The following is a 144,179-nucleotide window of genomic DNA, read 5'->3' on the forward strand; positions in this document are numbered from 1 at the left end:
CGAGAGACCGGGAAGGAGATCAGGGCCGAGGTAGTGAGGGACGGGTGGTCGCTAGCGCAGCAGGTTACGTGCCTTCCCCTCCCCTTCCCAGAGCCTCTCGTGGGACCGCGCAGGAGACGAAGCCAACCGAAACCGCGGGCATCACACCCAGCCTGCTCCTCCACAGCCCCGCCGCCCGCCGGCCACGCCTCGCCTCACGCTCTACGGGGGAGGCGGGACCAATCAGCGAGCGACGTCTCCCTTCCGATTCGAGGCCCCCGACGCGCGGCTCACACCCCGAGCACCCCGTGCGCTGATTGGCTGCACGCGCCGCCGGTCCGGCCGGGAGGGCGGGGCGGCCGAAGGGAAAGGAGGTGGGGAGGTAGTGGTCCGCGACTCTGATCCCCGCTCGCGCCCCGGCCTTTCCCGGGCGCTCGGCCTCCTTCTTTCCCTCCTCCGTTCTTCCGTACGCGCCGAGCGTTGCGCTCGGCCGGCGTGCCTCGCGCCCTAACGGGCGGCCGGGGGCGCCAATCAGCGGGCGGCAGGGTGCCAGCCCCGGGGCTGCGCCGGCGAATCGGCGGGGCTCGCGGCCCGGGGTGGGAGGCGGGTCTACCGCTCGGCCGCGGCGGCGGAGGAGCAGCTCCCAGCCAGCAGCCAGCGAGCGCCGAGCGAGCCGCCTGGAGGTGGGTGCACCGCGCCGCTGCGGCCGGCAGCGGAGAGCGCAGGGCGGAAGCGGAGGTGGGCCGGCGGCCGCAGCGGGGGAGGGCTCGGCCGTCCGGGCCGCCCGGGGTGGGGGCGATGCGGGCGCGCGCCCGAGGGGAGGAGGGGCGGTGGCGGGACGCGCGTCCCCACCCCCTCCTTCCCGCGGGCGGCGGCCTGGCCCGCGCCCCCTCCTCGCGCGCCGGGGTCGACTGCCGGGCTCCGGCTGGGGGGCGGGGCGGGTAGCCAGGCGGCTGCGAGAGTGATTTCAGTCCCGCCTCCAATCGCCCATTCCCCTCTTCCCCTCCCAGCCCCTCATCCCATTCGGAAGAGGAAGGAACAAAAGGTCCCGGACCCCCGGCTCTGACGGGGCGGGACCCGGAGCCTCGGTCCAGGTAACGCCGCGGCGCCCGGCGGGCCCACGGGGCTGGGGTGTGTCAATGTGGGGCTCGGGTCGGTGAGGCTCGCCGCGTCACCTGGCCCCGGGGGCTGGGGTGTGGCGAGGTCGGAGCCGCGGGGTGCCGGGCCCTCGGGGTGCGGGAGCGCAGGGCGGGTCAGCCGAAGGGACGGGGTCGCCAGCCGGAGGGACGGGGTCGGCAGCTGGAGGGAAGGGGTTGGCGCTCGGAGCTGCCGCCCGCCCGCGGACCGGGGCGGGGGCCGGCTGTGGCCCGTCCCCTGCGCCGCGAACACACTCGGTAGTTTGTGGTTGTGATTTGCAAAGCCCGGAGGGACAGAGCTGTGGTTTCGGGAGTTGTTGGGAAGCCGAGTTAGGAGCTTGCGATACTTTGCTTCCACTTTTTTTTTTTTTTTTTTTTTGGTGCTGTAACCTTTGTTAACCATTTTGGTCTCGGGGTTCAGAATCGCTTGTGTGTGCTCTCACACAAACACGCACACGGCTGATACTCTGTCCAGATCCTTCTCTACTCGCTTGTGAAAGTTGCTATGTGAGCGGAGCCTGTTTGTTTTTATTACACGCCTTTAGAGAGCACGCTGATTGATTTCACGTATTTCAAACTTGGTTTTCAAATCTGCAACTTTGTTTTGTTCTCTCCTGGGGGATACTGCCCTTGGGTTGAGTACTTTTGTCTTTTACTTACTTAACCCTTTTGTGGTTATGGTTTCCTTTTGATCCTAAACAAAAGAAAGACAGTACTTAGGTTGGTTTTGTTATTTCTTCCTCCTGACCCTTTACAAGCTAAATACTACCGGTTTGTTGTCAACTAAACCTTTATTTAAAAAGAAACGAAAATGAAGTAGCATTTTCCATCTGAGTCCTGGCATGTTTGTTACAGTTTGGAGTATCCTAAATTTTGGTGTTTTAAACTTTTAAAACGACGCAGGTAAAGTAATTGTCAATAAATAAATAAGTGTTCACGCAAACTCCATTTTTCCAAAAATGATCCCTGAAATTTCAATTAATTTCCAGAATTCTGAATGATTAGTTCCTTTTCTTCTGATTTCATGTGAATTGAACCTTCACCACTGATTGTAAGGGTGCTTTCCTTGAGACTAATAAGATAATACATTTTCTATTATTCTGAAAATACATTAGCTATTTTTTCTAGTTTTGATCCCCTTTTAAAAAAAAGTTTTCCTCACATACATATGTAAGGTAAATAGTTAAATTTTGGAAGTTTTGATGTGAATAAATAAGTGAAGCAAATATACACAGATGGGATAAATAATGTAAAATGGATTTCATAAATGTATCATGGTTGGAGGATTTTTTTTTCATTTGTCTTAAAAAAAACTATACAGGGTATTGATAGAATTTTCTCCACCAAAAGTTCATTTAGAAAACATATTAAGTTCAGGAAGTAACACTAATTTTATTTTTAAAGTTCCTTAGTTTTTTTGTGGGTTTTTTTTTTTTGCCGTAAAGTTAGCTGTTTTAGTAAGTAAGAATAGTTCAAGTCTATGGGCATATCTAAGGTGATTACCCACCTACACTCTTGGTGTTAAAATTGAGTTTAAAGTAGTTCATTGGTCTGTTTTAATGAGTGTAATGTGATTGGTAACATCCATTTCTGGACTTGTTTTAGTAAGAAATTGCTGTTAGAACTTGGTTTTTATACTTTGTAGCTATACCTTGTACAGTGATTTCACATTATAGGTGTTCAACAAAGTTTGGTTTTTCAAGGTTGTAAGTTAACCTGTGCCTAGTCATAAATGGTCAGATCTCTGCACACACAATCTGTAAGGTTCATGAAATAAGAATCTTGTAAGAAACTGTGCAGAGAGTAATTTCCTGTTGTTTGTGGCTTGTCAGGCTTGGTGTGTGCTTTAACTCTTAAGTAGGAATTTGGGGATAGTTTTGTATATTTCAGCACAAATTCTCTTTAGTAAGAACAAAGGTTGTTTCTACTTCAAGATGGCAAAAGGTCCCCTTTTCATTTTCATATTGTAAATATTACAAACATGTTGCTAAAATTTTGTTACTTCACATTGGAGGAAAATCTGTGAGTGAAAAATAGTTACATAACCTGCTGATCAAAGACGTATTGAATTTTTACATTTTGCAAATATTTTCAGCTTTGGCTTTTCTAAAGGTGTGAAAGCACTTCTTATTCTTGTTTTGATTTTGTTGGTTTTGTACTTTAGGACTTCTAAGGCCTCGTTTTGTAGCAGCTTTTTTATACAGGTGTTTTTGTAATGCATATAAAAGTCGTATTTAGTGCAGTCTGGCAGATGGAGTCTCATTTTTATTCTTGGGACAAGAGTCATTTTTAGAGAATGGTGAGGGGCATGTCTTGATGGGAGTAGAGGAGCCATTTTTATCTGTAAGAGGAAAGATGTTTTCCACTAAGTATTGTAAAGGTATGTCAGAAAATGTGAAATAAAAAGATTTCAAAACCAGTTCAGGAGAGGTTATGCATTTATTCAACAACTAACTTGTATTTATTGAACAGGTAACATTTATTCATTTATTAAACAGTAAAACAGCCTTTTGCTGTGTGTCAGGCCCTGAACTAGGCAGTGATGTAACAGGGAATAAGTGTATCCCTGTTCCTTAATGGGATTAGAAAAGTGGAAAATCTTCATATCTCCTTGTCCTGTCCTCCAGTGTTTAGAGTAGGAAAATCATGTTAATGTGCAAATTCAGGACTGAGTCAATTCCTAAAGTATGCTTGCACGGCTTTCTTTTGAGTGTAGAGGACAGCACTAGGGAAGGTGTCACGTGTTAACTCATATTGTCACCGGGAACAGGTAGTGTATTTTTGGGGGGTGGGGGAAACTTGTCACCAGTTTTGCACAGTCTCTACAAATTGCAGTTATGAGTAGTCTTTCAGAAATATATTTGTTGCTGAGAAGGTGAACACTTGTAGAGCTAAGCCTAATTTGGCCTTAGTTTGATTATCTATTGCCTTTTATAGAAACTGGTTAGGGAAAGAAAGCAAACCTGAATCGGTCAGGTTCTAATGAAAGTATCAGAAATAAAGTATAAAAACAATTAGCTAAACCGAGAAAAAGGATTGGGCTGCAATCTTGTGTAGTGGAAAGGCCCTGGGTTTTGGCGTCAGAGAGACTTAGGCGTATAGTCAGTTTCTCAGTCACTGTATTGGGCAAATTGCTTAACTCCTGAGCCTTGGTTTTCTGATTGAAAATGGAGGTAATAACACCTACCTCTTAAGGTTATTACATACAAAGAGTAAATGATTGTGATGAAGGTACCTAAGAACAGTGCCTCAGACTAAGGGTCTTCTTAGATCTTTGTTCTCTTCTGGTTGTAGCTTTCACTTGTTTTCTAATTCAGATGATTTTCCTACACTCTTCTTGATCTATTATAAAATACATTTGAGAAACAGACACTTAGCGAAAAGGCCTAAAGTAGGCAAATTGTCCAAGTCCATACCTTTCAGTTCTAGTCATAGGAGAGCCATTGTGACCCTTAATTAGAACCTGTTGGCATTTATTTCAAATGTTTCTAACAAGCAAAGTTATCTTGCTTCTAAACCCACAGTAGATTAGAGACAAGTAGATTGTGGGTCATGTGGGAGGTTGAGGGGAGTCTAGTGGGGGGTGGAGTAGGAGGATGGGGAACTGTTAGCCTACTGTCTATTTTAAGAAAAAACAGATAACAGTCTGGTGAGGATAATGGAGATAATCTACAAGACACAAAAACGAATACTCAGAGTCTAACTACAATGTCTGGAACCATTCAGTGCAGGACCAGACCTGAAAACATAGTAATGAAAGTTCATCAATTAGATTAAATCATATTTGGGAAAATCTATTTAAAGAGAGTGGTAATCTACATAATATACTTTAGATTGTCATTCAGGATGATTAACAAATGTTCTTAAAGGGGTAGAACATGGTTCTAATGACTTATTTTATGACAGATCCAAAGTACCTGCTCTGACCAAGGTGCTTTTCATTTGTTTTGCCATTCAGAGTGCTGTGATTCCAGACTGAAAAATCTTTCATGCTAGGCCAGTAGTAAAGAAAGGTGATCTAAATGGTGTCGCACCCCAGGCCACACCTTTTCTTCGGAGTAAGTCATTTTTTTGTCAGTCTGCAGGGGTGTCATATACAACTTTTCACTCAGGTTTTAGGATAAAGTATGCTAGAGATTTCTAGTACTGAACAAGTGTGGACAGTTGGCTAGTCTGTCTGTTGAGGGCTTCATGCTTCTTATATGTGACTTCTATCCAATATTAACCTTGGTAATTTTTTTTTTTATTTTTTATTTTTTATTTATTTATTTTTTTTGTGGTACGTGGGCCGCTCACTGTTGTGGCGTCTCCTGTTGCGGAGCACAGGCTCCGGATGCACAGGCTCCGGACGCACAGGCTCAGCGGCCATGGCTCACGGGCCCAGCAGCTCCGCGGCATGTGGGATCTTCCCGGACCGGGGCACGAACCTGTGTCCCCTGCATCGGCAGGCAGATTCTCAACCACTGCGCCACCAGGGAAGCCCCAACCTTGGTAATTTTTTTGGATCCTCCTCTTTCCTATGTCAGGGTTACTTTCTAAACCATCTACTCCATCAGATATTAATTGGTGACCCTGTAATTTATAGCCTTAGCTATTTGGAAAAAAAAAGGGGACTTTTTTTTTAAACCAGTAGTACAAAAGGTATCCAGCCTTTTTTGTTTAAAAATGCACAGTTTGAGGCTTACTGCTTATCTCTGATCAATTTTTTGAATTTATTTCATTTTATTTATTTTTGGCAGTGTTGGGTCTTTGCTGTGCACGGGCTTTCTCTAATTGGAGCGAGCAGGGGCTACTCTTAGTTGCAGTGCGTGGGCTTCTCATTGTGATGGCTTCTCTTGTTGCGGAGCACGGGCTCTAGGTGCACGGGCTTCGGTAGTTGCAGCATGTGGGCTCAGTAGTTGTGGCTTGCAGGCTCTAGAGCGCAGGCTCAGTAATTGTGGCTCAGTAATTGTGGCACACGGGCTTAGTTGCTCTGTGGCATGTGGGATCTTCCCAGACCAGGGCTTGAACTTCACCGTGTCCCCTGCATTGGCAGGTGGATTCTTAACCATTGCCCCACCAAGGAAGCCCTCTCTGATCAATTTTGAACATTACTCCAGGTTGATATAATTGTGATGTGTTCAATTAGGACATATTTCAATGATGATTATAGGTATACATCTCAAGGATAGCTCTGAGCTTCAATTTCAGTAATTTCATGTAGGGAGAATGTAATTTTGCCAAGCCAGATGGATTTAGACCCTGCCTCTGGTTTGGCTAGTTAGCCAGAAATATTAACGTAGTTAAGGTAATTGTGGCTCACACATGTGCCTTACATTCTAGAGTGTGTACGCATTCCTCTTAGGTATAAGTGAGCCACACTGACAGGACAGATGCCTGGTAATTTAGGTCTTTAAGTTTGTGCTTTTAAGAAAACAAATCCTGAAGTGATTCATTCTCATTAAAATTTGTGAGTTTACTGTCAACTTGTCATGAGTTCTTCCAGATAGTTCTGTAATTTTCAGAATCTCAGAATTACTTTGGCCTCAAGACCAGAACAGTGGAAAGTGAGTGCAGACTTTAGTTTTGATCTGTTCAGTACACATGTCCAGTTTGCATCTGAAAACCTGTAGTGCCCTACTGTGACCTCCCTTCTCTTTTGGCGGGAGGGCATAGCTTCAGGTTTAATGTATTCAGCTTGTGAGGAAGAATAACTGCGAGGAGCCACTGGAAGTTCATCAGATTTATTACCTTGAGTCGTTCAGTTCAAAACCTCGATCTGAGGGCTTCCCTGGTGGCGCAGTGGTTGAGAATCCGCCTGCCGATGCAGGGGTCACGGGTTCGTGCCCTGGTCCGGGAAGATCCCACATGCCGCGGAGCAACTAAGCCTGTGAGCCATGGCCGCTGCGCCTGCGCGTCCGGAGCCTGTGCTCCGCAATGGGAGAGGCCACAACAGTGAGAGGCCCGCGTACCGCAAAAAACAAACAAACAAACAAACAAACAAAAAACCTCGATCTGAGGAAGTAGCATAGTAAATCTGTGATCTTGTAGTTTGCCCGTTGAAGATAAAGTACATTTGCATATGCTGCTTCAACTTTTCCAAAAATTCTATAACGAGATAATGGTTATGGACTTGTAAATATTGAGGAAATGCTCTGTCTTAATCATCATTCATTATAAAATGTGGGGAGGTGAATCTGGTTTTCAAAGTTCACAGAATAACTCCTGATAAATGGTGCAACGGAAGCTGGGTCCATGGGCTTTCTTCCTTGATTTGAATGAACTATGGAAACTTTTTTGTTGACTAGAGGCGCTCTATCTATGGCAGTGAATGCAAATTTTTCATGTTCAGACCAACCTTTTACTTTGTAGACAGGTGGTTAGGCTGTAGTTCATGTAAGCTGGCCAATTAAACTTTTCTTTATAAAATGTTTTAAGTATCAGGAGGATTCTGCTTTGGTCTGAGGTTTGTGCGTTGGCCATTTTTGCTCTAAACCAGTTTCAAACCTAATGCACACACATACCTGTATGCACACAACAGCAACCAGAGAGAAGGCTCGCAACAGCAACAGCATTATGCAGAATCTCAAAATGTAAGGAAAGTGACAGTTGCTGAAGCCCTGCCTGCTCAGTTTTCCTCTCATTCTTTGGCCCCCAGGAAGCCTTTGAAGCTCTAGAGGAGTAATAGATCGTAGAGAAGAAACTTTCTGTAGACCCACACCATTCAATATAGTAGACACCAGCCACATGTAGCTATTTAGCACTTGAAATATGGAAATGAATGTTGAATTTAATTTTAATTAATTTTCATTTAATAGAAAGTTGTGTTGGGCAGTGCTACTCTAGCCTTTGCTTTAATTGCACTTTTACACCCTGAGGACTTGTACCCAGTTGATGTGGGTGTAAGTTGTTGCTTCAGCAGAAGGTCAATACAGACTCTGGGAGTTTGAAGAGAAATTGGAATACTGAATATTTGTGCTGATTTGAGTCTGGGCTTGTGTAGTCTCTTAATAGTTGGATCCCTTTTCACAGTCCAGGGATGATAAACTAGTATGTAACTTTATGTTTACAAGCTGAATATAGACCTGTGGATTGCACACAACTCATTAAAGTTGAAAGGAATGTAACAAGTAAAGAACAGATAAACTCTCTTTACACAGCAGTCCCCATATAATGGGGGCTTTCACTGAAGTAATGACCTGCTTTTAGGGTTAAATTCAAGCTCTAACATTACGTTTTAACAGTCCATAAAACTGAACACATGAATGTTTTCTCTTTGCTTTTAAAAGGCACATTACCCATCGCTCTCCATGGGGCCAACTTAGGTTTCCAATTGGCAATGTCTTTCCTTACTAGCGTACAACTTTGGGAAAAAAAGCATAGTTACAGTGAGAATTGAGAAATCTGTTTTTTTTTGGGTTGTTGTTCTTAAAACTAGTTTTTACTTTTTTTAAAAAAAATGTTTTCTATTGTCCTGGTTTCTTTGACTAAAACAATTGTAAAAATCCAGGTCATTAGTAAACGTGGGATACATGTTTGAATGTGGATTGCCAAAAATATAATAGTGATTTTATACTATTTCAGCAGGAACTTAGTTGTTCTTTATGAGGCAGCACCATCACATTTCAAGTATTTTATGTTGAAATATCTAACTTGATTTTCTTTTGAAATAAATGTTTGTATAGATATTTGGAGAATATTTTGTATTTGGCAATTTGAAGATATTTGAAATCTACATTTACTTTCTATACTTAATGACTTCCTTTGTTCTAAACTTGGACCTTGTGAAGTGTTTTTTGCCACTCTTTTTCATATTCGCCTTCCTGCTGCCCTTTTAGAAGTCATCACTGAATTCTGAACTGCCAAGTTTAGCAGTCTTTTCTCCATTATCATACTACTTTCTTCAGTGTTTGCATCATTGACTATACTCTCTTTATCTAGATTTCTAAAAAATCACACAGAGACATAGATTAGGCCCATTCCTCCTGCTACAAATGTTGGATAAAACATAAAACATTTTTGGTCATATATATATGTATATATATATATGTATATGAGAGGGAGGGCTGAGAGGGAGAGAAAAGTCCCCAGGTACCAGAAACTTAGAAAATCAGTTAGTGTCAAGGAAAAGCTGGCCTTGGGGAATTTATTAGATAAATAATTCAGTAGCTGGGACTGGGGTTGTAATGCCATTTGGGGAAAGGAGATAAAATTCTGGGAACTGTATACTAAAAAATATATATCTATATCTCTGTTCTGATATCATTGAAACTTCTGTGGCCTCTGAGAAAAACAAGCCTCAAGCTTGTCTATGGAAAAAGTAGGAAAACACTAGTTAGTAGTGTTTTTGTAGAGGGACTTAAATATCACATGAAGGCCAAGCTGGGTAAATAAAAAGCAGACAGTAGCTAGATGTAGAATAGTGGGTTTTTTAAATAGGTAATACATTATTGTATTCAAGTTCAAAATTCGAAATTCAAAAGATACAAAAGGATATACAGTGTAAAGTCTCTTTGCCAGCCTGTCCCTGCCACCCAGTTGCCTTTCCAAAGGCAAGTAGCATTACTAGGTTTTCTTGTATTGCTCCAGAGATTTTATGCATATGTGAGCAACTTTATGCATATTGCATATATTACCTTTTAGTACAAAAACTGGTTCTTCATTTTGCTTAATAATTCATCTTGTAGATTATTGCATGTCAGTACATAATGAGTACTTTTTAACTTTTTCTTTTGGTTGCACAGTATTCTTCTGTATGGGTGTCCGTAATGTATTTCATCAGTCCTCTGTTGATGGACATTTATTTCCAGTCTTGTATTAAAAATAGTGCTGTAATAAATAACTGTTTATACATCATTATACACATACATAGGATAGATTTCTAGAAGTAGGTCAGAGGATATCTACATTTGTATTATTTATTTTACGGAATGTACTTTATTCATTTTTTGAATAGGTAGTAAGAGCACATGGTGCAAAATTCAAAAGGGACAAAATAGTAAATAATGGAAGTAACTCTCCCTCAGATCTCTTAACTCCTGCTACCCAGTTCCATATCCTTCTAGAGCTGCTCTGTTCAATAGATAACCACTAGCCACATGTTGCTCTTGAACACTTGAACTGTAGCTAGTCCAAATTGAGATGGGCTGCATTTGTAAAACACACACTCGATTTTTAATACTTAATTTAAAAATAGAGTGTAAAATATCTCCATTTTTAATACTGGTTACACAATGAAATAATATTTTAGAGATATAAGGGTATATTAATAAAATTATTAAATTATTAAAATGATTACTTTTAACTATTTTTACTTTTTTAATGTAGCTAATAGAAAATTTACAATTACCTGTGTGGTTTGCATTCTATTTCTGTTGAATGGCTCTGGCTTAAAGAAATTCCATATATATATGTAAACAAGTCTGAATGCATGAGAATTCCTCTTATCAGGCCGTTTTTTTTTTTTTTTTTCCTTTGCATTATAATCTGTAACATCAGAAATCTCTACGTTGGTTAAAACATACCAGGTGGTTCTTTACTGTCACATTTACTCTCAACATTTACCATGATCATAGTGGGTCTCATCAGTGAAAGTCATGCTTCCATTGACTTTTATGATGTTTGTCCACTTTAGAGAGAAGCCTGATATTACTTTTTTAAAAAAAATTAATTATTTATCTTTGGCTGCGTTGGGTCTTCGTTGCGGTGCGTGGGCTTTCTCTAGTTGCGGCGAGTGGGGGCTACTCTTTGTTACGGTGCGTGGACTTCTCTTGTTTCGGAACACGGGCTCTAGGCGCACGGGCTTCAGTAGTTGCAGCATGTGGGCTCATTAGTTGTGGCTCGCGGGCTGTAGAGTGCAGGCTCAGTAGTTGTGGAGCACGGGCTTAGTTGCTCCGTGGCATGTGGGATCTTCCCGGACCAGGGATTGAACCCGTGTCCCCTGCATTGGCAGGCAGATTCTTAATCACTGTGCCACCAGGGAAGTCCCCTGATACTACTTTTGCTACATGGTTTTGAACCTGCTCCAATCTACACTGGTTGTCTACACCTAGTACACAGCAGTTGTCCTCAGATCCCCCTTCATTGTCATTTTACGGTGTTCACTGTCATGGGGTTCCTTAGCCTTTCTCCTTTGTTAGCTCTCCTATTCTTTTGCTCTCCTTTCTTTTTTTTTTTGCGGTATGCGGGCGTCTCACTGTTGTGGCCTCTCCCGTTGTGGAGCACAGGCTCCGGACGCACAGGCTCAGCGGCCATGGCTCACGGGCCCAGCCGCTCCGTGGCATGCGGGATCTTTCTGGACCGGGGCATGAACTCGTGTCCCCTGCATCAGCAGGCGGACTCTCAACCACTGTGCCACCAGGGAAGCCCTGCTCTCCTTTCTTTTGATGAACCATATCCTTCAGGACTTCCTTTGAGAGAGAGTGTGCGTGGAAAATATTTGGAGACATTACATGTCTGAAAATACCTTTTTATTCGATCCTGGGTGGGTAATAGAATTCTAGGTTAAAAATAATTGTTTTTCAGAATCATGAGGGCATTGCTCTGTTGACTTCACTTAGTGTTACTGTTGCGAAAATCAAATCCATTCTGATTCTTTTCTGTATGACCTTTCAAAAAATTTATCCTTGGAGACTTTTGGTTCTTCTTAGCATTCAGAAGTTTCATAGCCACCAACCTTGATGTGGATGTGTTTCATCCATTGTCCTGGGGTGTTGATTGGCCTTTTCAATCTGGAAACTCCCATCTTTCAGTTCAGGGGATATTTCTTGATTTCTTTGACTGATAGTCCCCGCCCCCCCAAAATCATCTCTGATGTCTTTCTGGAAGTTCTGTTTGGACATTGGACCTCCTGAACCGGTCCTCTAATTTTCTTTATTTTTCTCCACTGTTTTCCATCTTTCTTCTTGTTCTGCTTTCTGGGAGATTTCCTATACTGTATCTTCCCACACTTCTATTGTCCCCCCGCCGCTGCCCCCCCACTCCGTTTCTGCTATCAAGTCATCCAAGAGCTCTTCTTTTACACTTTGAATGTTCCCTTTGTAAAACATGCTGCTCTTGCTTCAGGGTTGCCATATCCTCTCTTGTTTCTCTGGGTATAGGGATGATTTTGATGATGTTTTCTTTCTCTGTGTAGTCTCAAACTTATTGAAAGTTGCATTTTTCTGTTTTTGCTTGTATCTTTCCTCAGATAAACCAAATAATCCTTGATTAAGAAGGTGGGGTCTAAAAAGCCGATTGGAAACTAAGCATGTGGGTCTTCTTTCAGTTTCACTGTAGAGTGATCTGAGTGGACCGTTTGTTGGTAAACTCTCAATATTAGTATCTGTATGTTTTTCCTCCTGGGTTAGTCAGGTAACCCGGAGAGGAGTCTTGATCTGACTAAGGGTAAAGGTCTGGCTGCTAGTATCTTGGGAGCCAGAACTCAGTGGAGGAAGGGGTTGGGAGTGTCTGCTTTTAGCGTGCTTAGGTTCATTTACTGCCTCTCTTCTCCTAATGGGACCCAGGCCATCTCCTAGTACAGGTAGACTGTTTTACTCTCTGCCAAGAATAAACATTTAGTCTTCTGGAGAGGAGGGAGCAGTTACCCAGTGGCATAGAGTGGGGAAGTGGATCTAAGTATCTGATTGCTTCTCAAATATCCCTCACCCAATCCTGCCTATTTTATCTCCTTCCTCCTTCTGGCCCTTAGTTCCTGCTATGACTGGTGGTGTCTGCTACTTAGCCTTTTGAGAATTCTGCTGTGTAAATCAGGATGTTTCTCCACAGGTAGCCTAGAGTTAGTAAGTAGTCTCTGATCTGTTCACAGTTATTACTCATCCATCCATTTTCCAGTTACCAAATTTTGCTTGTTTTCTTCTTACTCTTCCTATCCTCATGAAATTGTCTTTTCTTTTTAAATTCCTTTATTGTGTGTTCAGTTTGTTTTTGTTTGTTGTCTTCACCTGCAACACGCTGATTAAAGTTTTCCATTAAAAATTTTTAAGGGGCTTCCCTCGTGGCGCAGTGGTTGAGAGTCCACCTGCCGATGCAGGGGACTCGGGTTCGTGCCCCAGTCCGGGAAGATCCCACATGCCGAGAAGCGGCTGGGCCCGTGAGCCATGGCCGCTGAGCCTGCGCATCCGGAGCCTGTGCTTCGCAACGGGAGAGGCCAGCCTACCGCAAAAAAAAAAAAAAAAATTTTAAGGATAACCCTCTGAAAGAATTGGAATAGAACGTATAACTCCAAATCAGTGGGGATGAGGCAGTGGAAATAAAGAATTATGTGATCATTCAACTAGAAGGCAGGAAAGGAGAAAAAAGAAGCAAAGAAATTGCTTAGGAATTAGAAAACAAAATAAAATGATAGAAAATAAGATTAAATATCTCCATAAACCAATACATAATTTCAGATTAAGCTTGCTGGCTAATGGAGAATGAAAAATTAAAAATTAACTAAATGCTTTTTATTAGTAGATACACTTGAAACTGTGATGACACAGTTTTAAAGTAAAGGAAAAAGATGCAAAAAGATGTACTAGGCATAAACTCCATTTGGGCTGCTGTAACAGAATTCCATAGACCGGGTGCCTTATAAACAACAGAAATCTATCTCTCACAATTCTGGAGGCTGGGAATTCCAGGTTCAAGGTGCCAGCAGATTTGGTGTCTGGTGAGGGCTCACTTCCCACTTCATAGACAGCTGTCTTTTTGCCGTAACCTCATATGGCAGAAGGGGGCAAGGGAATTCCCTGGGGTCTCTCTTATAAGGGCATTAATCCCATTCATGAGGGCTCCACTCTCATGACCTAATCACTTCCCAAAGGCCCCACCCCCAGATACGATCACATTGGAAATTAGGTTTCAAAATATGAATTTGGGTGCAGGGCAGGGCAGGGCAGGGCAGGTGTGGTAGGGCCAGTCTATAGCAGTTTATACGGTAACATTAGTAGAATTACAAGGATAAGTCAACAAATGTGTAATAATCATTGTAGGAGATTTTAACATACCTCACGGTAATTTAAGAAAAGATAGGTAAAAAATAAGGTTATACAGCACTGGAAATGTGCAGTTAGCAAGCATGCAACAATTGCAATTATGTTCTTTTCCAGTATACATGGAATTTTACAAAACTTGGTTATGTACTAGACCTCAGAGCAAATGTTGACAAATTCCTAAGAATTTGTACCTTAAAGATCATGTCCTTGGACCCTAGTGCAGTTAAGTTAGAAACAACAGGAGGATAGCAACAACGGCTCCCAAATCCATAGTTGTATGCTGAAAAAAACATACTTCTAAATTTAAGAGCAACTCATAAAAATTAGAAAATGTTTAGGATGATGGAAATACTATCAAAACTGGGATACTACAAAAGTTCATTTGCCTATCTGGGAAACTTACAACCTTAATTGTGTATTAAAGAATTAAGAATGTTTACTTAGTAAAGAAAAATAAGTTAACTATACAATGTAATGAGTTAGAAAAAGGAAGGAAATAAAGTTGAGAATATTAATAGGGGAAAAATAGATATATCTGGAACAACTAAACCTAAGGTGCTAAGCTGAAAAGACTAAGTTTGATAGAGGAGGAAAAGAAGGCACAAATGTGTTAGAAATGAAAAGGGATAGGACTGTGGCCAAATTGAGATTTCAAAACTAAGAACACTGAGCAGCTTTTTGCTTTCAGATTGGAAAACAGGTAGAATGCAAATTTCTAGCAAAATAAATTACCAAAATTGGCTTAAGAATAAGAAACTTGATTAGATTATAATGTTAAAATTTAAATTCATAGATATTACACCAAAATGAAATGAAATAAAAATCCCCAAACAAAATACCCAAACTCCAGGTGAAAATTCCAGATGGGCAAGTTCTGTAGAACTTATGAAGAACCAGTAATTCCAATGTTATACAAAATGTCATAGAAAAAATCATTTTGCTAGGCAACTGTAATCTTGATACCCTCCCAGCCATCGAGACAAGTGTAGTACCAGAAGGGAAACATGTAGGCTACATCTCACTAATGAACATGGCAGTAAAATTTTAGGTAAAAATGTTAGTATTTGCTCAAAACAAAAAAAACACTGTGACTATTTAGGGTTTGTCTCAGGAATGTAAAAATGATTAAACAGTAGAAAACCTGTAAATGAAATCCATCACATTAACACATCAAAAGAGAAAAGCCGTATGATAATCTCAGTGGGTGAAGAAAGGCATATGATAAAATTCAGTACTTATTCTTGACAAAAATTCTTAGAAAATTAGGAATTAGGGAACTTGCCTAATTTGAGTAAATGGTGTTGGTTTAAACAATAGAAGTGTACCTATGGCATGATTCCAACTATACGAATTTCCAGAACAGGTAAAATTACTTTGATAGAAATCATGGGTGTGAAGGGTAGATTGACTCAAAAAGGACCCAAGGAATCTTTTTGAGATGATGAAAATATTCTGTATCTTGACTGGGATGGTGGTTATATGGAGGTATATATTTACCAGGACTCATTGAATTATATGTTTAATGTCTGTGCGTTTTATTGTATGTAAGCTGTGCCTCAATAAAGTTGACTTTAAAAAGAATACAGTTGACTCTTGAACTGCATGGGTTTGAACTGTCTGTGCCAGTCCACTTCTATGTGGATTTTTTTTTTTCAATAACTGTGTACTACACTATTCATGGTTGGTTGAATCCTTACATGCAGAACTGTGATACAGAGGGCTAACTGTAAAGTTATATGTGAATTTTTGACTGCATGGGGGGTCAGCACCTCCAACCTCCTCATTGTTCAGGGGTCAACTGTATATAAAAACCAGTGCATTACTATATGCCAGCAACAAACAAATCTAAATTTTAAAAAGCCACCCTTTAAAATGGCAACACAAACTACAAAATACCTAGGAAAAAATAAAAACATGTGGGACCTTAATGGAAAAAATTATAAGACCCATATAATATTCAATTATAAGAAGATATACTTGTGTTTATGAATAGAAGACAGTATCATGTGTCAGTTTTCCTCCAGTTATTTATAAATTGTGTCATTCCAATTAAAATCGCAGGTGAAAAGAGAATTCACTTTATCAGATTTCAAGACATATTGTATATAGCTTTAGTGGTTAATACATGATGGTATTTGTCTCAGATATAGACTAATGGAAGGAAAGAAAAAAAGCCTAGAAACAAAAATAGCATTTGTAATCAGTAGGGAAAAGATTCAGTATATGGTGCTGGTGTACTTGATTATTTCTGTTGAGGAGGGGAAGATACCTACCTCACACCATATACACACAAAAATTACAAGTGTGAAAAGCAAAACTTTATACTTTGACTTTTAAAAGGTGACAGCATATGGAAGGATCTTTAAGAAGGTACAGATATATACATATGATTTAAAATACTGATAAATTTGAGCACATTAAAGTGAACTACTTAAGTATAAAAAAGCCATCAAAAGTCACTTGCTAGGTAAAGATACATGTGACATGTCTAATTAACAAAAGATTATTATCCAGAATATATAAATAATTTCTGTGAATTAAGAAAAAGATGGTGAATGTGAACAAATGATTCAGAGGAATAGGATCCTGAAAAGTCAGTAAACATGAAAATATTCTTAAACTTCTTGGTAGTTGGGGAAGTGCTAAACATCGACAGCCCTCTGTGTTGCACCCCATCCTTTTGACAAAAGTTTGAGGGACCAAATAATGTGTTAGTGATACTGGGTAAAATAGGAACTCATATTTCCCTGGTGGGAATGACAATTAGTGTAACCCATGTAGATAGTATTTGGTAAAGTTGTGTATGTGCATGTCCTACCATGCAGCATTTCAACTCCTTGGTATCTGTCCTAAGGCAGTGGTTTTCATATGTTTTTTTACAGACCTATGGTGGGAAATATGTTTTACACAAGACACAGACTGAATTAAAATTTTTGAAATAATTGAGTATGCTCTGTTTGCTACTGTATTCTGTTTTTATTCTATTTTTTTTCTTTTCTGTTCTTTTAAAAAAGATTGTTCTCAGGATCAGCCAAGTTGATTTCATATTCATTAATGGTTCACAACCCTCAATTTAGAGAAATGGCAGAGGATAGCATATGGTAAAATGTCTCTTTTGAGTGTGTGTGTGTGTGTGTGTGTGTGAGGTTGTAGTGTAAAATTGTATTTCTCGCTGTGGGGCTTCTCTTTTGATCAAGAAGTTCAAAAGTTTCTGTCCTTAAAGAGCTCTCATATATGAATGAGAAGATATATGCCAGACTACTCATAGCAGCTTGTAAGAGTGGAAAATTGGAAACCAAAAGGAGACTAGACAGTGAACTGTGATAGAGTCATATAGTGGAGTGGTATATGACAGCTAATTGAATGCATTAGAGTTGAGGATTATATATGTATAATATATGCTGTATTATAACTATCAGCATGGATAGTTATAATACTGAGTGAAAAAAGTGAAGTTACATGAGCAGTGTTTAAAAGTTTGACACAAATTTATAAAATGTGCAAAACTTTATTGTATGGATACCATATGTATCAAAACCCTTTAATGACCATGGGGGAAAGTCAAGATAGTGACTCTCTCTGAGAAGCAAGAGGGAGGAGAGTGGGATCATAAAGGTGTTCATAGGGGACTTCAGCTATATCCATCTAGCATGTCTTATTTCTTACATCTGATCAAATACTGCAAAATGCTGAGAGTTGACAGAGCTGGATGGGAGATCCAAGGGTGTTTCAATATATTGATTTTTTTTTTTGTATGACTGAATTTTTTTTTTTTTTTAATAAACGTTCCAGCCACAATAAAACCCAAGATGGAGGAATAAGCAAGTTTAATGAGATGTGCAGAAAATTAGACAACTTATTGATGACTATTAAGTCCAAAATAAATGGAAATATCTCATTTTCATAAATAGGAATACTCAGTATCATAAATTAATCTAAATTCATCGCACTTCCAAAGTGCTATAGGGTTTTGGTGGAATTTGACGAGCTCAAATTAAAATAACTAACATAAATTTGAAAAATGAGGGAGGGCTCACCTTGTAGGTATCAAAACTTGCTTGAAAGCAGTAGTAGTAGTAGTAGTAGTAGTAGTGTAGATACAAACAAGCATACCAATGAACAGAATATAAAGTCCACAATCAGGCATTTATTTATAGAGATTTGGTATGTGACAGGAGTGGCATTTTGAATTAGTAAAGGAAAGATAAACTATTTAATAAATGGTGCTGATAAAATAAGCTGTCCTTACAGGAGATATTTAGATCGCCATCTCAACCCTTAAAAAGAAATTCCTGATAAGTTAGGCACCTAAACATGAAAGGCAAATCTAAAATATCTACAAGAATATCTAGAGGGGGCAATATCTTTATAAAATCAGGGTCTCTCTTTGTGTCTCAGATTCCTCATTGGTAAATGATAGTACCCACCCCACTGGATTCTTATGAGAATTTAATGAGTTAATGCTTACCAGACTATTACACTAATGTGTCATTGAGTAAGCACTCAACAAATATTTCCTACTGTATTTGGTTGCAGAAAGGGATTTCATTAAAAAGCAAAATTGTGTCATAAAAGATTTTAGATTAAAATATAAATTTGTATATACTAAAAGACAATGTAAGAAAATGAAAAAACATTCTAAGGATTTGGAGTTTTTTCTGTAATACATATTCAGTGATAGGGTTTATATCAGAATCAAAACAGTGCGCAAAGAACAGCAAGTTGAAGACTGCAAAGAAAATGAACCTTAGTTTAATAAGACATGTAGAGAATGCTATTTGCAAAACTATTTTACAGTTATTAATAAGTTGAAGGTTTTATTTGCTAGTTCAGGATAATTAGGCCTCTTACTTAACTGAAACTTTCCAGTGAGTAATCTTGGAATCCCAATTTTACTAAGGTATCACTTGATAAGCTTTCTTACTTAGCTGTAAAGATAGTCTTCCTATTCTGTTGAAACTTGAATCGTATAAGTTATAGCTGGAATTAGGAACAGTTAGTATCTGAATTTATTTTTTTCAATTCTTGCAGATGTTGGGAAAACATTTCTAACTTTAGTTGAGAGCTTGCTGCCACACTGTTGAAGGAAATCTGTACATTATGTAAATGACTCACATCTCGATAACTTGATCATAAATCTAATTTTCTTATTTTCTTACTCCATTTGTCTTCAACTTGGAACATGGAGAAATCGATACCTTGTAAAAAACCTAAACTCAGTCTGTTTACATTTCAAAACTATTGGCTAAATGTGATACCTTAGCTATTTAAAATGCTAATTAAAGTGTATTATCAGCATTACTGAAAAATATTATTTTATCATATAATTGAAAAATTCTCCAGAGATAATTAGCCAGGAGTCAGCCGGCCATGTTACAAGTTAAGGCTGGTAACTTTAAATGAACACATAGTTCCAAAGTGGTCATAACTGCTCTTCTAAGACATGGGACATTGAAATCATGTGGCAATACTAGGTCATGAGGTTATTCAAATGACCCAGAATAGGTGTAAACTTTTCATGTTTTCATTTCCATGAAGAAAAAAAATTTTATAGAAAGTTTTCAGATCCCCAAGAATACATCTTAACTCACAAACATTTCTAACGGAAGTCTAACAGAGAACCTGTTTACTCAGATTCTTCCTAACACTGGGAATCCCTTTCATTTTTGCTGCATATATAAAAGTTTAATTTTTATTCATTTTCCTAGGCTGAATTCTCATGTATGGATTAATTAAACTAAAGTTATAGGCACTTTTAGATAGAGTTGTTATATTTGCTTGTTCTGTCAGTTTTTTGCAAGGAACAGGGATCCCTCGTGTAATGCAGGAAGAGTTTTGTTCTAAGGATAAAATCGGTGTGGGGCTGAAACAGTGCCCATGGAGCCCTCAGAATCCAAGCCTTCTCCGCAGGACTAGCTCTGCCTTGCTTGGGTGTACTCTCTTGCCCTGACTACCCTCTCTCCTGAGCCTCTGCTGTATTTTCTGCTGCACCCTGCTTATGTGATGAACACAGTTACTTACATAAAGCCATGTATTAATACTGACCCTGTAACCATAGCCTTCAGATTTGCTTCTGTTTCTGTGTTCTGAATAAGGATTAGGGCATCATTCCACACTGCTCAGTTACATTGGTTAGTGGCCGTTATCCTCGAATCCTCCTTTTCCCTAAACTGTCCACATCCACTTGGCCAATAACCTATGTGAATTGTTTCTGAAATCACTGAAGTAATACTAACATTAGCACTAACTTGTCTTCAGTTTTTTAAACTGGGCTGCCTCACTCTCCCCTCTCTCCTACCACGTTGCTTCCTTGTACTCTGATTTCTAGTAATACCTACATTTTTGGGGGTAACTCTTAAAATGTTTCCTGTCTCTTGAAAACCTGCTAAACTTTCTGCCTGTTATTCTCTCTCTTTCTCTATTCGCAGTTCTGCTGTGTGTTGCTTTTGTGATACCTCTCCCTTCCAAAGGTTGAATTAATAAGCATGTTCTCTGTGCTTGGATAAGACTGTCACATGGTGTTGAGGTTTATATAGCTGGCTCCACTAGAGCGTGCTTTGTGACACAGAGTAGGAATTCAGCAGAGGTCAAAGGTAGCCAGATACACCTTTTGCTGCCTGGTAGTTGCAAATGTCTACTTTGGTGGATTATTACATGTGTTTGATGTAGTTTTGTGTGTTTGTTTTATTTTGTCAAGTTGTTTCATATACTATATAGTATTTTTAAATTATAGTATTTACTATAGTGTACTATAATATATGGCATTTTTATATATACTTATTTATGTGTGTTATTATAGCATCTCCCACTCTAGACAGGTTAATGGTGCTACCTACTGTCAAGTTCTCATTGCTGTTCTTTACTTACCTTACAGTTCCCTAACTGGGCAAACCTCACTTTCCTACCATTTCTGCTGTATTGCTAAAGAGAGTCACATAATCCTGCTTTTTGGTTCCTTCCAGATTTTTAGCATCTAAACCACAGTTGGGCTATCAGGGGTGCCAGGGCAGCATTGTTATGTGTAATTCCAGAAATGTCCCTATAAAAGGGTTATTACCATGGCCAAATAAATTTGTGAAATTTGGCATGCTATATTACCTCTTGTGGGAGACCCTTGGGACAGTCTCCTGAATTGAGGTTGGGACCTGTTAATTGTTTTTCCCTTTTGAGGGGAATGAATATGATTATTAATTAGGTTGTGATCATTATTTTCTAGCAAACTACCAAGGCCTAAGTATCTTCAGTTTGGAAGACCATTTTTGAGAATGGTCTTTTGAGAATTCAAAGTCCTTTTTTGAGAATTACAGGAACTTTTTTTTTTTTTTTTTAAAGTAAATGTATACCTCTGTTGCAGCAACCTTGTCACCGCTGCCCCAGATAAGTTTGTGATTGGATGTCATTTGGGCTCTCACTGTTCTCAAATAATTAAAAAAAATCCCTCCCACATCCCCGGCCTTGTTCCTCAACATATACCTAGATGTGCTTGCAGAGGCTCACCTCCAAGTTGTGGGCAGACACTTGTTGGTTTACTTAACATCCTTGGTCAATTGCCACCTCCTCCCTTCTGAAACTTACAGTATGCATTGGCATATTGAAGGTCTGATAAGTTCTTAAATAAAGAAGTCCATTTAACTTTGCTTGTTTGAAACTTCTTAATGTATTTGTTTAGATGCTTTTTAATTTTTTTGAATTGTAATTTACATTGATAAATGCCCAAACTTTAAATTTTCAGTTCTGTGAGTTTTGATAATTGTGTACGCACATGTAATTACTTCTCAAAATAAGATAGAAAACAGTCTTATCACCCCAGAAAGGTATTTGTGCGTCGGACCAAGCATTTCTCTGTGTGTTCCTCCCCTTTCCTGAGACAGTCATTTGACTTCTGTCACTGTATTAGTTTCCCCAGTTGTTGCAAGTCATAAGTGGAATCAGTATATATTTTGAGTGTCTTTTTCCCAGCATGATTTTTTTTTAACAACTTTATTGGAGTATAATTGCTTTACAATGGTGTGTTAGTTTCTGCTGTATAACAAAGTGAATCAGCCATACATATACATATATCCCCATATCTCCTCCCTCTTGCATCTTTCTCCCTCCCACCCTCCCTATCCCACCCCTCTAAGTGGTCACAAAGCACTGACCAGCATGATACTTTTGAGATTCATCCATGTTGTGAAATGTATAAGTAGCTCACTCATTTTTGTTCCTGAGCAGTATTCCATTGTATGAATATACCACAGTTGTTTGTTTTATTTTTTTCAGTTTTCTTGAGATTTGGTCTCTTTCCAGTTTGGGGCCATCATGAGTATGGCTACTATGAACATTCTTGTATAAGTCTTGTTTTGTGAACTTAAGTTTTCATTTTTCTTGAGTATGTCTAGGAGTGGAATTGTTGTGATATAGGGTAGATGTATGTATGTTTAACTTTTTAGGAACTTGCCAGTTTTCCAAAGGCACTGTACCATTCATTTTACACTCACATCAACAGGGTATGAGCATTTCCAGTTGCTGCATATGTCAGGCTGAATAATGGTCCCCAAAGACATCCAGGTCCTAGTCCCCAGAACCAGTGAATATTATATATATGACAAAAGGGACTTTCCAGATGTGGTTAAGGATCTTATTGTATAATATCTGGGTGAGCCCTAAATGTAATTACAAGTGTCCTTATAAGAGGGCAGATAGAGGGAGGTTTGACCTGAGATGGAGAAGGCAGTATGACAATGCAAGCAGAGATTGGAGTGATGTGCTTTGAAGATGGAGGAATGGGGCATAAGCCAAGGAATACGGGAGGCCACTAAAAGCTAAAAAAGGCAAGGAAGGAAATTCTCCCATCAGACCCTCTGGAAGGAAACAGTCCTGAGTATACCTTGACTTTCTTTAATTCATTGAAACTCATTTTGGTAAATCTGTGGTCGTTTAAAGCACTGAGTTTGTGATAATTTGTTACAACAGCAATAGGAAACTAATATATTCTACATCTTCAACATTTGACAGTGTCAGAATATTTTAAAACCATTCTAGATGGTGTGAAATGCATTGTGGTTTTTAATATGCATTTTCCTGAAGATTGTTGATATTAAACACCTCCTAATGTGCTTGTTGTCCATTCCTGTATCCTCTTTCATGCAATATCTGTTATCTGTCCTTTGCCTATTTTTTTAAAAAATGGAGTTCACTTTTTTCTTTGACTTGCAGTTCTTTATATATTCTATATGGTAACCCTTTATCTCAAGTATTTATAGCAAATATTTTTTTCTCTAGTCTGTGACTTACTTGTTCTTTAATGGTGTCTTTTGGTAAGCAGGCATTTTAAATTTTGATGAGGTTTGTGTTACTTATATTTCTTTTGTGGTTAGTGCTTTTTATGTCTTAAGGACATAAAAGTATTTTGTGTTTTCCTCTAAGAGTTAAGATTTTGCTTTCCTATTGAGGATGGTATAAGATAGTGCTTGAGGCTTACTATTTTCCATATTTTTGAAAAGCTGTTGAAAAAATGTTGAAAATAGATTGACTTGGCGCCTTGGTAGAAAATGAGTTGACTGTGTATATGTATGGGTCTATTTCTGGACGCTCTTCTATTTCACTATCTTTATTTTTCTTATGCCCACTCTATACTCTTGATTACTAAGCCTTTTTAGTGAGTCTTGAAATAAGGTGGTATAAGTCCTCAAAAATCATTTTTCTTTTTTCAAGATTGATTTTATTATTCTAGATCTCTTTTGTTTCCATAGGAATTTTAGCATCAGCATATCAGTTTCTTTTTTTAAAATCCTGCTAGAATTTCAACAGGGATTACATTTATATATCAAACTGGGAAGGATGGACATTTAAATAATATTGAGTCTTCCAGTCTATGAACATGGTCTCTCTTCATTTCAGTCTTCTTTCATTTACCTTAGCAAAATTTTGCAGTTCTTAGTATAGAGGTCTTGAGTATCTTTCTTTAGATTGACCTATAGGTTTTTTTGTTGTTGTTGCAGTTATAACTGGTATTTCTTTAAATTTCATTTTCCATTTGTTCTTTGCTTGTATGTAGAGATACACTTAATTTTATATGTTGACCTTCTATCATGAAACCTTGCTAAATTCACTTCCTAATTTTACTAGTGTTTTTGTAGGTTCTGTGCAGTTTCCAATGGAGACAGTCATATCACCAGAGAATATACTTCTTTCTTTCCAATCTTTATGCCTTTTATTTCTTTCTTGCCTTATTGTGCTGGCTGGAACATTCAGTGCATTGTTGAATAGAAGTGGTGGCAGTGGACATCCTTGTCTTATCCTCAGTTATAAGGGAAAGGGACTTAATGTTTCATCATTAGATATGTTGCTAGCTTTAGGTTTTTCATAGATGTCATTTTCCAGAATGAAGAACTTCTTCCCCTTTTCTATTTCTAGTTCTCTGAGGGTTTTTAATCATGGATAGATATTAAATTAACATTGTCAAATGCCTTTTTTTTTTCCTGCATCAGTTAAGAGAATCATAAGGATTTTTCTCCTGTATACTGTAAATGAGGTACTTGATTTTTTTTTTTTTTTTTTTTAACTGTTAAACCAGTTTTGCTCCTTGGGATAAACCCCACTTGGTGATGATGTATTACTTTTTCTGTATATGTTACTGGGTGTGATTTGCTAACATTTTGTTAAGGATTTTTCCTTCTAGTAGTAACAGACCTTTGCTTTGTATTAGTGCAGAATCTTGGGCCAAAGACATTTTCTTGCTCCTGGCCCATTGTCATATTGATAACTTTGCTTTCTATTCATTCCTTAGCATCAGGGTATGTTTGTCTGCCACTGGTGGTGGCAGTGTTTCCTGCATTCCTCTAGGGGTAGACTATGGTTATGTTACATGGTGAAAGGCTTGTTTGTATGTGGGAGGAGGGCAAATAGGTTCTGCTCCCCCCACCCTCCCAAATAGTACACAGCTTTTGCTTTACTCTTCCCTTTCAGGCAGGGAAACTTTCCTTGGTCCCTGGGTGTGGGAGGCTTTCCTGCATCTCTCCTCCTGGTTGAAGGCTTTTGCTTCATGTTAGGTGCCACTTAAAGGGGAAGAGCTCTCTCCCTTCTCTTGCCCCATGCCATTCTTTTTCAAGAGAACTCAGTTGAGAGTCTTTGAAAAGAACTTGTGAATGAGTGCAGATTCCCCTTTCATCTGGGTTTTCACTGCCATCCTAGCTGACACTCAGCCATTATCTTTATTTTTATCTTTAATATTCAGCAGATTGACTACTGTATGTTTCCTTTCCATCTGTGGGTTGATATCTGCCATCATTTTTGAAATGTTTTTGGCCTTTATCTCTTCTTAAGCTTTTTCTGCCCCATTCTCTCTTTCATCTCCTTCTGGGACCCCAATTGCACTCCACTTAAACCCCAATTGACATTTGATCTTGGATGTTCTGGGATTTTTTTCACACTTTTTTTTTTTTTTTTTTCCTCTTCATGTTTCAATCTGGGCATTTAAATTTGGCCTGTCTTCAGATTCACAGCTTATTTCTGTCTGTTTTTAAATCCATCTTAAGAAATCTTTAATTTCTGATATTGTATTTTTCATTTTTAACGTTTCCCTGTGATCTTTTTTTAATAGCTTCAATGTCTGTGATTAAATTTTCCATTTCATTATTCATGTTGTCTATCTCTTCCATCAGTTTTCATCATAGTTATTTTAAAGTATGTCTGATAATCCCATAATCTAGGCCCTCTCTGATCTGATTATATTAATACTTTCATCTTTTGACTTTGGTTTGCTACTCTCTCTGTCTTGTAATTTTTGATTGAATGCTGAATGTTTGTGTAAAATCAGTACAGGTTGAAGTATATATTATCTACTTCCCCCAAATGGCCCATCATTTCTTGTGGGGCTGAGTCAACAAGATGTGTGCATAGTCAGCTAGTTCTGGGCTTATTTATTTGCAACTTTATTTTGATTAGTTCAAGTGTTTTGAGAGTAGGATTAAGACTTTACTTTCTGTAAGATTTGTTGTCTTAGTGTAATTTCAGTTATCTCTTTACACTTTGTATCTGAGCCATCAGCTTTCTGAACCGTTGGTGATTTCTCTGCTTTACAGCTTAGCTGCTGGTTTTCTCGTCATTCTGGAGTTCTTTTTGCTCTCTAGTCTTACCCCAGGCTTTTGTGCCTAGTGAGATCTCTCTGTATGAGTAATACCTTCCAGTGCTTTCTCTCAGCAGTCTTTTCCTACCCCAACCTTGGTAGTTCAATTTACAGAGTATCTGCTTGGAAGTTTCTGTCTCAGCTCTCTTGTCCCACCTCAGCCCTTGGCAGCTGAATGTCTGGAGTCTCTTGGATTGATTTCTCTCGCATCTCACCACGCCCCTGCTCCCCAGGGCATTTGAGAAAGACCCTGAGCTTCTTAGGGTATCTCTTAGCTTTCCTGCCCTGTCTTCCAACTTTTGCCATATTTTGGGCAACTCTTGGTGAAGACCTGTGGGATTGAGTGGTTGAGTGGTTCAGACTTGCTTTGTGGAATCCTTGGAATTCTAACATGTCTTGTCAGCCTACATGTTATTGTTAAAATGTACTAGAATTTAGGCTGATTTCTCCTTACCTTCCCTGTGGTGGGATTATTCCTCCTTAGCCACTCCACCAGGAAAGAGACCATCTGTGGGCCCCTCTTCTATCAAGACTCAACACTTTCTGGAATTTAGTTTCACTTAGGTTACTTGGCATCTTAAACTTTCTGATGGGTTCAGAAAAACCATGATTTTATAGCTTTTCTGTCTTGTTTTGATTGTTAGGGTGAAAGTAATGGTCTGTTGTGACTTTGTACCTCCTGACTAGAAGTGGAACTCCTTCATGGAATACTTTCTGATGTATAATCTGGCAAATACCTGATAAAGTTTGTTATTTCACTTCACCCTAGTTGATTTTCTACGGCATTTCTCAGAGCTAGGTTTCGAAATGTTTTCCATTCTTCTCAAATCTGAACTCTCCAGTTCCGTCCTCAAGTGGTAAATTATCTTATCTCTTACTTTGAGATTAAAGCCATTGACATTAAATTTTAATTGGGCTGGTGGAGAGTGTGGGAAGAATTTGTAGTAGGTGCTTAGAAAAGTAGGCAAATGAAAAACTAACATAATTAGCTCTGGGGAAAGGAAAGAGTTGTACAAAAAGGGAAACATGATTATGCAGTAGTTAACTACTAATCTCATCAGGTACAAAACTACCTGGGAGATAATTATTTTTAAGGTTGGAGGAAAGCAAGTGGTTGTGGTGTAAATCCTCATTTTCTGTAGAAAAATCGATAGGTATATCTAAACTTGCTGTTTCAAGGGATACCATTACTGAGGTATAAATAGCAAGAATAAAAGTTAAAAGATTCTCTTGGTGTGAGAAGAGGAGCTGTATTTGACTTTATTCACTATGCATGTTGTTACTTAGATATAAATGAAAACATTTTTTTAAAGAGGCTTAATTAAAAGTCTTCTCAAGGTGTGGTAAAAGTGAACTAAATCTTTTTTTCACAGACTCTCTTTACCTTTATTTCTTTATTTTTATATTTTTTAACTTTTTTTTTCTTTGGCTGCTTTGGATCTTTGTTGCTGCGCACAGGCTTTCTCTAGTGTGGCAAGCGGGGGCTACTCTTCGTTGCGGTATGGGCTTCTCATTACGGTGGCTTCTCTTGTTGCGGAGCACGGGCTCTCGGTGCGCAAGCTTCAGTAGTTGTGGTGCACGGGTTTAGTTGCTCCACGGCATGTGGGATCTTCCTGGACCAGGGCTTGAACCCGTGTCCCCTGCATTTGCAGGCGGACTCTTAACCACTGCACCACTGGGGGAGTCCCTATGTCTTTATTCTTCTTGTTTACTTCACACTTCATGCCTTTTCCCTTGTTATAACTTTGCATTTTACTTTATGATACTTGGTTATGAAAGTTTAAAACTTTGGGGATATTGAGGTTGTAAATTAAAAAAATATTTTTGTTACGTGTTTTGAGAATAGATTGAAATTCTAAAAAGTGAGGAAAACGTTCTTTTGGTGAAGATATTTTATTGATACTGTTAAAAGTTATAAATCAAGTAGTATGGGTAGTGATAAACTTGTCCAGTGTTGATAAAGATAAAAGATTTTACTTGCAAAATTATTATATTTGTCCACTTATAACACTGTCTGGTTTTTAGAAGGATTTGTTTCCACAGTTCATTTAAATTAGTAAAGTCATTTTCAGGGGTGAAAAAGATAACTTCTGAATGTCTGTTGTGAAAGAAATAATTTGAATTTCTGTTGCATTCTGTAATTTGCTTTTGATACTATGTTGAAACTAGTAGTTGATTGTAAAGTTAGTCTCTAAATTATCCTTTCCATATCTTTTCTAGGTTAGATTAAGGAGGATATTTTCTTAGAGTGGATCGCTGCCTTTGGTAAGAACATGTCGTCCATCTTGCCATTCACTCCACCAGTTGTGAAGAGACTGCTGGGATGGAAAAAATCAGCTGGTGGATCTGGAGGAGCAGGTGGTGGAGAGCAGAATGGACAGGAAGAAAAGTGGTGTGAGAAAGCAGTTAAAAGTTTGGTGAAGAAGCTAAAGAAAACAGGACGATTAGATGAGCTTGAGAAAGCCATCACCACTCAAAATTGTAATACTAAATGTGTTACCATACCAAGGTAAGTGTTGTTAGATCAGAAATTTGATGGCCATACTGTTGAAAATTGCTTAAAGGAATCTGAAGGGAAGTTATTGAAATTTTGTTACTTTCAAGTGACCTGTCAATAGTGATTATTAAAATATGACAGCTATTTTTAACCTGTCATATTTTGTTTGACTCGTTAAGACTTGTTTATTTTACAAAGCATTTTCTTGAACAGTGAGAAGGTTTAATCAAGCAAAATAAAATACTTAGATTGTATTTTTATTTTCACTGTCTTCATTTACCTTCGTTGCCTAAATGCTTCATTGTATGTTATCCTAATTTCTGTGATTGAATGACATTTGAATAAAGATTCAAAGATTTTTCTATCACTAGTACACTAGTGCAGTAGTGACTGACAGTTTTCTCCTCCCTTGGTCAAAACTTCAGTAAGAAGTTAAGAGAGGCTGCTAACATTGTGATGAATTTTATATAGTTTTTGCTTGAGTTGCAGCATTACTTCTAACAAAGAACAGTATGTGAGACAGCTTCCTAGGTGTCATAGGTGGTCAGAACCTGTCTTGAAGACCTTCCTCTTGTATTAGAAGTACCTATTACTTAAGAGGTTGAAGTTTTATTAGTGTAAATTTAATCATTTACAGATCAGTACCACTGTCAGAAATACTGTTTTTTAAAATAAAGTAGCAAGTGGTTTTTAAGCGTTTTAATGTGTACTACTGTAGTTGTGCACGTTACAGGGTTTGCGGGAGTGTCAGTTTCTAGCATTTTCTAAAAATGATTGTTTTCAGTGTTATACACATAGGCTAGCATATGGCACGTAAAACCATTCTACTTGACACGTTTCTAATGAGTATTGGGAAATACACTCTGGATGCTTGTTGATAATAGATCCTAATAACACCAGCCTGTCTGCTTGCAAATACTAACAGTAGAATGTTTCCTCCCTTCTTTGGTAGGTTAATTATCCATTTCTTTTACCTCACTTGTTTCATGTATTTCTTAAATAAGAGTCACTTTTCCTGGTTTATTCCTTCATTTTAGAAGTGTTTATGAATGCCTGCTGTGTACAAGGCACTGGTTTTAGGCACATGGGATAGATACAGTATGAACAAAACTCAAAGTTCCTGCCCTCCTCAGGGATAGATGTACACAGTAAACAAGTAGACAAATTAATCTAATTTGAGATAGTAATGAGTACAAAGAAAACAACGACTGAGGGGTAAAACTGCTTTGGATTGGATTTTGACACTTAAGCTGAGCTTTGAGAAGTAGCAGCTAGATGAGGGGGGAGGTGTTCTAGGCAGAGGAAGGAGTCAGTGTAAAGATGCCAAGTCAGGACATAGCTTATTGTATTGGAGGACTTACTGTATCGCAGTAGAGATGGAGTGATACAAAATGAGCACAAAACTTGGAAAGGGTCAGATCATAGAGGGCATCGTAGGGCAGTTTGAATTTTAGTGTCAATGTAATAGAAAGCAAATAAAGAGTTTTAAGTGGATTTTCAGATTTTAATCCATTTTTAAAGAATTTTTTACATTTATATTTTTACAGAGATCATTCTGGCTGCCGGACACACGTGGTTGGGGCTGGGGGTGGGTAGTGGTGTAGTGGTGTGTGTGTGCACGTGTGTGTGTAGTAGACTGGTATGGTATAGTGGTCTGCAAGCGGGGAAATCAGGATGCTATTGAAGCAGTCCAAAATAGAGATGCCAGAGGTTGGGCTGGCATGGAGGCTGTGCTGCCACCAGAAGTGGATGGATTTGGTTGGAAGTTGAACTAACATGACTTGCTAATGAATTGGTTAAGAATAAGTCAAGTTTTTAGTGTTCATTTTTCATTGTATAATGCCTGGTATTTCAGTTCAGTAAACATTTAGAAACATACAGTCTTTGCTCTTGAGTTGCTTACTTCTAGTAAGGGAGGTAAACTTTAAAAAAATAAGAAAGATAATTTCATAATGTGCAGGAGATGTTCTGAAAGATGTATGCTTAGGGAGCTGTGTCCAAAGTGGGGACCCTTCCCTCGTCTGCGGCTTGTGGAAAGTTTCCTCCTGGAGAAAGATTGGTGCCTGAGTTGGGTGGAGGTAAAGGAGGAATTTAGTCAGGAGAAGCTCCATTCATCCAGAGTGGCCCTGGGGTGTTGAGAGGACTGATGATGGGGGTCCTGGGAGTGTCAGGTGGGAGGTGGGATATGGCAGGACTCAGAGGCTGTGTGGTAGTGAGGAAGCACCACATCCTGTACGCTGGGGGGTTCACACTGAACCTGAGTGTGATTGGGTGATGGGGGAGTTGTCAAAGAGTCTTAGGTAAAGAAGTGAGGAAAATGGTTGTGAGACTGTCAAGAGTGGAGGCAGGGAGACCAGTTGGTATGTTGTCTCCTCATCCAAGGGAGCTAGCTGTGTGATCCAGGAAGACAGGGGCCCATGCTTTTGCACGGCTTCATCTAGCGCTCCGGTGCCGGTGCAGTGAGGTTGTTGGCAGAACGGAACAGAGGAGAGTCATGCAGTCCTGTCTCTTAAGGAGATACAGTAGGAAGCAGCGTCATGATTGAAATGTATAGACCTTCTATTTAAACTGTTGGAAGTCCCTTTAATCAAATTTCTTTTCCTTATTTTCCAGTCTTCATTTTACAGTCTAGTTTTTAGAGATTTCTTTTTTTCATATTCTAGGGCTTTTTCATCATTTAAAGATTTTTTTCCCCGCAGTTTTACCTGAGTAATGAAAGTGAAGTGGTGCTTGGCCAGTATCTTGTTTTTCACTGTTTAAAAGTTCCTTGAAGCTTAGAAACTTACGTGTCTAATTTGGTGGTCTTTTTTTTTTTTTTTAATATTTCAAGAAATGTAGATTTGTTAATATTGGCTGTTTATCAAAAAACTTAAGTTTCTTGCACTATATTCTGGAGCCGTATATTTTATAAAGTTTGTTTTTAATAATAGAACAGTTATATTGTGTCAGATTATTAGTCATCTCTTAACTACTAAATGTATTTAAACATACAGTCAACTCTTAATTATAGAGACTGTAAAAGGTGGGGCATGGGTGTGGAAAGGGTCCATTATGGAGGAATCTAAACCATAGCTTAAGCAAAATTATTTAAAATGTAATACATGGTGGATTTACTGTAAGCTTATTAACTTAAAATTGCAAATAAGTTGTCAGTAAAATACCTTAAGGTATTGATGTATTCATCATGTATTAATGAACATGAAACATAAATAACTTAATTTTTTAAAATGACAAATGTTTTCTGTTAAAAAAAAAAAAAAACCTGTTTCATTGACTCTTCTTAACAGTTTCCTTTCCTCCAACCCCCATCTTCTAATGTTAGAGTGGGACTAAATTGCGGATAGAAACATAGTCCTGACTTTATATCCCTCTCATCCCCCTCACATAAAATTAACTCTGCCTTCATTGCTTTGTCTCTGAAGGGATAGAAGCTACTACCCATATGTGTCACTGCTTCCTTCCTACTGTTTTATGTGGTGACACAAAGTGATTCATGGGTAGATCTTAACCTATTAAGCTACAATGAGCTGAATAGTATAAAGTTTCATGAAGCTTTTCCATCTCAATTTTTTGAGACTAACAAATGGAGGACAACTCAGTCATAAAATCAGAATGGCAATTGATATTTAGCTAATGAATCAGAAGAAGAAAAGGTGACTTTCAGTGCATTTAATCTGCAGTAAAGCAAAATCCAGACAGTGGGGATGGAGAGCTTGTAAAGTTTAAAACAAGCGACTGTGAGGTCTCAAATGCCAATTTGATAATATCCATTGTACATAAATGTGTAGGAATGAAGAATTTATTTTCATAAACATAAATTATAAGGGCTTTCGTAAGGTGGTACTTTGACCATATAATTACATTTTGATCTTTCATCTTAAGGAAATAATCAGGAATATGGTCCAAGATTTCTGGTGTTCATTTCAGCATTGTTTATAATAGCAAAGAATTAGAGAAACCCAATCCTAACCCACAGTTTCCTTAACTCTAATAATAAAGGAAACTTACCAACTCATTTTATACCAGAATTGAAAATGAATAGTAAAAGTAAAGTTTATATCAATCTTACTCATAAAAACAAATGCAAAAATTATAAATGAAAAAGCTTGAATTATAAAAACAAAACCACAAAATCATGACTAGGTAAGGTTTATTGCAGGAATGCTAGTATGATTCAGCTACAGGAAATCCATTAATATAAGATACTCTGGGGCTTCCCTGGTGGCGCAGTGGTTGAGAATCCGCCTGCCGATGCAGGAGACACGGGTTCGTGCCCTGGTCCGGGAAGATCCCACATGCCGCGGAGCAGCTAAGCCCGTGAGCCATGGCCGCTAGGCCTGCGCGTCCGGAGCCTGTGCTCCGCAACGGGAGAGGCCACAACAGTGAGAGGCCCGCATACCGCAAAAAAAAAAAAAAAAAAAAAAAAAAAATATAAGATACTCTGTATTCATATTTATGAACACTCTGATCTTGGTAGATCTAGAAGGAGCTTTCTATAAAGTTCAGTATTCATGTTAACAAATTAGAAATAGGAATTTTCTTAACTTGATAAAGCAATACTTCCAAAAATGTTAACACTTAATCTTGAAACTTTAGAGAGAAATACATCAGATTGTTAATAGTGATTATTTATGGATTACCTAAAAAAAGAAATGTCATGTAATTTTTCCCTCATATTTATCTATGAAAGTATGTTTTACTTTTGCAGTCAGCATAATTAAATGTTTTTTTTATGGTTTGTTTTACGTTATTATTCTTAAAATAATTAAAAAAAAATTTTTTTTTGGCTGCGTTGGGTCTTTGTTGCTGCGCGTGGGCTTTCTCTAGTTGTGGCGAGCTGGGGCTACTCTTAGTCGCGGTGTGTGGGCTTCTCATTGCGTTGGCTTCTCTTGTTGCGGAGCACAGGCTCTAGGCGTGCAGGCTTCAGTAGTTGTGGTTCATGGGCTTAGTTGCTCCACGGCATGTGGGATCTTCCCGGACCAGGGCTCGAACCTGTGTCCCTTGAGTTGGCAGACAGATTCTTAACCACTGCGCCAGCAGGGAAGCCCAGTTAAATGTTTAAAAAGAACTTTCGGGCAATACTTAGACTATTCTTGGCTTCGCTTTTTTTACCCTTTAAATTAAGTCAATTTTTCTGTTAAAGGGTAATTATATTTTCATTTTCTTAATATTCTAATAAATGTATTTATATCTTTTCCTTCAAAAAGTATGTTCCTTAAAACAAAGTAGTATGTGTACATGATTCCAAATTCAAACACAGATTATACAGCGGAAAATGTGTCCCTCCCACTCCTGTTGTCACCCGTCTCCTCACCCAGTCCAGTTGTATTACTTGTATTGACTTGTCTTGAACAGATCAAGAGGCTCATCTTGGAAAGTCAGAGTGACCCAAGCCAAACAGCCAGAGAAATTCCTGCAACAGGAACTAACTACAGGGAAGAGGCTGTATTTGGGCTTCTGACCTTATAAGGCTGTTCCCTCTTCCCCTAAAACCCCCTCTTCTTGATGTTCCAGAACCTACAGGGCCCTTAAAAGTAACGGCTAGAGAGTCCTGGAAGAGGTGAAATTAGCAAAATTGAATGAGAGAATAAAATTTTGATTTAGATCAGGGTAGTAAAATTGTAATTTCTGCAGAGAGGTTTATTGTGTGTTTTATATATGTATATAATCTATTTGGGTGTGACTAGAACAGCCATGGGCTCTTTTTGAAATTTTACACAGAAAGGAGGAAAACAGTTTGACAGGAGCTTGCTTGAGGGTAATGATACGGGAAGACTCAATGAATCCAGCTTTTTTTTTTTTTTTTTTTTTTTTCGAATCCAGCTTTTTAAATAAGCTGTCTGTATTCTCCTTTTGAAAACTTGGGAATCCAAATTTAGTGGTGCTGGGGACAGGGAGACTATATGGGGAGAATGGAGGAACATTACATACATCTGCATGAAGTATGTAGCATTTTAACAGAACTTTTTTTCTAAACAGAAACTATCTGACCATATACCTGTTAAATTATCCAATGATGCTTTATTTCCAAAGAGACAATTTTATTACAACTAGAGTTTTCTTCTATTACCATCACATTTTTTTCCCTTGAACTGTTAGTTTAATGTCTGTTCTCAAAATCCAACATTACTTTAGCTTTACTTTTGGGTTATTATGGGAAGTACTGTGAAATGGTTGTCTTGAGACTCTTATGAAACTATGATCATGAATAGTGCTTAAATTAGAACTAAAGTGTATAAGATTTTTGATTAACTCAAGCATCCCAGACATTTTTCTTTTATGAACTTTGCTTATCTTTATGGCTTTTTAACTTATGTAAGAAGAGGATATAGTTTTTCCCTAACTTGGTTTACTCCATGTTTGCTAGGCCAGTGGGGGAGAGGAGGTTAAAGGGAAGCTGTATTTGTGTTAAGGATGCTGTAAAAGTTCAGAGTCAGATACTGAACAAAAATTTATAATGAAAAGTAATTTAAGTAACTTAAAATAAATAATTTTTCCCCATAGTTATTATGTGATGGCTTATATAATTTGCATTAACTGTATAAAACATTTTAACTTCTTCATGTGAAAGCACATTGTCAACTTCAAAGTGCTATACAAATGTGAGTTAATTTTTATTTTGTAGGATGCTAATATTAAAATTGTCAGATTAAAAAGACTTTCCTTTATAAAGCAGAAACTAACACACCATTGTAAAGCAATTAGATGCTTTACATCCAATAAAGCAATTTAACATCCAATAAAGATGTTAAAAACAAACACCTTTCTTTACAACCAACTGCAACATCATAAAAATGTGTGATTAATAAGTTGAGATTTTACAGAACTCTGTTCTGTAGTGCGATCCTTGTTTTATGTTTTATGCATTTAATTTAAGAGATTGGAATGACCATGTACTTATATTTTCTCTTAGGATTTCTTTTGTCTTTTAGGATACTATTTAATTGTTAAAAACAGAGAATATATATTAAAATAAATCTAGAAAATCAATCAGCTATATTATTAAAATAAATGTTCCTGAGTCTATTTTGGTGTGTGTGGTTTTTTTTTTTTTTTTTTCTTCTTAAGTAAAAGTTTCTGTTTTTTTGGCAGGACTTGAAATATTTTGAGCTACTATTTTTAGAATTGATATTTAAATCTTTTCAATGATAGAGACTATTTTATTTGTGTGGGAGATATTTTGTTATTTTTCAAAGGCAGTAGAAACATCTAGCAAGATCTCAAAGTAGTGTTTTCAACATAACTTTAAAGGGAAAAGTAAAAAATTTTTTCAGTCATCACTTGGTCCTTTCTTCTGCTTCTAAAAAGAGCTGTTCCAAACCAAAGAAGAAGAGTATCAGTTTAATCTTATTGGAGTCTATGGAAATTTTATTGTCTCCCCTATTTTAATTTGGGAGTGGCTCTACTAATTTCCTTGTCCAAAGAGTTTTTTTCCTGAGAAATTATAACTCTTACAGTGGAATCTCTAGTTTTTATAATTAAGCACATTCTGTAATGCTTTACTTATCAGAGATGCTATACCGAAGTTATTGTTTTAATTTTGTCTTGCTATGTTTTTATTTTTAGTAAACTATAAAGGAGCAGAATAGTGTTGGTAATTAAGAATGCAGCCTGCCTCTCTCCCCGCCACTTGCTAGCTGTATGACCTTAGACATGTCACTTTATCTCTGTGCTTCCATTATCTCATTTGTCAAATGGGGTAACTGCCTAAATTGTGGGTTGTTGGAAGATTACGTAATTCAATATGTGTAAGGACTTAGTGCTAAGCTTGATATATAGTAAGTGCTTAATCAGTGTGAACTATATGTGGGGTGGATCCCTCCCCAAGTTTGATTTTGATGTGAGACTGATGAAGCCAAACATGAACTGAAAGGGCATGAAAAAGATTATTGCTCATATGATGAGGCTTTCTGGGGAAAGCAGGGCAGGCTCCCAAACTAGTCCAAAAATTACTTGAGAAAGGAGTGACAGGAGACATGGGGCTGGGGTGATAATTCCTGTACTCCTGTGTGTGCCCAGACTTGCCTGGTTTAAAATTCTCACCAGCCCCAAGGGCTTCCATATCAGCTTGCTCAGATTTGAGGCAGAGGGGATGAGGACATGATGGGACTCAAAACTCTTAACAGTCGTATATCAAGAATGGAGTCAGATTCCTCATTAAACTCAGTAAGGATAACTGAAAAGTAAACCACACCTAGGTGCATCATAGTCAAACCCATGAAAGAGAAAGTCTTGAAAGCAGCCATGAGCAGTGACATGTTACATACCGGGGAACGATGATGACAGGTGACCCTTTGCAGACGTGAGAGGGTCAGAAGGTTATAAAATGGTATCTCTTGAGGAGCCATAACCATAAATGTGTATCTACTTAATAAAAAAAGCTTCAGAATACATGAGTAAAACTGGATAGAATTAATGGGTCAAAATGACAAATTTGTGGTAATAGTTGGAGAGTTCAATTAGACCAAAAAAGTAAGTAAAGGTATAGAAGATCTAAATCTAAAATCAGTATAATAACAGTCTTTTCAAGTGCTCTTGGTAACATCACCAGGAAAGACTATTTGCAGGGCACAAGTCTCAATAAATTTTAAAAGATTGAAATCAACAGAGTATGTTCTCTGCCAACAGTAGAACAAAATTAGAAATTAATACCAGCAAGACATATTAAAAATGGAAATTATCATAATTCTTTGACCCATGGGTCATTTAGAAGAGAACCATGAGCAAAATTAGAATATATAGCAAACTAAATGATAATCAAGTTATACCATATCAAATAAGTGGGATGCAGCTAAAACAGTGCTTAAAGGGAAATCTATAGCTTTAAATAATTATACTAGAAAAGTTATCTAAGACGTCACCAAGGGAACTAGGAAAAAAGGTCAAAGAAAATGGAAAGTAAGTATAAGGAAGAAATAATAAAAATAAGAGCAGAAAATCAATGATTAGAAAAGAGACAACAGAGATGATAAATCCAAAAGTTGATTATTTAGAAAGATCAATAAACTCCTATAATGCTGATGGAGAAAAAAAAGAGAGCACCCGTAACCATAAATTAGCTATGTATGAAATGAAAGAGATATTATCATGCTAGATCCTACAGACATCAGAAGCATACTATGGATATATTTTAAACAACTTTATGTCAGTAATTTGTAATAGTCAAATTTCTTTAAAAACATGTTATCCTGGCTGGTGCAAGAGGGGAAGTGGAAGATTTGGATAGCCCTATAATCAATTAAAGAAATTGAATTCATAATCAAAATCTTTCCCACAAAAAAACTCCAGGTCCAGTTGGTTTTACTGGTAAATTCAAGCATTTGAGCAAGAAACAACATCAATGTCATAGAAACTCAGAAAAACAGAGTTATTTTATGAGGTCAATATAACCCTGATAGCAAAACCTGATAAAGATGGCACCAAAAGGAGAAAATTTAGAGATTAATACTTGTCATGAACATAGGTTTAAAAAATTGTTAACAAAACGTACACTCCAGCAATATACAAAGAGCACATCATGACTGGGTGAGATTTAGCTCAACAATGCAAGGTTAGTTTATAATATTCAAAAATTAATCAGTGTAGTGCACAGCACTAACAAAGGAGAAAAACAATGTTGATCACTTTACTTGGTCAGAAGCATTTAACAAAAATTCATCCATTCATGACAAACACTCCCAGCTAATGAGAAATGTAAAGATGTTTCCTCAGTCTGATAAAGGACATTTAAGAAAAACTGACGGCTTAAGAATATACTTACAAAATAATACGTTTTCCCTAAGATCAGAAGTAGGACAAGGATGTCCATTCTTTTTTTTTTTTTTTTTTTTTTTTGCGGTATGCGGGCCTCTCACTGTTGTGGCCTCTCGCATTGTGGAGCACAGACTCTGGATGCGCAGGCTCAGCAGCCATGGCTCATGGGCCCAGCCGCTCCGCAGCATGTGGGATCTTCCCAGACTGGGGCATGAACCCACATCCCCTGCATTGGCAGGCGTACTCTCAACCACTGTGCCACTAGGGAAGCCCAAGGATGTCCATTCTTGTCTTCTTCAATTCATTATTTTAGTAGAGGACCTAGCCAGTGCAGTGAGGCAGGAAAATGAAATATAAGAGGCATAAAGATCTGTAAGAATGGGTCAAAACTCTTGCTTTTTGTAGATGATATGATTATGTAAGAAACCTTAAGGAATCTACAAAAACAGTCACTAAAGCAAACATAAATTTAGCAAGGCTTTATTTTACAAGATCAATTGTATTTTCATAAATATTCATAAATATTAACAGCAGACAAATGGAGGTAATATTAAGAAAACAATTCTATGAATAGTAGCACCAATAAAATTAAAATACCTAGGAATACTTTTTTTTTTTTTTTTTTTTTTGCTGTACGCGGGCCTCTCACTGTTGTGGCCTCTCCCGTTGCGGAGCACAGGCTCCGGACGCGCAGGCTCAGCGGCCATGGCTCGCGGGGGCCCAGCTGCTCCGCGGAATGGGGGCTCTTCCCGGACCGGGGCACGAACCCGTGTCCCCTGCATCGGCAGGCGGACTCTCAACCACTGTGCCACCAGGGAAGCCCGGAATACATTTTTTTAAAGACATAAGATCTGTATACTGAAATTTCAAAACCTTAATGAGAAAAATTAAAGAAGTCTAAACAAATGGGGAGAGAATTTTTTCTCATATAGCCAGATATGATTTTATCAGACATAGACTCCCTCAGATAACAATTATAAACTCTGCAGAAAATAAATAAGGCACTAGAGAATGAACAAACAAAATAGACATTTTGAAGGAGATTTGACCCTTGGAAGAAGCAAGTGACATGAGGTGAATTTTCTGTTCTTATAGCTTTTATCCATGAAGAATGTGCAGGGTAGCTACAATTTCAATATGAAACCCTCCTTTTCTGTCCTGAAGAACCAGAGATCAGAGTTTAGGACAACCACAGTTGCTGAAGAGTGAGAGGAGAATTCTGGCATGGAGAGAGCCACAGAAGGGGAGCCCCAGATTTTCCTTAAAAACTGCTGAAATCACTAGGCTGGTGAAAAACTAATTGGAATTGTTCAAAGACAGAGTTTGAGTGTGAACAAGTTAATTGCCTGCCAAAACAAGAACAGTTAACACTTAGAGGAATATAACAGAATCTAGCATCTCCATCATGTAATGTTCACAGTGTCCAGCATACAGACTTTAAGTTAGTCAACGCATGAAGAGCAAAGAAAATGTGACCCTTTCTCAGGAGGAGACCAATGGAGACCAACCCTGAGACAGCCTTCATGTTGGAACTACCATACAATAAATTGACAGACATACCATGTTTGTGAATTGGAGCACTCAGTAGTATTAAGTTAGTTCTCTCCCAGTTTAATCTGAATCAAATCAATCTCCATCAAACCCTAAAAATATATATGTTTTTCATAGAATATACCAACTTATCCTAAAATTTAGGACCTGGAATGTCCAAAGCAATCTTGAAAAAGATCAACGAAGTTAGAAGACTTAAATTATCTGACATCAAGACTTTCTCTGAAGCCACAGTAATCATACATTGTGTTTCTGGCATAAAAACAAACAGATAAATGGGATAAAATAGAGAACCTTAAAATAGATACTTATATGGTTGTTTGATTTTTGACAGATTTGCCAAAGCAATCCAGTAGGGACAGGAAAGTCTTCGATAAATAATACTGAGAGAACTGGATTCTCCATCTGGAAGAATGAACCTTGGCCCCACCTTAAACCATTCAAAAAAATTAATTCCAAATGGATCATAGTTCTCATCTAAAAGTTAAAACTATCAAGCTTGTATAGGAGAAGACGTTTGTGACTTGGAGGTAGGCAAGGGGTTTTTTTCTTTAAAGGATATGGAAAGCAATAAGAGGAAGTTGTTATCATCAATATTAAAAAACATTTCATCAAAAACCATTAAGAAATGAATAAACAAGTCATGGAGTGGAAGAAAATATTTCCAAAATATATTTCTGATAAGAGGATTGTATCCACACTTTATGAAGAATTTCTGTAACACTCAGTAGTGAGAAGAGGAATCGCCTTATTTTAAAAATGGGCAAAAGATTGCCCATTTCCATCACAAAAGAAGGTATAGGAAGGGCCACTGAGCAGATGGAAAGTGTGCAGTATTGTTAGTCATCAGGAAAGCGCAAATTGTGAAACAGTGAAATATCACTGCACAGCCACCAGAATGGCCTATCGTGGGGGAAAAAAACACATCAGTGATTGCCTTTGGGGGTGGGGGAGGGGATTACAGGGATTAACTGAGAAAGGGGTAGGAGGGAATTCTTGGCAGGACAGAGGGTTACCCAATTTATGTATTCGATAAAACTAACAAAATGGTACCATTGAGATTTGTTTGGCACTATGTAAATGTTACCTCAGCAAAAGAGTGAGCAGTGAGCTCTAGTTAATATACGCATTCTTTAAGGTCTAGATTTGAAGTATGCACGACTTAATTTTGAACGCATCAAAAAAAAAGGTGGATTGATAAATAGATGTTGGGGCAAGGACAGCATGGCCCAGAACCTTTATTGGAGTTTTCCAGGGAAGGAATGACAGTGCTGGGTAGATATGCTGAGTTAAGTTTAGGATTAGATAGTTTTAGTAATTTTGGCCAGTCTCTGGACTGTAGGAGTGGTTCCTAGTTGTCCAGTACATAGCCCTAGGGTGATTTAGGGCAGGAAGAATATTGGCTTGGTGTGTGCCAGAGTTTGATTAAATAGTTAGGGGGGTGAGCTCAGGGGTGTGAACTCTGGATCAGTTGGTTTGTGTTTCAAAGGTGGCCTCTCAAGGGAATCTTGCCACCTCTAGACCTGGGAGGGGTAGTCTCTCCAGGATCAAGGCTCCAAATGCCAGAGTATTGAGGATACAGAAAATAAGAAAACATAGTTAATACATGTTCCTATAAAAGTTTGAAACTACAGATTTTTAAACCATCATTCTGCAGAAGTATACCTTGAAAAATTTAGGCTTTTAAGCCAGCCAGAAGTGGATGTAAATCCTGGCTGTTATCTCAGTAGCGTTGTGACCTTCTGAGTTATTTAACTGTTCACATTTATTTCTTTATATGAAAATAATGGTCACGTTAATTCACTTTATAGGGTTGATATGAGTATAAAGTAGATAATACCTATGAAGCACTTTGAATGGTGCCAGGTACACAGCAGATGTTTAAAATAAATGTTGGCAATTTGCTTAAGTTTTCTGTAGCCAATGAAAATTTCTTAATTGTTTACTTGTATCCTTTGCTAATTTGTTAAGAACAAGGTTGTACCTAAAGCTCCTTTCTTGGTGGTGGAGTGAAGGTTAAAAACTATCTGGAGGTAGGCATTTTCTTTTTTTCCATTGCCCATCCCTCAGCTGTATAATGGTGATGAAGTGAAGTATACAGACACACGTAGTACATATACTTACAGAGACTTTATTATTTTATTACAGCTATCAGCTCTTGATTCCTGAGGTGATATAAAGTTTTAGTCTTGCTAGTCATATACAAAATGGAAGGACTGATCTGTTATAAGTAGAAAAAATTTTGAATGCGTGGGGCTTTCCTGGTGGCACAGTGGTTAAAGAATCCGCCTGCCAGTGCAGGGGATACGGGGTTCGATCCCTGGCCCGGGAGGATCCCACATGCCGCGGAGCAGCTGGGCCCGTGGGGCACAACTACTGAGCCCGCATGCCACAACTGCTGAGGCCCACGCGCCTGGAGCCCATGCTCGGCAACATGAGAAGCCACCTCAGTGAGAAGCCCGCACACCGCAACGAAGAGTAGCCCCCGCTCTCGCCGCAATTAGAGGAAGCCTGCGCGCAGCAACGAAGACCCAAAGCAGCCAAAAATAAATAAATAAATACATTAAAAAAAAATAAAAACAGTAATGCTTTAAAAAAATTTTTTTTTGAATGGGTGGTTACAGATTATTCCATAGAAGTCCGTATTTCATGAGTACATCAGTAATTAAGCTGGAGCCTCAAGTGAAGTTTCTTTTGTTGAACCCTTTCATTTTACTCAGTGTTCAGCATTGCTTATATGGGTTTCCCCAGTGACAGTCTAGATCCTACTCCTTTTGATTTGTAGAAGAAATATACTCTTTAGACAAGAAGTTCTTGAAAAATAATGAATTAATAAAACATAATGAGGCTTATTCCTTTTGACATTGGTGGTTTAACTGCTGCAGTAAATTGTGCAAATACTGTAGGGACAGTACAACTTGTTTAATGGTTTATATGCTTCTGTGGTATGAGCCTTCAAAGTTAGTGTTATTTTCTTGAGCTTAGTTCACATTACTTCTATCTCCTGATAACAAGTATACAAATAAATATACGTCCTTAATTCAAAAAGTATATTAATTAACAAACAACGTCTGTTTGAACCAAAGTTCAAAATGTTGATGTAGATGTGTTTATAAAATACATATACATATATATGGTTGGTAAATTGTACACTAGAATTTAAATTTTAACTTCAGGTTTCAAAGGTTTATTCTTAGATGAAAAAAAGCTTTAATGTATTGGTTTTGCTGATAATTATTGTAAAAGTGATTACTAGGGCAATTCTATAAGGATTTCTTCCAGGTTTACTAGAGTCATCTGGTTAGTCCAGTGGTCAACTAATACACTATATGCCATAGAGGGGGTTTCTTTTTTGGCAGTTTAGTGTCCTGATGATTTTAATAGCTGTTGCAGCCTCTTTTTCCCAGATTTTTAAAATTCAGTCTATGTAAGCAAGAAAGTTTCACAGTTGATAATCTGCCTTTAAGAAACTGGGTTTCATACAAAGGATTGCAGGACTTTGCTTGAGATTCTAACATGGACATGCTTACTCATCTGCCTGTGAATTGATGCAGGGACAGCATCATAGATGACTTATGGTCTATTACATCTTATTTCAACATAAATTTATAATCTATGTTAATTGCATTGGTGAACAATATCAAATTTTGATCAGGCAGGTAGAATTTATCTGAGACCAATTTTTGTTTTTAACTAATTAGCATGGTATTTTTTAAAACTAAAGAGTTTTTTTTTTTTTTTTTTTTTTTTTTTGCGGTACGCGGGCCTCTCACTGTTGTGGCCTCTCCCGTTGTGGAGCACAGGCTCTGGACGCACAGGCTCAGCGGCCATGGCTCACGGGCCCAGCCGCTCCGCGGCATGTGGGATCTTCCCGGACCGGGGCACAAACCCGTATCCCCTGCATCGGCAGGCGGACTCTCAACCACTGCACCACCAGGGAAGCCCTAAAGAGTTTTTAGACTGTCCTGAAGTCAGATAGTCAAATTTAGGAGATGTTGAGCTAATGTGTATAGGATAGTGCTATCACTGTAGTTAATTTTGTAATTAATAAAGGGTAATACTTTCTTTAGGATATGTGGATTTCACCTAGCAGATATTTTTATGAGTTTAATGTTTTCAGACCCATCCTTCTCTACCTTACTACTTGTCAACAGCTTGGTGTTGTGCAGGTTGATACGTTTTACGTTCAAGTAATGTATAGACATTTCTTGTGGACTTCTCTTAATGTTGTTTAAATGCTTATAAATTTATTTATTTATTTGTTTTTGGTTGCGTTGGGTCTTCATTGCTGTGCACGGGCTTTCTCTAGCTGCGGCGAGCGGGGACTACTCTTAGTTGCGTTGCACGGGCTTCTTGTCGCGCTTCTCTTGTTGCCGTAGGCGCATGGGCTTCAGTAGTAGTGGCACACAGGCTCAGTAGTTGTGGCTCGCGGGCTTAGTTGCTCCACGGCATGTGGGATCTTCCTGGACCAGTGCTTGAACCCATGTCCCCTGCATTGGCAGGTGGATTCTTAACCACTGTGCCACCAGGGAAGCCCTGTTTAAATGTTTAGAAACATAATTTAGTGTAAACTAATGCTTTTCAAAAGGTTGATTTATACTGAGTTCTATAACCAAGAAAATTCTAACATCAAGTTAATGATTTGTTAATAATTGATTTTCTATTTCCATTGTGATTGTGCTGCTGAGTGACTAAGGTTCTTTTGAGGCCAGCATACTACCATGTGCCCTGTGTTGCTAAATTCTCTACCTCTTTCCTCTAAGACTACTATGAAACATAATTTATTTAGCACATCCTGATATCATTTGGCCTTTTTAGAGTGATCTCATCATTTACATGTTAAGTCAATCTCTCTACTTACCTTTGGTTGCTGAGGTGATTGTCAAACCCAGATCCAAACCCAGACATGGAGATGATGCAGCAGAACAAGACTGGTACTTACCAGGTTATCCAGAATATGTGTTTAGAAGGTTTATGTAAAGTTACTATTTACTCAGAATAAAAATGTAGCTTAAAAAATTATTGTAGGAACCAAACAGAATCTTGACAGTACTATATTTGAGGTGCCCAGGGATCCCCAGGTTTTAGTCACAGAAATGCTGATGTAGGTGGTAAGAAAGTAAAAGCTCAGAAAGCTCTTGGTGCAGTGGAAAGCATTGTTGGACAAGAGTGGGCTGGAATCCTGGCCCTGCCACTGGTTAGGGATCTTACCTTGGTGAGATTGTTTTACTATCCCTCTGAGGCTCGGTTTCCTCAAATTTAAAGTGAGATAATAATGCACAGCTTGCAGGTGATTATAAGGTCCATAATATATTTAAAGTCTTACATAGTACCTGACATGTAGTAGCTAACTTATGAAGGTAATTGCTATTACATATTTCATTGGTTTTTAAGATGCACATTTTTTCACTTTGGGATGCATCATATAAATAAATTTGGAAGTTTTTCCTTTTAAGTTTAACACAAGATAATGTTGCATTTTAGATTTATTGAAATAAGGAATGTGCAAAAGACTTTTATAAAATTGTTGTTAAAGTCAGTGCTATTTCTCTAACATTTTTCCTGTGTTCGTTTCTTTTAATATCTTTTAGGAACTGTACATACTTGCAGTTGTAACTTGCCACTCCTTATGAACAAACTGAAAACCTGAGAGATCCATTTTCCCCACTGTTATTTAAAGTATTATGATTTAGTGTGCCTAGGAACGTTGTGGTCCAGTTTTTATGCTATAAAAATACTAATTTAGTCACCAGATACCTTGCTTGCTAGGCGGTAGGTATACAAAGACCTTTGGGAGCCCAAGGTCTTATGGGGATTATTTTCCCCATAAATAAAAACTTTGGTTAGTAAGAATCTTTAAGGAAGAGGGAATGATGAAAACCACCTGATTTAAATCCCCTAGACTACTAGGTCTTAAAAATTGACCTGGTTTGCTAGGTATACCTAAAAAAGAATTAGTAGTTATGTCAAAAGGTGGCTAGGAAGGGGCTGTTGACATAAATGCATGTGGAAGAAAATGGGTACCAAAGGCCCATGTTATATAGAGAGGACATTTTGCTAGAAGAGAATAAACAGGGCTCGGGCTGGCATTTTATTATCTCCTTTAGTAATGCCCAGAGTGAGCTGAAATGACGCAGAATAGGAAGTAACAATCTGTACTTCTTAGTTATCTAAGGTTAGAAGCATATCTTTTAATAGAAATGTCAAGACAGCTTGACTTACATTTTATTCTGTGGCAGTATTCTTTTGTTTGATTTGTTTAATTTGGTAAAAGGCAATACATTCACATGGTTTAAAAATCTGTGTATGTTTTATGTGTACATGCATACATAAAAACAGAACAAACATTGAAAAATTTACCCTTCCCTCCCTCTCCCCACCTCAAATAACTCCTGTTCATGTTGTGTGTGTGTATCTTTCCCATGTGCGTGTGCAAATACTTAAAGATAGTTTTAATTGTCCTTTTTTACACAGAGAGTAGCTTACTAAAATATTGTACATTTTTTTCACTTAATTTATATTTTAGAGATCTTTCTTTATTCTTAGGGAACTTTATCGTATACTAAATAAACATGAATTTTTTTGTTGCTACTTTTTCCATTTTGATTATTGTTTCATTGTCTGAAATTCTTCTTTTTCCTTGTTTGTATTTTTAGGTAAAATTTTCAAATGGTAAAGTACACAAATCATAATGCTTAGTAGGATTAGATCTGACAAATGCATATACAGTGTATCAAGGTACAGAACATTTCAATCACCCAGAAAGTTCTTTCATCCTCTTTCCCCCTAGAGGCAACCACTGTTGGAATTTTTTTCACTTCCAATTTGTTTTGCCCCTTCTAGAACTTTATGTAAATGGAATCATTCAGTATCTAGTCTTTCATGTTCAGCTTCTCTTGGTCAACTAAATATTTCTGAGATTCATCCATGTTGTGTGTTCTTCTTTTTCCAGATGTTTTGCTTTTCAAGATCTTTTGCATTTCCATATATGTATTAGATCAGCTTGTCAGTTGCTATAAAAATATCTTGCTGAAATCATAATTGCAATGGATTTGAAAAAATAGAGCAAATATTATTAGGGAATTAGGGAAAATGGACATCTTGAGTCATTTAATCTAATATATTGTATTCCTTTATATACTTAGGTTTATTTAATATCTTTCAGCAAGATTTTTAGTTGTTAGTAAACAGGTCTTACACATCTTGCGTTAAACCTTTTGTCTAAGTATTTTATGTTTTTGACACCATTGTAACTGGAATTTAAATTTTTAATTTTCAGATAGTTTATTGCTGTAATAGAAATATAATGGATTTTTATAAGTTGCCATTAAATCCTACAACATTGGTAAATTCACTAATGAGTTCTAGAAATTGCTTCAGAGACTTTCTATGTAAAGAGTTATGTCATTGTTCAGAAAAGGGGCTTTTTATTCCTGCTTTATTGAGATGATTGACATATGAAAAATATAAGTTTAAAGTATACAATGTGATGATTTGATACACATATATATTGCAGAATGCTTACCACAATTAAGTTAGTTAACAGGTCCTTCCCCTCACATAATTACCTTTTTGTGTGTGTGTGTGGTGGTAACTTTTAAGATCGACTTTCTTAACTTTCATATATATGATACAGTACAGCCATACCTTGGAGATATTGTGGGCTTGTTCCAGACCTCACAATAGGACAAATATCTCAATAAAGTGAATCAGTAGAAGTTTTTAGCTTTCCAGTCTATACAAAAAGTTACGTTTATGCTATGCTGTAGTCTGTTAAGTGTTAAATAGCATTATATCTTAAAAAATAAAAACAGTGTACATACCCTAATTTAAAAATACTTTATTGCTAAAAAAAAAAATGCTAGCCATCACCTGAGCCTTTAGTGAATGGTAGTCTTTTTGCTGATGGAGAGTCTTGCCTCGATGTTCACGGCTTCTGACTGATCAGAGTGGTGGTCCTGAAGCTTGGAGCAGCTGCGGCAATTTCTTAAAATAGGACAACACTGCAGTTTGCCACATCGATTGACGCTTCTTTTCACGAACAATTTCTCTGTAGCATGCAATGCTATTTAATAGCATTTTACCCACAGTAGAACTTCTTTCAAAATTGGAGTCAGTCCTCTCAAACCCTGCTGCTGCTTTATCAACTAAGTTTATGTCACATTCTAAATCCTTTGTTGTCATTTCAACAACCTTCACCGTATCTTCACCAGGAGTAGATTCCATCTCAGGAAACCACTTTTTTTGGCTCATCAATCAGAAGCAAATCCCTATCCGTGAAAGTCTTATGAGATGGCAACAATTCAGTCACGTCTTCAGGTTTCACTTCTGGCTGTTTCCACCACACCTGCAGTTACTTCCTCCACTGGAGTCTTGAACCCCTCAAAGTCATCCACGAGGGTTGGAATCAAATTCTTCCAAACTCCTATGAATGTTCTTAATGGCAGCTAGAATGGTGAATTCTTTCCAGAAGGTTTTCAATGGACTTTGCCCAGATCATCAGAGGAATCACTATCTGTGGCAGCTGCAGCCTTACAAAATGTATTTCGCAAATGATGAGACTTGAAAGTCAAAATTACCCCTTGATCCATGGGTTGCAGAATGGTTGTTGTGTTAGCAGGTGTGAAAACAACATTAATATCGTTGTACCTCTCCATCGTTGCTCTTGGGTGACCAGGTGCATTGTCAGTGAGCAGTAAAAATTTGAAAGGAATCTTTTTTTTGCGCAGTAGATCTCAACAGTGGGCTTAAGTTATTCAGTAAACTATATTGTAATCCAGGCTTTGTCATCCAGGCCTTGTTGTTCCATTTATAGAGCACAGGCAGAGTTGATTTAGCATAATTCTTAAGGACCCTAGGACCCTAGAATGGTAAATGAGCATTGGCTTTAACTTAAAGTCACCAACTGCATTAGTCCCTAATGAGAGAGTCATTAGGAGAGTCAGCCTATCCTTTAAAGCTTTGAAGCCAGGCATTGACTTCTCTCTAGCTATGAAGTCCTAGATGGCATCTTTTTCGCATATAAGGCTGTTTTGTCTACATTGAGAGTCTTGTTTAGTGTAGCCACATTCATTAGTTACCTTAGCTAGATCTTCTAGATACCTTGGTGTCACTTTCACAGCAGCAGCATGTTCACCTTGCACTTTGATGTTACAGAGATGACTCGTCTCTTTCCTTAAATCTCATGAACGAACCTCTGCTAGCTTCAAACTTTTCTTCTGCTATTTTTTCACCTCCGTTAGCCTTCACAGAGTTGAAGAAAGGGCCTTGTTTTGGATTAGGCTTTGGCTTAAGGGAGTGTTGTGGCTGGTGATTCGTATCAGCAGTAAGGCTGTTTTTGCTTTTTTTTAAAAAAAAAAATCTTTTTTGTGTTCACAGGAGTAGCACTTTTATTAGTTTCCTTCAAGAACTTTTCTTTTGCATCCACAATTTGGCTTACTGTTTGGTGCAAGCGGCCTAGCTTATGGCCTATCTGGGATTTCAACATAACATTCTTCATTAAGCTTAATCATTTCTAACTTTTGATTTAAAGTGAGAAATGTACGAATCTTCCTTTCACTAGAACACTTAGAGGCCATTATAGGGTTATTAATTAGACTAATTTCAATATTGTTTTGTCTCAGGGGATAGGGAGGTGGTGGGGGCAGAGATGGCTGGTAGGCAGAGCAGTCAGAACACATACAACATCTTAGATGGGTGTGATTCATGGTTCCCCCAAACAATTGCAATAGTAACATCAGAGATCACAGATCGCCATAAAAAATATAATAATAATGAAAAAGTTTGAAATATTGTGAGAATTACCAAAATGTGACATAGAGGCATGAAGTGATCAAATTCTGTTGGAAAAATGGCACCAGTAGATTTTGCTCGACTCAGGGCCAATCTTCAATTTGTAAAAAAAAAAACAAAACAAAACACCAAATACACAATATCTGTGAAGCACAATAAAATGAGGTATGCCTGTAGTGTTAATTATAGTCACCATGTTGTATGTTAGATCCCCAGAACTTTTAGTTCATCTTTTGACCTACATCTCCCAATTTCCCCCAAACCCCTGGCAACCACCATTCTACTCTGTATTTGAGTTTGGTTGTAAAAAAGCAGTTTTATTTCTTCCCTTTCTAATATTCTTTCTTTTTCTCGCCACTGGCTACGACCTCCAGTACAGTGTTAATTAGAACTATATCATTGTTGACTAAAATTAAGTAATTAATTTAAAATATTTCTTCTTTCTAATATAAACATTTAAGCAATAAATTCTCCTTTAGCCCCCTTTCCCCAATTTTTTATATTGTGGAGTCCTTATCATATAAAGTATTTTCTACTTTATTTTGTCATTTCTTCTTTAACCCATGGGTTACTTAGATGTATGCTGTTAATTTCCAAATATTTGAGACTTTTCTAAGTATCTTTCAATCATTGATTTTTAATTTAATTCGCTTATGGCCAGAGAACATAATCTATAGGATTTCAAAGTTTTAAAATTAACGGCCTCAGCATGTGGTCTCTCTCGTACTTTTTTTAACCAAGGACGTCACAATATGTAACTCAGAAGTAAACTCAGTTTAGATCTCTGTAGATTATTCATTCACTTAACATTCAGTTAATACCTAATAATGCAAACCATTTCTCTGAAATAGTTCATTGATCTTAGATCATTGCCTGTTGACTCTAGATAATTATTGATCAGTTTCTCTTGGATCCCAATGTTAAATAGAGGTGCCTCAGGCCTAAAGGGAAGGCAAAAGAAGTAGTACTCTTGTCTCACTCTTATTCTGTGCTTCTGTTTAATGCCTACAGTAAGCATGGAACCTTTCTACTTTTATCTGTTTTATATAAAGGAATTCCCCATAAAGTTCACTCATTTATCAAGTATTTTTTGAGTCACTGTTATTGTGCTAGATCCTATCTTGTCCTTTGACTTTGTTCAAAAAACACTGACTATACCATAGGATCCATGGATGACTTCTCATTACATGCCATTCTTTTTTAAATACATAATGATGAAAACTGATAGAGTTCCCTTGGGAGGTCTTGAACTACATGTCCCCATACACAAAGACTAGAAGGGAAGAGAAAGTTGTCCTAAGTTTGGTCTGGTTTTTTGAGTGATGTAATTTGAAAGCCATTTCTGGGAAGAAATTAGCATGTCTAGAAAAATTTAGGCAGTTTTCTAGCCTCTTCTAAAGAACCAGGCACCCACCCACCCACCCACCAGCTGATTGTCAGGCACTGTTTTGCTCTCTTTTTTAAATATTCCATGTGCACTTGAAGAGGATTCTATAAATGTCGGTTAGAAGGTGGTTGATAGTATTGTGCAGCTCTTCTATGATACATAGATTTTTTTTTTTTTTTTTTTGGTAGTGTGACTGTCCAAAGAGTTCCTGAGGTTATTCTGATGGCTGATTTGTTCATTTCTTCCTTTAGATCTGTCAGTTTTTGCTTCATGTATTTTGAAACTGTATTTTTAAATGCTTACAGGTTTGTTAATGTCTTCTGATGAATTGTCTCTCTTAATGTCTCTTTTTACTTTGGTAATATTCTTAGACTTGAAGTCTTATTATTTCTGGTACTATGCTTTATTAAACTTATTGCTTGTATGAACTGTGTATTTCCACTCTTGTATTTTCAGCCCATCCATATATTATATTTAAAGTACATCTTTTTTTGTAGACATTTTGCATCCTGTATTCATTGTGACAAGTCTCCGGCTTATTGGAGTATGTGGTGTGTTTATGTATAATGTTATTGTTGGTGGGTTGGACTTACTCTTTGTTTTACTCTTTACTCTGTTTTTGGTTATTTGTTTTTTGTTCTTTTCTCCTTTCTTTCCTTTGGGCTTATTTTGTAGTATTTCATTTTAGTTTTCTATATGCTCTTTAGTTACTCTCTTTTGCTCTTTGTGTGTGTGGGGGGGGGAATTGCTTTCACAGAGATAATATGCATCTTTAGCTTTGCAATAATGTAGTGGTTTTTAAACACCTCCTGTTGCTTCTGCTGCCATTGTCATAAATTACACTACATGCTTTTAGAGTTACAGTTTTTTTCTGTAGTTGGTCATCTCCTTTTTGTAGAAATTAAGAGACGAACAGAATGTTGTCTTTTATATTTACTTACATACCTGTACTTTCTAGGTTTTTAAAAAAATTTCCCCCGATTTAGAGTTTCCATCTGTTGTCATTTTTCTTTATCGTGAAGAATTTTCCTTTAGGCGTTTCTTTGTGCAAAGTCCACTAGAAGTCTCTCAGTTTTTGTTTATCTGAACACATTTTTGTTTTGACTTCTTTTATGAAGGATATTTTTGTTGATTATAGATTTCAGGTTGAGGGTTTTTGTTTGTTTGTTTGTTTTTTCCTTGCAGCTCTTTAAAGCTGCTGTTCCATTATCTTCTGGCTTCCGTTGTTTCTGATGAGAAATTGTTATTCACGTCTTTATGCCTTTACATGTATAAATTGCTCTGGTTTGGCTGTTGTCAAAATTAAACAAAACTGCAAGTTGTTGGTTAAAAGTGGTAAAAACAGATTTTATTTAGTAACCATTCCAGTAAGGGTAAGAGCTGAGTCCAATTCCAATTTGCACAGAGGTGACTGGGAGAATGAGGGAGTAGCAAGGGGGTAATGAGTGGGGTCTGGAACAGAGTCAGGGAAGTGAAAAATTACCCAAAAAGTGGATACGAGGTTTGGTCAGTGTCCATGTGATTAGGCCATCTGTGTCTGCTAAATGGCATTTATCGGAAGTTAGGCTTCTGCCTTCCCTCAGAGGGCAGACTGGAGGATGGAGACCCCATTTTTCCTGGTGATTGGTTACATTTCAAAGGAATGGTTTTCAGGTCCTCCACTCCTGAGTTGTAGGAGTCATGTATACATTTCAAAGAGACAGGAAGGATTTACAGTTGTAAGCTTTTTAAATAGATGCGCTAGGAAAAGGAGGTCAGGGACCTATGGACCAGTATTGGCTGGAACAAATGGTAAATTCTTTTGGCAGCCCTGAGCTTTTCCAGGAAGGAACTCAGAAGGGTCTCCGTCATACCAGGGACGAGGCTTTAGGTTGCTAGAAGCCATGTTAGAGTTTGGTCAAGTCTCTAACTGCAGGGGTTTGCATGGAGTCCTTTGTGCCAAGAGTTTTTATGCTTCTCACCAGCTTAAAGATTTTCTTTTCATCTTTTGTTTTTAGGAGTATGACAGTGATATGCCCAATATGGTTTTGGTTGTTTATATTGTATTTAAACTGCTTGGTATTCACTGAGTTTCTTGGAAGTTTAAGTTTAGTTTTTCACTGAAGTTGAAGATTTTTCAGCCATTATTATTTCAAAATTTTTTTCTTGTTCTTGCTTCCCCTCTTTCTGGGACTGCACATGTCACTGAGACTGTTTATTTTGTTATTCAGTCTTTTATTTCAGTTCTGATTAGATAATTTCTTTTGATCCATCTTCAAATTCACCAACCCTTCTGTCTTCTCCAACCATCAGGTTAATTTTTAATTTCTGATTTTGTAATTTTCAGTTCTAGTGCTTTCATTTAATTTGTTTTTATAGTTTCCATTACTCAGCTGAGATTCCCATCTGTTCATTAAGTCCACGAACATATTCATGATAGTTACTTTAAAATTCTTGTCTGTTAATTCATCTTGGGGGTCTGTTTTTACTGGGGGTAATAACATTTTCTTATTTCTTCACATGTTTAGTATTTTGTGATTTTTATACTGGATATTTGGGACAAAATATTTTAGAGACTAAATTATCTTATCTTTCTCTGAAGAATGTTGATTTTTGTTTTTAACAGATAGTTTTGGGTGACCTCAGAGTCCAAACTGCCTCTGAGAAAAGGAACAGCTGAAATCTCAGCTTAGTTCTTTCAGACTTGCAAGCACTGGTTTTCAGCAGGCCTCCGCAGTCTCTCTCAACATGCATAGTTTAAGGGTCTGGGCAGAGTTCATACTCCTATTCAGATTTTTTTTTCCCTTCGTGGCTTCCTTCATTATGGGATTTCTCTCTTCTCTTTCCAGCCTTTCCGGCAGCCCCAAATCCACCCTCTGATTCTGCAGCTCCTTAAAACTGCTGTTTTCTGCTTAAGGTCTAGTTGCCCTGGGTAGCTTACACTGTGGGGTGCCTTTGGATATAGAGCCACACAAATGCAGCTCTCATCCAGTGCAGTTTCCCCCTTACAAAGGCTGACTTCCCTTCAATTTGTATCTGTTTTTGGGCTCTCTCCACTGTTATCAAATAGTTGATTTTATTATATTTTCAAATAGTTAATTTTATTATATTTTGTTCAGAGGTGCTTATTTTCATCCAAAGGAAGATTTGCCTAATTGAGGCTACTCTACAGGCAGAACCTCTATTCTGTTTTGTTTGCATACTGTTTCCATTACTGAGGATTTATAATGTGTTTCAGGATCTGGTACGGCCAGTTTCTTCTTTGTCAGAGTTTTCCTGGTCATTCTTGTTTATTTAGATACATTATATTTCAGGTAATTTTATCAGGGTCTTAAACAATTTTTTAAAATTTTTATTGAGTGCATCGAATATATAAATTCTGCAGAACTGATATCGCTATGATGTAATCTTCCTGTCTAGGAAGATGTATGTTTTTCTCTTTGCTCAGTTGATTTTTGTGTTCTTCAGTAATAACTAAAATGTTTCTTGGTGTAGTTTTAACACATTTATAATTACATTTATTCTAGATGCTTTGTATATTTTGTTATAAATTGATTCTTTAAAAAAATTTTCTTACATAAACAAGGAAAAATTTTACTTGATAGAAGCAAATTTATTATTTTTAAATAAACCTTCCAATTTGTGAGAGAGAGATTATAATGATCAAGAAGAACTGCGGCTTAAATATACCCTGTGTTGGCAGTGGGAAAGTGGCCGAGTTAGAGTTGGGATTTAGGTCTTTCTGCCTGTAAATTGATTGCATGTTTTTAACAACTGCTGCTTATTGTTCTCTGATATATTTCAAGGCTTGAATAAAACACAACTTAAGCTCTTCATGCCCTATTACATTCTGGTTCTCATGTCAGTTCCAGAGTTACTTGAGTGAAATGTTGATTTTAGTCTCATAAGAGCAGAATAGCCTCATTATTCTTTTATCAATCATTTTCCTCAAATTATTTTCAAAGAGAGAAGAGTAAGATGCATACTGTTCCTTCTGAGGTTTAAATTCAGATTCATGAGACTCTAGAATTTAGTTGATTTTATTGTGTTTTAAACTACATGGTGCTGTATGTTTCCAGAAGATATTTGATAAATATCCGAATTAAAGGACCATTTATGTGATGGTTGTTTAGTCAGTACACCTTTGGGAAAAAAGGAAAGGTCTGAATTATCCTCCAGTTTGGTTTTTTCTGACTTTTGTAGTCTGGGTTGTGGAAGTTAGAAGCCTAAAAACCAAGAGAATCTGTAAAATGTCTCAGAAAGCTGCTAGGAAGTGTCTGAAAATGTATTTTTAAAAACCATCCAGTATTATACTTACTGTAGCCTCCAAAGCATGGCGTGAAATGTTTCTGCAGCCCAGTGACTGTGCAAAAGGCCCTGAAGCCCTGAAGCCCATTTGATGTCCAGCCACAGGAAGACAGCACTTTTCACCAGTGCCCTTTGAAATGCTGATTGAGTTAGCTCATTAGCAAAGTATACATCTGGAATTTAACCAGTTATTTAATTTGATTTTCAAAAGTTGTTTTGAAATATTTCTTTCTCTTCCTTTAAATTTTGATGATTTTATAATATGTAACACATGGAATAGAGTTTCAGAAATTATCTTTTGACTCTAATTTTAAAAGTATGACTTATAACTGAGACCCCTTTGGCTGTCATTAGTTCCATTCCAGACTGTTTTTAAGCTCCTATTCTTTTCTCCTTTTCTTCTCCCCCAGATGAAGTGGTGGCAGGGAAAATAGGCACTTATCTCTGGGCTGCCCTTGTTCTGGAAAGAAATGTGGAAGAAAAATTTTGAGGTCTTTCTGGTGTATGCCTTTCAGGTGTATTAATGAGAAAAACTAGATATAGCAACTTTGTCATATCATACTATCTTTTATGAATTTTGTCCTTTCACATATCTTTAGTCCTCATAGCAGCTTCTTAAAATTTTTCAGGTAGTATGCTGCGCTAGAATGACTTCAAAATCCATTTCCTTGTCCTTTACAGTAATGAGAGCAATAATAATTTTCAGTAAAACTGAATATATATGTATCTCAAACAAATAACCTGGAAATCTTAACTGTGGGTATATGTCTATTTCAACTGGAATTTTACCTGTATTAAAAATACTAGTTGACATCCATTTTTAGATAAGTTTTTTAAAAAAACTGGGTTATAAAATGAAGCATTGTTAGTAAGGCTAATGGCATAGGATCCTTTGTTGTGAGTAGAAGAAATTGGAAAAGGCATAGGTATGATTTCATTAAGCTAGAGAGCATTGGTGTTCACATTTTAAAAACATAATCATAACTTATCTGGAGTCACATGTTCCATTTTATTGGCTTCCTTCATATAGAAAATATAGAAACCACTAAATGCCTGTGAAAAAGTGAAGCAATGTATATTTTCTGGGTGAAGGAAGTATTCTGTACATTTTCCATGTTTTACATCATGGTAATTTGAATAACCATGCTTCCATGTTCACATCAATTTTTTGTTTTTCAATTTATGCACAGCACTTGCTCTGAAATTTGGGGACTGAGTACACCAAATACGATAGATCAGTGGGATACAACAGGCCTTTACAGCTTCTCTGAACAAACCAGGTGAATATTCTGCCCTCTGTCGAATCCTAGAGATCTTGTGGGAGGGAGGGTGTTCTGGAAGACCTATAGTGGGTTGCTGAGTATAATTTTGCCTTGGATGTTTCCTTAATGTAAAATAAGGCATGGCATTTAAAATAACTGCTTGCCAGTATTAAAAATATATTAAATGTTTCAGCTGATGTTTTATCAATGAAATTCTAGTTTTGAATCTTTTTAAAATTATTGCATCCCCTAAAGAATAGAAACTTTGATAACTATATTCTCATTTTAGTGTGAGGTTAGATTATAATCTGTTGTTGGCCTAATTTTTAAGTAGATACATAACCAGTTTTTGCTAAATTTCTTGCTATCATCTAAATCTCATCTGTATACTAATAAGTACATACTTATTTACTGAACCCCTTATATCACAATTAATGCCAGGCTAACTTGTTTTTATGTTACCTTTTTTTTTATCACCTTATTCTCTTTTTTGAGCATATTGGTATTGGTCCATTTCATCTCATCATATTCATCACCATCTGCATTTATGTGTGAGCTGTATAGAAATATACCTCAGTACTCAAAACAGTCACAACTGGGTAATGAGTTACATTAGTCTTAGTAAGTTACTTTTACATCATTGTTGGTATTTATCATTCTTCACACTAGTTCCTTTTTTTGATAATTCTGTCACCTACAGAAATAATGCCCTTAAAAGCCTCCCTAAATAAGAGTTTGATTCACTAAAGATGGAAGTTGTTGACAAAAGTTTTTTAAGTATAGCTATATGATACTTTTTTAAAAAAATCACTTTTTCCCCAAGCGGTTACCCGTTCATTGACATTTGAGTCATTTATGTAGCTTATTTGTAAGAAACATACCCTAGTGTTGCTGCTTACTTTTTATATGAGATCCATTAGATAACACATTTTTCTTTCTTGTACTCACTAAAACTAACTAAACGTCTGTCATTCCTTTCTTTATGCTCTTATTGTACTAATTTATCTCAATTGAGTACATTTTTTTTTTTTTTTTAAGTTCCCACCTTTCTTTTCCCTTGCTTCCCAATAGGTCTCTTGATGGTCGTCTTCAGGTATCTCATCGGAAAGGACTGCCGCATGTAATATATTGCCGATTATGGCGCTGGCCTGATCTTCACAGTCACCATGAACTCAAGGCAATTGAAAACTGCGAATATGCTTTTAATCTTAAAAAGGATGAAGTATGTGTAAACCCTTACCACTACCAGAGAGTTGAGACACCAGGTAGGAAAAGTAGATTTTTTTTCCCCTTGTTTTAATTAACTGCTTGAACTTAAGTGTATTAGGTACTCTTATACCTTATTAACCCAGGGAAATTTTGGTATAAAACTCTAATAAGTTACCTTAAATTCAGTATATTTTTTGGCAGTAATTAAAAATACTTTATAGTTTTTTCACACATGGGAAAATATATCTTAGAGGGAAAGATACCTTAGTTTCTTGGCCTAGCAAGCATTTCACATCAAAGTACATATCTAGGAAATTCTAATCCCACAGATACACAGTCTGCTTAGAACTGAATGATATGTCTTATTACTTGTCTGTTGCACTACCTGTTTTCAGTAATTTTGCTCTTTGTTGTTTTTGATGTACTTTAATGACATCATTTGCATCTAAGCAGTTCGGTAAAACTCATAGCAGGACTTTCAATTTACTTAGCTGTATACTTGAAACTTCCTAAAAGAATACAGCTATATTTTCAAAAAATACCCCAAATCAGATTTTACAGATCTTTCTGCAGCCTTTCCGGTGAGGATTTATGAACTTCTATGGTAATATAATATTACCAGGATCACTTTGTCCCGAAAAGTACAAGATAAATTGGGACTTGGAGATTTAGATTGTGGACTACATGACAAGTTAAAATCATAATCAGGTTTGTCAATTTCTCAATAGCCAAATAATACCAAGTAGGTGGATCCTAAATTCAAAAATTAATGAAAACTTTTAATACAGGTGTCACCTTCCCCTTTGCTCTGCCATTGACTTGGATTTCTTTTACTCTTTTAGTTTTGCCTCCGGTGTTAGTGCCACGGCATACTGAGATCTTAACAGAACTACCACCTCTGGATGATTATACCCACTCCATTCCAGAAAACACTAATTTCCCAGCGGGAATTGAGCCACAGAGTAATTATATCCCAGGTATATTTGCCTCAGAATCTCCTAAAATTTGGGATAGATACAAATTTTGTTCATAAATGTTCAAGTATTAATAAATTATGGTTTGGCTTTTTAATATTTTTAGTTCTACAGACATAGCAACACGTATGTTGTGCTGAAAATCAGAAAACCTCTATTTTAGTTCTTTTTCATCTGGGACTCAGTAATGCTGATACATAGATGAACTGCATGGTTCTCAAATTCTGCTCTATTATATTATATGTCCAGTAATATTCCATGATATGGAAACTACTCTTTTAGTTTTCACTGTTTATTAGGAGAACAGCTAATAATTTCTTCCTTTTTTGTCTGTTTCCCTTTTTTTGTGTGTTTTTCTTTTCCTAGCACAAACTAAAGGTATAAGACTGAGCATTTAGCTATACATTGGATTATTTTAGTGTCTTTTTTCTCCTTGTGTAATATTTCTCTATTCCACTCCTACATTTATTTTATACAACTGAAAATATGTAAGGAACTTGGAGTTCCAACTACATTTAAAAAATTGCTTTGTCTCATCATGGAAATAATGCTTGTTCATTGGAGATAATTTTGAAAACATAAGGAAAAGGCAGGATTTTTAAAAATAGCTAATTTTAAGGTTAGAAAGTGTTTTCTGATTATTTTAATGCTTTTTTCTTTTATTACTGTTTTATTCCAAAAGAGGATTTAAAGCTGTTTTTTGGGTAGCTGGGAAACAAATATTTTGAGAAGTTAGGAGGACAGGGCAAAGACGTTGTTGTGGAGAGTGGAGGCCAGGGTGAGGGCAAGGAGGATGAACAGAGGGCATTTTGTAGGGAGAAGAATTTGACTGGAAGTGGTTACGTGTGAGTAGTGTTTTGGGTGAGGGAGTACTTAAATCTCTGATGTGAGAATTAGTATAATTCAACAGTATGTAGGAAACTGAGGTGTAAGCGTACACCCTTGTAAGACACCACCTACCCAATAATTATATGGAGGGTGTTAGAATGTTTAGTGGCTTTCACTTGTGGAGATGTTTGGGCTTATTTTCCCTGTCATCTTTACTTGTTTAGATTTGGGCATTTTACAGAGTAGAAAATCATAAGCGGATTACACCTATCTGCTTTTCTGGACAGTGGGGCTTTTTTACCCAGCTCCAACTGACAGCAAAACCTTGGGATTCACTTTTTATTCCATTGCGAAATAAATTTTAACATTTCCTCCAAATCACTAGTACCTTTGTTGTTTATTATTTTATCGATAACTAATGAGAAAAATGAAAAAGGATAACATATTTATCAGTTCAGTATTTCTTCCTCTTTAGACCTTTGAGACATGAGTGGTTAAACTGGCAAAGCTTATCTCTTTTTTAAAATTTGCTTTAACTTTTAAAATAGCATGTAATGGTATGTATTATTCTTATTTTTGTATTCTTTGTTGTTCGAGTGTATGAAGGAATTTATTTTATTCTTACATTAAAAATTGGGGGGCACTGACACTTAAAATGAAAAGTTTGATACTTAAGTTAAAATTTCTAGTTAGCTTATTGAAGTGAGATTGTAATAAGTTTATGAAGGAAGCCTTTAACCCACATCATTTAAACTTATTATTTCCTCCTTGAAATTATAATTGGTAAAATTATATAAATGTTTTTATTTTACATGAAGCTTATTCAGATATTCAGATGCTTCCTGAATATAAACCTTTTGTTCATAAACCATATTGGAAATGACACATTAGAATCTTAAGTATTTTCAAGAAGTAGTTTGCCTCAGTTTTGTGTAGTAGTCTGTATTTGAATTTAATTTTCTGCCTCAAGCATTCAGGATTTGCTGGTTAGCATTCATGGAGCAATACCCTTTTTAGGTAGAATTCAAGCTAGACCATTCCTGAACTATATTACCATATTTTGCCCTATAGTACCTAATGTAAGGTGTAAGCCTGTATTATTTTGTAATCCAGAATCTTGTGTGCCTGTGTTGTGTATCCTTTAATCATCTCTAAGGTACCCATCCATGATGGCCATTAGGTTAAAAAAAATAATAATTATGGGTATTAGTTTCTTTGAAACATACCGATCAGAACTGAGGAATCTTGAAATTATATTTTTGGCTTTTGCCCCAGAAAATACACATACGACAATGAGCCAGATATGTAAATAATAGCTAAGAAAATATGCACAGAGATCTCAATTATATTACAAGTAAGTTTTAAGGATTCACCTATTAAGTTTGGATCAGAACCTGAATCATAAGCCCTCAGTATCCAATATTACTTTTTATAGAGATGTTATATAACATTCATATGTTATTTGGAGTGATTTGTTGGTTATCTTTGGTAGCTGGGAGAAAAGGCGATGAGATTAAATTGAACCTGTACGTGATTAGTTCTAAACTTTTTTAGAAACGCCACCTCCTGGATATATCAGTGAAGATGGAGAAACAAGTGATCAACAGTTGAACCAAAGTATGGATACAGGTAAAAATATTTTTCACAATTCCTCAGAAATTAGATACACATTTTTGCCTTGTTGGAAACTCACTGGAGTTATTCATAACCCTTGTATTTAGAGAAGTTGGGACATATCAAAAAAAAAGAATCATCTTGATTTAATCATATTTGAATCATCAGATGGGAGTCAGTGAAAGATTAACATATGCTACTCTGAAGAATAATTGTTAGAATTTTCTCTTATTAGAGTATACATATAAAAATTGGAGGACACTCACTTTTCTTTTTAAAATATTGATATTCTTTGCTTCTGTTTAAAGTTTTAGGTACTCTATGAATAAATGTCTTTGTGATGAAAGATTCTAATTAATTAGCCCAATTACAGGCTTTCAGAGGATCTTGAAAGTAAGAGATGGGGATCAGCTTTTCAGTGCTCTTTTAACTTACTAGTGAGTTCTGAATTATAGTAGATTGTTTACACAAAATACCTTGTATATTGTACCTGACCTAATGCAATTAATTTCTAATATTTAGCTATCAACTTTAAACACAAGAAAAAATTGACATGTAATAGATATTATATACATCAAAGCTTTAAAACAGTTATTATGTAATAAAATGTATATAACCTATCAGAACTAACAGGTTACCAGTGAAATAGCTGTGATGTTATTGTAATTGTATGTTATGATCTATTCCACCCTGGTTATATCTTAAGGATTGGACACCTTAATATCACAACCTCCCAAATTATAGCATCCGCTTTTCTACACAGTTTATACTAAAGCATTCTGCAGTTATGATAATCTAAGTTATTTTTTACCTGGGGGGCGCTGGGGTGGTTGGCTTTTACAATAATTCTGTTGTTTAAATTCTTCCATTATTTAGACTCTCAAGTGAAGAAGTTTCTGCTATAGCTAATCATAATTATGGCTTTTTGAAATAGTAGATAACCAAGAAAAGTAGATGATGATTATTGGAAATAACATATTGTATGTTTAAAAAAAAATTTTTTTTTAGCCGTGCAGCTTGTGGGATCTTAGTTCCCTGCCCTCAGCAGTGAAAACTCAGAGTCCTAACCACTGGTCCTCCAGGGAATTCCCTATATTATACATCTAAATGCAGATATCTTACTGCAAATGACATTTGGATTTCCGAATATATCTTCCTAAGAAATGCATGTGTGTCAAAGAACTGTATTCCTAAATCAGTCATGTTCCTTTTTGCCCCATGATGGACAGTTGCTACTGTGACACTTAGAAGTGAATGCCAATAAAAATATGCCTTAATGACATCATTAATCATCAGGGAAATGGCAAATCAAAACCATAATGGCATATCACTTCACACCCTCTAGAATGGCTATAATCAAAAAAGGAGGAAGTCTCAGTGAAGATCGGAGAAGTTGGAGTCTTCATATGTTGCTAATGGGAATGTAAAATGGTTCAGTTACCTTGGGAAGATTTGCTATTCCTCAAAGTTAAATATAGTATAACAATATGACCCAGCAATTTCACCCAAGAAAATTGAACACATGTCCACATTAAACTTGTAAACAAATGTTCATGTAAGCATTATTCGTAGTAGCCCAAAATTGGAAACAACCCCAACTGTCTATCAAATGATTAATGGATAAGTTAAATGAGTTATATCCATATGTTGGAATATTATTCAACCATATAAAGGAATGAAGTACTGATGCATGCTACAACACTGATGAACCCTGAAAGCATTATATTAGGTGAAGGAAGCCAGGCGCAAAAGGCCATAAGGATTCCAATTAGTGCACAAATGCCTATTCTATAATATAGCTGAAACATGGGAAGAACAATAAGATGAATATAATCATTGGTTATGATAATGGTCAAAATCTAAAAGTGGATAATAAGCTGAATCAACTAAAATGAATTCAGTGTTTTGGGGCTAGCTTTGAACGTAACCTAATATTTCTAATTCTGTTTCAGTGGGGGAACTGTTACTGTGTTTTTCAAAATGACACATTTAAAATTATTTACTGTAATGACAGTGACAGTGTGAATACTTGATTCATGAGATGCTAAAAGTTGGTTTAAATACCAGTCTTCTACCTGCTATCTATTGTTCTCTCAGTGCCATGGGAAGAATTTTTTGGCTGATGCAGGGTCCCAATTTAGAACAAAATTAACCTGTTTTTAAACTCTGGTCCATACCTTCCCTGAGGGAAGGACATAATTAAATTGATCTTTCAAGCTCTGATGGAATAGAAGGAGTTAATATTTTTTAAAAGGGTAACCAGAGGAGAATTCTCTGGCAGTCCAGTATTTAGGACTCCGCTTCTACTGCAAGAGGCACAGGTGTTCAATCCCTGGTCAGGGAACTAAGATCCAGCTGTGTGACCCCCCCCCAACAAATAAATAAATAAGAATAAATATAAACAAACAAACAAAAAAGTAACCATAGGACAAATAATGCAGAATACAGAACCGTATGAACAAGTACCTGTTATTTTTTGCTTTGCTTTTTCTTTTTAAAAAAATTTCTCTGGTCAGGCCTTCATTCTTTAAAGTTTGTGGATATTAAGGATCAGGCTGAACATCACAAGAAATATAAGTTTGATTTAGTTCTAATTTTTTTTTTCTTGCAAGCCAGTCATTTTGTATACCCCTAGACAAAGGTTCACATACCCCACTTAGGAGACAGCTTCTCTAACCAAATGCATGGCAGCAGGATAGTATGGTTGGACTCTGAACTAGACTACCTGAGTTTGAATTGTCCCTCTACTATATACTAGCTAGATGACCTAGGCTCACAGTTAGGAATAATTATAGTACCAAACCCATAGGGTTGTTAATAGTTAATTTCTGTAAAGAAGTTAAGTGTTCCTAACTTACAATAAATACTGTGTGAGTATATTTAAAGAAAATAAGGGTGAATTAACCGTTAAGAAAAAGGAAGAAAGTTGATTGCATGAAAATTAGAAGTAAATTGAGGGACTGAGATCCAAAAGCAGAAGCAGTTTCATCTTCATGATTAGGATCTTCTAAATACAATAGGGAAATAAGGTTATTTGTCAAGAATGGCGGAGGGTCAGGTTTGAGAACTTTAAGGTAGTGGTCTTATTGACTATGCCATCTGTGCAGTGTTTTACAGTTTTTAGCATAGATGTATAGCATTTCTGTCATTAGATGGATTCTTCACTGTTTTAACCTTTTCGTGCTATTGTAAATGTTTATTTTTAAATTTTATTTTTAATTGTTTTTTCCTAGGATATAGAATAAAATTTGATTTTTGTATGTTGGTCTTTTTTCCTGAACTTTGTTAAAATCACTTTTTGTATCTAGTATTCTGTAGATTCCTAAGATTTTCTATATACACTACCTTGCCATCTCTTAAATAAAGACAGTTTTACTTCTTGCTTTCTAATCTTTATGCTTTCTTCTTTTTCTATTCTGGCCAAGACCTACAGTAAACTATTAAATAGAAATACAAAGAATGGATATTTTTGCATTGTTCTTGATCATAGGGGGAATACATTTAATAATTCCCCCAATAAGTAAGATGTTAATTATAGATTTTTAATAGATTATCAGATTGAGGATTTTCCATTCTGTTCCCAGTGTTCAGAGTGTTTGTAATGAGTCGCTGTGGAATTTTGCCCATACTTTTTCTGCATCTATTGAGAGGATAATACAGTTTTACTCCTCTTGAGTGAATTCCACTAAATGATTTTTCTAATAACAAACCAATTTTTACCTTATTTGGTTATGATAAATTATACTTTTAAAATATTTAAGGATTTGATTTGCTAATGTTCTTAAAAGGATTTTCACATCTATGTTTATGAGAAATTTTGGTCTTTAGTTTTCTTGTAATGTTTTTCTGTAGTTTCAATATCATAATTATGCTGGGATCAAAATCTATTGGATGAGGTTTTCTAATATTTTCTGAAGGACTTTGCATAGGATTGGAATTAATTCTTCCTTAAACACTTGATAGCTTCTACCAGAGAAGCCATCTTTTATAGCGAAGAGTTTTTTAAATTGAGAGTTATTTAGATTTTCAGTTTTTGTGTTGGTGTACTAACTCGTGTCTTACAAGATATTTTCTTCATTTCATCTGAATGGTAGATTTTATTGCTATAAAGTTATTTCTGATATTCTGTTATCCTCTTGTCTGCAATATCAGGTAAATCTTGATGACCCATTTTTTACTTAAAATGTTGATAGTTTGACTTTTTTTATTCTTGATAAGTCTTGCAGGGGCTTTATCAGTTAATACTTTTAAAGAACCAGTTTTTGGCTTCTTAAACTTTTCTCTTGTGTTTGCCTTTTTACTGCTTGATTTATTTCTATTCTGCATTATTTTCTTCTGTCATCATAGACCCTTGTAATTTATTTAGGTCATTGATTCTTTTGTATTTTTTTCCATTGATTCTTTTTTTGTGTGTCTGAGCCTCTATACATTATTTATTCAATTTTATTTATTTTTTTTACACAGCAGTGTCTTATGCGTTATCCATTTTATACATATTAGTGTACATATGTCAATCCCAATCTCCCAATTCATCACCCCCTCCCGCCGCCCCACCACTTTCACCACTTGGTGTCCATACGTTTCTTCTCTACATCTGTGTCTCAATTTCTGCCCTGCAAACTGGTTCATCTGTACCATTTTTCTAGGTTCCACATACATGTGTTAATATACGATATGTGTTTTTCTCTTTCTGACTGACTTCACTGTATATGACAGTCTTTAGATCCATCCACGTCTCTACAAATGACTCAGTTTCGTTCCTTTTTATGGCTGAGTAATATTCCATTGTATATATAGATATATATCACATCTTCTTTATCCATTCGTCTGTCAATGGGCATTTGGTTGCTTCCATGTCCTGGCTATTGTAAATAATGCAGTGAACATTGGGGTGCATGTATCTTTTTGAATTATGGTTTTCTCTGGGTATATGTCCAGTAGTGGGATTGCTGGGTCATATGGTAATTCTATTTTTAATTTTTTAAAGAACCTCCATACTGTTCTCCATAGTGGCTGTATCCATTTACATTCCCACCAGTGGTGCAAGAGGGTTCCCTTTTCTCCACACCCTCTCCAGCATTTCTTGTTTGGAGATTTTCTGGTGATGCCCATTCTAACTGGTGTGAGGTGAAACCTCATTGTAGTTTTGATTTGCATTTCTCTAATAATTAGTGATGTTGAGCAGCTTTGCATGTGCTTCTTGGCCATCTGTATGTCTTCTTCAGAGAAATGCCTATTTAGGTCTTCTGCCCATCTTTGGATGGATTGTTTGTTTCTTTAATATTGAGCTGCATGAGCTGTTTACATATTTTGGAGATTAATCTTTGTTTGTTGATTCATTTGCAAATATTTACTACCATTCTGAGGGTTTTCTTTTCATCTTGTTTGTAGTTTCCTTTGCTGTGCAAAAGCTTTTAAGTTTCATTGGGTCCCATTTGTTTATTTTTGGTTTTATTTCCATTTCTCTAGGAGGTGGGTCAAAAAGGATCTTGCTGTGATTTATGTCATAGAGTGTTCTGCCTATGTTTTGCTCTAAGAGTTTTATAGTGTCTGGTCTTACATTTAGGTCTCAAATCCATTTTGAGTTTATTTTTGTGTATGGTGTTAGGGAGTGTTCGAATTTCATTCTTTTACATGTAGCTGTCCAATTTTCCCAGGACCACTTATTGAAGACCTGTCTTTTCTCCATTGTATATCCTTGCCTCCTTTGTCATAGATTAGTTGACTATAGGTACATGGGTTTATTTCTGGGCTTTCTATCCTGTTCCATTGATCTACATTTCTGTTTTTGTGCCAGTACCATATTGTCTTGATTACTGTAGTTTTGTAGTATACTCTGAAGTCAGGGAGTCTGATTCTTCCAGCTCTGTTTTTTTCCCTCAAGACTGCTTTGGCTATTCGGGGTCTTTTGTGTCTCCATACAAATTTTAAGATTTTTAGTTCTAGTTCTGGAAAAATTCCATTGGTAATTTGATAGGGATTGTGTTGAATCTGCAGATTACTTTGGGTAGTATAGTCACTTTCACAATATAGATTCTTCCAGTCCAAGAACATGCTATATCTCTCCCATCTGTTTGTATCATCTTTCATTTCTTTCATCAGTGTCTTACAGTTTTCTGCATACAGGTCTTTTGTCTCCCTAGTAGGTTTATTCCTAGGTATTTTATTCTTTTTGTTGCAGTGGTAAATGGGAGTGTTTCCTTAATTCCTCTTTCAGATTTTTCATCATTAGTGTATAGGATTGCAAGAGATTTCTGTACATTAATTTTGTATCCTGCAGCTTTACCACATTCATTGATGAGCTCTGGTAGTTTTCTGGTGGCATCTTTAGGATTCTCTATGTGCAGTATCATGTCATTTGCAAACAGTGACAGTATTACTTCTTCTTTTCCAATTTGTATTCCTTTTATTTCTTTTTCTTCTCTGATTGCTGTGGCTAGGACTTCAAAAACTGTGTTGAATAATAGTATTGGCGAGAGTGGACATCCATGTCGTGGTCCTGATCTTAGAAGAAATGCTTTCAGTTTTTCACCATTGAGAATGATATTTCCTGTGCGTTTGTCGTATATGGCCTTTATTATGTTGAGGTAGGTTCCTTCTGTGCCCACTTTCTGGAGAGTTTTTATCATAAATGGGTGTTGAATTTTGTCAAAAGCTTGTTCTGCATCTATTGAGATGATCATATGGTTTTTCTTCTTCAGCTTGTTAATATGGTGTATCACATTGATTGATTTGTGTATATTGAAGAATCCTTGCATTCCTGGGATAAATACCACTTGATCATGGTGTATGATCCTTTTAATGTGTTGTTGGATTCTGTTTGCTAGTATTTTGTTGAGGATTTCTGCATCTATATTCATCAGTGATATTGGTCTATAATTTTCTTTTTTTGTAGTATGTTTGGTTTTGGTATCAGGGTGATGGTGGGCTCATAGAATGAGTTTGGGAGTGTTCCTTCCTCTGCAATTTTTTGGAAAAGTTTGAGAAGGATGGGTGTTAGCTCTTCTCTAAATGTTTGATAGAATTCACCTGTGAAGCCATCTGGTCCTGAAATTTTGTTTGTTGGAAGATTTTTAAGCACAGTTTTAATTTCATTACTTGTGATTGGTCTGTTCATATTTTCTGTTTCTTCCTTGTTCATTCTTGGAAGGTTATACCTTTCTCAGAATTTGTCCATTTCTTCCAGGTTGTCCATTTTATTGGCATAGAGTTGCTTGCAGTATTCTCTTAGGCTGCTTTGTGTTTCTGTGGTGTCTGTTTTAACTTCTTCTTTTTCATTTCAAATTTTATTGATTTGAGTCCTCTCCCTCTTTTTTTCGATGAGTCTGGCTAATGGTTTATCCATTTTGTTTATCTTCTCAAAGAATCAGCTTTTAGTTTTATTGATCTTTGCTATTGTTTTCTTTGTCTTTATTTCATTTATTTCTACTCTGATCTTTATGATTTCTTTTCCTTCTACTAACTTTGAGTTTTGGTTGTTCTTCTTTCTCTAGTTCCTTTAGATGTTAGGTTAGATTGTTTATTTAAGATGTTTGTTGTTTCTTGAGGTAGGATTGTATTGGTATAAACTTCTGTCTTAGAATGCTTTTGCTGCATCCCGTAGGTTTTGGATCGTCGTGTTTTCATTGTCATTTGTCTCTAGGTATTTTTTGATTTCCTCTTTGATTTCTTCAGTGATCTCTTGGTTATTTAGTAATGTATTGTTTAGCCTCTATGTGCTAGTGTTTTTTTACATTTTTTTCCCTGTAATTGATTTCTAATCTCATAGTGTTGTGGTCAGAAAAGATGCTTGATATGATTTCAATTTCTTAAATTTACTGAGGTTTATTTGTGACCTAAAATGTGATTCATCATGGAGAATGTTCCATTTGCACTTGAGAAGAAAGTGTAATCTGTGGATTTTGGATGCAGTGTCCTATAAATACCAATTAAATCTATCTCATCTATTGTGTCATTTAAAGATTGTGTTTCCTTATTAATTTTCTGTCTGGATGATCTGTCCATTGTGTAAGTGAGGTGTTAAAGTCCCCCACTATTATTGTGTTACTGTCGATGTCCTCTTTTATAGGTTTTAGCACTTGCCTTATGTATTGATGTGCTCCTATGTTGGGTGCATGTATAATTATAATTGTTATATCTTCTTTTTGGAATGGTCCCTTGATCATTATGTCGTGTCCTTCTTTTTCTCTTGTAACATTCTTTATTTTAATGTCTGTTTTATCTGATGTGAGTATTGCTACTCCAGCTTTGTTTTGATTTCCATTTGCATGGAATATCTTTTTCCATCCCCTCACTTTCGGTCTGTATGTGTCCCTAGGTCTGAAGTGGGTCTCTTGTAGACAGTATATATATGAGTCTTGGTTTTGTATTCATTCAGCGAGCCTGTGCCTTTTGGTTGGAGCATTTAATCCATTCACGTTTAAGGTGATTATCTATATGTATGTTCCTATGACCATTTTCTCAATTGGTGTGGGTTTGTTTTTGTAGGTCCTTTTCTTCTCTTGTGTTTCCCACTTAGAGAAGTTCCTTTAGCATTTGTTGTAGAGCTGGTTTGTTGGTTCTGAATTCTTTTAGCTTTTGCTTATCTGTAAAGCTTTTGATTTCTCCATCAAATCTGAATGAGATCCTTGCCGGGTAGAGTAATCTTGGTTGTGGGTTCTTCCCTTTCATCACTTTAAATATGTTATGTCACTCCCTTCTGGCTTGTAGACTTTCTGCTGAGAAATCAGCTGTTAACCTTATGGGAGCTCCCTTATATGTTATTTGTCGTTTTTCCCTTGCTGCTTTCAATAATTTTTCTTTGTATTTAATTTTTGCCAGTTTGATTACTGTGTGTCTCGGTGTGTTTCTCCTTGGGTTTATCCTGTATGGGACTCTCTGCGCTTCCTGGACTTGGGTGGCTATTTCCTCTGCCGTGTTAGGGAAGTTTTAGACTATAATCTCTTCATATATTTTCTCAGGTCCTTTCTCTCTCTCTTCTCCTTCTGGGACCCCTATAATGCAAATGTTGTTGCGTTTAATGTTGTCCCAGAGATCTCTTAGGCTGCCTTCATTTCTTTTCATTCTTTTTTCTTTATTCTGTTCCGCAGCAGTGAATTTTCCACCGTTCTGTCTTCCTGCTCACTTATCCATTCTTCTGCCTCAGTTATTCTGCTGTTGATTCCTCGTAGTGTGTTTGTCATTTCAGTTATTGTATTGTTCATCTCTGTTTGTTTGTTAATTCTTCTACATTTCTTGCATCTTCTCGATCTTTGCCTCCGTTCTTTTTTCGAGGTCCTGGATCATCTTCACTATCATTATTCTGAATTATTTTTCTTGAAGCTGGCTTATCTCCACTTAATTTAGTTGTTTTTCTGGGGTTTTATCTTGTTCCTTCATCTGGTATATAGCCCTCTGCCTTTTCATCTTGTCTACCTTTCTGTGAATGTGGTTTTTGTTCCACAGGCTGCAGGATTGTAGTTCTTCTTGCTTCTGCTGTCTCCCCTCTGGTGGAGGAGGCTATCTAAGAGGTTTGTGCAAGTTTCCTGATGGGAGTGACTGGTCATTAATTCTTTTCTAATGTAAGCATTTAAAACTAAATTTCCCTCTAAGTCTTACTTTAGTTTCATACCAAAAGTTTTAATAAGTTATTTTTTATTATTATTATTATTCAGCATCTTTATTGGAGTATAATTGCTTCATAATGATGTGTTAGTTTCTGCTGTATAACAGAGTGAATCAGCTTTACATCTACATATATCCGCATATGTCCTGTCTCTTGCATCTCCCTCCCTCCCACCCTCCCTATCCCACCCCTCTAGGTGGGCAAAGAGCAACGAGCTGATCTCCCTGTGCTGTGTGGCTGCTTCCCAATAGCTGTCTGTTTTACACTTGGTAGTGTATATATGTCCATGCCACTCTCTCACTTCCTCTCAGCCTACCCTTCCCCCTCCGCATGTCCTCAAGTCCATTCTCTATGTCTGCTTCTTTATTCCTGTCCAGCCTCTAGGTTCTGAAGAACTTTTTTTTTTTTTTTTTTTTTTTTTAAGATTCAATATATATGTGTTAGTATATGGTATTTGTTTTTCTCTTTCTGCCTTATTTCACTCTGTATGAGTCCATCCACCTCGGTACAGATAACTCAATTTCATTTCTTTTTATGGCTGAGCAATATTCCGTTGTATATATGTGTCACATCTTCTTTATCGATTCATCTTAGGTTGACACTAAGATGGACACTTAGGTTGGTTCCATGTCTTGGCTATTGTAAATAAAGCTGCACTGAACATTATGGTACATGCATCTTTTTGAGTTATGGTTTTCTCCGGGTATATGCCCAGTAGGGGCATTACTCTGTCGTATGGTAGTCCTATTTTGAGTTTTTTGAGGAACCTCCATACTGTTCTCTGTAGTGGCTGTATCAGTTTACATTCCCACCCACAGTGCAAGAGGGTTCCCTTTTCTCCACACCCTCTCCAGCATTTATTGTTTGTAGATTTTTTTGATGATGGCCATTCTGACCAGTGTGAGGTGATAACTCATTGCAGTTTTGATTTGCATTCCTCTAATAATTAGTGATGTTGAGCATCCTTTCATGTGTTTGTTGGCAATCTGTATATCTTCTTTGGAGAAATTTCTATTTAGGTCTTCTGCCCATTTTTGGATTGGGGTTTTTTTTGTTATTAAGCTGCATGAGCTGCTTATAAATTTTGGAGATTAATCCTTTGTCAGTTGCTTCATCTGCAAATACTTTCTCCCATTCTGAGGGTTGTCTTTTGGTCTTGTTTATGGTATCCTTTGCTGTGCAAAAGCTTTTAAGTTTCATTAGGTCCCATTTGTTTATTTTTGGTTTTATTTCCATTTCTCTAGGAGGTGGGTCAAAAAGGATCTTGCTGTGATTTATGTCATAGAGTGTTCTGCCTATGTTTTCCTCAAAGGGTTTGATAGTGTCTGGCCTTACATTTAGGTCTTTAATCCGTTTTGAGTTTATTTTTGTGTATGGTGTTAGGGAGTGATCTAATTTCATTCTTTTCCATGTAGCTGTCCAGTTTTCCCAGCACCACTTATTGAAGAGGATGGCTTTTCTCCATTGTATATTCTTACCTCCTTTATCAAAGATAAGGTGACAATGTGTGCATGGGTTTATCTCTGAGCTTTGTATCCTGTTCCATTTATCTATATTTCTGTTTCTGTGCCAGTACCATACTGTCTTGATTATTGTACCTTTTTAATATAGTCTGAAGTCAGGGAGCCTGATTCCTCCAGCTCCATTTTTCTTTCTCAAGATTGCTTTGGCTAATCGGGCTCTTTGGTGTTTCCATACAAATTGTGAAATTTTTTTGTTGTAGTTCTGTGAAAAATGCTATTGGTAGTTTGATAGGGATTGCATTGACTCTCTAGATTGCTTTGGGTATAGTCATTTTCACAGTATTGATTCTTCCAATCCAAGAACATGCTATATCTCTCCATCTGTTTGTATCATCTTTCATTTCTTTCATCAGTGTCTTAGCATTTTCTGCATACAGGTCTTTTGTCTCCTTAAGTAGGTTTATTCCTAGGTATTTTATTCTTTTTGTTGCAGTGATAAATGGGAATGTTTCCTTAATTCCTCTTTGAGGTTTCTCATCATTAGTGTATAGGAATGCAAGAGATTTCTGTGCATTAATTTTGTATCCTTTACCAAATTCATTGATTAGCTCTAGTATCTTTCTGGTGGCATCTTTAGGATTCTCTGTGTATAGTATCATGCCATCTGCAAATAGTGACAGCTTTATTTCTTCTTTTCCTATTTGGATTCCTTTTATTTCTCTTTCTTCTTTGGCTGCTGTAGCTAAAACTTCCAAAACTATGTTGAATAATAGTGGCGAGAGTGGACATCCTTGTCTGTTTCTGATCTTAGAGGAAATGGTTTCAGTTTTTCACCATTGAGAATGATAATGGCTGTGGGTTTGTCATATATGCCCTTTATTATGTTGAGGTAAGTTCCCTCTGTGCCTACTTTCTGGGGGGGGTTATGATGAATGGGTGTTGAATATTGTCAAATTTTTTTTCTGCATCTATCGAAATGATCATAAAGTTTTTCTCCTTCAGTTTGTTAATATGGCTTATCACATTTATTGATTTGTGTATATTGAAGAATCCTTACATTTCTGGGATAAACCCCACCTGATCATGGTTAGTGATCCTTTTAATGTGCTGCTGGATTGTTTGCTAGTATTTTATTGAGGATTTTTGCATCTATGTTCATCAGGGATGTTGGCCTGTAGTTTTCTTTTTTTGTGGCATATTTGTCTGGTTTTGGTATCAGGTTGATGGTGTCCTCGTAGAATGAGTTTGTGAGTGTTCCTCCCTCTGCTGTGTTTTGAAGAGTTTGAGAAGGATGGGTGTTAGCTCTCCTCTAAATGTTTGATAGAATTTGCCTGTGAAGCTTTCTGGTCCAGGGCTTTTGTTCGTTTGAAAATTTTTAATCACAGTCTCAATTTCAGTGCTTGTGATTAGTCTGTTTATATTTTCTATTTCTTCCTGGTTCAGTCTCCAAAGGTTGTGCTTTTCTAAGAATTTGTCCATTTCTTCCAGGTTGTCCATTTTATAGGCATACAGTTGCTTGTAGTAATCTCTCATAATCTTTTGTATTTCTGCAGTGTCCGTCGTTACTTCTCCTTTTTCATTTCTATTCTATTGATTTGAGTCTTCTCCCTTTTTTCTTTATGAGTCTGGTTAATGGTTTATCAATTTTGTTTATCTTCTCAAAGAACCAGCTTTTAGTTTTATTGATCTTTGCTATTGTTTCCTTCATTTCTTTTTCATTTATTTCTGATCTGATCTGTATGATTTCTTTCCTTCTGCTAACTTTGGGGGTTTTTTGTTCTTTTTTCTCTAATTGCTTTAGGTGTAAGGATAGGTTGTTTATTTGAGGTTTTTCTTGTTTCTTGAGGTAGGATCGTATTGCTGTAAACTTCCCTCTTATAACTACTTTTGCTGCATCCCATAGGTTTTGGGTCATTGTGTTTTCATTGTCATTTGTTTCTCGGTATTTTTTTATTTCCTCTTTGATTTATTCAGTAATCTCTTGGTTATTTCGTAGTGTATTGTTTAGCCTCCATGTGTTTGTATTTATTCCACATTTTTTCCTGTTTTGATATCTAATCTCATAGTGTTGTGGTTGGATAAGATACTTGACATTTCAGTTTTCTTAAATTTTCCAAGGGTTGATTTGTGACCCACAATATGGTCTATTCCGGAGAATGTTCCATGAGCACTTGAGAAGAAAGTGTAATGTGCTGTTTTGGGATGGAATGTCATATAAATATCAGTTAAGTCCATCTTCTTTAATGTATCATTTAAAGCTTGTGTTTCCTTATTTATTTTCATTTTGCATGATCAGTCCATTGGTGAAAGTGGGGTGTTACAAAGTCCCCTACTGTGATTGTGTTACCTTCAATTTCACCTTTTATGGCTGTTAGCATTTGCCTTGTGTATTGAGGTGCTCCTATGTTGGGTGCATAGATATTTACAATTGTTATATCTTCTTCTTGGATTGATCCCTTGATCATTATGTAGTGTCCTACCTTGTCTCATAATAGTCTATTTCAAAGTTTGTTTTGTCTGATATGAGATTTGCTACTCCAGTTTTCTTTTGATTGCCATTTGCATGGGATATCTTTTTCAATCCTGTCACTTTCAGTCTGTATGTGTCCCTAGGTCTGAAGTGGGTCTCTTGTAGGCAGCATATATACGAGTCTTGTATTTTTATCCATTCAGCCAGTCTGTATCTTTTGGATGCAGCATTTAATCCATTTACGTTTAAGGTAGCTATCGATATCTATGGTCCTGTTACCATTTTCTTAATTGTTTTAGGTTTGTTATTGTAGGTCCTTTCCTGCCTAGAGAAGTTCCTTTAGCATTTCTTGTACCGCTGGTTTGCTGGTACTGAATTTTGCTTATCTGTAAGGGTTTTAATTTCTCCATCAAATCTGAATGAGATCCTTGCTGGGTAGAGTAATCTTGGTTGTAGGTTTTTCTCTTTCATCACTTTAAATATGTCCTGCCACTTCCTTCTGGCTTGCAGAGGTTTTGCTGAAAGTTCAACTGGTAACCTTTTGGGGATTCCCTTGTATGTTAATCGTTGCTTTTCCCTTGCTGCTTTTAATATTTTTTCTTTGTATTTAATTTTTGATAGGTTGATTAATATGTGTCTTGACATGTTTCTCCTTGGATTTATCCTGTATGGGACTCTCTGTGCTTCGTGAACTTGATTGACTATTTTCTTTCCCATGTTAGGGAAGTTTTCAACTATAATCTCTTCAAATATTTTCTCAGTCCCTTTTTTTATCTCTTCTTCTGGGACCCCGGTAATTCGAATGTTGGTGTGTTTAATGTTGTCCCAGAGGTCTCTGAGACTGTCCTCAATTCTTTTCATTCTTTTTTCTTTGTTCTGCTCTGCAGTAGTTATTTCCACTAGTTTATCTTCCAGATCACTTACCCGTTCTTCTGCCTCAGTTATTCTGCTATTGATTCCTTCTAGAGAATTTTAAATTTCATTTATTGTGGTGTTCATCATTGTTTGTGTTTTCTTTAGTTCTTCTAAGTCCTGGTTAAATATTTCTTGTATTTTCTCCATTCTTTTTCCAAGATTTTGGATCATCTTTACTATCATTACTTTGAATTCTTTTTCAGCTAGACTGCCTGTTCCTCTTCATTTGTTTGGTCTGGTGGGTTTTTGGCTTGCTCATTCATCTGCTGTGTATTTCTCTGTCTTCTCATTTTGCTTAACTTACTGTGTTTGGGGTCTATGTTTCGTAGGCTGCAGGTTCGTAGTTCCCATTGTTTTTGGTGTCTGCTCCCAGCGGGTAAGGTTGGTTCAGTGGGTTGTGTAGGCTTCCTGGTAGAGGGGACTGGTGCCCATGTTCTGGTGGATGAGGCTGGATCTTGTCTTTCTGGTGGGCAGGACCACGTCCAGTGGTGTGTTTGGGGGTGTTAGTGAACTTATGATTTTAGGCAGCCTCTCGGCTAATTGGTGGTTTTGTGTTCCTGTCTTGCTAGTTGTTTGGCATAGGGTGTCCAGCACTGTAGCTTGCTGGTTGTTGAGTGCAGCTGGGTCTTAGCGATGAGGTGGAGATCTCTGGGAAAGCTTTCCATGTTTGATATTGCATGGGGCTGGGGGTCTCTGGTGGACCAATGTCCTGAACTTGGCTCTCCCACCTCACAGGGTCAGGCCTGACACCCAGCCAGTGCACCGAGACCCTGTCAGCCACATGGGTCAGAAGAAAAGGGAGGGGAGAAAAAATAAGAAAGAAGGAAAATAAAAATAAATAAACTAAAATAAAGTTATTAAAATAGAAAAAAATTATTAAAAATTAAAAAATTAGGAAGTAAAAAAAAGAGAGGAAGAAAGCAGAGAGTGACCAAACCGAAAAACAAATCCTTCAATGATAACAAGCACTAAAAACTATATTAAAAAAGGATAAAAAAAAGGACAGTCAGAACCCTAGGACAAATGGCAAAAGCAAAGCTATACAGACAAAACCACACACACAAAGAAGCTTACACATACTCACAAAATGAGAAAAGGGAAAAAATATATATATTTTTTAAAAATTTATAAAGGAAAAAAGCAGTGAAATCAATGAACAAACCAATGATAATAAGCTCTAAATACTAAACTTAGAATAACGTAAAACCAGAAACAAATTAGATGCAGAAAGCAAACCCCAAGTCTGTAGTTGCTCCCAAAGTCCATTGCCTCAATTTTGGGACTATTTGTTGTCTATTCAGGCAATCCAGAGATGAAGGATACATCAAGTTGATTGTGGAGATTTAATACACTGCTCCAGAGGCTGCTGGGAGAGATTTCCCTTTCTCTTTGTTCGCACAGCTCCAGGGGTTCAGCTTTGGATTTGGCTCCGCCTCTGTGTGTAGGTTGCCTGAGAGCGTCTGTTCCCCACCCAGACAGGACAGGGTTAAAGGAGTAGCTGATTAGGGGGCTCTTTCTCACTCAGGCTCCTGGGAGGGAGGGGTACAGAATGAGGTGCGAGCCTGCAGTGGCAGAGGCCGGCGTGATGTTGCACCAGCTTGAGGCGCACCGTGTGTCTCCCAGGCAAGTTGTCCCTGGATCACGGGACCCTGGGCATGGTGGGCTGCAAAGGCTCCCGGGTGGGGAGGTGTGGATAATGACCTGTGCTTGCACACAGGCTTCTTGGTGGCTGCAGCAGCAGCCTTAGTGTCTCATGCCCGTCTCTGGGGTCCGCACTGATAGCCGCGGCTCCGGCCCGTCTCTGGAGCTCGGCATTTCTCTGAATCCCCTCTCCCCATGCACCCTGAAACAATGGTCTCTTGCCTCTGAGGCAGTTCCAGACGTTTTCCTGGACTGCCTCCTGGCTAGCTGTGGTGCATTAGCCCCCTTCAGGCTGTGTTCGCACAGCCAACCCCAGTCCTCTCCCTGGGATCTGACCTCCGAAGCCCAAGCCTCAGCTTCCAGCCCTCACCCACCCCAGCAGCTGAACAGAGAAGCCTGTCAGGCTGGTGAGTGCTGGTCGGCACCCATCCTCTGTGCGGGAAGCTCTCCGCTTTGCTCTCTGCACCCCTGTTGCTGTGCTCTCCTCCATGCCTCCGAAGCTTCCCCCCAGCTACCCCCCGTCTCCTCCATTGAAGGGGCTTCCTAGTGTGTGGAAACTTTTCCTCCTCCACATCTCCCTTCCAGATGTGCAGGTCCCATCCCTATTCTTTTGTCTCTGTTTATTCTTTTTTCTTTTGCCCTGCCCAGGTATGTGGGGAGTTTCTTGCCTTTTGGGAGGTCTGAGGTCTTCTGCCAGCATTCAGTCGGTGTTCTTTAGGAGCTGTTCCACATGTAGATGTAGTTTTGATGTATTTGTGGGGAGGAAGGTGATCTCCATGTTTTACTCCTCCCTATCTTGAAGGCGCTCCCCTTTCATTGTTATTTAATTATTATTATCATTTAAGTATTTTCGAATTCCTCTTGCGGTTTCTTCTTTGATCCATGATTATTTAGAAGTTTGGTCTTTTAGAAGTATGGGGGTTTTCTAGATAGTTCATTGATTTCTCACTTAATTCCATTATGATTCAAATACACTATATATGGTTTCAGTCCTTTGAAATTTACTAAAAATTATTTTATGACACAACATGGCTTATTTATCTTGATGAGAGTTCCATTTACAGTTTAAAAGTTATTCAGTTGTAGTGTTACTCTGTCACTTAGGATCATTGATGGTTTTGTTTAAATCTTGACTCCGTCTGATTTGTTTCTACTTGTTATACCACTCACAGAGAGGAGTGTTAAAGTCTCTTAACTGTGACTTTGGATTTGTCTGTTTTTCCTTTTAGTCCTGTCAGTTTTTGCTTCATGTATTTTAAATCTCTGTTATTAAGTTGTACACATTTAAATTGTCCTTCTGATGAAGTGACCTTTGTTATAAAATGTGTCTCATATAAACATCACCATATATTCTTATTTCATAGGTGGCATGGTATATTTACTTTTACCATCCTTTTACTTTTGATCTACCTGCATCTTTATATTTAAAATGTGTCTCTTGTGGATACCTTTTTATGTCTTACTTAATCTAACAATCATTGTCTTTTAATTGGAGTATTTAGTTCCTTTATAATTAATATAGTTTTTCATAATCATTGGGTTTGGTTTGCCATTTTGCTATTTCTTTTTTGTCTGTGCTATCTGGTTTTTGTTCCTTTGTTCCTGATTTCCTGACTTTAGATTAATCAAATGTATTTATACTTGAATCCACTCTGTTTACTCTCTTGAATTTGTAGCAGTATCACTTAGTATTATTTTCTTGGTGAGTGTTCTCGTGATTACAGTGTATATCCCCTATCATCACCTTCTACTTAGAATGTTACTTAAATTGTAATATTTTACAACTTCATGTGAAATATAGGAAATTTACAACGCTATAATTCCATTCACCTACCTCTGTCGTTTGTGCTACTGTTTTCATGTATTTTATTTATAAATATGTATAAACCCCCAAATGTTATTTTTTGCTTTAGACTTTGAGGGTTGTAAAAAAATTATTTTAAAGAATTGAAAAGTAATGTTTTGTATTTACCTACCTTTTTTTCCATTTCCGCTCTTCTTTTCCTGTAGAAATTTTTCCAGTTGTTTTAGTACCATTAGTTGAAGATACTTTTCTTTCTTCATTGATTTACCTTGGTTTCTTTGTTGAAAATCAAGTGATAAGGTATATGTGTGTCTAACTTTTGGTCTTTTCTAAGCCACTTCAGTGACTTCATTTCAGATAATCTGTTTTTCAGTTTCATATCTTCCATTTTAAACTCTTTATCTGATAAGTCCAGTATCTGGTTTATATGTAGCTTTGCTTGTGTTAACTTTAAAGTCTTGATTATGGGTCAGTTTTTCCTACTTCTTTGCATGTCTCATGTTTTTTTAGTTGGATGCTGGATATTGTATATAAAATAATACTAGAGTGTAATAGAGATAATATTTTCCTTATGAAAGACTCAACCTTTTCTTTCTCTGGTTGCTAAGTTTGGGATCTAATCTCTTCCATATATTAGGAGCGGAGTTGAATAGGTGATGATTTAATCCTTAACATCAAATCACCTCAGGTTTGAAGGAGCGGCAGTCCCCTGCCTCAGCAGGTCTTTCAGATATGAGTATGGTGAGACTGTAGGATTTCTCACTGCTTTGCAGCCTTTGTCTGAAACTTCCTGTGCTACCATGCACTACTCAGCTAAAGGCATGAGGGTTAGAACTGGCTAATGAAGAAGACTGTATCTGTGGTTGGGCTTCTCAGATTCCAGTTGCCAGTGTGTGGCCATTAAAATTTCAGCTGGTTTCTCCTTTGGCAAGTAGAATCCTACATGTGTCTGTGTCCTAACTTGGCAGATACCCCCAGCAATGAAAATGGTTACCACTCTCTGCTTAAATAGGAAGAGCTCATCCTTCTCTAAACTACTTCACTTAGACTTAAATGAATCTACAGTTTTGGGGTCACTTTTTGGTAAAAAATAAAATTTTTTTTAGTGTTTCTGATACTTTCTCACTGTAGGAGCAAGGTTTTTTCCAACAGTCTTCTACATTCTAACCATAAGGGGAACACTATAGAAGGTACTAATAAAAACAAAAGAAGAGCAACTGTATTCTCATTATGAACATAATTCATGCTTGTAGAAAATTTTGAAATACATAGGACATAATAAAGAAACATGAAGGAAGTATGTATTTTTAAACTGGAATTGACATAGTACCTATTTCTTTTATTTTTGCTTAATCTCATTTTTATCATTCTGTCTCAAATAAAAGTTAAACAGCATTTTACAGGTTAAAATTATAATGCAGCATTTTGAATTATGCAACAAGTGGATGTTCATTATAAGAAATTAATAAACAGGTAAAACAAGACACTTTAAACATTATATGTAATTCATAAAAAACTACTGCAATGAACATCATAGAAAGATAGGTAGAAAGTGACAGAGGAATTTGCACCTAGGATCTCAGATTCTAGAAATTCTGTTCTTAACTACTGCACTAGACTTCCTCTGGCTCGTTTCAGATGACATGGGGAGAAATGCCTGCTTTTGCAATATATTGCTGAGGGTAAGACTTGTTTGGTGATTAGGTAGGGATATGGTTGAATGAATAATCCATCATGGTTCTCAGTTTTTTGGAGGGTTTGCGAATGTGATTGGCCTGTGTATTCAGTAAATGAGATTTTTTTTTAAAGCATATGTTTAAGCCTTTTTTGGTATAAAAACAAAATCGTAGATAATTTTAGTTCTTCGGGATTATCTCCGTAATATGAATGCAAAGAAGATAAAACTAAATGATTTTAAGGCCTTTAACTTTCCTGTCCTTCCATATATGCCTTTTGAAAGAATAAGTCTATTTTTATTTCTTATTTGAATGATAATAACTTATGGTTAGTTAACACACTGCAACTTATAAAAGTAAAATATACATTTCTTTGCCGTTAATTTTGTTCAAGAAATTCAAAGTATTTTTAATATTTCTCAAAAAGTTATAAAATAGATACTAAACATGTAATTTATCTCATACCAAAATGAATTCCATTTAGAGAAAACACTTAAATTAAAAAATGAGACTCTAATTTCTAGGACATGGCATTGAAGAATTTTTTAAATAATCTGAGCAAGAACTATGCAACATATAAAACCATAGAAGAAAAGGTTGATAAATTTGAATATATAAAATTTAAAATGTTACCACTACACACCTGTTAGAATGATCAAAATCTGAATTCTGGCAAGGATGTGGAGCAACAAGATCATTGCTGATGGGAATGCAAAATGAATGGTACAGCCACTTTGGAAGACAGATTGGCAGACTCTTACAAAACGAAACATACTCTTACCATGCGATCAGCAGTCATGCTCCTTAGTATTCACCTAAAGTAGTTGAAAATTTATGTACACACAGAAACTTGCACATGGATGTTTAGAGTGGCTTTATTCATAATTGCCAAAATTTGGAAGCAACCAAGATGTCCTTCAGTAAGTGAATGAATAAACAAATTGTGGCATATCCAGACAATGGAATATTATTCAGTGCTAAAACGAAAACTGCTAAATAAAGGCATGAAAATACATGGAACATTAAGTGCATATTACAAGTCAAAGAACCCAATCTGAGAAGGCTACATACTTTATGATTCCAGCTATGTGATGTTCCGGAAAAGGCACAAACAACTATAGAGACAGTAAAAAGATCAGTGATTGCTAGGGGCTAGAGGGCAGGGAGGGATGAACAGGTAAGCACAGAAGATTTTTAGGGAAGTGTAACTATTTGGTATGATACTGCAGTGGTGAATACATGTCATTATACATTTGTCAAAATGTGTAGAATGTACAGAACCAAGGATGAACCCTAATGTATGTAAATTATGGGCTTCAAGTGATAATGATGTCTATGTAGCTTCCTCAGTTACAATAAATGTACATTGTGGCACGCAACACTGATGGCAGGCGAGGTTATACATGTATGTGTACATGGGTATATATGGGAACTCCTGTATATTATGCTCAATTTTGCTGTGAACCTAAAACTCTAAAAAATAATGTTATAAAAAATTTTTTTTACCTTGAAAGACCTACCAAAACAAACCAAAAAACTTGGGGAAATGTTTGTAAATGTATGACAAGCCTAATAACTGATTTCTAAATTTAAAACCTACAAATAAAGAGGAAAAAGACAGTAGTTAATAGAAAAGGGACATAAAGAACATGAGTGCACTATTTATAACAAAATAAAAATAAGTAAAATTTTTAAAAATCAGAGTTGCCCCATTTAAACCTTTCAAATTGTTATATGTCAGAAGGTAGTGACATGGCATGAAGAAACACTAGCTCATAAATTGTTGGTGGGTCTAAACATTTCGGGAGGGTTCTTTGGTACTTATAAAAGTTTAACCTCACGTTCCTTTTGATCTAACATTTCCTTGTTGAAAAAATGTATCCTACAAATATCTGCGAATTGTATGCACGGTTATGTGCACAAGGATTTCTCTAGATGTTTTAGCTGCAAGTTATAGAAACTAGCTTTAAATAGTGATATTATTACTTCTCATAACTGGAAGTTACAGACTTCAGTAGAAGCATGTATATACGAATAACTAATAGGTTAATCATCATTTAACCTGGCTCTGTTTAAGAAAAAAGTTTCTAAAAACTTCTGTTAGCTAATAAATTTTTAGCTTAATTTAACTTCTAAAAATGTTATATATGATTTTAATCAACTTTTCTTTTCATAATATATAGTTCTAACTTCTATCACATCTGCCTGGACTCCTCTTAGTCTAAATTAATGAACTGTGATTATACTGGTCACTTCTTATAAGTATTTAATAGAAGGAGTAAACAGTTAAAAGATATGAAAAATGGGCAGTTTCCTCCATTTCTAATAGTGGCTTTGTTTATTTTATCTCAGCTTCAGGAAACAGCAGTGAGTTTTAGTTCATTGTTCTAAATATATTTTGACCTTTCATAGCTGTACCTGTTGTGACTTGCCAACAGATTTTTCAAACTGAGGAATAAAAAGAACATAAGAACCTTGTTATGGAACGCTGTTCTGTCTTCTCAAAAATCATTATCACCTGTTCTTTATTTTTGATTCATTTGTTTATGTGGGAATTGCTGTTTCATCTGTGTTGCCTGGTATTTTAGGTCATGGTTATAGTGTGGAGAGGGGAGAGGTCCACAGGGGGCATCTGACCTTATTCTACATCTATGCCATTGCTATATTTTTAAAGCTTGGGAGCTGTAAGTCATGCTTTTTTGGGTAACACTCTCAAAATATGTAGAGAATAATGATAAGAAAACAAAATTTATCCTACAATTATAATATTATTTAACAACAGTTTACAACAAATATGTTTTAAAATTTAGTTGCATGAAATTGAGTGAAGTAATCTCTCAGTCACTGTTTTTCTTGTGTCTGTGGTTCTTCCTTTTTCTTATTTTATGTGTTTGTGCCCCCTCCTCCCTTATTTTCCTGATTACATTTAGCCAGTTTACCTAAAACTAGAAGAAATGAATACTTTTCTAATAAATATAATTTACTGAAACTGACTCCAGGAAATAGAGCTGTCTGAACAGTCAACCTTCATAGAAGAAATAGAGAAGTGTCTTAGAATAAACCCTAGAAAAAAATTTTAACTGCAAAGAATTTCACACGGGAATTCTACTGAAATATTAAAGAATATGTTATTCCAATGCTAAGTAGTTTAAGTAAACTGTTACAGAGCATAGAAAAGACTTAAATCTTCTAGCTTGTCTTTATGAGACAGCATAATATTTGTGCTTGCAACATAAATCTACAGACCGGTATTGCTTACGATTATTGATGCAGAATTTCCTAAATAAAGAGTTTTCTCTCTCTCATCCTCACATCCAGCATCATACTTAATGGGCAAATATTAGAAGTAGATCCTTAAAGTTAGGAGTAAGCCAAGAATTTCCAGTATCACCACTGTTTTATCAAAATGTGACACACCCCAAAATGATTGGTAAATTATACCACATAAAAGTTTTTTTTAATACTGCTTAATCAAAATTGGGATGAAGAACAATAAGCCAGATGACCAAATATTCACGTCCCATACCACGAAAGGACTAATATCACTAAAACATAAAGAGCCTTCTGTAAATCAGTGAGAAAAGTGATCAACACCACAGTAGAAAATAGAGCAAAAGAAAAGAACAGACTATTCACAGGAAGGAAATAAAATATAAACAAGTATACAACTGCTCAATGTCATTTATAAGAGAACTACAAATTAAAACTATACTTGTTAAGATGTTGTTCTTACTTATCAACAATAGCACATGAGCCTCCCCTATTTATGTTGTTGCTGGGAATGTAAACTGGTACAACCTCTATAGATGACAATTTTGGCAAAATTTATCAAATTACAGATGGACAGCCCTTTGATTTGGCAGTTTCTCTTTTAGAGCCTACCCTTCAGATACAATTGAGAATATGCATAATGTGCGAGATTAGTTATTGGAATCTTGGTTCTTAAAGCAAAAGATTGAAGATAACCTGAATATCCATCAATATGGGATCATAATATTCCATAATGTAATGTTATGCAGCTAATAGATGAATGAATGGATGGATGGATGGATAGATAGATACATAAGTAAAAGGGAAACATACCAACATCTCTTATAGAATAAGTAATATAAAAGCAAAGTTCAGAACTGTGTTACCATTTGTACATAAAAAGCAGGAGGCACAGAACACAATATATTTGCTTATATGGTTTGAAGAATATTTCTGGAAAGGTACACAAAGAACTGGCAACATTGGATGCCTTTTGAAGAGGGTAGCTTGAAGCCAGGACTTTTTGGTATCTTTTATGTATTGAAGCTTCCAAAATTAAACTTCCATTAAGCAGTTGTATATTTTGAATTCTTGGTATGTAAATTATCTGTGTTTTATCTGTGACCATTACAACCAGATGCAATCAATTTTTTTATTATTTGTTCAGAACTTATGGAAATACTTTTACAGCTGTTTTAAAATTGAATCTTTTGTTTCAGGATCTCCAGCAGAACTATCTCCTACTACTCTTTCCCCTGTTAATCATAGTTTGGGTAAGTTGCAAATACTTTTCCCCTACTGTTTTTATACCTTTTTAATTAAATGTCCTTTCCGGTAATTATTTTCCATATATATGAGAAAGAGATCCCAGTGAATAATCAAAATGACTGTTCAAATTAGTGCTTTCTAAAAATGATACTGAGCCTCAATATTACTAAAACTCTTTTCTCCTGGCACATGTAAGAAATTAATAATCTTTTTATTCATGGAAATCATATTCATTATGAAAAATTTTCTTATATGGCTAGATTTTTTTTTTCTTTTGCGGTACGCGGGCCTCTCACTGTTGTGGCCCCTCCCGTTGCGGAGCACAGGCTCCAGACGCGCAGGCCCAGCGGCCATGGCTCACGGGCCCAGCCACTCCGCGGCATATGGGATCTTCCCGGACCGGGGCACTAACCCGCGTCCCCTGCATCGGCAGGTGGACTCTCGACCACTGCGCCACCAGGGAAGCCCTATGGCTAGATTTGTATGTATATATTTAGTTTCTGATGTATTTTATAATAGCAGTTATTCATATGAGGTGTGTATAAATATATAGAGACATATATATCACTCATATGTACATGTAGTATGGGAGATTATATATATATATGTGATAGCTAATACCTATGTATATATGTGTGTATACGGTCTGTAGTTTATTCTTGGTCTTCATTTTACCTATTTCACAATTTCTTTTCATTTTCTACACATTGGAATTTGTTCTATAAAATTGTCATTTTTTTCCCAAGATATTGCTTATGATGCATTTTAATCAAAATTACAGCACTTAAATACATGTGATCCTCGTTTTCCCATGAAATATGTAGATTCTTTTGATTTATTCTGTTTCCACTTGCATACTGTATGTTTTTTTTAATTTTTGTATGTTTTATTACTTTCTGCTTCTTGTGTATATTTGGGTTTTCTATTTTTGCAACTAGGGTAACTCAGCGAGAATCTCATGTTAAAATAGACAAATGTCAAAAATATGTCATATTTTGTATCCTATCATGGCATTTATTTTTCCCTTGTGGCTTTTGACTCATTAATCTTTGCTTCAGCTTTGTTCTACTCTGTCCTACCCAAAATTAACTTTATAATGCAAATTGACTGTGACACAAGCAGGGTAAAACTACTATTAGAATAAGTGATCCACCATAAAGTCTAAGAAAGCTGTTTGAAGATTAGAATGACTGAGATAGGGGAAATTTGAGAAATTGAAAATCTGGAGTGCTCTTTGGAATCTGGAGTTCGTGATGTAGATGTTAAGTCTGTTTCCCGGGCTGTTGCCAGTGTAGGCTGCAATAGAACATGTAAAGGTGATGATATTCAGTCTATTCTTGGCTTGAGGTGGCTTGAATTATTCACACACATTTCTTTTATGTGTTTGTTTTCTCTGCCCCAGATTTGCAGCCTGTTACTTACTCAGAACCTGCATTTTGGTGTTCAATAGCGTATTATGAATTAAACCAGAGGGTTGGAGAGACCTTCCATGCATCACAGCCCTCACTCACCGTAGACGGCTTCACAGATCCATCAAATTCAGAGAGGTTCTGCCTAGGTTTACTCTCTAACGTCAACAGAAATGCTACAGTAGAAATGACAAGAAGACATATAGGTATTTTTTTTTCCTTATGTGAAAAACCAGTGCCATGTACTCATAACGTGAGCATTATGTGGTTTACCACATCAAGAGATTGCGTGCAAAAAAGCCTGCCTTCTCTCTCTCACCTTAAGGGCAGTCATGTTGAAGTGCACAGCTTCACAGCTTTTGGTAGATTCTGGTGATCCTTCCATCTGCGAACTTGTATCTTGAGCTTCTGTTAATTTGGCACCCTTGATACTGGGAAGTCCTTCAATAAATACGTGTTAAAATAACTTTACTCTGCTGAGCCTCTACCAGTCATAAAATTGTCATGTTCATATTTTAGGGATGTAATTTTAACAAATCATGAATTTTTTTTCAGTTTGTCTACGTCTCCTAGTTTTTTCCCCCTTTCAGTGAATTCATATATCAGATCTGCACACTATTAATCTGAAGCAGAGTATCTAAAACAAGAACTACCATTTAATTTGTTCAAATATAATTCATAGAATCTCAAAATGTGGTAATCCCAGGCACCCTTTCAGCAAGTTGGTGAGGTAAAAATAATTTTCACAGTGGTACTAAGATGCTGTTTGCCATTTTCACTCTCGTTCTCTCTTGACTGTACAATGAAGTATTCCAGAGGCTACAAGGCTTACTTAACGATTTTGCAAGGAATTAAACGTAGACTCTGATGAGAATTCTACTGTCTTCTCTTAAGCCAGACATTAAGGATATTTGCAAAAATATAAAACATTCCTACTCTTCTCACTTTTTCTTTGGTTTGCAAAATAGTTATTTTTCATAAACTTATTTATGTTAATATGTAGTGGGTTTATTATTTTGATTTTCAAATGAATTAATAAATTTTTTTGAATCTCAGTTTTCACACATCATATGGTAAGTTTGCAGAGATGTAATCCACATAAACAACAACTCTTTGGGTCGTCAGTATTTTTTGGACAATGAGGTAAAAAATAGTTTGAGTGCCACAAAAATAACTGAACATAGTTCTCATCACCTTAAAGTAACTTCTTTTAATAATAATTTGCTTCTGTTCATTTAATTAACCATCACCTTCTATGAGAAATAATGCTTATCACTAAAGAGTCAGTGTGACATTGCAAAGTGCTAGTGACTTCAGAGGTCTGTTAGTTGAAATTCCATCCATGTGGAAGTTCTCAAATCTTGCTTGATGTATAAATTTTATATAATCTTCCTAAGGTACTCAGGTATCTTTTTTTTTAACATCTTTATTGGAGTATAACTGTTTTACAATGGTGTGTTAGTTTCTGCTTTACAACAAAGTGAATCAGTTATACATACACATATGTTCCCAAATCTCTTCCCTCTTGCGTCTCCCTCCCTCCCACCCTCCCTATCCCACCCATCTAGGTGGTCACAAAGCACAGAGCTGATGTCCCTACTCAGGTATCTTATAGGTGAGGAAGGCCTCTGAATATCTGCCCTCTTTTATCTAAAACAGTTCTGATTTTTCCATGTTCTAATTAGGGCTCTGCATAAAAATTTAACAAAAGGTTTACCCTACCTTATTTACTTCTGTACAAAATTTTCGATTGCTGTAATTATTGGATCATCATTTTTTACTTTTGATTTCTAGCTTATTGGGTGTTTTTGATCAGAAGCTATAGCCTGAAAAATCTCTACTTTTTGGACTTAATGTTTTCCTAATGGTCAAGTGAACAGCTTTATTTTTTATATAAGTATTCTGTAGTCATTAAGAGAACAGGACACCAGGTTCCATATTTATGTAGTAAATCTGGCTTGTTGGTTTTTATTCATTTTCTTTTGCTGCATAACATATTACGACACATTTAGCAGCCTAAAACAACACAAACTTAACTGTGTCACAGTTTTTGTGGCTTAGGAGTCTCCTCAGGGTCTCACAAAGGGAAATCAAAGGGTCAGCTGGGCTGTGTTCTCATCTGAAGCTTGAGATCCTTTTCCAAGCTCACAGGTGATTATTGCAGAGTTCACTTCCTTGAAGATGTGGCACTGAGATCCTCATTTCCTGCAGATTGTAAGCTAGAGGCTGCTGTCAGCAACTAGAGGCCACCTGCGTGGCCCCCTCCATCTTCACAGTCAGCAGTGAAGACTGTTGTGTTGAATTCCTGTTGCTCACACTTTGAATCACTTTCACCAGGGCCAGCCCAGTCCCTTTTAAGGGCTGTCACCTGATTAAGTCAGGCCCACCAAAGGTAGTCTTAGTTTCTTATGGTCAGTTGATTTGAGAACTTAATTACATCTGAAAAATCCCTTTAAGCAGTATGTAGATGAGTGTTTGATTGAATAATTGAGAAGATAAATACACGGGGTGAGAATCTTAAGTGCTATCTTAGAATTCTGCTTTTCACAATTTTTTCTTTAATCCTTGTATTGCTAATATTTTATGTATATTTGATCCGCTAATATTTTATGTATATTTGATCTGTGAAATTCTGAAAGGTATATTAAAATCTCCCAATATAATTTTTTTATCTAATTCTGCTTATATAAATAGGGACCTGGTTGGCCCCATAATATATATAGTTTTAAAAGGGGCAGATGACTCTAACCTCTTGATAATTTTTATTACCTTTTTTTCTTAACCTTGGTGGGCTCTTTAAAGAAATACTGTTTATTATACTGAAGGCATATTAATCCAGACATTAGTTAATTCCTTCAAATGAATTCTTTTATTTATTTAGAAATAACTATAATTTGTATGAAATTCTTTATTTTGCTATCCATTTACTTTTCTGCATTGCTTAAGTATTTTTGATAAGCACGTATTATCTTTACAAATCAATAAAATGATTTTTTAAAAATACTTGGAAAAATGTACAGTGGTATGTTTCAAAGTTAGATTTCAGAAAAGCATACCTATGGAAAAAGTCATCAAAATACTTTATGTCATTTTACTGTCCTCTGAGAAGACTCTTTGAAAGTCATGCTGAAATAGTAAATGTTGTAAAACTAATTCCATATATATTTTGTTTTAGGAAGAGGAGTGCGCTTATATTACATAGGTGGGGAAGTTTTTGCTGAGTGCCTAAGTGATAGTGCAATCTTTGTGCAGAGCCCCAATTGTAATCAGAGATACGGCTGGCACCCTGCAACAGTGTGTAAAATTCCACCAGGTATGGATACAACAATGTAAATAAACCTATTGTATCAACTTGCCGAGTTTTTCTTTGCTATTACTTTTAGGAAGCAGGAGATGATTTGCATGCTCATGTTCTAATATCTGTAGCCCTTTAAAAATGATTTTCTAATAGTAATATTCTTTTTACATAATTTTTAAATCTTTTTCTCAATCGTAGGCTGTAACCTGAAGATCTTCAACAACCAGGAATTTGCTGCTCTTCTGGCTCAGTCCGTTAATCAGGGTTTTGAAGCCGTGTATCAGCTAACTAGAATGTGCACCATAAGAATGAGTTTTGTGAAAGGGTGGGGAGCAGAATACCGGTATGAAGTGCATATTTGGTTCTTAACTTTCCACAATGTAATTCTTTTTTCTTTCATTCTTTGTATCATCTGAAGTTCATGTGTATTTATTTTCCTTGAGGTTTATAGAGTCAGCAGATCTTTATGTAAAATAACAAAAGGAAGTTGGAGGCCTCTGGATTCAAAACTATTGCAAATTCCTGTGCTGGCATTATGGAACAAAGAATTAAAACGTGTATGGATGGGTACTGTAATAGAATGCAGAGTGTTAAATACCATATATGGCATACTGGAAGGGTTATGTCAGTTCGTGGAAGGAGAGATGTTTCACTGGGGCTGGGGGAGGTAGTGATGACACAGGGTCTGGGTTCTGAAAGATGCCTAGGATTTCAGTAGTCACAGGTTTGTGGGGTAGAAAGTGATGATCCTGGCAGTAGAGTACAGTTCAGTTTGACTAGAGTGTAGAAAGTAAAGAAGAATAAGGCTGGACAAATAAGTTGAGACAACTTCAGTATAAGGTTGAAAGGTGGAACTTCATTCAGTAATAGAAGGGAGTACTTGTTAGGTGCCAGGCACTGTGCTGTGTATTAAGTGCAGTATCTCACGCCTTTCAACATGGCTAAGAATGACTGTTGCTGTTTTTATCCTTTCTTTATAGGGTTGCAATCTTTCTAAGGTAAAAAATGGTCCAAACTAATATTTATTTGGAAATAGGCTTAGAAAAGATTTGATAGTTTGCCCAAGGACACATTCTAAGTGGTAGAGACGGGACTTGAGGAAAGCTCTCCTTGACTCTTAACCTCTTCTCTAAGGATAGTAAGTAGCAGTTGTGTAATTGAGTTTTACCAAAGCTAATCTGTCATCAAGGGATAAGATAGATTACACTATTGATAAATAAAACAATTGATTGGATTCCACAGCAAAGATAGGGAATACTTCATCAGCATATTAAAGAATGAAAGTATAAGTAAAATACTTAGTTTTTCTTCAGTTCACATTACTTACTGTCTGAATGTCTGCTTAAGAAGATATTCATATAGAACAGTAATAGTACTCCTGTTTCATTCAGCAGTTGGGCCCTTCTTCAGAATTTATTTCATTTCATTTGAACTTGATTCCCTGTCTTAAGTTTTGTGAGGTGTATGACTTTTGTGATGGTGAGATTTGAGATCTACTGGTTTGAGTACTTTTATAAAAATATATTGTGTTATATATGTATATCCTAGAATGAAGACTTGTCACTATTTTGTCCAAGTTATGTTAGTAGAAGAATTCACTTTTTGACTTTGCTGTAGCTCTCTTTAGTTTTAATCATTTCCCCTTTGAGATGTGATAACTTTAAAGAATGCTGAGTTTCTTTTTCTCTTTGATAAAAAATTATCAAATTGATAATAAAATTAGATTTTATTGATATTAGATTGATAGTTGATATTAAAATTAGATTCAGATAGTACCATCTGATACCAGTTTATTAAGTCAGACTTTTTTTTTCTCTTCAAAAGATCATAATGTTGAAGAACACGGTAGAAGTTCAGTGAAATTAAATATGAATTGCATAGGCCAGGGAGAACTCCATGTTGTATCTGTGCGTCTCCTGTTAAGACCAGTTTTGGTTGGTAGAGAGAGATACTGCCCTTCATTCACTGTGGACTCTGCTGTTCTTTAACCCAGAGCTAATTTAAAATCTATATGAGAAGAAGTAATATACAGTATGTTTTCATGGATAATGGAGTCAGGTACATCTACTTTGGATAATAAAGTAGTTTCCTTTAACATTTACAGATCAAAATAAATCAAATACCCATATATCTGTGAACTGTGGAACGTTTTATCCTTAACGACACAGGTGCTGAGGAGATAGATCTAATGGTTGGATTTCTAAAACTATTTTTTAGTTTCTTTAGTGCCAGCTTGATTGCTTAGCATAAAAATCAGGACATGTAGTAAGCAGGAGATAGAGATGTGTAAAGAATTCATAGTTAATTGAGAAATATGTCTCAGTTAAGTGAATTAGTACTGAAACGAATAAACATATAATGTGTGTCTCAGACCTTGAGACAAGGGTTTGCATGCAAGAAGTTTATTCAGGAAATGGAGGTACCAGCCAGTACCATTCTTAACCCATCTACTCTAGTGGGTGGGTCACTAGAGCTATTCCCTTAGGAAAACTTTGGAAAACAGTAAAAGAACACAAAGAATTATCCCACCCAGAGGGAAGGGAAACTGGACGTTTAAACGCCAATTCCTGTGTCGTTGCTTGAGGTCTGTTCCTGGGGATGTTAATTTCCTGGCACTTCTGATCTACTATATATGTGGACAGAGCAGAGAAGTTCTCAGGCACAGAAATGCAGATGCCTACAATTGGAAATTGGCTAGAGAACACAAAATCTGAAGGGTATAGTGGGGCACTGACACCATCTGCTCCAGAAAACCACATCCTTTGAAATACAGTTTTAAATTATATTGAGCATGTGTCACATGGAGGTGAAGTGTTGATAATGGCCTTTTCTCATGTTTGAAGGGCTGTCATGTTGAAGAAGCAAGCCGACTTACTGACTTACTGTATATAATAAATAAGAACTAAAATTAGTATGTGGAAGTGACAGGATGTCATTGAACAATTAGCGATTCCCAGAGCGTAGCTCATTTTGTTTGAAGTACTAAAGGTGTTCCTTATTAAAAGCCTGCATGATTTTGCTAAAAGGGATGTTTGGTTGTTGGCTTTGTCAGGGAAAGTTGCACCCCAACTCTTAACATTGTGATAAGCTTGGGTCAGAATTCTCTTTTGTTTTGATATACTTTAAATTTGAATCCTATTCCATTTGCACTTCATTTGCTATTTGAGTATCTTCTATTCTGTGGATGGTTAATAAGTAGAGTGACTTTATATATTCTGGTTTGCTTGGGACAGTGCTGGTTTATGTCTCTTGCCCTGGCAGTGATTATTTATAGTGACTATATTCTCTCTTAAAGGTGTCCCATTTTGGACAGTAAATATAAGATTACTCTACTAATTTTAATTTGAGGGGAAAACAGTGGTTTTTTTTCTGTTTAAAAGAAAACAAGTCACATAAGTACTTTGAGGATTAAACAGTTTTCAAAATAGTAGATATGCAAACTTGATAGTCAGAAAAGAATCTAGGTTTTCGTATATATTGATAAAACCTTTTGATTTCTCTAATTCTTCCATAGCCATGTTATTCTTTTAATTTCATAATTATTTTCTTGCATTCTTTTAACAGAAGGCAGACGGTAACAAGCACTCCTTGCTGGATTGAACTTCATCTGAATGGACCTCTACAGTGGTTGGACAAAGTATTAACTCAGATGGGATCCCCTTCAGTGCGTTGCTCAAGCATGTCATAAAGCTTTGTCACCAGTCAAGTCCCATCAAAAGACTTAATGTACCAACTCTTCTGTCATAGTATTTGTGTGTGGTCCCTGTGGACTGTTTACTATCCAAAAATTCAAGAGAAAACAGCACTTGAGGTCTCATCAATTAAAGCACCTTGTGGAATCGGTTTCCTATGTTTGAATATTAGATGGGAAAATTAGTGTCTAGAAATACCCTCCCATAAAGGAGGAAGAGAAGATTTTAAAGACTTACCGATGTCTTGTTGGGCATAAAACTGAGTGTCCCAAAGGTTTATTAATAACAGTAGTAGTTATGTGTACAGGTAATGTATCATGATCCAGTACCACAGTATTGTGCTGTTTATATACATTTTTAGTTTGCATAAACTAGGTGTGTGTGTGCTGCTTCTTGATTTAGGCAAGCCTTTATAAAGTTACAGTACCTAATCTGTTATTCCCACTTGTTATTTTTGTGTGTCTTTTTTAATATATAATATATATCAAGATTTTCAAATTATCATTTAGAAGCAGATTTCCCTTGTAGAAAAACTAATTTTTCTGCCTTTTACCAAAAATAAACTCTTGGGGGAAGAAAAGTGGATTAACTTTTGAAATCCTTGACCTTAAATGTGTTCAGTGGGTCTTAAATATTCATTCTTTTTGTGTTTGCTTACTTACTGCTAAAACCTTATGGAAATCTTTCCAAACCTCTCCTCCATTTCCACTTTTGTCCTGATACCAAAACAGTGTAGTGTGACATCCATCACCGATAATGGTTGCACTGATGCCGCCAGGACCAGTTAACTCTGGGGTACGGTAACAAATCATATGGAGTAAGTCCCTTTGTCTTACACCAAATTTCAGTTTCAGCAGATGATAATAGACTTGTGTAACCTAGCAGTCTTTTGATTTATCTTTACACCTCATAAAAAATGCACAGGTGGCAGTATAATTATTTTCAGGGATATGCTACAATTATTTCAATATATTTATCCTTAAAAAAAATTCAATCTATAGATATAAACACTCTTTAAAAAGGTATTTTAAAATATTTCAATAGCAAACCTAGTGCTCTTTGGAGTTTCATTTGATATAGTTACCAGATTGTATTATGAAATGGACCTTTTGTAAATGTAATTGCTTCAGCAAAATACCTAGAAAAGTAATGCTGAGGTATGATCAGCGGGTAAAGGCCATCTGTTTTTAAGGTATGTTGTATTAAATTTATATAATCTATGTTATTTTACATAATTATGAATTCTGAATTTTAAAATTTGGGGGAGAAGCAGTTTAGCAAGTTTTTTAGCTTATAATTACCTACAGTCTGAGCTGTTCTTAACTAATCCTGAATATGTGGTGACTATTAGAACCAACCAAGCATTATGCTCTACAGTGACAGGAGATGTCAGAAACTCTGTTGGAAGTCCACCCTGCAGCAGATAATCCTTATGTTTATTGTTAACTCATTGCAGTTTAGACATTTCTTGTTTGCATCTCAGTAGAAATGGAAAGTAACCACTCCTGGTCCCCTTCTAGTAAGTTTTCATATTTTTAAAGACAGATTATCTTTGGTACTTGTTTTTTGAAACCATATTCACCTTTATCTACAGGTGTTCTTTTCAATACTTTCAGCATTGGTGGTTTTCTATTAGATATTCCCCATTTTTCTATATTTGTGTATGCATGTATGTGTTCATGTAAACTTGGTATGGTAATTTTTTATTCATTCAACAAATATTTATTGTTCACCTGTTACGTGTGCCAGGAACTTTCTTAGCCTTTGGATAAAGGTGAACAAGACAGATAAGGCCCTTGCCTTTGCTGAGATAGCAGTTTCTATAATGCTTAATTAGCTTATTTGTCTATGAAGGAGATAAAACAGGGTACTGTGAGAAAGCATAGCAGGGGGAATGCTTCGGAAAGGTAGTGATGCTTGAGCTAACAGTTCGGTGAGAGTGGAGCAAGCCATGTGGAGAGAAAAATAGGCATTCCTGGCAAAGAAAATGGCATCGAATGCAAAGGCTTATTTTAAAGGAAACTCATAATTTACTAGGTGTTTATGCTTTATACAGAAACCTCTACACAGGTCCAAACTTGAGGATCAGATTGGTTCTACAGTTGATAATAGTTGAAGGTGGCCTTACTTTGTGATAGATTGCTTCATGTGTCATTCTCACTAATACTGCCTCTTCCTCAAGTCCTTCCTGTAAAAGGTTTACACCAGGTCAGTACCATTTAATTGAACAACCCTTTCTTCAGTTCTGCCTTGGGCAAGTTTTCACCATTGTAGTGACTGGCTGCTTGCTTCCAGGTGTCCTGCTGCCTGATAATTATTACTTCTACAGCCCATCCTGTGGATAGAGTAAATGTCGCAGGTGTTACCACCATCAGACCTGTTGGAAATGTGGAGGCTCTGCCCTTTGCAAGTGTTTACTTACTAGAGGACTTGTAGTGATGTTAGGGAACACTGTTCTTTGTCTGGGGGTAAAGAACAACTTGGAAAGTGGTAGAACATCCTGGCAGTTGCTCTTGCGTTGATATGTTAAGCAAAGCAGTGCCATCTGTGGCATTTCAGTAGTGGATCACATCTCTACAGTTATGGTGGTGGCATTCTTCTGTACAGTGTGAAACTGGGACTCACCTCTTTGGAAGCACCCATGTATTCAGCGGGTAGACCTGTCAAGCAGTTGACTTTGTGGTGGTGGTGGTTACATTTGTATGAGTGTGTTCAATGGTCTTCCTTGCTTTTTAATGCGATGCTGGTTTTGCATTCTGTTTTGGCCACTGTGGCCTAATTTTTGCTGATTGTTTTTTCCCTTTATAGGGTTTGTTTTCATTCTTCTAAGTGATAAGATCTCCTCTCTGTAGAATTTTGTCTTTATTGAGATTAGCAACATCATTTAGAATTTCTTCTACACAGTGCTGGTAATTTCCTCAGTTTAACAACATGAGAAGTGAATGATCATGCTTTCTATCACATTTCTAAGATGAATGGTGGTTTTCACAGTGGATTACATACACCTTAGGGCTGGTTTAGGGAATTGGAGGCTGGTGACATTCCCACTGACTTTGGCCTGGCCAGTGGCAGCTTCATTTTTATTCTGTGTTGGAGTTCCACGTAGGAACTCCAGTAGAATTTCTTTCTTAAAAAAGTTTTACTGCTTAAAAAAAAGGTTTGACTTTCCTGACTAGGTTTGAACTGTACCAGTTAGTGTGCTAACTGTACATTATGATATACATTCGTTCAATGAACATTTATTGATGCCTGTTCTTTACCTACCCAGTGTGATAGATGTTGAGTAATAAAAAGATAACTGGGATTTGGTACTGACTCTCAAGCCATCTTAGTCGTGTGGGGTTACTTTCTCTCTCAGGACCTGTCACTTTGCCAGAAGAAAATCTGCGTAATTTTTCTTGAAAGCTATATATTCTTACTCTGTACTCTTACTCTTATTCTGTATTCTAAGTATATATTTGCAAATTGTTAATATCTGGGGTTTTTTAAAACCTCACATCATATGTAGTTTTGCTTGGTTCATCTGTCCTTTAAACATTGCCAGACATTCTCCTTTGTTAAAATTATTTTATTGATAATTTCACTTTATTTGTGCCTTTATTGTCAGTTTCATCAAGACTAAGATTTTGAACTTGAAAAACAATCAGTCTAGTCTCTTGCTAGTTGAAATCAAATCAAAGAGTATATATACCCAGTTGGTTTCTCTACCTCTTCCAAAAATTGTCCAAATATACCTTTAACATCTTTCTTTTTTTAAAATAACTAAATACTTTGAGCATTTACTCAATAATCAGTGCCCTCCTGGTCTGGTTGATGGTGGGTTGTAATGTAACGCAAGACAATCCTCACTGAACTTAACATCTGTCTTTATGTACAGTCTTTACTTTCATAGCTAAACATTCCAGCTTCACAGTTTGCCACCCCTCCACCATTCCCCAGTATCTCTTTAGATTAAGTAGACTGTGGACATAAGCAACCCATGATCTTGTCTCTTAACTGTTACTCTGGTACAACACATTGAGGTTTAGACATAACACATTGTTGCCCATTTTCTTTCCTTTGTGAACTTCGTTTCACTAAGTCCTTTATATTCATCAACTGAATTTTATTCTTCCTTCCCTTCTCTTGACAACATGTATCCCTAGCGGTTTTGCTAGTTGCCCTCTTCCTTGCCAACCGTGTTGTATCTGCATACATCAGAATGTTTCTCTCCTTTGAACTTTACTAAAGACCAAAAAGGACGGTGCTGTTCAATCCCAGGGTCCTAATTTCTTCACCACGAAGGTTGACGTTGTTCAGATTGGTCGGTCACTTAAATCTTACAAATGGCTCAGAAATTCTATCCAGTTAAATGTTTTTGTGACGATAGTGTACATTGTCAAATTCTGTTGTAAATTATGTTCAGGATTATGAACTTTTCCAGTAGTTGCAGCCAGTGATTTCCTCATAATACTGGCCCTGTTTCCACCTTGGTGCATATTGGGTTGTTGTATTTAGTACAATCAGGAGTAATAATGATAGTGTGTGGTGTCTAGAGGTTGTCGGAGTCCTATTGAATTCCTTTTATATCTTCCTTTTCAAGTTTTCATAAATATTTTGTCTGTTCAGACTACCTTTTGTGTATGGGGATTGAGGGACAAATTGTCTCTTGGAGTGGGATTCCTATGTTTGAAGCCTCAACCAGGAAATGTGAGCTATACTAGATATAGATAGCCTCATGATAGCTTTTATGATGAGAACTTGTCTAATGTGTTCACATAATTTCTTGAGTAGGAACTGTTTTATCTTGGATATTATAGCTAACTTTATATATAGCATAACTGCCTTAAATCTTTTTAGTAGGAAATAAATTATATAATGTGTATGTATGGATTTACATATACACTCAGAAAAATCTTAACAGTAGGGGTCATTTGCATACATTTTAATAGTGTTCAATGATTCTATTGTTTAAATCTCATATCAGTAAAAAATTCTTAGGTTTGTTGCAGACATTTTCCTTTCATGGACAGACCATCAGGGTAAATTTTTTATTCTGCCAGGGTCCTAATTTGGCGGTTCAGTTAGTATGCCATTTTTAGGCAGTTTGACAATTAAGCATAACTGGAACATCAAAAAAAAAGCTCTGAGTGGTCTCTGGAAGGTACTTGCTTAAGGTTACCTTTTTTAAAAAAAAATAATGTTAGATTGTGTGTCCGCCACACCTGCTCTTTCCCCCTGGCATAAGACTGCTGCTTAAGATACCCTGGGAAGCACCACTACCAAGTCAAGTTTTCCTGTATTGAAGGGTAGCCTCAAGATGTCTTTCTTAGCTGTGCTCAACAGAAAAGGATTTTCCAAAGTTCTTTGGGCCATTTCTGATTCACAGAGGGTCTGAGCAGAGTATATTAGCCTGAGTTAACTTCAGTGTCAGTTGGTTTGCTGCCATAAGATCCATAATAGACCCAAAATTTCACCATTGATTGACATGTAAGGGCCCTTTGAAAGAATAGTACCACTGATGTTAGGAGTGAGGATTCATTAACTCCACACAAAGGACTTCTAGATTTTTCTCCAACCAAATTTCCCCCCAAATTATATTCTTCTACCCTCTTTAAAAAAAAAAAAAAAAAAAAAAAAAAAGCCCTTACTTTCTATAGAATTTCCAGTTTGCTCTTTTGGGTGAGGGGTAGGGATTTACTTTTTCTAATTAAAGATGCTAATTTATTGAACCATGAAATCCATAATATATTGATTTAAGGACAAAAGTGAAGTTTTAGAATTGTAAAAGTACTTAACTATTACATATTTTTCATTTCACACTTGACTGTTCTTTCTCCCTGTGGCTTTAAAGCTTTTGGCTGTTTTACAGCATTAGTCACTAGGTAACTTGCCATATTTCTGGTTCTGTTAGCCCTACCGATTACAATGCTGTGGCGTAAAGTTAGTTCTCAGCATTTGTCTGTAGAAATAGAAGTCTTACTGAAGTCTTTTTCTTCCAAAGAGATTTTCCTTTCTCAGTAAGTTCCTAAGAAAATACTTGATTGTCACTCTCTTTATTCACGTTCTTGGATTGTTAAAACAGCAAAAAAAAATGTTGGTGAAAATGATTAGGGTCCTTTTCTGATGAATGTATGTACCTGCATTAAGAATGTAGTCATTTGTTGGTTTTATGTAACTAATATACACACAGATTAATTTTAATCAGGAGAAAGAATTATCACATACATAGCAAGTAGGTAACATGCATGACTTTTACATTTTTAAAAAATACCTTATTTTTTGGCAAAATGTAGAACCCAAAATGGTCATTTCTTAGACCAGCTTTACCTCAGGCTTCATTTTTGCTGTTTTGACCCTGGCCTTTAAGGCATAAATATTTATATCTTTTTATTAGTGATAGTGAAACTGTGACAGTAACCATTTCTATACAAGACAGTAAAACAAGAAAAACTATAAAGATTAAGATGAAAGCAGTTGTGTGGTTGTTGAGCTAGATCACAGCATTTGTAGGCAAAATAAAAACATTCATATCTGAGATTTTTTTTTTTTTTTTGCCATCTTTTCCCAAGGCCAGACCTTCTGGTAGAGCACAGTTAAAAGTAACATAATTCTGGGCCTTTGTAATCTGAGGGAAATAGCCTCAGTTGGCAGTCTTCGTGTTAACATATGAAACAAGAATGTAGGAAATAGTTGGCAAAGTGTGTTACCATCTAAAAAGAAAAGAATATGAAAAGATATAAAACTATTATTTAGCTCTCAAAATCTCAAAAAGATACAGTAAAATGCTGTATAACTGGACAAACCCAGAAGAACCTATAGAGGATTTGTGGGAAAACAGGTTTTAAGGGTGAACTTTTATACACTGCTCACCAATTTGCTTACGTTCTACCAACTCTTCTTAAAATTGACACTGTCAAATAAGATACGGACTTTTAGGAGCTGATGATTACCAAATGTCCTAAAAATATTTTTGAGCCAATTCCCTCGTAAGTAGCCCTGTATACTCTTGAAAATTCTTACCCTTTCTCTAGCGATACTAAGGGAGGAGTGAGTAGTGTTCTTAGGGTGACCAACTGCCCTGGTGTGCCTGGGACTGAGGCAGTCCCCTGGATGCAGGACTTTGAGTGCTAAACCCAGGAAAGCCCCAGGCACACCAAGGAGGAGCTGATAGCCTTAAGTATTCTTGTGACTTACCCTCACCTTAAACATTGTAATAGTTGCGATTAAATTCAGCTGCCCTATAGCATATGTGTCCTCCAATCACTTACTGTTGTGTATGGAATGTGAGATTTATACCAATAATAGCTAATGGCACCAACGTGGTAGTGAGACTAACAGTAATCCAGGGAAGATAACTGGTGGTTTAATGAAACAAAAGAGGCAACTAGATAGCAAAGTTCTTCAGAACCTGTGTGTATATGTAAGTACAGATCGTGTCTTTATGGGGTTAAATCTGAAATGTAAATTTTCACAGTGAAGGAAAACTGAGTTACGCTGTGGATTTCTTCTCTCTTGAGGGAAAATATGGCCTTTGATGCTCTATCCTCTACTACATTCCCCAGACTATCCTGCTCAAGAAGCCAGAATGTGGCACTATTATGTTTATTCTCAGTGAATGTTGTATTGAGATTACTAAATGCATCAGCCAATGGCAGGTGAAGGAATTGGGTGTCCTGACCCAGACTGAGCAGCGCCCTAAGTTCTGATAGCCTCCTACCCCTCAGGTGCTTACCAGCTACAACACCGACCACGGGAGGTGAGATTTTTCTAAGACGGCATTAATTTTGTAATGCAATATGATGGATGCAGAGTCTGTTATTGTTTCCCTGTGGTAGTCCTCAGACTGCATCCTCTGTGCACTGTGATGTAGATGGTAGATGTGTTCTTTGTAAGCTTTAATCCTATGATTGTCAAAATATGATGTGTTTCCTTTTTTTTTTTAATTAAACAATGAGCTGAGGCTTTATTTCAGCTGGTTTTCAAGTTAAAATTGTGAAATACTGATTTCCTTCCCACCACCCACACCAAATATTTTAGTCTATTTAAAGTACAAAAAAAAAAAAAGTTAAGAAAACGTTGCTTACATGTCCTGTGATTTCTGGTCAAATTTTATATATATTTGTGTGTGTCTGTGTCTGTGCTTTCACTTTTTACCTTGTTGGCGCTCTACCTGTGTTAATAGTACTGTCACCATTGAAAGGTGAACATTTTTCCTAGCATTAAAAAAAAGCGATTTGAGTTGTTTACCATGTTATTATGGGACTAATTTTTAATTGTTTTCATTGATTTTGATTTAAACTGATCTTTTTTTAGAGGGGATTATATTTTGCTGACCACACTATAAATTGTACAGAGACCAAAAAAATGTGTGTATTTTCACATAATGGAATTATGCGATTGAGTGCATCTTTTTATTTTTTAAGTTTGGTATTATATAAAAAGATTGTCCCACTCCCCTGGCAGACAGATACACACTGCGTAGTATACACACACAAAACACACCTCATGGTGCTAGTAGGTTAGGCATTTTAGTTTACTTCAGAGCTTGCCTGTACCAAATAATGATCTAAGACACATGATCTGTGCTGTAAACGGACTAGAAAGTGAAATTCACATTTACCCTCAAAATGTACTCTTAGCAAAAACAGCAAATGGTATTCTTTTAAAGATTTCATTGAAAAATAATACATAAGATGTACTCATAATTAATATCATCATGAAATAATTGAAAAACAAACGTTTTAGATCAACCAGACTTTCTTCGTGCCTTGCAGGAACTCAGTTCCTAGGATGAATCAATACTTCCCTCGTTAGCGGACTGCTCTCATTAGACCATTTAAGACACCTACTTTAGGATGCAACAAAAGGGACCTCAAAATCTAAAATACACTATGGTACTTGGCATTGAACAGCCCAGGGACTAGCTTGATTTCCTTAGCAATTTTGTGTTGGTAGGAAACCTACTTAAATTGCTACACCATACAACTCTATAAACAATCTAAAAGGAGCCTTCCAGCATTGAACTGCAACATCACTTCAGTTGACAGACGACTAGAAGAGATCCTTTTCCATCATCACTTCACACTGGGAACTTTCCTGCTTGTTACCCTGCTGTTAGTGACACTGGTTATCTGCGCCGGAAGATTTTTATAGCAACCCCAGTGTCCATAATTGTGCATATTCAAGGGACTGAAGGGTAGGAGAGAAGTATTATTTGTATGTTTGGGCTCTCTCTCCAGTTGGCAAATCCTTTTATCCCACTTGCTTCAAAATAAATTGTAAGTCCTAGTGTGGGAAGCATACCTATTAATATCGAACAGTTGTACTCCAGTGCCCTCATTCTCAGCATGAGGTGTGCCCGAGAACTAGGGTGAAGATCATGTTTATCTGCTGCTCAAGAACATATTTGCACCTTGCAGTTATCCAGCTTCTTTTTAACAGACTCTCATCCTTTTCATCAAAATAATACAAGATGAGCCCAACCTAAAAATTAAAAGTTTGCAAATGTAGGAATCCAAAAGAAAAAGTCAAAGGCATACATAAAAGCTGTTTTCTGCTGCAATGAATAGATATGAAAATACTTGTAGAATTGATCTGATGCTAGTTTGCACATAGACAATTACATTCTTAAAGCGGACCACATTAACTGAGGGCAAGAACATTGAGTCAGACTTATGGGTAGCAAGTTCTGTGATAAGCCAACACGATCTTTAGGAAGCTATGAGAGAATAGAGTGTGTTACTGCGCTCCAGTCCAAGCTACTTGACCTTATTTGAGATAGGGATTTGCCATAGTTTTTATAATCTTCAATTTTTTTGTACCTACTTTAATGCTGTGCAGCAATAAGTTTGTTTAAAAAGTTTAGAAAGTAGTTCAGGAAAGAAGATCACAGAGGAAGGAGAAGTTGCCTCTGAGCAATGTGGTACAGGACGAGGAAGGACAAGATACGATTTAAGCACAGTGTTCAAGGATGCATTGAATTTGGATAGATTGAGAGGACTTTGGGGGCCAGTCAAAATGAGGTGTTGGAACAGAACTTTTGGATCTGAACGTGCATGAAAGCTGGACAACTTTACTGAGCTGCTATGTATGGTGAGCAGAAAACATGACAACCACAAGCTAGGTAGGTGCTACTGTGAAGCCCCCATCTAATAATAGCACCTAGAGAGCCAGGAGGTAAAAGCCGTACATAACTCTACACCTTGGGTCTTGTAATCTACACAGAGATTGTGCTGCTGAGCTGGCTGGCTGGGGCAGAGGACATGAGAACACCAGCCATAACCCCAGCTGAGGATGGACTGCTTGTTTGGGGTGGGGGGAGTTTAAACATGTACATATATGTGTGTGTGTATTAAGTGAAATTTAACTTTCTGTTCACAGCTGGAGATGATTAATCTAGAGAACCCTCTGAAATTTTATGCAGAATTTTTTGTATTTGTAGACTTAATGGTGAGAAGTAGCAGTCATCAGAGAGGCCTTAACCACTGCCCAACGGTGAGTCCATTGAGACCACCCATCTTGAACTTCAGCTAGAATTAACTCTGATTTCAGATCTTGTTAAGGTTTTTTCCATGAGAGATCTTATCTCTAAGCTATTTTAACTTGTTATTGGCAGTTATTTGATCACAATTTTAAATATAAATGCCATGTAAATAAGATTTTAATATAACTGATGACCCCCTTTTAAATGGTTGCAGTTTTTAAGTATGTTTGGGCTGTAGTGGAAAAAATGAAGATTTACACAAGCCTAGCCTAACATCTGGAATAAAAGTGTTCTAGGTTGCCTTTTTATATTGAAAATATTTTTATATTGAAAAAACAGATTAGTGTCTTTGTTTTACCCAAGAACCACAAGTTACTTCGTTCCAACTTTTAAATCAAAATCTTGAATAATAGCATGTGGTATCACCACATTTTAAAAACGTACTTAGTCAATCAAACACATTTTCTAAGGAATTGAATTTTATAGAGGTAATTGAATGCTTTCATCTGTTAACAGAATTAGTGGCCTGCAAACCACTGTGGTTTCTTGCTTTGCTCTGAAGCTGTTAAAGGGGGAATTTTCTGCTCCAAGTTACATGCATAAAGGAAGTAAGATGCAAAGTAAAATTCAGTTTTTAAATTCTAAAGCAACAACCACTGACAAAATGTTATCCTCTAGAGGTTTAACTACTTTTTAACTAAACAGTTGTTTTCCTGTCTTTTATCATTCCAGTATCTAGGTGCTTAAATTAACATAAGTATAAAATCAAATATGTTAGTAAAATCAAGCTAGACTTGGTAAATAAATCTGGAGTAAAGTTTCTAGCAGTTTCTATATGACATCCCATATGGTGTGATTTTCATTCACCAAAATATTACTTAATTCTCTATGTTCTGCTTCCCCCTATTTCCATGCTACCCCATAACCTCCTGCAATTAAATTAACCCTTAGAAAACTGCCTTATCTTAGAATATTTAATTGATTTGTTTCTATGTTTTTTTAAGAGCCAAAATCACAAAAGGGAGAGATGGCTAAGAATCTGGCTTGTTACTACATCCTTCAGAAAATCACCTTTAAAATGGGTGCATATTCATATTTTGTGTATCCTCTCTTAATGTCTATTTTTGTGGGTGTACTTTTATTTTGAGTATTGCCACCAAGGAACAACTGATCCTCAGATTTACAATTTACATAATTAGTGATTGGCTGAAAAGGGGTATTGAACATAAAATCTTAAATAAAACTGAGAAATGGGGGAAGATTTATATAATTTAGTCTCTTGGTTGTCTGGCTGTTTCTCAACTGAGAATAGCAATGTCTTAAAGGACATTTAAGCAACAAAAATGCTAAGGGTGGAATGCTCGAAGAAAACAGCCCTGTAACGGTCAACTACTTCAGTTATCTTGGATAATGGAATAAAACTCAGTTGTCTTTTTAAAACAAACTTTTTCTGTCTTTAATGACTTTGGACAGAATCACATTCTGCTTTTTAAGCCTTGGTTATCATTTCTCATGTAATGGAAAATATAGCTGAACTCAGAATCAGAGGTCTTCTGTTTGGGCCCTGATTCTGCCAATTTATGGTGACTTTAGATAGATAATTTCAACAGTCTGCTTCAAGTTCCTCATTTCCTCCAATTCCCCAAAATGAGGAAGTTGCTTTTCAGGGTGGTTATGAGGATTAAATGAGAACACTTTACACAGTAACAGCTCAGCGCTGGAGGACTGAATCCGACACAGTCGAGGGAGCGTCCGGAGGTGGTGGCAGCAAAGAAGGTCTTTGCTACCAAACCTGCCTCAGAAAAGCGGCAAGAGATGCCACACTGAGAGATGTCAAGTAAATGAAAACCTATGGGAGCAGTCAGACGTTGCCACAAAAGTAATGCATAACAACCATAAAAGCCCAGTGGCGTGCAATTGTAAACATTCATTTAGTTGACGAGATAGGTCAGTGATTTAGATGGGGCGTCTCTGGGTAGTTCTAGTTTTGCCTGGCTCGCTGGGGAGGTGGCCTTGACTCAGCCCTTTTCTGTGTCTCATCCTCCTGCAGCTACCTCAGGCATGTTTCCATGAGGTGGCAGGAGGGAACAACGACCAAGCCCAGTCCCAGAAGCCCCTTTCAAGTCTGCACCCTCCCTGCTGACCGATGAGCATTCCCCAGAAGCAACCCCCAAGCAAAGCTCAGAGTGGAAAGGCACCACACGGTGAAATGGCAAAGGAGGAGGGTACCAGGAGGGTGAAGAATTGGGGCCCTCACGGCAATCAATCCGCCATGCCCACGCTTTGTGCTGTCTCAATGTTGTACTTGTTTGCCAGTGAAGAGTGGGAAATGTGGGGAAGCTGAGGAGGTCCCAAGCTGGGATATATTTGGTTCAAGTGTTTTCTTTTTTTGCTGTACATGGGCCTCTCACTGTTGTGGCCTCTCCCATTGCGGAGCACAGGCTCCGGACATGCAGGGTCAGCAGCCATGGCTCACGGGCCCAGCCGCTCCGCAGCATGTGGGATCTTCCCGGATCGGGGCACGAACCCGTATCCCCTGCATCGGCAGGCGGACTCTCAACCACTGCGCCACCAGGGAAGCCCTCAAGTGTTTTCAATGCATGGAGCATTAAGTAGAAGCCTCTTCTAACATACGCCATGAAGGTGAGTTAAAACCAGAGCAGTGTATTTTCTGTCTACTCTAGGTTCTTCCTTGAGGTTGCCCCTGGCCATTATCATATGACCGGAATTAGCACCCTCTAAACTTTGAGCCTGGCTTGTACAGAACTAGGAGAGTCCACCTCACAAATGAGGTAAAAAGAAGACTTTGATTCAGAGAAACCTTTTCTCTTAATGATGAACTTTACATTCATTAATGCCACTTCCAAAACCTTCCTGGGACTTCTTAGGTGCAAAGAAGCTGTATGCCTGCTGTACCTTATGCTGGACCTTTCTGGAGGCCTGAAGTGCTTTAGGAAAGATTCACCAATAATAATGATGGATCGCGGTATATTGTAACTCCGACACACATTTTAAAAAAGGAAACACCACAGTTATCTGTGTCTTGTTTATTTCAAGTATCAAAATTGTCTGGAGGGTCTGAGTCTCTGCTGTTGAAGTTGGGAAACGAGCGTTTCTTTGGTGACATGGCTAGGCTTGGTAGCCCTGGAAAGTGGAATTGACTTCAGCCTTCAACTTTTAGGTGCCCAATGTTTCCTTACCACATTTTTCAGAGAACTGAGTATATTTCTCCTCGAATATATGTTTAAATGAGCTCCCCTTCCCCGTATTCCTCTTTAATGGTCACACAACTCCTTTTGTTTATCACATTCATGTAAATACACAAAAATATTCTGTGGTCTTTTACGGGTGGCACAGTGGATGAAACTCTAACTTTATACTATAATATACCCATTATTTTTGTAAAATACAAAAGCACCAGCAAAAAAATTATCCAGATTACACCAACCAGAGAAAACCACTGTTAGGTGGTTTAATTTTTTCTTCTCCTTGCTTTGGATGTATATGTATTTTTAACGTGAAATGTTTGAAGCATCTCCAGCAGCACATTGAGTTAGAGAAAGCTATTACAAATCATAAGAAAAATCTCTAAAATGCATTAAGCTATTCAGCAAGCCATAATGGACAATTTTTTACAAAAAATTTTTTAAAAATTAAAAAAAAATTTTAATTTAAAAACCTTTTTGAAAAAATTTTTTTTAATTTTTTTAAAAAATTTAAAAAATATTTTAACACTTGTTTGAAATTAAATATAAACATTTTAGACATTCTTTTCATGCATGATTTTTTTATGTGCCTTAAATTGACTATATACTTTCATTAGTGTATTTGAAACTAAACATTTCTTTGTCATGTCTGTTGCAAGTGTCCTAAAATAAAAGTGTGCAGTGGAACCAAAGAATTTTATTGATCAGCTAGCATTGTGTTTGGATATAATGAGCATAGAAAATGTATTGGACATACATAGTATTAAACATGCCAAGCTAATCAGTAATATTACATTAAACAATTCGTGATTACTTCCTTGTTCATGTTTTGGTAAATTGTTTAAGCAGTTATTAGATGAAGTTCTATCTTTTCTTATTTTCCAGCTTATAACTATATTATCCAAAAGTATGCATTTTACATACAATCCAAAAATGTCATAGTGCACTTTGGTATTTTTTTTTAAAAAGCTACATGGTTATATAAGAACATCTTTTCATGAAAACCAAAACTTCTGAACAATACATAGATATAGTTAAAAAAAAAAAAAAAGAATTTCCTTCCATTCCAATCCACTTCCACAGCCCTCCCTGAAGAAAGCCTTTGGGTATTTTTGTCTTTGCTAAATGTGGATTGGGAGCTAAAATTTGCAAGGAAAGTTGATCTTATCTCCAGGTTCTAAGAGGCCCCATGGTGAGATGTATCTTTATCGTCCCTTAGGTGACCCTCCCTGCTAGTCCCACGGGTGACTCTCCAGAACTTTCATTCTCCTCACCACCAGTGCCTCTTCCTCCCCTCCTCAGCCCAGTGGCAGAGAAAAAGTTGTCTTGTGTCAGGAATAAGCCATGAACTCTGAGCCCAGCTGGTTCTGCGTGGCTTCTCTAGAAGGTTTCCAATCAGTTATTCCATCTCAGATTTTCAGTTCTCAGTGGCCACTTGCCCCTTCCTACGGCCTATACATCCTCAGTAACTCCCACTTTAAAAGACAACAGGAGGGCTTCCCTGGTGGCGCAGTGGTTGAGAATCCGCCTGCCAATGCAGGGGACACGGGTTCGTGCCCTGGTCCGGGAAGATCCCACATGCCGCGGAGCAACTAAGCCCGTGAGCCATGGCCGCTGAGCCTGTGCGTCCGGAGCCTGTGCTCCGCAACGGGAGAGGCCACAGCAGTGAGAGGCCCGCATACCGAAAAAAAAAAAAAAAGACAACAGGAAAATGAAGACAAACTTCCTTGCAACCCCGTAACGACTTTCTATCCTGCTGTTCACAGCCAAGCATGTTGAGACCAGTATATACCAGCCATCTCGATTTTCTATCCTACCACTTTACTAGCTGAAGTCACTTCTCCAATTACTGCATTTGCCATTTGGTGCTGCACTTGTCTTTTCCCTCAGACTGGGAGGAAGTGACGTCCCGTCCAAGGCTAATTCCTGTACCACTGCTTAGATAACTGTTTTCCAAAATGGAGTCACAGGGAGAGCTTTTACAATGCAGCTTCCCTGGCCTCCCCTGAGGGATTCTGATTTAGCGGGTCTGGAAAAGAGCAGTGAGAGCTGCATTTTTAGAAAGCCCAAAGTGACTGTCAGGCAGCAAACCCCTGCTTTAGACCGCATTTCCCTGTGAGCTTTCAGACCTTGCCCTGTCAATGCTATTCCATTTTCCCGCCTCCCACACATTGAAACGTAGACCGCGCAAAAGAAAGTTGCACTTTCTTTGTTTCATATCATTAATTTAAAATTCCTCGTCAGCCCCATCTGCCTTTATTTAGGAGGGTGTGGGAAGAGGTAGATGACCTTAAACTTGCCAGTCAAAGATAACTCATTCTCTTATTCCAACAGCTTATCTTGGGCTTCAGATTGCCTCTTTGGAATAAATGCTCAGCTTTTCAAAGTGTCTTCCAATCTTCCTCCCCGAGATGGCTCTAGTGGATGGGGGAGTAGAAGTCACCTCTGGGTGACAGGGGAAGCGGTTCTCCAGTGAGTGTGCTCAGGTCCTTGGGCAGTCTTGCTCCTGCTGTCCCATCCTGCTGTCTCTGTTCGGTGGCTGCTGTCCTTACTGAAACTGCTGGTGCATGTGAGTGACTCCTTGGCTGTTGTTCACATGTTGCCATGTCCCGCTGCTGACCACGACTCTGCCATTGCCCGTGGTTTCAAGGTCTCCCCTTTCAACAGCCTTCATTTTCCAACTTTAGGACTCTTTATCCGCTGACTCTTGGAAAAGGAGGAGATTGAAACATTGGGATGTCCTGAGCATCTTGCTCAAGCTTTGGGAAGCCAACAGAGTCTTCTCAGACTAGCTGGTCAGTTCCCTCTATCAATCATGAGCTAGTGCCCCTAAGCCGTATTGCATATGCCTCTGAGTCACAAGAAGGACTTCTCAGAGTGGCTCGCAATCTTCCCCAGGCTATGCCTAGGAAAGTGGTCCATTTACCCATCATGCAATTTCTGTCTCACCCTCCATCCCCATCCTGCCCCCTACACACACACACACACACACACACACACACACACACACACACGAGTATTGACCCTGAGAGGAAGGAAAGTGAAGTCACGGGTGTTCTTACTTCTTTACAACCTACTTTTCCTTTCTGAATCCTTCTCTCTCCCTACCCTAGGAGTCTTTCTACTTTCTCCCTAATGAAATGACTCTCCTTACCTCATATCCCAAGTTCCCTGTATCTATGGCTTAGAGTAAATCTCCACGTTCAGCTGTCCAAGTTTGCTTTTGGTATGTGCATGGAGTTCTTAGAATTTAGAACTCCCTTTTCATTCTCAATAAAACCCGACTTTCAAGACTCCTTATCTTCATCCTAGACATGTCAAAGAATAATAAAATAATAAAGACTCTAAACGTCACAGCTGAGTAGTTACGATGCTATTACTCTAGTACATAGCCTTTTCTGACCTGCCATTATTAAGCATCATGTTCTTGCTTTATTGGAAAGACTGCAGGAGGAAAACTGATAAGGAAGATGGAATCTTTAATATTATCAAAGTATTGGCTCTACATAGACATTCTTACCCCAGACTTGCTCTTTCTGGCTTCAGTGTTTGCCTGTTCTGGTCCTAGTACATTGAATGTCCTTCTCTCTTCAGCCTGATATAACGTTAGTCATCCCTCAAAGCCAAGTTCAGATATCACCCCCACCAAGGACCTCTCTTTATTCTCTCCAAACTTGTTTGTCCCTTCTGAGCATTTCCTTTGTCATTTGTTTATGCTGGTGGGAGGGCATTGATCATGTTATAATTAGGCCTATGTACACTTAACTTCCTTGCTAAATCATGAGCTCCTTTCTGCCTTGGAAAGCTCTCCAGCTTTCACTCTTCACTTCCAAATTTATTCATTCTTCTTGACCCAGTTTAAATTTGATCTCCTCTGCAAAGTCTTCCCTAACCACCGCTATTGAAAATTCCCTCACCCCATAGCAATAACTGGCCAGCAGCACTTGGAAGCTCGTGAGAGGTATATACACAAAATCTCATACGGAAGCCCTGGGAGAGAGTGACAGGGGCACTCATAAAAGAAACCTCGACAGCCAGTTTGTAAGTATCAGGGCCTTCAGGAAGAATGGTTTAGATTTAATGAACGCCACTTAGATTATAAACTCCTTGACGTCAGAGGCTAAAATCAGTTTTACCCAAACATTTCTTTTTTATATATGCTACATCTTTGTATCCACTTCAACATTTCCAGCAGTGCCTTATGCATAGCGGGCATGTAGTAAACGTTTCTTTATTTTTTTAAAAAGTTTATTTATTTATTTTTTGCTGTGTTGGGTCTTCATTTCTGTGCGCGGGCTTTCTCTAGTTGTGGCGAGAGGGGGCCACTCTTCATCGCGGTGCGCGGGCCTCTCACTATGGCGGCCTTTCTTGTTGTGGAGCACAGGCTCCAGATGCGCAGGCTCAGTAATTGTGGCTCACGGGCCCAGTTGCTCCACGACATGTGGGATCTTCCCAGACAGGGCTCGAACCTGTGTCCCCTGCATTGGCAGGCAGACTCTCAAACACTGCGCCACCAGGGAAGCCCAGTAAACGTTTCTTGATCAACTGACAGGTGCTCAGAAAAACTTCCCTGATTGATCCTCTTGTGATGTCTTCCTTTTCTGACAGCTCATTAATTTTTAAGTTGTTTTCCTTGAAATGCTTGGTATGCTGCTTTCCTCCCTCCACCTTTTTTTTTTTTTTTTTTTTGCCTTCCACAGGGTCCCATCTTGATCAGCTGCTCTCATTTACTCTTTTGTGATCACCGCTTTTGGCAAGCCCTGAAATGAGTGTGAGCTTGGCGTGGGAGCAGGGGGAGAGTTGGGATAGGGGACCAACCCAATCCAGCTCATAGAAGTAAATGGTAACTGGAGGTGCTAAAGCACTTCTCTAAGTTTCAGGGGTAGCTTTTTTCAAAACACTGGAGGCCATGAGCCTTGTGGGTCTCATCCTGTCCCTGGAAGCCAAGTGGACCTGGCTTAGTCCTTACCTTCCATTCGGGGCTGGGGGCTATGAGTTAAACTGGTCTCAGTTGAAGCTGTAGATACTGCAGAGTGTGGGCCTAATGAACACCCCAGGGCACTCCAGTCCTTGGGGGACGGCGGTGCTCCTTCCAGCAGAAAAACCTCTAAGTCAATAACTATGTCTTTAGAGAAATAGACAGGCACAGAAGTTGTTTTGACATGAGAAAACCAGGATCGGCACCCCCCAATTCAAGGGAACGAGGAAGATGCTGAATCTGGAAGTCAGTGCAAGAGTGTGAGCGTTCAGCCATGGCTGCGCCTGAGGATGCATGGGGCTATTTTATTTACACATCTAAGTCAAACGTGTTGGTTGATCAACCAGTCTTCTTTTTTTTTTTTTTTTTTTTTTTTTTGTGATATGCGGGCCTCTCACTGTTGTGGCCTCTCCCATTGCGGAGCACAGGCTCCGGACGCGCAGGCTCAGCGGCCATGGCTCACGGGCCCAGCCGCTCCGCGGCACGTGGGATCTTCCCGGACCGGGGCACGAACCCGCGTCCCCTGCATCGGCAGGCGGACTCTCAACCACTGCGCCACCAGGGAAGCCCCAACCAGTCTTTTGATGTGCCTCGCACTGTGGGTGCTGTAGGAGAAACACCACCTATCTGGGAGAACCTTGATGTGCTGTCACGGATGTAACCGATTCTGATTATAAAGCAGTACGGAATCCGATCCAAAGGGCTCAGTCCACGGCATAAAGTGCGGCAGGGTCCCAGAGGGAGCAATGAGGGCGGGCCAGGATGGCGAGGCGAGGGTGGGTAGCGTTTGACGTTGAGAGCATAGCCTGAGCAGAGGCACAGTGGCAGTGGGGGTGGGGCGTGTGGAGGAAGGGAGGTGCAGGGCACGAGCGGTAGAGGAGCGGGCAGAGGGAAAGCTCCGGAGGGCCTAGAACAGGGAAATGACTTGGTTGGTGGCCATTTAGTTTATTTTCACATGTGTGCGATTTTGAATTTGCTTGGTTCCTAGAATTCCTGGGTCAGGTTGCTCCTTCCTAGGAGGAGAAGCCATTCCACGGGCCCCACGTACCTGGCTGTGGCTCCTCAGTGACCGCACTCAGATGAGCTGTCTAGGCAGCCAGGATGGTAGGAGCCGTCTGACTTCATGTCTGCAAGGGCACGTGTTTCCACTATATAATTACCAGCGTGAAACAGACTTTTAGCAGCCCTCTTTAGGATGGCTTTTGGCAGATGGGGTAGAAATCTATCATGCATTTAAATTCTCAGACTCACAGACCTAGAGAACAGACATGTGGTTATCAAGGGGGAGGGTAGGTGGGGGAGGGATGGACCGGGAGTTTGGGGTTAGCAGATGCAAACCACTACATATGGTATGGATACACAACACGATCCTACTGTACAGCACAGGGAACAATATTCAATATCTTGTGATAAACCATAATGGGAAAGAATATAAAAAAGAATGTGTATGTGTGTATAACTGAGTCACTTTGCTGTACAGCAGAAATTAACACAACATTATAAATCAACTATACTTCAGTAAAAAAAATTATACCCAGTCTCCTCTTTAAAAGGTTTTCTGTATCAACTCCACTCCACTCCATATCCAAGTACGTCTCAGACCAGGAAGCAAAAGGAAGTAGGGAGTTTGTTCTTTCGGGTTGAGAATTAAGAAGAAATCTCCACCCAAATAACAGGTATGTGATGGGGAAAAAAAATGACATCTCCCTCACTACTTAATCATCAGGTAAGGAGAGGAGCAAGAGGAGTGCTTGGTATGGGGAAACCTCAGAAGATTTAAAGAGAGTTACAGACAGACAAGGCTGAACCTTGGATGTCATCCAACAAAGCTCTTAAAAGATTGGAGTCACTGCCCCATTTTTGAGCTCTGACCTAGACCTGGAGGTCTGGGAGACCTGGCACAGACTCAAGAGTGCTTAATTATCTTTCTGGTTCTGGGTCCTCTTTAGCCCCCTGGGAAGGGGGGCCAGGTGTGGGCCATTCTTCATAAAAGCACATTATCTAGACTGGCTAGTCTACTTTAAAATCCCCTGTGGGTTTCTTAACCTCTTCCTGGTTCAGTTTCCAGATTGAAGTGTGTCCCTCCCATCACCACCCCCCCCCCCGCCCCCACACACACTGCCTGCTTCTGGCCTGGAAAACTGACATCCCTTTACACCAACTGACATCTGCCGTATGCTTTAGGGAACTGAATAAAAGGAAGGGGCGGGCGGGGGGCGGTGACTAGAGAAGCTTCAGGCCTGACCTGCAGTGTAGAGACTGCCTGTTTCCATGACAGCACAGAGCTTCTCCCTCCCACTGACCATCCACTCCCACAAAGATGCCGGAGGACAGACTTGTTCCTGTAATGCTATTGTTGAGAACTTTGCTGAGAATTCTTCCTTGAGCTCTGCCTGCGACACCTTTAGTAGTTCTTTACTATGGTGAGGTCAGTGGGCAAATTGCTGGGAGCAGCCCAGATTATTCAGTTGACTACCAGGTAAGGGGCTGTTGAGCAATAAAGGTGGAACAGAAGCGATGGGAGTGCTTTTCTCTGCTGTTTGTAAATTAACTCTGATATCAATTCTTAAAGTCCAGAAATATTTCCAGCAAAACAAGGCTCACGGAAATCCTTACAACCCTCCTAGTAACATCCCCATTTCACAGATGGCAAAACTGAAGCACACACAGGTCAGTGTCTTGCCCAGGCCACTCAGCTGGTGAGTGGTTGGGTGGGATTTGAGTCCAGGCCTCTGAGGGCAGAGCCTGAGCTCTTAACTGTGATGCTGAGTTGCCTCTCTCTACTTTAAAGGGCATCTCTCATCGGAACGTAACAGATCCACTGATTTAAGATATTTACGTTACAGTGGTCCTCCCTTTCCTGCAGTTTTGCTTACTATGGTTTCAATTAACCATGCCAACCGTGGTCTGAAAATATTAAATGGAAAATTCCAGAAATAAGCAATGCATAAGTTTTAAATTGAGCCTGTTCTGAGTAGCTTGATGAAATCTGGCACTGTCCAGCTCCATCCTACCGGGCATATTCAGTGTACCCCATTGTTTAGTCACGTGGTAGTGGGTTAGATTATCAGATCAACTGTTGCAGTATGGCAGGGCTTGTGTTTAAGTAACACTTATTTTACTTAATGGCCCCAAAGCACAAGAGTAGTGATGCTAGCAGTTCTCTTACTGTACCTAATTCATAAATTAAACTTTATCATGGGTATGTTTGTATAGGAAAAAATTTAGTGTATATGGGGTTCGGTACTATATGCTATTCCAAGCATCCACTGGGGTTCTCGGAATGTATCCCCTGTGGATAAGGGGGGACTACTGTATTTTGTAGTCACATTTCCAGAGCTCCATGAGGGCAGGGGCTCTGTCTTCTAATTTGCGTCTCTACAGAGCCGTGCACTCAAACGTAAAGGGTGATTCTAACACACAAGGTTGTCCTTGTTTTCCCAGTGCAGAAACAGAAGCTCAGCCCGGCTAACTCACCCGAGGTCACTTACTTTTAGACATGGGATTTGAACCAGAAGCTGCCTGGCTCTGCTTACCCTCTTCAACACCATCTGCGGTGGTTTGATTCCTGTTTGCCATGGGAAAGAAGGAGGGTCAGAATCTGAGTTTTCCGAGCCATCCTCCTGTAGCAGCCCTTTCCCCCGTCTCCTTAGTTATGTCCACTGCTCTGCTGAACCTTCTCCTGCTCTGTGGTTCCATCTCCCTTGAGGAGGTGGGGTAGGTAGTGATCAGAGCAGCCTCCAGGTTCGGGGTGGAGGGCACATGATTTTGTACAGAGGAAGAAGAAGCAATGGTCTCTAGTCTTTTTGGACAGAAGGGCCCTTTGGGGTCTTTGATGCTCTTTGTATTTTTTTTTTTTTTTTTTTTTTTGTGGTACGCGGGCCTCTCACTGTTGTGGCCCCTCCCGCTGCGGAGCACAGGCTCCGGACGCACAGGCTCAGCGGCCATGGCTCACGGGCCCAGCCTCTCCGCGGCATGTGGGATCTTCCCGGACCGGGGCACGAACCCGTATCCCCTGCATCGGCAGGCGGACTCCCAACCACTGCGCCACCAGGGAAGCCCTCTTTGATGCTCTTTGATGTCTTCAGGGCACTGTCTCTGTGACTCTTAGGTTCTCTTCCCGGGCTGTAACTGATAGGAGAGGAACGCTGTGGGTAACAAACAATGATTGCAAAAGTGCTTCACAAACTAGAGAGGGGCCATAACGTTTTAAAATGTAGATAATGTTATTCATTCATTCATTTGTTCATTCATTCATTTATTTTTCCCGATTGAGCCCTCTTGAGATTACCTCTTCTGAGTGTGCTATAGGCACAGATTTATCCAGTGGAAACCAGAGAAAGGTGTGTGAGACGATGTATCCCAGACTCATCACGAGGGCTGGATGGAAATGTCGCATTAGTGCACCAGGTTGGTTGTGATTTTGCAAAGGCACATTGACCCATGCCTTGATAATGATAGGCACATGAAACATATCAGGGAACGGCACTGAGCACAGTGTGTGTTGAATTATCAGTAAAGCATTTACGATGTACAGTTGCCTGTGTCACTTTGTGGGCACACTGTGTGAAGCTCTGAACAGGGGAAGCTGGCATTAGCATCCAGAGCCAGGTCCCTGGGAGCACACGGGAGTTATTTCCACTTCGAGGTCTGTGGCTTCCTACTTGCCTACGCTGAAGCCTGTCCGCTCTGTTCTCTTCGTAGTTGACGTGTGGTGTCATGGAGCCAAAGGGTTGGCCGTACGTGAACTACGCAGGGTCTGTACAGGAAGGCTTCCAGAGGACAAAGCCAGAGACCCCCTAAAGCCCAGCAACGTTCCAGGAAAAGAATGGAGAGATGTTGTGTCCGGTCTCTTTGGAATTAGGTGAAGGCCTATCCCAGAAAAATACCCCAGTCTGCCTGCCAAGTGGCTGTCATTCCCACATTTAGTTGCTCTCGTTAGTGGCTCCCAGAGTCTCTGGCTCACGTGCAGATATTTATGAACCGGTGCAGGATTAATCCATTGACTTCTCAGTTTGAATGTTAGAATAAGAAGGAGTAGAATGGGAAGCATAAAGCCAGCACAGGATTTAGGGGCCTGGGTCCCGTCCTGGGCACACGGAGGGGTCATGGTGGTGTGCTGGGTAACACCCTAGCCCTGTGCTCAGCGGATCTGAACGGAAGCAGGCTGAAATGCCTGCTCCTTAGGCCTCTCGCCCAGGGCAGTGATGAAAGAAACACACTGTTACCAATGGCAGGTAGAATTGTTATTAATTAGATCAGTTAGATAAAGGATTCAAAGGGGCGGGAACATGGGATGGGCAAGTTTTGAGCCTGATGGGTGGGAGAGGATGCTGGTGGGTGTATGCGAGAGAGGCCAGAGGTCTGAAGGGTCATCCTGGGGCTGGGAACTTCAGTGGTGGTCCTTGAAACAGCTTAGCCCCGCAAGTGTGCACGTGTGTGTGTGTAGCGGGGGTCTCAGGGAGAATAGGAGGGTGAGGATAACTGAGTTCCAAGGCAGAGGTGGCATCAGGCAAGAAGGAAGGTTAAAGAGAGAAAAGACCCCAGAAGCCACAGAACCTGTGCTGCTTCCACCTGTGGGTTCACAGGTGGGGCACGGAAAAGGTGGTGGCTTGAGAGCCGGGCAGGGGGCAGGGTGCAGGGGGCAGGGGGGTTTGGTTTCAAGACTCGAGTAATTAGAACTGAGTCAGCACTGGGTTAGGACTCAAAAGCCCTAAGATCTCATATCTACTCACCACCACCAAGTTATGTGGTCTGGGCAAGGCCCTTCTCTTCTCTGGGCCTGACGAGGGGATTTTACCAGGAAGATTTCTTCTTCAGAGAAATCCTCTGAGAGAAATTAACACACAGAGGTTCTGGAAAAGAAGGGGTTTCCATGGCCTGGAAGATGTGCTAGCTCCCCCACTGTCACCTGAGCTCAGGCACCACCAGTTAGTTCTCTGTGAAGGACCACACAGCCCCCCACCCCCAAACTGGTCTCTCAGTTTCTGCTCTTTTCCAGTAGAAGCCAGAATGGTCTTCTTATTTTCATTTGCTTTTTGAATAGGAAATAGATTGATATAGTATAAAATTGAAAAAGTCTAACAGGGTGGACGTTGAAGTTTCTCTCTTCTTCCTAAGAGGTAGTCAATATTACCAGCTTCTTTTGTATCCTCCTAAGGTATAGTTCATGATCGTCTATAGTTCCCATTTTAAATGTAAATATAGTAGATCCACTGCTCTGTAAATTAATCTTGTCACTTATTATGTCTTGGAAATGATTCCATATTAGCAAAGAACAGTCTCATTTCTTTTTTAACAACTGCATAATATTCCACTGTATGGATACACTGTAATATATTTAATGCCCGCTGGTAGGCATTTAGATTGTTGCCAGTGTTTTACACTATGTTGCAATGAGTAACACTGTACTTATGTCATTTTGCACAAATACAGTATATCTGTAGGATAAATTCTCAGTGGTAGACTTGCTGAATCTAATTCCATTTGCAATTTTGATGTATTGCAGTTACCTTCTATAACATTTCTATCAGTGTACACTACCATTAGGTATGAATGAGAACGTGCCTTTTGCCACACACCCTCATCAACCCAATGTATTAATCAAACTTGTTCAACCTTTTCCATCTGGAAGGTGAAAAATAGTAAGAGGATTTGATCTTTTAAAAAGGTAAATCAGATTATGTCACTCCTGTGCTCAAGACCATCATTGTTTTCTCATCATTCTTTGAATCCCAACTCTTGGAGCATGGCCCAGTAGTTACTCCAGATCTGGGCCTGCTACCTCTTTGACTTTATCTCCCACTTCTCTCCTCCAATTCACTCTGCTCTAGTCTTTCAGGCCCTCTGGTTCTTTCTCAAATGCACCAGGCTTGGCCCACCCCCATAATCTGTGTATAAACTCTTCTTGAATCCTTGCTTAACTTCTTAACTAGGCATGTGGGGGTCAAAACTCCAAGGTGCCCAGAGGAAAAAAGCAACTGGAAGGCTGGTAGAACTGAGCAGAGGTTGCAGCTTCCCACTGCATCTCCAGTGCTTCCAACGTACAGGGTCTTAGTGTCAGGCTTCCCACTGAAACTCCAGAAAGCCCACACTCCATAAGTAAAGACACATCCCAGGACTCAGGGACTCACCCTACACCTAAGGACAAAACTGAAAGGACTTGCCATAACAAAACCTAAAATTAAGGCATCTCAGGATTCAGATGATCTGTCAGTTATTTAACAGTTTGTCAGAGCAACACACAATACCCTTCAGAGGAAGATAACAGAATCTAGAGTCTCTATAAGAAATCATCTATAATATCCTATATACAGTCCAAACTTACAAAAAAATTCAAAGAAACAGGAAGATGCGGACCATAGTCAAAGAAAAATCAGTCAACAGAAGCAGACACAGATAACACAGATGTTGCACTCAGCAGAAAAGAACTCCAAAATAAATTTGATAAGGTCTTTTAAAGAATCAATAGGAATGATGGATTAATTGGTAAAAAGATAGGACAGTTCAGGAGAAATATGGAAACTCTAAAAAAGAACTAAATAGGAAGCCTAGAACTGGAGGATACAGTATATTAAAAAATTCAGAGGATTGGTTACAACCAAAGACTGCATCAGTGAGCCTGAAGACAAGTCATCATCAAAATGAAGCACCCAGAGGAAAAGATATTGGGAAAAAATGAATAGAGCCTCAATGACTTGTATCAGAAAGTGTGGCCTGCACGTAACTGGAATTCCAGAAGGAAAAGAGGGAGAATAGGAGAGAAAAATATCTGAAGAAATATTAGCCTAAAATTTCCAAGTTTCCTCAAAAACAGCAACCCACAGGTCCAGGGATATCAGTGAATCCTAAGCAGGATAAATAAAAGAAATCCAGTACTAAATACATATAGTTAAACTGCTAAACCAGCATACCAAAGATAAAGAAAAAATATTTAAAAGTATTAAAAGCAGCAAGAGGAAAAATACTTACATATAGGGGCAAAACAATGAGAATGATGGCCGACTCCTCAGAAAAATAAAAGTTAATAGACAATAAGTAAATCTTTGAAGTGCTGAAAGAAAAAAGATGTCAACATAGAATTCTATATCCTGCAAAAATATCTATCGAAACCAAATGTGAAATAAAGACATTTTCAGATAAACAAAAGCCTAGTGAATTTGTTTCCAGCAGACTCACACAAGAAAAGATGCTCAAGGAAGTTCTTCAGGCTGAAAGGAAATGATACCAGGTAGAAAGGGATGAAGAACATTGGAACTGGTAAGTATGAGGGTGTCTTAGTCAGCTTGGGGTGCCGTAACAAAATGCCATAATCTTGGTGGCTTAAACAACCGAAATTTATTTTGCACAGATCTGGAGGCTGGAAAGTCCAAGACCAAGATGCCAGAAGGATTAGGTTCTAGTGAGAGCTCTCTCCCTGGCTTGCAGATGGCCACCTTCTTGTTCTATCCTCAAAAGGTAGAGTGAGAGAGGGCTCTGGTCTCTTCCTCTTCTTATAAGAGCACTAATCCCATCCTGAGGGCTCCACCCTCATGACCTAATCACCTCCCAAAGGTCCCACCTCCAGATACCATCACATTGGGGATTAGGGCTTCAACATGTGGATTTGGAGGGGGGGACATCAATCCATCGCAGTGAGTAAATATAAAGTCATGGGATGAGATCTCCAAGGAAGTGGTTATGGACAGAGACAGAATTGCTTCTGGGTACTCCTATATCAAGAGGTTAGGAAAGTGAGGAGGAGCCAACAAAGGAGACTGAGGGGGAATAGCCAGAGAGGAAGAAGGAAAACCAGGTGAGTGTGGTGTTTTGGGGAAGGGTCAGACTGTCAACATACTGCTGATGCTGATAGGCCAAGTTGGAGGAGGACTGAGAAGTCATTGCTGGGTTTGGCATCCTGGAGGTCATTGATAATGGCGACAGGAGCTGATTTAGTGAAGCAATGGGGGTGAAAGGCTAATCAGAGTGAGTTTAAGAGAAGCTTAACAATGGAAAAAAAAAGAGGGATAGATGTTAGGAGATGAACGGCATGCTATGGCAACCCCCCTTTCTAGGTAAAATGCACGTAGCATGCTTGGCTCATAACAATGGCATGTTACTACCGGGTTCTTCCTTCATCTCTCTCCAGGGGAGGCTGGCACTGACCTGGTCCCTACAATAGAATAAGCAGGGCTGAGGGGCCTGCTCTTAGGTGTTCAGGGGAAAGTACCAGAGTTCTACTGTGACCTTTTCCCTCTCTCTGAGCTCCTTACCCAGGGACCCGGAGGCATGGGTGGCCAGAGGTTTTGTGGTGCACTGCCAGCTTGCTGGTATATTCTGAGGCACTGTCCCACCACATTAGATGACCTGGGGGAGAGGCCGAGGAAACCGGATCAAGAGGGGCAGCTGCCTGACCCCATGCTGCTGTGGAAGGACGGCTGGCAGGAGTCTCCTACTGGGGCCTGTGCACTTCTGCTCCCAGCCAATTAGCCTGAATGGCAATGATTCATTTAGGATACTCTTGGCTGAAAAGAACAGAAACTCAATTGAAAATAGCCTAAATAGTGAAGAAGCTTAATGTCCCACAAATACATATCTAAAATAGTGTTTTCCCTGTGTTGCAAGGGAGTGAGTTACTTCCTGCCTCTGTGTTCTGCTATCTCCCCCTTTAGTTCAGTCACACATTCATTCATTCAGCAAATATTTATTGGGTGCCTGCTTCATGCCAGGCACTGCTCTAGGGGCTGGAGCTACATCAATGAACAAAACAAATAAAATCGCTTCTCTTGGTATTCACAATCTATTTTGGAGAGAGAGACAAAAAAAGGGCACATGATGATAAATAATATGAAAATAAATCAAGCTGGACAAGGGAATGTAAAGTGTCCCAAATTGGATCCTATTTTATATAGAAGGTCAGGGAAGACCTCTCTGATAAGTGACATTTGAGCAGAGACCCGTGGAAGCAAACCCTGTGGGTCTCTGGGAGAAGAATATTCCAGGTGGAGGGAAGAGCGAGTACAAAGGCCTGATGTGAAAGTTGCTTGGTGAGTTTGGGGACACAGGCATGGAGGGAGATGAGGACATAGAGGTAGCAGCAAGTGGGCGGGGTCACATAGGCCTTCATAGGCCATGGTGAGCACACTGGATTTTACTCTGCAATGGAAGCTCTTGGAGGATTTTGAGAAGAGGAGTGCCTTGATTTAACTTAGTCTTAAAGAATCACCCCACCCTGGAAGAGGGTAGGGGCAGAAGCAGAGAGCCCAGTTTGAGGGCTCTGGCAATAATCGTCCAGGTGAGAGAGGATGGTTGTCTTGGATCGGGGTGGTAGCAGAAATGATGAGAGATTTTCAGATTCTGTGTGTATGTTGAAGGTGGGATGAACAGGGTTTGCTGATGAATTGGGTGTGGAGTCAAGGCATATTCAAGGTTTTTGACTTGAATGACTCGAAGAATGGAGTTGCCAATAACTGGGACAGGAGACTGGGGGTCAGGGGTAGTAGGTTTGGGGGTTAAAATCAAGAGTTTAGTTTTGGACACCTTTTACTTGTGCAAGTGGAGCTGTTGATTTGGCAGCTGAATGTACAAATCTGAAATTTAGGGGCAATGATTGGGCAAAGATGTAAGTGGAGACATTGGGACACAGGTGGTGCTCAATGCTGTGTGCCTGATGAGCCCACTGAGGAAGTGGGTGTGGGCAGGAAGGAGGTATCAGGATTAATCCCCAGATCCTCCAAAGTTTAAGGGTTGGAAAGAAGAGTTGAAAGTAGTACGGAGATTGACAGGAAATGACCAGTGAAGTAGGAGGAGAACAAAGGAAAAGCATTGTCCCTGAGAGCAAATTTCAGGAAGGACAGAATGATTGTCTGTGTCACATGGTGCTGGCGATCAGAGCCACACCGACTTGCAGTGAACCTCCTCTCTGCTGGCCTTGGAGTGGTGTCCCTGAGACCTGGGGTTGTTTGTTACTGCAGCATAACCTATGCTGACTGATACAGCATGCTTTTCTCCAACTATATTCCCTTTCCTGAGTTCAGGTCCAGAGAGGATGGACTCTTGGTTTAACAAGCATTGGGGTTTTGCTAGAGAGACATGACAGAGGGAGCAAGGGATAGGGCATTGAGGGTGTGTTTAATGAAGCCTGAGCTGGACAAGGCGGGAGGTAAGGGAGATGCTAGATTCATCCTGAGGGTCCTCCCCTGATAGTTACGAGAGGGTGGCCAGAGGCAGTCAGGACAAAATGCTTCCTCTCAGATCCCTGGGGAGAACGTGCCCCCGTGTCCAGGTGGAGCTTCTGACAACAATGAGAGCCACTGAGTTTTCTTTCTACAAGGGCTCATTTTAATTTTTCTTTCCAGCAGATCCTCTGCCACAGCTGTTCTAGGTACCTGCTTTAGTTTTGTCCTTTTCACATTGCAGCTGACTGGAGGGAGAGAGAGAGAGAGAGAGAGAATAAGAACCAAGTTCCCTCCCCATTTTGCCCTTTGGGAGGGTAGGCTTTCTACTTCTTACAGATTCTCCATGTGCTTGGGTGAGTATGGTCCTATGTGGTCTGCCCACACCCTCCAGGTCCTGATCACTGGCTGTCTACTCCAGACAGAGACAGGGTTCAAATCACACATTTTGGAAGCTGGGCAGGCTGGAACCTGGTCCTTCGACTCTAAGCCCACCTCTCCCTGTACTGTACTGCAAGGGGCTAGAAGGCTCTCCATTCCCACAACCTCCTTTTCCTTATTAGAGAAGCCAAGCGGGCCTGCACAGCCATGGACTCTGCCCCCAGAGACGATCTGCAAGTTCTGGCCCCAGCCTGCGGGCCCCCTGCCCGGCCGAGCTCAGGAAGGAAGCAGCAGTTACGACTGGATGCCTCTCACAGCTGCCCCCCTCCAGCCCAAGACGCTGGCCAAGAGCCCACACGCTCTTTGCTCCTCAGCCTCCGCTCAGGCACTGGCACTTAAAAGAGGCTACATGACGAAGGGCAGGAGTGTGCAGACAGGCCCCGTTTCCCAAGCTTGCAGGGTGCACAGCTTGGCTGGGCCGAGCCACCCCCCTGGCCAGGCACTTCTTCCACAGGACTCTGGCCTCCCTCCAGGTGGGCTCTGTGGGCCTTCCTGGCACCCCCATCCGCCCTCAGCAAAGCGCCCCCTGAAGGAAGGGACATGGAGATGCCCCCACGTGACAAGAGAGGATGTGTTTCAAGAGGGAGCCCCCTCTCAAGGTCACATGGCTCATGACACCACGGCCATGGTTCTGTTTTAGATCTCCCTCCCTCCCAAGGGGAGGACTAGTAGGCCTTCAGTCTGGTGTTATAGCTAGGCCACCTGAGCCTCCCCTGTGACACCTACTAGGCCAACTGGTAAACCTTGCTGAAGACTCCGGGGTGGGCTCGCTCAAGGGGCGCTGGGGGTGGGGGGTAGGCGGTGCCCTGGACAGAGGCTGGGGAGGGGAGGAGAGGAGAGCAGGAGAGTCAGGGCACGGGAGAGGGCCGGCCCCGGCCAGGCTTCTGTAGGCTTTCCCAGGTTCTCCTAAAGGAAGGGCCCGACTTTCATATTTTATAGGAGGCAAGTGTGTTATTTGCTCAATGAGCAAAATTTAACCTCAGGTCCCTTTGAACAAGCTCTGGGCTCTTGGGTGAATCACTGGTCCTTGCCTCAGTTTCCCCCTGGGTTTTGGATTCAGTGCTCAAGCACAGTGACTCTGAGAGGACAGGACACAGGCCTGTTAACAGGGGCCCTATCCTGCCACAGGGGTGGAGCACATTGTGGGCTGTCTGGCTGGGTGGGGAGGGTCAGTGGTTGGCGGTGGCGACAGTGCCTACCAGAGAGGCACTGACTCACCGCCCTGGGGCGCTGGGCAAGTAGGGCAAGCCGGCCTCAGTTTTCCCAGGTATAAAATGGGTGCCGGGCAGTTTGCTTCCATGGGAGGGCCTGGAGGGCTGTAACCACGCAGGGGTGTGTAAAACCCTGGGAGCCTGAGGATGGGGCGGCCTGAGGATGCTGACAGGACAGCCAAGGGTTTTAACTGGCTGAGGAATTAGGAAATTCCTTTAGAAGAAAGAACAGTGGGGGAGGGTGAAATGGCGACCCAGGGAGAAATCGGTGCCCTTGGGAAGGCATCTTAGCGCCCAGCAAAGCCCTCTCTCACAAGGCAATCAAGTTGTTGCTTCTGTTCCTACCAAAAGGGCCTTTTTAAAATACAATTAGGCTGTGTTTTATTACGTGTGACAGACGAGGCCATTAACCATTCCCAAAGATTAAATCAGACTTCATTAAAAAAGAATGGAAGTAACTGTAAATTGCCTTGGGTCACGATCCTTTAGAGCCGAGACACTGCAAAGGAAAACATGAGGGAGCTCACTACCATGAGGAAGTTAATCAATTTGACACCCCTGGTGGGCTGCACACCGGGGAAGAGCTAGCTGCACCTCGCCTCTCCCGGTGGTGGGCTCCCGGTGGGTGTGGAGTCGTCACCTCTCCCTCCCCAGAGCGCAGCCAGGAAGGCACGAAAATAACTTGAAAGTTTGGGAGAAATGGGGATTTCTTTTCCCAGAGAGGTTTTGCTAGTTTTCATTTCTGAAAAATTACCTAAATATATCAAACGTGATACCAAGTCATACATAATACATTTTTTATGTTTTTGCACCAGAAAGTGACTTGAGAGCTATAAGGAGCAGTGCTGTGTAAGTATGATGTGTCTCCTCTACCCCCAGGCGGGGTGGGTGGCATCACTGGATGTGCTGATTTTCAGAGTTTGTCTCCCTCCTCAAGGCCTGGCGTGGGCTTGCTGGTGGGTCCTGAGGGGGCCCCTATGTGGGGTGCATCTTGCCCTCCTCCCCGGTGTGTGGGTGGGAAGGAGGGGTGGAGAGGGCAGTGGAGCCCAGGGGGGCCCACGAAAGACAGAAGCCAGGAGGAGACCTGGCCCCGGCACCCCTTACCCCCAGGCCCCCTTATCCCAGAGAGACCCAAAGCCCAAGCCTCCTCCAAGGGTGGGGCGGGGATGCAGGGGGGAGGGGGAGGGGTTTGCAGGGATGCAGGGTGGAGCCAAGGAGGTCCAGAGCAGGCTGAGGGGGTGAGAGGTGTCTGGGGCGAGTCCCGGCCTTGGGCTGGCACCAGGCGACGAGGGTGGCGGAGGACACTCAAGGCCGCCCCAGGCGGGGGATGGGGGCTGTTGGGAGACTTGGCCTTGTCCACGTAAGCGTTTCCTGGCTGGATAATCAGCCCAAGTCCACCCAGACTGTTTGGACAAGCATGTTGGTATTCACGGGGGGGAGGCAGAGGTGGGAGGAGTGGGCGCTGTCAGCCGCTGAGAGCTGGCCCTGGCACCCTGTCCTCTCTTCCCCCTTCCTGCCACCCTGGTGTGGCCTCCAGAGCCCTGTGCAGGGCTCACCTCCTCCATGAAGCCTCCCAGGCCCCACCCGGGCTGCACTTGGGGAACTTCTGGGCCCCCGGAACTTGCATCCCTGCTCTGCTGGCACAGTCTGAAAGCTGCCAAGTCAAGGTGTCCCTGGCCGTCAAGCTGTCCTCCATTTCTCCCGGCTCCAGCATAGCACACCCTGCCCTTCCTTGTCCTCTGTTTAACTACTCTGGACTATTCCCTACAGCCCAAGGTCAAGGCCCTGACCCCTTTGCGGCCTCAAGGCCCTTCAGGAGTTGTCCCCAACTACCTCTCTGGCCTCCCCTCCTTCCAGCCTCCTTAACTCTGTAGGTGCCACTCCCTTTGCCTGGTTGCCTGGGCCTCTCTTTTCGACCTGGGGAAAATCCTACTGTAAGTCCTGGCCACCTCCACCTGGAAGCCCTCTCAGATCTGTCACGTTTGGTGAGCCACAGCAGTTTCCCTCCGTCCTTCCTTTCCTTCTCTCAGCAAATATTTACTTCTCAGCGTCTGTGCCAAGCCCTGTATAGGAGCTGAGAACTCCGAAGAGAGTAGGACAAGGTCTCTGCCTCCATGAAATTGACATTCTGGGCAAGACGATCGATACATGTGAGATCAGGAGGAGGTAAGCGCCTTGAAGAAACATAAGGCTGGGTCAGGGGACAGGGAGGGATTGGCGTGTGGCCAGGGAAGGCCTCCAGGACAGAGGAATTTGATCAGAGGCCTGAATGAAGTGAGGGAGCAGATATTCTGGCAGAGCAGCCTGGAGGCCAGGGGCGGGAGATGCTCTGTGTGTCCCCACAGCACAGCTCTGTGGCCTGTTTTGCACAGTGTTGCCACAAGTGTAGTTACTCAAGGCAGGGACTGTCTCATTACTCTCTGAATCTACCCAGGAGCCCGGCTCTGTATTGGGCACAAGAGGGCCATTGGCACATGCCTGCAGGAAGGCAGATGAATGAATGCGTGAACCAAGGGAGAAATGCGTGAACCAAGGGAGAAATGAGTGAATTCCTGGACCTGCGCTGGGCACTGTAGAGAGTCTGCCCCCAGCTGTCCCAGTAACTGTGGACAGAGCCTTAAGTTCGAGCCACAGTGCTCTGCGTCCCCAGAGCTCCATCCCTGGACTCTCATCCCTCAAGCCGGAAACTGACCACCTGGAAGCCTCTAGGGAGCCCGCCCTGCTGGCACGTTGTTCTTCTTTCTTGGCTGTGCCAGCAGCGAGAGGCAAAACGTGCGTTTAGGTAACATTTTGAGGGTCTGGGACAGGTTTGACGGGCTCTGGCAATAAGAGAGCATAGGTTTGCATGTCCTCATCGTTTCTTTGTTTGCATTGTTACGTTGTGTGTTATTTGCTGCAAAGATGGCGTTCCATACAGAGGAGAATCAGGCCTCAGACTTTTCTCTTGGTAAGAAGTCCAAAATAACAGTCCTTAAAAATGTTAGCCTGGGGCAGGCAAAATCTAACGATTGTCTCCACAGTACCACACCTGTGGATGTGATAGGTTAAATACTCCTGGCCTGTGGTGGTCGATGGTCCACGAGCTTGTGCTTGTAGCAGCAGACAGGCCCCTCTGGGTCCAGCTCTGTCCTTGTCCAGACATGGCTGGGAAGCTGGCTGCCCAGTGCAGCCGAGCCTGTGCCCCTTCCCTCACTGTCCTTCCTGCACACCACTCACCAGATGCCCCCGGGCCCTGGGGAGCAGCACCGTTGCCAACCGTGATGACTTCAATGGTGTTTTTCCTTCCTGGAGACCAGGACCTGCCTGAAGTCCCTCGATACAGAGCTCCTCCCGTGCGCTCCTGGGCCGTTTCCTCCAAGGCCGCACCCTGGGGAGGAGTGAGTCACTAGAGCCATCTGCTCTAGTGACTAGAGGGGCTGGGGGCAGGGGGCTGGCTTCTAGGGGTGGGGGTTCCCTAACTGTTTTCTTTGGCCCTTTGCTCATGGCTCAGTAAAAGCCAAGTTCTGTTCTGGCCTGGAGCCGTCTAAGCAGAGGCCCGAGCTTGGCAGGCCTCTAGTTTTCTCTGGCATCAGAGGTGCTTTCTGCAGTTTTCTGCCCTGAGAGGGCTGCTGTCTTTGGAGAAGACATCCTGTTCATACACCGGACACCAGGAGAGGGCGCCCAACGAGTCGCCTGTGTGCTCTGGAGACGGCTCTCATCCTGGTGTCCTGTCCGTCACCGCCAGAGTCCCCGGCCTCTCATCCCTCGGACTCCAACGCTGGGAGCCAGAGACGATGGGCTCTAGTTGAAACTCTGCCTTTAACAAGCTGGGTAGTCTTTGCAAATCACATCTCCTCCAGGACCCCCAGCTTCTTTGTCTGTTAAATGGGGATTAAAAGGAAAAAAAAAAAATTGAAAACCACCACTCTGTCTTGCCAACCTCATGGAGCAGGAGCCTGTATGAAGCTCCAGTTAGACAGACTGGAGACACGGCTTAGAAAGGGCAGGGCAGATACACGGCAGATACTCTGCAGAGCAAGCTGGTGGCGATTTTTATTGTTAACATTGTAGCCCTGTGCTTCTCTGGGCAATGCTAGCCTGGGGACAGACAGCCGGTGAGCAGTTGAGAAACCTTTAAAAGGAGAGGGAATGAAAAATATTTAAGTTAAGGTTAATTTTCTTAAGCAATAAAGAAAAATCGGGAGATAAGTAATAGTAGTTAACCAAGAAATATCAGCCACCTTTTTTTTCTTCTGCCAATATTATATAAATACTCACTTGACGGAAAAAGAGAATATAGAAAAAATGTTTATTTGTGAAATTAACAGAAAGCAAATCCCTGAACTATTGAATCAAGCCTATCATCATTGGTACTTTACCGTTCAATGTCTTCTCTGCAGAGTGAAGGCATTTTCACACAGGAACATTAGTCACTCCTGGGTCCTGGTCTCGGGTCCTTCTGGCCCTGACTCTTATTCAGAGATGGCCTCCAGCTCTGAGGGAGATGGGTCCGCTCTCTTCAGTGTCTCGGGGACTTCCAACTTGAGCGCAGGGATGCCTTACTTCATGGCTTCCTCATCTGGAGCTCTCCTGCAACATCAAAGAACAGTCAGGACTGCAGAGTTGAAAATAGTATTAGAACATGTGTTCACAAAGTGGTGACGGGGAGGTGACAGTCTTTAACAAGCTCACCCTCCCATTCCCCACGACTCTTTCAAGCCAGCTTCAGTCTCCTCAACTTTCCTACATGACCTCCCCTCCTGGGCATCAGATGACCAAGTGTCCTGACCCGAGAAGAGGGAGGAACAGCCATCAGATGGGCACTGGACTCCAAGCCTTCCAGCCTCATCTCATCTGCACCAGATTCCCCCCTCCGTCCTGTGACAGTGGATGGTGGGTTGCTGGGAGCCTTATTCCAGGGGTTCACGGCCCTGCCCTTCTCTCTCTCTCTCTCTCTCTCTCTCTCTCTCTCTCTCTCTCTCTCTCTCGGATCTAAATGCATTGTCTCTCGCTTTGTGGAAGAAAACCCTCCCTCAGCTCTTTGCCCTTCTGCTGTCATTCACAGTCAAGCTTGTCAAAAGAGGAGTCTGCACACCCTTCCGCGCTCCCTCGGTTCACTCCGGGCAGATTTCTGACACTGAACCTGCTCCCTCAGCACTGCCTTGTGGAGATCTCCAAGGACCTCCATGTTGCCAGATCCATTGGGGGCAATTAAACTTTCATCGGCCTTGCCCTCCGAGTCCTAACAGGCCAGTTACCATCTCACTCCTTCATCAGCCCCTCTCTCTTGTTCAGAGACCTTGATCTGCTGGCCGTCTTCCTTTGCTGCCCCTCTGGCCACTTCTGTTTCCTTTGCAGGTTTTCCTACCTCCTCCGTCTTCTCACTAAAGGCGAGAGGTCTTCTGGGCTCTGTGTTGCATCCTTGTCTTCCTTTAAATCCTTTTAGTATAGAACATTTCAAACATACATTAAAAATAGAAAGAATAGTAATGAACCCCTATGTACTCACCCATTTTCAACACTTACCAATTATGGCCTAAATATTCATAACATTCGTAAATATTCACTCCTCTCCCCTGGTTTATTTTTAGGCAAATTCCACACTTCATATTATTTTATATTTAAACACTTCAGTATATTGAAAAGACAAGGACCCCTTTAAAAACATAGCCTTGATATCATTAACACACTTAAAGGCTGTGTAACTATAACTGGTTAGTCCTTTTGGGTTCTGTCTCTTTAGAAATCTCATTGACACCATGGGCTTAAATAGCCTCCAAAGGCCAAAGACTCCCAGGCTTAAATCTTCAATCTAGACCTCTCTTTCAGCTCTAAAATCCTATTTCTAATTCTCTGCTTGACATTTCCACATGCTGGGCTCAGAAGCATCTCAGATTTAACGTGTCCAAAACAGAACTCATGATTTCTACCCTAACCCAGCTCCTGCTCTGGGAGACCCTATCTTGGTAAATGGCATCAATGTCTGCCCAGATGCCCTCATTGTCCTTCACACCTGCTTCACCCTCACGCCCTCCTCCAATCCAACACCAGGTCCTGTGACTTCTTCCACCCAAATATACTTAAAATATGCTGACAATCCACGTCTTTCTATCTCCACAGCCAAACCAAGCCACCACCTGCTCTTGCCTGCACTGCAAGAGCCTCGTAACAGGTTTGTATCTCTCACTTGTACCTCTGCAGACACTCAGCTGCACAAGAGCAGGTCTGCGCTGGACAGTAAAATATCAGAATACTTTCCTTCCAGTTAGTAAATAATCGCTCTTCTTGGCCACTCCCCACACCAGGGCTCCACCCACTCCGCACCCTACGCCCTCCCTCTGTCCAGCCAGTAAACCAAGCCTGGCCAAGCAAGGGGCCTCAGAGACCTTGCTATAATTTGGGTCTATGTGCTCAAATACTTAAAAATTCACATGGTATTGTGATGACCTAAGACTTCAGGTAACTTCCCTCATGAGAGTCAAGGGAAAAATCCAGAGAACTTCTGCTCTTATACTCTTCAACAGCTAAGATAATATATTTAAAAAATATATATGTGAACTTGCCTTTGAGGTGGTGGAGTAGTGACTGGGAGGGGAGATGAGAGGAACTTTTGGGGTGTTGGTAATATTCTGCTCTAGATCTGGGTGGTGGTTACATAAGTATGTTCACTTTGTGAAAATTCAACTGGGCTGGGTTCTTACAATTTGTGTACTTTTCTATCTATCTGTTATATTTCAATAGAGTTTTCTTAAAATATGTCAGACGGAATTTTCCTGTGGTTTTGGCCCAAGAGGGCAGTTGTATCTTGATCTTACTTTTTCTCTTGCTCACATCCTCTCCATAGGCTTCTGCAGGGAAGAGGGCTCCTGCCTTCCAGGACCGGCCTTGCAGCCGTCATGCCCCAGGTCACCACCAGGGGCGCTGTGCCAGAATCCAATTGTTTGGTGGATGGATAGGGTAGAAGAGGCCTCTTCCCCCTGTTATTCTCTCCCTTCAGCCTCCACGAGATCAACTCCTCCAGTCTATTCAGGCAACAGTGAATTTCTTACCCAGGAGTTAGGAGAGCTTCTGGAATTAATGAACTCCAGGACTAAGATCTGATTTCTGGCTATTCTGCACTTCCCCTTGAATCTCACTGTAGGAGACACCTAAAGACTCAGGTCCATAAAATAAAGCCATGAAAAGATGTCAGTCTCACTGCTAATAAAGGAAAATGCAAATTAAAATCTCAGCGAGACACCATTTCGTTTTGCTTGGCAAAAACTTAAAGGCTGATAATACCAAGTGTAGGCAACTATGTGGAGAGTTCAAAGTTCTACAGGTGGGAGTATAAATCTGTAGAACCACTTTGGAAAGAAGTTTGGCAACAGTCTGAAGAATTGAAGATGCTCCTGCCCCATGACTCAGGCATCCCACTTCTAAGTCTAGTACTGCAGAGGAGTGTGGGACCCTGGCTGGTACAAGAATCTTCTTACAAGGTCATTTCTAACATTAAAAAATACAAAACAACCAGAAAATAAAATTTTAAAATTGTGGCCTATTTGTATAGAAGTTAAAACAAATGAACTGCAGTTCACATGTATCAACATAGATACAAACAAAGGCAAAATGTTGAGTGGAAAAAACAAGTGCACAAGGAATGTACAGTGTGATTCCATTGGGACAAAGTTATAGGACATGAAAATCAGCACTGTAAGATGTGTATGGATGCAGACATGTGTATTAAAAGTATCAAAATGCTCATGGGAATGATAACACCAGTTTCATGATAGTGGTTTCTTCTGGAGAAAGGGGAATGATATGCAGGAAACTTCAGCTCATCTGTTGTTCCATTTCTTAAAAGTGAAAATCTGGAGGAAAGATGGCTCAGCATTAAATTTGATAAAGCCAGGTCGTAGGTACATTTTTCATTTCTATCCTTGTCTGTATGTTTGGTATGTTTTCCAATAGAATCAATCAATTAATGAAAAAAGCTACTTAGGCCTCCCCAGGGGAAGAGGGCATGAAGGCTCCCTCCCACTCCAAATGGTTCACCTGTCCCATGGTTGAGCCTTTGCTCCCAGCACTGTCCTCCCTTCTTCAAGGCACTTAGGTGGAAAACTCTAAAGCACAATGTGGAAAAGTCCACCCTACCCCCAGGCCAAGCTTCTCTCCCAGAGTCCTGTCCTCAACACTGCATCATACATCCGAGCCTTTGGTCTGGGCAGTGGCCCAACTTCAGCCTGATGTAAGGAAATACGGTGTTTAGGAGCCAGACTACCTGGGTCTGAGGGCCGCCTCTGCCACTTGACTGAGGGGCCTTGGATGAGTTACTCCGATTCTTTGTGCTGTAGGATGGAGGGAGCACGGGTGGAGAGGAGGGTGACCAGGCGGCTGGCCAGGTGAGCAGGGGCAGCTCAGGGGGCTGGCGACCCTCATCCTGTGTGGAAATAGGCTACTTCCCACAGGGTGACCAGATCTTATTTACATGTGGCAACAGGAAATGGCAACCCTCTGTCCACCCACCCCAAACCACGGGGGAGATCGAAGTATTTTAGCATCAGTTCTTTCTATTTCAAGTCTAACATGCAAGTAATGGAATGCTGGCCATCACTGGTTCACTCTCAGAGACTCTTCCTTATTGAACCTGACACTGCCATGCCAAAGGCAGAGGTCCCGGCCATGGGATGGAAGAATCCATGGCCCCAGATTGAGTTATGGGCTCTGATAACTCTGTCTTGGAGTTTGAGGAGTTTCACATCTTATAGGAAAGGGGCAGAGTTGGAAAGCCCACCCAGGTCTGATGCCTCCCCAAGCAATGCTCCCTCCTCTATAGCAGTGCTGTGCCACTCCACAGTCCACTTAGCACGGAAGGCCCTGTAAGAGATGGACTCAGGGGGCAGGGCAGGTTTAAGGGGCATAATAGCAAGATGTAACCTTAGTAGGGAGAGAGAAGTGCTTTCCTTAGCTCGGAAGGTGTGCAGAAGAGCTGCAAGGTCAAGGCCAACTTCAGAGGCAGGTGGAAAGGTCAGCTCAAGGCCTGGGCTTGGAATGACTTAGGTGGTTCACCTAAGGTGAATCTTGGAAGAAGATGGGTGGGGCATGGAGAATTGTAAAATCACAGAGATTTCTATTGTCTATCCATTTTCCTCTAATAACAGAATTTCCCCTTCCTTTTTTTAAGCTAGGCACTTGGCTGCCCAGCATAAAAACTACATTTCCCTGTCTCCCTGGTTATGTGAATAAGTTCTAGCCAATGAGATGCAAGCCAAAGTGGAGAAGTGTTCTCAAAGAGAAGAGGTATTCCTTTTTCTTCTTTTTGTTCCCTGGAGAGCAGAAGTGTTGGCTGGTGTTGGAACAGCAATCTTGGGCTTTGAAGTGACCATGTAAGCTGTACTAATGGGACCACAAGATAGGTGCCTCCTCACAGCACTGTGGGGTGTCATACCAGCCAGTCCTCCTACCTGTGGACTTTTATGTGAGATAGAAATAATTTCTACTTTGTTTAAGCCACAGTTTCTGTGGAGTTTCTGTCACCGAATCCCCAAATTACAAAGAAGACTACTTTTTTCAGTTTTTTGGTAATTCTTCTGCTTGCCTTTTGGTGCTGGTCTGTCATGGATAGCTTTCCAACCTTTGCTAAATTTTCCCTGTTTCAGCAAAGAGAGAACAGAACTCACTCAGGCTCAGGCCCTTGGCAGGCACCAGCATCTAAATGTAATCTATTGACATTGTTTTGTTTCTATGGTATTTATTTTTAGGTTACCATTTAATTAAGGTAAAGGACCTGCTTTTCCATTTACAATAGTGACATGAGGTCACTTTCCTTTTTAAATAATTTACTTAAGCAAAAACAATTGAGTCGATTTAAAAGGTATTAAGTTACTAAGAGCACAGGTTATATCAGCCATGGCAGAAATCAAGGAGGTAGCTGGAGGATGACTAAAGCTTGGAAAACAAGGGTATAGATCTTGCTGCTTCAGAAAGAATTATATAAACATTTCCTCCTCCAGTATTTTTTGGTTCTCATTTTGAATGATTCAAAGTATTCTTGTAATGGGGTTTCCTAATTCCTCAAGACAATAATTTAGTAAACTCTCCCACAGTCCGTGCACAGTAGTTAAAGAGTCTGAGGGCTGAAGTCAAACTCCCTGAGTTCAGTTCTTGGCTCCTGCAGTTACCAGCTCTGTGACCTTGGGCAAATCACTGTAATTCTCTGTGTTCAACATCTCACCTGTAAAATGGAGTTGATGATGTTATTGGGAGGATTAAATGACACATTGTATATAAAATCCTGAGCGGAGTATCTGGTCTACATTAAGATGCAATAAATGGCTGCTGTTGTTATTACTGTTATGTCTGACTTGAACACATCAAGAAATCAGTGTTGAAAGCTTTATATTAAGCCCTTGGGAGTTGAATAACTCTGTCCCGACGCTCAAGAAGGTTTGCATTTTAAAGGACAGGTTTATCTCAGTTTTTCTATTAATGTCCTTCTTCTGTTCTAGGATCCAATTCAAGACACCACGTTGCATTAATCTTCACATTTACCTTAGTTACCTCCAATCTGTAATAGCTCCCTACTCTTTCCTTGCCTTTCATAACCTTGACACTTTTAGGAGTACTGGTCTGATATTTTGCAGAATATCCTGCAATTTGGACGAGTCTAATGCTTTCTCACAATTAAAGTGATGATCTTGGGGAGGAATACTACCAAGGTGACTTGTCCTCATTGCACCATATCAGAGGGTACATGGTGTCAATGTGTCTTACTACTGGTGATGTTAACCTTGAGCAATTGGTTCGGGGTTGCCTGCCAGGTGTCTCCACTATACAGTTAGTATATTTCTCTTTTTATACTCTATTTGTTAGATGAAAGTCTAAATCCAGCCCACACTCAACAGAGAGAAAAATTAAAGTCTCCTTCCTGGAGGGAGAAGTGTCTAAGAATTTGTGAACATATTCCACCACAGGAATTAATAACTATTTGAGGAAGATATTTTGAAACTATACTCTGTTTTGTCTTAGACCTTCATGCACAACTTTTAGCATTCATTGGTGAATCTTGCCTGCAACCATTGTTACTGTGATGTTCTCATGGTGGTTTTCTATTTCCTTCTTTTGTTCTACATTGATTAGTTGGAATTCTTATGAAGCAGGAGTTATCTCATCCCCCACCCCATTTACTTATTTAGTCAACAATTAATTTATATTAGTATGGAACAATAAATATTTATTATATTATTTGGGATATAATTCAATACTAACGTATTGGGAGCCCTTCCACAGTGGCTTGTGTCCTTTGGTAAGCCCCTATAATTTTTTTTGAGCACTTCCTTACTTTTTGATAGCACAAGATGCTCAAAATTCATCTTTTATTTCCTCTGCCCTAGCCCTGGGATCAACCATTTCTCCAAGGACCCCTGTTCCTTTCATTAGAGAATGGTATTTAGAAACCAAGATCTGGGCACTAGGTGTGCTCATTGCTATGGGAGTGTCATTGTTTCTAAATCCTCTCAGTGAATAGAGTTAGGAATATATGTATGTACACTAACTCATGTGAACCCATCTATTTCTCTCTTTCTTTCTCATCATCATAATAAATGAGTTTCTACTGATCTCCAACACTAATCCAATGCAACAGGGGTTCATTCTAGCCTTCCTCTCTTGCTTATTTGTAACTTCTTTCTCCAATAGTGTATAGCCTGACTCTCAGGATTAATATCAAAAGGGGATGGCAGGAAATAAAATCAGTGAATGTAAAGGTACATCAATAGAAATTATCCAATCTGAAGAAAAAGAGAAAAAAAGATTTTAAAGAATGAACAAAGCCTCTAACACCTGTAGGACAATATCAAAAATTCTCATATAAATATAATTGAAGTCTCAGAGGAAGAGGAAAGAAAGAATGGATCAGAAAAAATATTTGAAGAAATAATGACTGATATTTTTCTAAATTTAGTGAAAGACATAAATATGTATAGATTCAAGAAACCTAGAGTATAAAAAGTAAGATAAAGGCAAAGAAAATCACATCTAGGTTCATTATAGTCAAAACACTGTAAACAAGACATACAGAGAATATTTGAAAGCAGCCAGAGAAAAACAGCACATGACATACTGGACAACAATAATTTTAATATTCACCAAGCTCTTAAGAGAAAACATAGAGGCTAGAAAATAGTGGAACAACATCTTTAAAGGGTCAAGAGAAAGAGTTATCAGTTTAGAATTCTATATCCAGTAAATATATTCTTCAAAAAAGAAGGCAAAGCAAATATTCTTTTACCTTGCCTGCAGAACTTCACTGGAAGAAAGGCAAAGCAATTTCTTCAGGCTGAAAGGAAGTTATACCAGAGGGAAATTTGAACCGCCTGGAAGGAATAAAGAACATTAGCAATGGTAAATATCTGGGTAATATATAAAACTATTTTTTTCCTCTCAATTTCTTTAAAATACATATGACTATTTAAAAAAGAAATTATAATATTTCTTGAAGATATAGATGTAATACACATGGCAATTACAGCATAAAGAGTACTGTGAGTAGAGTAGTATTAGGGATAAATGGGACAATACAACTGTAAATTTTCTATATTTTATATGAAATGGTACAATATTAACTTCATGAAATATCAAGGGTGTGTAGTATAATCCCTAGTGTAACCTTTAAAAAATGATGCAAATAGTGCTAGTTAAAAGGCCAATATGTACATTAAAGAATTCTAAAATATATTTCAATAGTCTAAGTTAGGAAGGAGAGGGGAACAGAGGAACAAAAAAACAAGAAACACATAACAAATAATAAAATGGTAGACTTAATTCCAATCGTATAGTGAATTTAAATGTTAACAAACTAAGCACTCATAATAGTAATTCTCATTAACATCATTATGACTTAGACTGCAGAAAAGTGGAGTCATCCTTTGATTTGACTCATCTTTCAGATTATCATTCAACCCTTGAGCATCCAGGGTTTGGCTGTGAATTATCTGCTGCTTTTGGAAAAATCTTCCTTTTCTCCCTAGCAGGCAGGATGCCCTAAGGAGAGCATCCCTATCCTCTTTCTGCCTCCCCTGAGTTCCCAGGCCTGAGCTCACCTTGGATGCTTAGAGCACAGTCCTAACCACATGTGGGGCAGGGCAGAATCAGGCCCTGGGAGGGTATAGCGATTACTGAATCCATCCTGACAAATGTCTCAGTTTTCCTTAATAGAAATCTCTTATCTGAGATTAGTTTTTTTTTTTTTTTTAAGATGTTGGGGGTAGGAGTTTATTAATTTTTATTTATTTATTTTGGCCGTGTTGGGTCTTCGTTTCTGTGCGAGGGCTTTCTCCAGTTGTGGCGAGAGGGGGCCACTCTTCATCGCGGTGCGCGGGCCTCTCACTATTGCGGCCTCTCTTGTTGTGGAGCTCAGGCTCCAGACGCGCAGGCTCAGTATCTGTGGCTCACGGGGCCTAGTTGCTCCGCGGCATGTGGGATCTTCCCAGACCAGGGCTCGAACCCGTGTTCCCTGCGTCGGCAGGCAGATTCTCAACCGCTGCGCCACCAGGGAAAGCCCCTGAGATTAGTTTTTAAATAGATTTTAAATATATATATATATATTTAAATACTGTGCAGAAAGATTTACAGTGACAAGTCAGCCTCCCTCCTATCCTGGATCCTTGAATCAATCAGCATGAAGTTTCTATGTGTTCAGCCTGAACTGCCTCTTGAGGGACTGGTGGAGGTTGTGGGCACTGACAGAGACACCAGCAATAGGAGCGGTTGGGTGTTACATTCTTCTCTGTTCAAGCAGATGTCTGCCTCATGTTCTTTTTTTAGCATTTGAAACCAACTTCCTGGAATCTATGTCCTCACCATGGGCAAGGAACAGTACTCCAGAAAGCTTGTTTTTATGGAGGAAAATGCAGCTAAGCATGGTGGGCTGGTCCTGCCAGCTTTATAAAATACAGAATTTGAGGAAAATATTAAGAGATTAAGAGGAAAGTCCTTCATAACTGAGAGTTGAAGGGGTGGGGGAGGGGAAGTATACCTAGAAATAATCTCTGCTGGTTAAATTTAGGAACTTGGAAAACATAAAGGCCATTAGTAAAACCCTATTTGATATTCAAATGGCTTGGGATTGTTTCTCTTCAAAGGACAGGAAGTAGAGTGGAAAAGTAAAAAGGTTGTGGGCTGTGGAACCTGATAGAATTTGTTTCATCCTCATGCTGCCACTAATAGCTTTGGAAAGTTCCTAAACCTCTCTAAGTTTAAATTTTGCCAAATGATCCTGTTACATGGTAAATGTTCAATGAATACAGTTTTCCTACCCAGCCCTCCCCTCTCCCTGTGTTTTGGTGTTTTCTAGTTATCTAACATTGCATAACAAACCATCCCAAGGCTTAGTGGATTAAAATAACAAGACATTAATTCTGCTCAGTGTGAAAGCCTTTTCTGAGACGGCTCCTGGTATTCTCTCCCCTGTGTAATCCTTTCCCCTTATGTGGCTGGTCCTAGCGACTTGCTTCTAATGAACAGAATATGGCAAGAGTAATGCGCCGTCGCTTGTGTGATTAGGTGGTAAGACGGTGATTTCCATCTTGCTCTGTTTTCACTCGGTTGCCTTCTTGGCCTGAGTGAAGTAAGCCACCATGTGACGTGAGACCCACATGACAAGGAACTGAAGGCGATAATTCAACAGGGTTTAAGGAAGCCGGTCTTGCCAGCAACCCTGTGAATGAGGTTGGATGTAGAGACTCCTCAGTGGCACCTGGAGATGATGAAAGTCTCAGCCGACACCTTGATTACAGCTCTTGAAAGACTGACACAGAGAACCCAGCCAAGCCACGCCCAGATTCCTGATCTACAGACGCGGTGGGAAAATTAATGTTTCAAGTCACAGAGTTATGGGGTAATTTGTCATGCAGTAATAGATCACTAATACATCAGGAATCTGCAATTTGAGGAGGACTTCGTGGGGATAGCTTGTCCCTCTTCACTTGTCAGCTGGTTGAGTGTGGAAGCTGAGCACTGAAATCAGGTGAAGGCTCCCTCCTCTCTCCCTTCCCGCTTCACTTGGGTAGCCATCCATGCTGGCTGTGGGCTGAGACCTCATTTTTCGTTGTTGGCTGAAACACGCGTGTGGCCTCTCCATGAGGCCTGGGCTTCCTCATAACAGGAGGCTGGGTTCCAAGGGAGACAGAGAAAGAGAGAGAGAGATGGAAGCCTTCTCACCTTTCCTAACCCTAGCATCAGGAATCAAACAGCATTACTTCCTCTGGATTCAGTTCATTGGAAGAAAGATTCTCAAGCTAAGCAATATTCAAACGGAGGGGAATCAGACTCTATCATTTGTCAGAGGATTGTCCAAGAATTGGGACAAGCATGGCGGATCAGACATTGCTGCAGCCATTTTTGGAAAATGCAAACTTCCACCCTTGGGAAACTCATTCTTCCTGTGTTTGCCAGGTCTCCCCTCTGTCGTTATTTGCCTTACTCTAGTTGGTCCCTTTTAGAGGATAGTGTAGCTGGGTGAGAGATTTCAGAAAAGTCTGTTTCCTAAACGGTTCCACTTCCCAGGGAATCAACTTGGCCAGAGGCTCTATCTGCCTTAGGCGGCTCCCCGCAACTCCACCCCCTGCTTTTTTTTTTTTCCTTTGAAGGCACAGTCTATGTGATGTGCAAAAATATGCTTAGGTAACTCATAACTATGACAAGGGGAAAACTGTGAAGTTCACTGGCTCAGTGGAAAGCCACTAGCTCTGTGACTTACAGGATCTCTGCATGAGCAAATCTGCAGAGGCAGCACTTCTGAGAATTTTCTGGATTCTTGAGGAGAGAGAAATGAAGTGGGGGGGGGGAGCTAAGAGAGGGAGGAGAGAGAGAAAAAGAGAGGGAGAATATCAGAGATACGAGACATAAATCCAGAAAGATGAGTGGGATAAAAGTACAGAAAGAGGAAAAGAATGGAAAGCATGAAGTGAAAGAAAGCAATGACCCAATCCTACCCAGAATAAGCAAGTGAGGATTAATGCTGTTTTTAAAAAGAGATTTAGTGGGCTTCCCTGGTGGTGCAGTGATTGAGAATCCGCCTGCTGATGCAGGGGACACGGGTTCGTGCCCCGGTCCGGGAGGATCCCACATGCAGTGGAGCGGCTGGGCCCGTGAGCCATGGCCACTGAGCCTGCGCGTCCGGAGCCTGTGCTCCGCAACCGGAGAGGCCACAACAGTGAGAGGCTCGCGTACCACAAAAAAAAAAAAAAAAAAAAAAAAAAAAAAAAAAAAAAACAGATTTAGTGAGATATAATTTACATACCACACTATTCACTTGTTTCAGTTCAATGATTTTTAGTATGTTCACAGTTGTGCAACTATCACCACAGTCAATTTTAGAATATTTTCATCATCCCCCAAAGAAATCTTGTACCCTTTAGCTGTCACCCTCCATCCTTCTCCACCCTCATAGGCTGCCACTTAATCTACTTTCTATTTCTATAGATTTGCCTCTTCTAGATACTTCATATAAATGAAATCATACAATATGTGGTCTTTTGTGACTGGCTTCTTTCACTTAGCATAATGATTTCACAATTCGTTCAAGTTGTAGCATGTATCAATCCTTCATTCCTTTTTGTGGCCGAATAATGTTTCATTGTATTGATATACCACATTTTACTCAGCCATTCATCAGTTGATGGGCATTTGGGTTGTTTCTATTTTTTGGCTATTAAGAATATCCCTATATAAACCTTCATATACATTTTTTTATGCTTTCATTTCTCTTGGATCTATAACTAAGAGTGGAATGGCTGGGTCATATAACTCTGTATTTAACATTTTGAGAAGCTGATAAATTGTTTTCCAGAGCGACTGCACCATTTTACATGCCAACCAGCAATGTATGAAGGTTCCAGCTTGTTCACATCTTTGACACATCCTCTGTCTTTTTGATTCTAGCCATCCTTGTGGGTGTGAAGTGATATTTCATTTTGGTTTTTATTTGCATTTCCCTGATGGCTGATGATGTTGAGCATTTTTTCATGTGCTTATTGGCTGTTTGAAGACATGCCTATTCAGATCTTTGCTCACTTTTTATTGGCGTTGTCTTTTAATTGTTGAGTTGTAAGTGTTCTCTATATATTCGGGACACAAGTTTCTTATCAGATATACAATTTGCAGATATTTTCTCCTATCCTGTGAGTTGTTTTTTCCATTCCCTCAATGGTCTTTTTTGCATCACAAAGTTAGTAATTTTCAGGAAGTCTATTTAATCGGTTTTTTCTTTTGTTACTTGTACTTTAGGTGTCATGTCTAAGAAGGTTTTGTTCAGCCCAAGGCCCCAAGGCCATGAAGATTTATTCCTATTTTTTTAAAGAGTTTTATTGTTTTGCTCTTACATTTAAGTGTTTGAGCCATTTTGAGTGAATTTTTGTGTATATGTAAGAAGGGATTTAACTTCATTCTTTTGCTTGTGGTAATACATAACACTTTTTTTTTTTAATGATAAAACTTATAAATCCACTTTTTATATACTGCTTTCCTGGACCAAGCAAGAGAAAGTGGTATCCACTTGCCCCTAAGTTCAACCTTATTTTAAACATGAGATTTCTATGACCACTGCTACTTCTTTACTCTCTGCTTGTGGGTAATGTGAATATGGGTACATTTCTAAGATAAATAACTGTGGAGAAGGGTCTTAGTTATTCCATTTGTTTTTTAAAAAGGATTGCACTAGGATAGTGTTTCTCAACCCCAGCTGCTCATCAGAAATCAGAATCATCTAAGAGCTTTTCAAAGTCCCCATGACAGAGTCCTGTGCTCAGATATCCTGATTTACCCCCGGTCTGGGATAGGGTTTGAGCACACGTGTTTTTACGAGCGTCTCAGGTGATTCAGTTGTGCAGCTGGGATCATTAACCCTGCCCTAGATGAACTCTTTGGGGTTCTTCAGGACTATTATTCTGTGCGTCTGTGGTGGTTCTGAATAGCAGAAACCTGACAGAATATGGTTCTCTTAACCCAGGTGAGTCCTGTTGCCAGCTACCCACATTGGGGACCACTCCATGAGTAGTTGGTGTCTCTCTGGGGTTTGACAGGGCAGATATCTGTCCATCTCTTCCAAGAGCAGGTGGTAGTGTTTCTACCTGGTCCCTAATGCCTATAATACCTTGAGGGTACCTCTGAAACAGTGCAGACTGATGGCCACTGTTTACGGGGCCGCTGCTCCAGCCAACGTCACATTTGCTGTTCCTTCTGCCGGAGAGCTCTGTCCTTCCCCTTTTCTCCACCTGCTGCCTCCTACTCTCCCCCTCTGATCTCAGCTTAAACATCACTTCCTCAAAGAAGCCTTTTTTCCTCCCCTTTCCTTTGGATCTCCTTTATACATTCCCAGAATACCATATTCCTTGGCCTCTGTGTCCCAACTGTGATTAATTAGGGATATAATTATTTTCTGGAGTGTCTTTCTCATTATGTTTTAAGACAGGGTCCATGTCTGTGGACAGTGGCCTTTGGTACACCCAGAGCCCAGAACAGTGTCTGCCACATAGCTCTCACGCAGTAAACAGCTGCAGAATAAACCAATGATCCTGGGATGTCAAGAAAAGTCTTAACTCTGTCCAGCTTCCTCTTTATAAGAAGACGGAACTGTGTACAATTCATTTGGAAAGGGTTTCTGTCAAGAGGACTTAACATGGCCACCATTGAGATGTTTCGTGAGAATCTTTGCTTATCTTGGGAATGGGCTCATCAAGAACTCCTCATTCCCTGGCTGTGCAAGGTCGAGGCAGCATCGTGCTGTGGCTTTGGGAAAATGACGGTTGCTCCCATGTAAGTTTATTATATGAATTTCCGTTTATGAGTTTGACATGCATCCTCTCAATCCACTGGATAGTCTGACTGATGAATGCCCTTGCCAAGTGCTCTATGATTCCTTGAACTTAATCATGAACTCAATAGGCAG

At 39.1% G+C, this 144,179-nt stretch overlaps 1 protein-coding gene across 6 annotated transcripts; it reads left to right on the forward strand.

Annotated features, from left to right (window-relative positions):
- Window positions 1–374: 374 nt before the first annotated feature.
- Window positions 375–94,401, forward strand: SMAD2 (SMAD family member 2). Of its 6 annotated transcripts, none has more exons than XM_059039703.2 (12): window positions 581–662; window positions 990–1,073; window positions 28,398–28,686; window positions 56,635–56,724; window positions 57,778–57,971; window positions 58,758–58,892; window positions 61,272–61,346; window positions 85,374–85,427; window positions 86,825–87,037; window positions 90,007–90,144; window positions 90,328–90,472; window positions 93,694–94,401. In XM_059039703.2, the coding sequence occupies exons 3-12, from the start codon at window positions 28,451–28,453 to the stop codon at window positions 93,815–93,817; spliced, it is 1,404 nt and encodes a 467-aa protein (XP_058895686.1). In that variant the 5' UTR covers window positions 581–662; window positions 990–1,073; window positions 28,398–28,450; the 3' UTR covers window positions 93,818–94,401. The 6 variants fall into 6 exon arrangements, with proteins under 6 accessions (XP_058895689.1, XP_066870501.1, XP_058895686.1 ...); XM_059039704.2 differs by lacking the exon at window positions 581–662 and adding an exon at window positions 698–717; XM_059039706.2 differs by lacking the exon at window positions 990–1,073 and having other exon boundaries at window positions 375–662.
- Window positions 94,402–144,179: the final 49,778 nt, after the last annotated feature.

Source organism: Kogia breviceps, chromosome 15 (assembly GCF_026419965.1).
Source record: "Kogia breviceps isolate mKogBre1 chromosome 15, mKogBre1 haplotype 1, whole genome shotgun sequence".
In the NCBI taxonomy this organism is placed as follows: domain Eukaryota; kingdom Metazoa; phylum Chordata; class Mammalia; order Artiodactyla; family Physeteridae; genus Kogia; species Kogia breviceps.

What these genes read in the sequence shown, in the direction of transcription:
- SMAD2 (XM_059039706.2), top strand. Translation starts at nt 28,451, where the DNA reads ATGTCGTCCATCTTGCCATTCACTCCACCAGTTGTGAAGAGACTGCTG. An exon ending in ACAGAGTAATTATATCCCAG is followed by an intron (nt 58,893 to 61,271) that starts GTATATTTGCCT and finishes AAACTTTTTTAG; the next exon opens with AAACGCCACCTCCTGGATAT. An exon ending in CCCTGTTAATCATAGTTTGG is followed by an intron (nt 85,428 to 86,824) that starts GTAAGTTGCAAA and finishes TCTCTGCCCCAG; the next exon opens with ATTTGCAGCCTGTTACTTAC.